At 40.3% G+C, this 113,605-nt stretch overlaps 1 protein-coding gene across 1 annotated transcript; it reads right to left on the bottom strand.

Moving 5' to 3' along the window:
• Positions 1-26,661: 26,661 nt before the first annotated feature.
• pth2ra (parathyroid hormone 2 receptor a) lies at positions 26,662-101,532 on the bottom strand. The gene is made up of 13 exons (XM_039600201.1): positions 100,993-101,532; positions 93,334-93,439; positions 89,178-89,288; positions 88,364-88,488; positions 84,599-84,696; positions 75,712-75,895; positions 71,623-71,776; positions 63,464-63,524; positions 61,655-61,721; positions 51,693-51,787; positions 42,797-42,935; positions 34,819-34,860; positions 26,662-32,321 (listed from the first exon to the last, which is right to left on the bottom strand). The coding sequence occupies exons 1-13, from the start codon at positions 101,077-101,079 to the stop codon at positions 31,935-31,937; spliced, it is 1,656 nt and encodes a 551-aa protein (XP_039456135.1). The 5' UTR covers positions 101,080-101,532; the 3' UTR covers positions 26,662-31,934.
• Between the last annotated feature and the right edge of the window lie 12,073 nt (positions 101,533-113,605).

Here is a 113,605-nt window from a genome sequence, read left to right as displayed (position 1 = left end):
CAAGTCAAACTCAGGCAAAGATCATTTTAATATTCAACTCAGAGCTGCTAAACATGGTTCAGGTCAGTCTTCTCTATTCTTTTTCCATATGAGGGTGCTTTGTCACGCTGACCCAGAAAAGAGGAAGTATGTTTCTGAAGTGTCACTAAGTCAGAAACATTAACAGATGTGTGTGAGTTAAAATGTACTGGAGCGTGTGCTTTGAGCCACTGCAGATGTCAGGTTCTGTCCGAGAGACACAATGTCGGATTCTCAGCGTGTAAGAGCACACTCGATCATGCAGCAGCGAACAGCGCAGAGGTCGTGACAGTTTCTGGTGGTTTTGAAAGTCAAGCATAAGAACATGCTGAGCACCCTTGAACATTATGAATAAATGAAAGTTAATAGGATTACCTTCTGACAATAAGCTTATACAGTGTAAAGACAGCTGTTCACGAGGACTTTATAACCAACATTTTGAGAATCCCAAAGTGAACAGATCAAATCTCAGCAATGACTTTCTGAAAATAAAACTGCAATACTCTGGAAACCACGCAGGGCTGTGCAGGTCACATTCATAGTCTGTGTCTGAAGTCTGAAGTCTGGGTCTGTTATATGACAATTTCTGCCTCTATTGGTATCCTACAACTAAAGCAATAGTCCACTAACTAAAGCAATTCAAATCAGTTCTCAATTTTTTGTCATCTCAAGGGACATGGTGCACATAGTAAGGTCAAAACCTTACACATGTCTGTAGCGAGCAGGGAGTGGGCCCAGGACTCAAAATCTCAGCGTTATTTATGCCGGCAAAAACAGTAGAGAAGACAACAGCAAACAGTTACTGGGCAGGATAGGAACTGACTGCCAAAACTTACTGACAGACCCCACACAAAACACAACAACAAGCAGAGGGAGACAATACATGATTAAGGGATGTGGAGACGCATGGGAACACAGCAGAACTGAATCATAACTAATGAGACAGGAGACTATCAAATTAAAACAGGAAGTGCACACACACACTGAGACTAAGATGAACTTGATACTGGGACTAAACAGACATGGAGACATGACAGACCGGGAAGACAAAAGGACAAAACACTGGTAGATGAACGTGGGAACTACAAGGGAGAAACTACAGATGTGTTAACTTGATAAGTCAGGGAACGCGGACAGCCATGGAGACAGAGCGGAGACACGACAGAAACAGGGACACGACTGCAGAGACTGAAGGTACACAAACACAGAGACAAAGATGACAGGACACGGATACAAGACAGAGACAGACCAGACCCGAAGTCCAGAACAAACAAAACAAAATGAAATGTTTAAAATAAGAACATGTAACCATTGTAACAAATAATATTAGCACATTTTGAAGCTGAAAACAGGAGCACGTTGCAAAAAAAAGCTTGGACTGAGGCAACAAAATGCTGGAAAAGTAAAAGTAGTGTGGCTTAGAGTAACTGGCAACAGGTCAGGACTGAGTATAAAAAGAGTATCCAAGAGACAAAGTTTCTTTAGAAGTAAATATGAAGATTTTCACCAATATGCAAAAAACTGTCAACAAACTGTGGAACAATTTCAGAATAATGGACCTCAACATAAATTTGGAAAGACTTTGAATATCTCATCATCTGCAGTCGTCTAAGGAGCTTGGAAAGAAAAGCTTCTGGACTTCTTTAAGTTGCTTGAAGACATTTCACCTCTCATCCGGGAAGCTTCTTCAGTTCTAGGGTCAAATGGTGGAGAATCCCAGATTTGAACCCCGTGGGAGTATCCCCCCAAGGAGGGACAAAGGACCCCCTGATGATCCTCTACCTAATCACATGAGCCAAGGTGTGAAAACGGGTGTAGGTCACAATCAGCCAAGGTTTCGGGTGAGCTCATTGTGAAACCTAGCCCCACCCTATTATGTGATTTCCTGAGGTCAGCTGGCCCACAGTGTGAGTGGGCGTTAAGGCGTCTGGGAAGGGATCTCAAAACTGGATTATAGATGGCAGACAGTTGGTGTCGTAAACCACCGCCTCTGTTCAAAGATGGTGGCTCACAGTGGACATAAATGGCCTCTTTCACTCCTCTTTCAAACCAGTAGTAGTATTGTGTCCTGTACTGTGTCACCTCCAGAAATGCATCAGTGCTATGTAAATCAAAAGTTTCCTCGGTTTGCTGTGTGGCCATGTGTGATTGATACATAAAGTGATGAAAAAACCCAAAAGACTTGTAGTGTGATGTCTGTAGTGTGTGTGATGTGTGAGAGAGAGAAACCAAATGTCATAGGTAATGAGTTGTGATTGTATATGCAAATGCAGTAGCCAGCTGGTGTTTAAACTCAGTTGTTTCTGAAGCTTTTTTGTATTGCAGCAGTTTCAGTTAACACAACCCCTGTTCAACATTCAACAGCTCCAACTCAGACTTCATGCAAAAGGTGAAAATCAGACAGGTGGAATCACAGACTGGATCACAGGGATATGCTGCAGTTTGTAATTAGTATTATTACACAAAATCTTTTATTTTGAAATTTGTTTTAGTGAGAGTGGCATTTATTATTATGAACATAAACTGATATTCCCATTAAAGAAAATTATACCGCTGATTTTGTCTATTAGAGTTTTAGAAAGGGAATAGAATTTGTCAGGTTAGGATAAAGCTGTTTAATATCAGGTTAATATCAGAAGAACAAGACAAGCCCAGCGCTTGAACACCTGAGTTGAGACTAGAGGTTAAATTACAGCAAGAGTGCTCCTGAAATGTATTTAAGGAGCACTAGAATATAAATGAGGGTACTTTGTGAGGGTCTAAAATACATATTTCTTGATCATATTAAACAGGCTTATGCTCTCTCAGACAGTTTTACAAAGGAGAAGTCTAAATATAATTCAGTTCTTTCTAAAAATACTGTACATGATGCATCAGTGATGGCTACGATTTTAATTCTCTAACAGGTAACATTTATTTAGAAAGAAACTAATGAAGTCGCTGCTCCTAAGCACAAAACCAGCTCCTTATTTGTTAGGTGGACTACAGAAATAATGAGCAGGGAGGGTTTTTGATTTGTGTTTTGTTTTGATAAATAACAGGTGCATCACACTTTTTGGTTTCCTTCCATGTGTTATTATGTTTTTTCATTTCAAGCTTGGTACTGTCTTTTTTAAGGTATACCTTTATAACTAATCACAGCACAGATTAAGCCTTCCTGGTGGCACGGTGGAGCAGCGGTTGGCACCGTCACCTCACAGCATGGAAGTTCTCGGTTCAGATCCAGTCTGCGACCACTTTGTGTGCAGTTTGTATGTTTTCTCCCGACTGGATGTGTTATGGTAGATAAAATGGAGTTTCTAAACTGACTGTAGGTGTGATTGTGAGCATGTGTTAGCCCAGGTGTGCCCAGCCTCTCATCCTATAACATCTAGACTACACTCCAGCCTTCCTGCAACCCTGAATTGGATAAGCGGAAGAAAACTTATGGATGGGTAGGTCATTGTTTTGTTTTTCAGTGTTGTATGCAATGAGCACACACTAACAACAATTTAGCCTTTTTAATCTTTTAGAAACTTTTTTTGGCAATTGCCGTTGCTTACATCAACAACTGTTTGAAGTCCTTTTACAGTGCTGCAAAGATACCCTTACTACACTTTCCAGCAAAAAAACATTTGCGTATACAAATCATTGTACATTATCCTTTTATCAATTAGAAGACAATAATGCAAACTAAAATTTGGAAGAGTATGCATCTAGTGGGAAAATAACCCACCAAGAGATACAATCGAACTCATCAGCTCTGTTTGAAGACAGCTTCTTGCAAACCAGTCAATGCAATGGTATGGTTTCCCAGAGGTTTTACAACAATACTGTTTTCTTTGTAAAAGTTGCCTCACTTTTGTACGTGGACACACTGACAAGTCCTGCTCTTTGTCTAATAATTTTGAATTTGCCTGCAGGTGGAGGTGTAATCAGGGTCCTTCATCCTTGCCCAAGTTTGCTCAGTGCTAACATTCCTACTGGTTTGTAGTGATTGCTGTATGGCTGAAGAGCACACTCCATGCAAGGCCCACTTACCTGTTTCTATCAAGCCTGGTGTCTCCTCTGGAAGATTCTGACCAACAGGCAGGTGAGTCACCTCTGAATCACCAACAGGCAGGTGAGTCACCTCTGAATCACCAACAGGCAGGTGAGTCACCCCTCTGAATCACCAACAGGCAGGTGAGTCACCTCTCTGAATCACCTGCCTGTCCACCCTCCATCAATCCACCATTAATATCCATCCAAGTAATGATACTAATCTGCACCATTAAGCAATTGTGAACACCAAACTTGGACTTGACTAATTCTCTTAGGTGCCTTCTCAAGATATCTGACAATTTCCCTCATTGTGATTCCCTTTGAACTATAAAGTTTAATGATCTTGAGTCCTGCTTTAGAGTCTGAAGCTGTTGCCTTTCCAATCTATGGCACAATCTGACACTTTGGACCCGTTTAGTACCAGGTGTTTAAACTAGAGATGGCACGATACCACTTTTTTATGTCCGATACCGATACCGATATCATAAATTTGGATATCTGCCGATACCGATATGAATCCGATATAGTGTGTTTTTTAATCAATAAAACTGTTTTTTTTAATATCTTGCTGCATTTTGTATAAGTTCATACTCAAGTTTAAATAAACAACAACACTAAAGCTATTCTGTTATACCTGTGTGTAAAAAATACACTGCACCCAAAATATTTCATAGTTCAGCAACACTGATCAATCTAATAAACTTAAACCTGCTCCATCCTCCCTATTCTGGTATTTTAAAGAGTACTTAGCAGAAATATTAAGCAACCTAACTAATAGGGTTGCAAACTCCCAGCAAAAAAAAAAAAAAAAAATAGGGAACCACCCACCCTCCACCTCATGATGCTTAATCGATGTAATCAACTTTAATTTGATGCAGGGTGAAAAAAAATGCACAGAAACAAATTATTTTTCAAGAATAATTAAATAGATTGAACATCTTTCTTCAACAGAATTGCAGACTGCACAGATGGTACCTTCCCAAAGGAAAAAGTACTATAGCTTACTAGGGTATATTAGACTTAAGAGTTACTATATATAGTAATGGACTTCTATACATTTTACATCAGATTAAAACTTTGGGTGTAAGATTCAGATAATTATTTATCAAAAGCTACATATTTTAAATGAGAATAAGAAAGAAAAGTATGTCTTTGTTCCCCCTTTTCCCTGTTCATTCCCTATCGGCCCCCCTGGCTGCACTTTGCTAGATCCGCCCCTGCACAGTTACCAGCCGTCAGCTACGTAGAAAAGGATCCTGGTGTAGAAAGTAATATTAAATAAATTCTAACAACAGCTTATCAAGCTTAAAGGTGCTGCTGTTGTTCCGCCGCTGGTTTCCTCTTTCTGGTGCAAAGTGGGCCAAAAACAAAGAAGAGAGACGGACTCGCCACAGAAAAGCCGATCAGCTGATCGTTAAGCAGTTTCACGATTGAAGTAGAGACAGGAGAGGGGGAGAGAGAGAGAGGCAGTCGCTCCATATATCGGTTGTTAAGCTTAACATGGGAACGCTTTACAAACATTCAGAGATGAACTTACACACTTGCTTTACTTCTCTCTGGGATAACTTCCTCGGAGATGAAATGGTGGTTTGGTAGCGAGGCTACAAATACACACAGCCTCTCTATCACATGAGGCATACTGCTGCAACGTGCTACGGTTATGAGCCGAGTTACGCCGTGTTGCAAGTTTTGTGAGGTGTTTTTTTTTTATACTTAATGGATCGGAGTACATTTTTTATTTCTCTCCGATATCCGATCCAGTAATTTAGGTCAGTATCGGACCGATACCGATACGTAATATCGGATCGGTCCATCTCTAGTTTAAACAACGCTGAGCATTATTTAATTGTCATAAAGAGGTGAACATTCTAACCATGTCCCTTCATAAACCTCAGTGTACCCATGTTTTGATGCCTGATTCAAGTAGGATTATGCATCATCATCTCAAAGTGATTTCTTGAACGTGACAGGTAGTTCACTGTAATGCAGAGTCATCCGATCGTGCTCCAATAGAGGATGTGGTGGGCTGGGATATTCCCAAAAAGTGTAGCTCAAAATCTGTTGCAACTGTGTGATGGTACTTTTAAAACCAAGTCCTGTCACTCCCATGACAAAAATAACTAAAATGTTTGCTGATTTTGCCCAAAGATGTTTTATTTCCCTTCAAGTTAAACTACTATCAAATATACAAAACCCCAGAAAACATGGTTGCACACAATGGCAAAGACTGCAACACATATGACCTTGCATAAGCATTGCAACCGTTTCAATTTATTACATAGGAACATATGCATATATATAAAAAGAAATACCTGATGTCTCATTATTATTTTTGCCATGGATTGTGAAAACCAATATAGATTATTCATTCACTTAAACACCAGAATCCAAAGTATAATTAAATAAATATGGACTTTTTCAGTGATGATTATAGAGAAGATATAAGGAGTGAGAAAAAAGACAGACTGATGATGAGTTCCTTTGACTCATTTCCGTAGAGATAAAGTGGCACTGTGCTGTAAATTCATTAATTTATCTCAAGAGAAATCACCTCTGCTTTCGGAGAGGAAAATAAAACAGGCAAATAGTTTCAGGTCTAATGCCTGTCTGTTCTCTCTTTTCCACTTCCAATAGAAAATGTATGAATAATAGTGACTTTGCCCTCAGGTTAACTGGTTACCCACATTCTGTGTATATATTAAAAAAAAATAGCTTTGTCTGTCATTGTTTCACAGATTAGCATTATCAAGATGAAACAATTGCGAAAGTGGCCTTTAGGTGTCACTGTGGAGAAAGGTGTTGCATTGATACAATTGTTACAAATGTTACAATATAATTCTGGCACAAATGCTTTGAATGTGTCTGTGTTTCACAACACTGGCTCGCTTTGCCCATCACTGGCCAGCCTGCACCTGGCCGCACTCAGCAATCAGCCACCAAATAGTATAAAGGCTGTAAGAGCTACTTGGTCAGTAAGAGTGCAAACTGGCATTGAGGGTGGAGACCTGTGGCAGTGTGCTTTGTTAGTTTTTGACCTTGAGTCTAGTTTTCTTTTTGGCACTACTGGTGAATCACTTGCCAGCAGCAGACGGTTTTCTTTTGTTTATCCATCGTTTTCTTTTTATGAATATTTGCGTCTGTGATTGTCCTTTTCTTTAGCTGATATAGTAGCAAAGGCCTCTTTTTTTGTTGGGAGCTTTGTAATAAATGGATATTATTTATATAAACTACTGTGTTTGTCTTCTTTCTTTTCCTGGCTCTTACTATTGTTGTTCTCCTCATCCCCAGTCAGCTTGTTGTTGTTACATTTTCATCCTCGTGCATTCTTTAATATTTTGAGTTTCAGTTTTATAAAATAAAATAATTACTCCTATCTTCACCTTTTACTATGATGAGCTTGCCTCCACTTAAAACTGTTCTGAATTTCTTCTTCTTCTTCTTTTTTTAATTCACCAGTGCAAAACCTAATGATCCGTGTGTTTAAGTTTATTTGTCACATACACACTTATACAGCTAAATTATAATGTGTAGTGAAATGTACTTCACTGTAAAAGTTGGCCTAATGAACTAGTAGCTCAGTCATAATCTAGGGATGATTATTGAGTAGTGAGGGGGGGTCGCGGTGGATAGTGGTCTTCTTAAGGAATCTGATGGCTTGAGGTGAAAAGCTCTTCATCCTGTTTTTCAAATCTGCTGTTATTTTCTTCTCTGAATCCTCCCAAAGATTTATATTCAGAACTTCTACAGTACCATGTATCAACGTTAAATGTACTTTAGTCTCTGGCTCCACAGCCTTCTTCTTCCTCACAATCCCCATTTTTGGGTAGCATGTTAGAAAAGTGTAAAACAGGAATATCACATACATCATGAGCATATGAGTACATATTTTAGCTCTGTTTTCACAGGAATGATGGGTGTGAACCAACCTAAGGCTGAATCCAGGGGGAGCTTCGCTCCTCTTAATAAGACACGGACTCCCTTGGACACATGATTTGTGAAAGTTTGAGGGAGGTGAGGACTATAGTACTGACAAATGCTATTTTTACAACACTTTTCTTTTCTTTTCTCGGTATCTTCATCATTATCATGGATATATAAATTAGGCTGTTATTGATATATTATCCATGCATAAGTGTGATTCATCACTAATTCATTTAATAAGGATACCAACATGCATGATGTTTTTTTCCAAGAGCCTGACTTTCCTTCTCGCGTTTGTAAAAAAAAAAACAAAAAAATTGATATGAAATGAACCTCCACGTTAATAATTTAAAAGCGGTTTGAAGGTGCAGGATTATTTATTTTACACAGGAGGATGTTTTATGTCTTCTCTTAATTATATTATTATAATCCTAATACACAAAAAGAGAATGAAAACAGTAAAAGACAGTTTTTCAGAAAACAGATATTAAAGGAATAAAAATAGTGTGACTCAGTTTTCATTCAGGATCCACAAACAAAAAGACCTTTTTCTTATCATGGCCAGGATTTCATTTTCCTTCCTCTCTTTGTAAAATGAACATTGTTTTTTTCTACCAAAAATACTTGGCCAGCATAAACAGTCTCTCCCTCCTCGCTGCTCTCCATGCCTTCCTGATCCTGAAAGTAACAGTGTCTACTTTTCATCTATTTTCTAATTTTTGTTATTTATATTCATTCCAGACATGATGTCACAGGGAAAAGGGTGTTGAATGAATTAAAACTTCGGAATGGGAAAAGGTACTCTAAGATAGAATGAAGTTAGTTTTCACTTAGGAAAAGAGCTGCGGAGCTGCAGGTGAATGGAGAATAGATGCTCAGTTCATCACAGGAACTCCTCCCTGAGTCTACAGCAGCATAACTCACGGGTAGTTCATTAACTATAAGCTTTTCAGAACGTCTGAAGCCTAATCTGAAAAGCAAAGAGGATTTCTGTCTTCTAACACTCCCAGTTCTTACTACCATTTCTGAAGCCTGTTCAAATTTAATATTTACTGCACTGTGCATATGTTTCCTTGCATTTGTCACACATAATGCATTCCCTTTCTTTCTCTCATTCTTTGTGTGTTCATGTACAATCTGAGAATGAGACTTCAGTCCATACAGAACGCACAGAATCATTCAGTCTAAGAAAGTTGAAAGTTTGAAAGGGCCATCTGAGAGAGAAAGGCCTCTCTCATCTTCACTGTGCCTTGCTTGCTGCTATCAGTGTTGCTCTGAATACAACCTTCTGTATTTTATGGTCTGTGTCAACTGCCAAGTTGCACAACCAGGCTGAACTACCACAGCCTCTGCTCCCATTTGTTATAGATTTATGACTATGAATGTATACTGTACAGTGCTTTTAGAGAATCTTTTGGAAAGACCTCAAGACGCTTGAGTTCAAACATCTATTTCAGTTTGATAAGTGCCTTGAACAATGCCTCTCAAAATGAAGATAATTCTCGGGGCTAAAATCGCAGCTTTGTGCTTTCATATTTTTGTTAATTGGTTAAATTTTGTTCTGGAAGGAGTGCTTTCCAGTGTCTGAAAGAGCAAACTATCTGCCTCCAAAACACAAACAGATTAGATCTCTTCACACAGACATTAGAATGACTTTGATCTTTTCATCTAACTCTCTGGGGGAAATAAAAAAGTCTAGACGGCTTCCTTTGGGTTTATTCTGACACTTTGAATTGATGGATTTGAAATTCAGTCCACTGCGACCCGTGAGTGCATATCTTCTGTGCCCAAACTGATTTTCAGGCGGTGTCACATGTTCCTGTCCATCCAGTAGAGATTTATGCACCTCTTTCCCCAGCAATTCTCTCACAAATGTGTTTTTTCACCTGCTAAATGGCACTTTGGCTTATACAAGCAGTTGCTGACAAAAGGCGTGTTTCATTTTAAAGATGCAATCAGAAGCAATTTCTGTTCTCTTACCCTGCAGAGAAAATAGCATCTATGAGATCTTCCACAATTGCACAGCCATGAACGTCTTTAGTGTGTGGTGCATTATAGCTGGTTGTTAAATGTAAAATCTGTTGTTGCCAAGTTTTACTTTGTTTTGTAATGGAGGGGGGGGAAGCAGGTTGACTTTTTCCCATTGCTCCTGCTGATATGTTTTTCAGTGACTTTACATATGCTCATTATGCAAATCTGAGGGGATGTTTTAAAATGCAGTCATATGGATAAATCCAACTTGCCCTGAAACCGTAAAGCAGTTCCACATGATTGGATTTTTCTTTTCAGTAATTTTGAGCTTGTAAGTTCAAGAAATTGTCAGAGGATTGAGCCGGTGGGCTGAAATATTGACTAATCCAGACGACTACATTTCATCGAATGTAATTTTTAAGAAAAAAGTAAAGCAAAGGGTGCAGGGAACGGTGAGACAACATATTTTTTAGGGTGAATGTGTCGTGATCCTGGGTCATTTGAACCAGCGTTTGGAGTTTTAATATATTTTGATATTCATTGTTTATGTTTAAGTCACATTTAGTAATCTTAAGCTCATTCTATTTTGCCAACACCCCTGTGTTTTATGTGTGCGTGTCTTATGTTGTCAAGCTCGTGTTGTCATGTTCTCGCGTGTCTGCACTTGGGTCCACTTCACTCCACACAGTCAGCTTCAGCCAGACTGTGACAGAATGCCTGTTTCTTTAGGCACTGGTTATAGAATTGAACATTTAGCAGGCTAATCACTACAGGAAGCCAAGAAACAACCCGCTGGTTTGGATATTTACATATCTGACACAGGACTGGGATCCCTAAAGCCTTTTGTAAGACTGTGCTGTGCTGTGCATGTCACACTGAAGCTAAAAGCAAACATACTCACAGTGATGATCCTATCATATTGATGTTAAGTACATGTTTTGCTAATTGATAATTAGCATAAAACACAAAGTAATCCTGAGGCTGCAGTGAATGCATTTAGTGTTCATAAACCAAAAGAATGTAAATATTTTATTTCTGACCAAATGAGATGAAAAGTCATATTTACCAGAGTTCATCCCGAGTTTGTCTTTGTCTCGTCTCATTCTGACCGATGGTCATGACATTTTGTTCAAATTAAACTGGAATTGCTACAAGAGGTGAAAGTCATAATTAAGCTTTTTCCTTTTATGACTGATTATTGAATAGGTGCTCTTGAGACAGACAGAAAGACAGCAGGATCTTTTTCAGAACACCGCACTGTGTTGTGCAGTCATTTAAGAGTTCTTTTGTTTTTATTGTCTTTTATCTGAATTGGAATAAAAGCTACTAGATTAGAAGTGCTAAACAACATATTTCTTGCAGGATACACAGTATAGATATATTGGATTAAGGGCAGTACGATGCTTCATCAAGCCCATAAAACAACCTGACACCTCCTGCATTAATTAGAAGAAGTGACACCAAAGCATGATCTAATTATTCAAAGAGAACAGAAATATATATACTAGAACGTTGCTCCTTATGTCAGCATTCTGTGCCACTCGTGCTATTTCTCTTTCAGCTGTGGGAAGCATAATCAGCATACTCCTACAAAGTCAACAAATGGGATCTACTCTTGAGATACATTCTAGGTAATTGTTGTTTATATTGTTGGGGCGTGAGCAGAGTGCCTGTCATGGGGCTCCCATGTTGCTGTTCTATAAATAGTTCCATTTAATCATGTTGTGGTAGAAAGGCAGAACACATTTTATTAGGAAAACCTGCTACTAGTCTTGGTCAAGATGTCAATTATTTATTCAGGATTGTTGGAATAAGAGCAGTGAAGCAAAAAACAAAAGGGCGGAAAGAACTAAATGCTCACATTTAATGATATTGAAAAAACAATTTACATACACTCACCACAGGCACAAATTTCATGGTAATGTGAGGATTTTAATGATTTCATTTTCAGGATCAAATGATTGTACACTTTCTTTACATCTTTAATGCTTTTTAAAGATTAAGAATTGCTATTAATTACATTTTTATTTTCTCTAAACTACACAGATATATTCATAAACTCAGTTAAATCTTTTACTAAGTGCTGAAGGTTCTACAATGAGCTTTAACATGACATTGACTGCAACTAGTAGTTTCTCTTTGCCAGCATAAAAAAAATGTATTTGTCATGTATGTGTGATCCCGTTGCCAAGAGGTGGAAGACGGCCCAAACTGTCACCATCAGATATGAGATAACTGGATAGGATTATCAGGAAGAACCCAGGAACCACTAAGGCTTAAGTCTGCCATGAACTGGAAACTGCTGGAACAGCAGGGTCACTGTCCACTGTAAGTCAGTTCATCTCCATGGACTGATATGGTGCGTATTACGCTCCAAAACTGGAACATTCAAGGTCAACTGAAATTTGAAGCTTCCCACACACACAAACTTCTCCTTTCTGGAGAAAGGTTTTATGGTCAGATGATTGAAATATTTGGTCACAATGATAAGATGTATGTTTTTAGGAGTAAAGGTGAGGCTTTCAAATCTTTACTCTCACTACTGAAGCTGTCAAGCATGGTGGTGGTAGCATCGCGCTATAGGCGGTTTAGCCACCAGTGGTACTGGTACATTGCAGAAAGTGATATAATACATAATGTAAGTATTGTATATTGAAGGACGAGGGCTGCCTCTAAATTCTTCAACTAGATGGTTGGAACTTGGACAGAACTTAGTTTCTAACAATGATCCCAAACACACATGAGAACTGGTTTTTTGAGTGGATAATGCAGGGAACCATTAAGGAATGGCCATCTTAAAATCCAGAGCTTAACACTTCTGAAAATGTATTGAAAATTTGTGGACTACATTGGTACTGGCACAACCAATTTAAATAAACTCTACTGATTCTACCAAGAACACTGATCAAATATCCAACCAGAATTATACCAGAAACTAGATGATGGCTACCAGTCTGGTCATCTTGTAAATAGAATATCTTGAATAATTCAAACATCAAAAAGGATCCTGCCTCAATCGATGAATCAGTGCTTGGTCTACAGATATCAGAAAACTTAGTAAAGTACTAATTTAAATTATATCTTTTATCACTTTGTTACTAGCAGCATCTCACAAATATACTTTGGTGAATCTATGAACACTGAAGTCATGTCCTTCAGATATTAGGAAAAAATCCAGCAAAGACGTGAAAGATGCATCTGGTCCTTCAGTCGATCCATGCACTGTTCACTGAAGCCTTATTAGAAACAGTGTTAAGGCTGTAAAGAAGGAAGGAAATAAGGGAGAAAATGCTGAGGTTTGCCAAATTACTCAAGAACAGCACATGGACTGATCTCCAGGTAAAGAGACTGCAGAACTGCAGACTGCTCCTCACCTGGATGATTGAGTATTCATTTATGATGGGATGATGAATCCAAAAGTTGAATTCTTTGTCAATATGATCAAAAGAAATCAGGAGCGAAGTGGTGAGTGTGTACAGCCAAAGACATTTGTAAAACATTTTAAAGGTGTTGAGATGCATTTCAGCCAGTGGTGTTGGGAATCTTTGTCAAAACTGAAGGATTTACAGCATGTCAGATTTCATTCGTCGATACCATCTGGAATGCATCTGATTGTTAGTGGCTTATAATAATTATCCCCCAAAAACTGCCAGTGCAGTGAAAGCATACTGAGTCATGGATTGGCCTCCCCAGAGCTCAGACCTCAACATTATTGAAGCGGTATGAGATTATCTGGACAGAAAAAAATGACCAAAAGACAGCCAACATCCAAAAAACACATCTGAATCTCCGTCAAAGAGCCTGGAGAACTGTTCCTCTCTGTTCCTCACTGTTCCTCACTGTTCCTCTCTGTTCCTCACTGTTCACCTCTGTTCCCCTCTGTTCCCCTCTGTTCCTCTCTGTTCCTCACTGTTCCTCACTGTTCCTCACTGTTCCCCTCTGTTCCTCTCTGTTCCTCACTGTTCCCCTCTGTTCCTCACTGTTCCTCTCTGTTCCTCACTGTTCCTCACTGTTCCCCTCTGTTCCCCTCTGTTCCTCTCTGTTCCTCACTGTTCCTCACTGTTCCCCTCTGTTCCTCTCTGTTCCTCACTGTTCCCCTCTGTTCCCCTCTGTTCCTCACTGTTCCTCACTGTTCCTCACTGTTCCCCTCTGTTCCCCTCTGTTCCTCTCTGTTCCTCACTGTTCCTCTCTGTTCCTCACTGTTCCCCTCTGTTCCTCACTGTTCCTCACTGTTCCTCTCTGTTCCTCTCTGTTCCTCACTGTTCCCCTCTGTTCCTCACTGTTCCTCACTGTTCCCCTCTGTTCCTCACTGTTCCCCTCTGTTCCCCTCTGTTCCTCACTGTTCCTCTCTGTTCCTCACTGTTCCTCTCTGTTCCCCTCTGTTCCTCTCTGTTCCTCACTGTTCCCCTCTGTTCCTCTCTGTTCCTCTCTGTTCCCCTCTGTTCCTCTCTGTTCCTCTCTGTTCCTCACTGTTCCTCACTGTTCCTCTCTGTTCCTCTCTGTTCCCCTCTGTTCCCCTCTGTTCCTCTCTGTTCCTCACTGTTCCTCACTGTTCCCCTCTGTTCCTCTCTGTTCCCCTCTGTTCCTCACTGTTCCTCACTGTTCCCCTCTGTTCCTCACTGTTCCCCTCTGTTCCCCTCTGTTCCTCACTGTTCCCCTCTGTTCCTCTCTGTTCCCCTCTGTTCCTCACTGTTCCTCACTGTTCCCCTCTGTTCCTCACTGTTCCTCACTGTTCCCCTCTGTTCCTCACTGTTCCCCTCTGTTCCCCTCTGTTCCTCACTGTTCCTCACTGTTCCCCTCTGTTCCTCTCTGTTCCTCACTGTTCCTCACTGTTCCCCTCTGTTCCCCTCTGTTCCTCACTGTTCCTCACTGTTCCTCTCTGTTCCTCACTGTTCCCCTCTGTTCCTCACTGTTCCTCACTGTTCCCCTCTGTTCCTCTCTGTTCCTCTCTGTTCCTCACTGTTCCTCTCTGTTCCTCACTGTTCCTCAAGACTACTTTAAGAAATGAAAGAAAGCTGCCTAAGAGACCTCAGCCTGTGCTGAAGAACACCAAATATTGTCTTCAAAGCTCAATCCAAATGTGCAAACTCTGTTTTTGCCTTATATGCTATATTTCCCTATTTTTCAAGCAAAATATAAAGAAATTTATAAATTAGTGAGAAATGTCCTCAGTGTATATAAATATGAGCAGTGACACATTTCTCCCCAACAGTCTTATAATTTTCACATTCTACATCAGTTTCTTTTTTCTGTTTCTGAAAACAGTGAATCTATGTGACATTGCTTTGGACCAGAAATAAAGAAAGAAAGAAAATCACATTCAGTATTTCAATCTTTTTGTATTTTTTATTTCTGTATATGCATGTTTCCACATCAGACTCTCTCTGTGAAGTTTCTAAAGTCCAGAGTACTTGTAACTAAAAGAAAATCAGCAACTGTTTGTAGTGCAGGACAATCATAAGGCTGTCGTTCAAGCCAATAACGAAAACGCTTTGAAGTTTCATCAAAAAAATCTTTGGGCAGTTTCTCGCCTCTGTCATTCGTCCAAAACAAAAAAAGAAAAAATTCAAACAAAATGGTGCCAGGTGAAAAGCGATGAGAGACAAATGATTATTTGTAGGAAACTGAGCCACAGGATAAAAACAGACACGTAGTCACAGCTTTATTGACTCAAAGTGAAACGGTGACGTTAAAGAGAGAACGTGTGAATACGTGCCATACTGCATGTACACACATGCCAGAATCTGAGTGCACTCCAACTGTCACAGCCTCGAAGCCGACTGAGACCAAAGTGCCCGATGATTATGCTGCATTGGAGCTTTCCTCAGCTGCTATTGTTATCAGAGTTGATGGCTGTCTGTCTGTCTTTCAGTCAAGATATTCTCCTTCTTTAACTCGCTTCAGCTCGGCCTGTAGCAGCAATGACAACAGGCGTCCCTGCGGGTCAGGTAATGGCTTTTCATCTTTGCTTCCTTAAAGGCTTTATAGTTACACCACCCAAAGAAAAATCTATTTGTGCTCTCCTGTTGGTCATGTCCTTGTACACACCACTCTTCTTCTCACTTCCAAATAGTTACAGTGTTGTCAGAAAGACACAAAGATGACTATTACTTCATTGATGCTTGTATACGAAACTTGTACAAGAAACTAACACACTTGCGTGGAATTCAGTAATAAATCCTATATAGAGATATATTTTTTAGCAATAATTTATTCACCTGTGATCTTCATCCTGCTTTTGTTCCTATACAGAAAACCCAAAACATCAAGACAACAGTGAAGTCTCAGACACGGTGAGAGCAGCGTGTTCTCTGTGGGCTGTCCCACCCCCACAGGTAAGCAAGAGACACCTGAAAGCTTTAGCTGTCGTTTATGTGCAAATTTTCATCATTTTGATGAAATCAAAACTGCATAAAAATGTTTTCTTGCAGATGAGTTTTGCATTTCTTCTACTGACTCACTCACAACATGAAGATATGAATATAAAACAGTTTCAGGACACTGGAGCAGCCTTGAAACCACATCAGTGTTGTCGGGTTTGTTGACAGTGCTGCCACTGCAGGGAAAGATAAGCATACTAATTTCTTATTGTCACTAACCTTATTAAGCTATGAACTACCTCAGACACAATTCATCACTTTAATTGCAAAAATTGTGAGATTTTGGTAATGTTTGAGGCAACATTAGCCTTTCTGGGTCATCATCACTTCCCTGGGGATGGGGGATGAATTCTTCATCTACGTGGTCATTGGGAAGGAGAAAAGGGGAAACGTGTTGCCCTTGCTCCAGTAATTAAGGTTTTGATTTATGATTTTAGCACCAGGGGATACATTATATCGCACATGTGCCCTTTAATGAAGAAGAATGTGCTCTTTATTCATCTATTCTGAATCTGATTTAGACATGCATAACGCTGAGTGCTGCAGTCTTTCCAGCTGTGGGGGACCAGAGGCAATGTTTCACTATTCTGGTCACACGTATTTAGTTTGGGGGCTGGAAAAGCAGCAGAAACATTATGATGTTAAGGCATGAGTTTAGAACAGCATGTGTTGTGTTTTGCAACCACAGATAGTACAATAGAATTAGAATAGATAGAATTAGAACTAATTAATTAATTTAAAAAACTGCGATTGAACCATTGCCTTTCATTTAAAAGATTTCTTTCTGACGGCTGCGCAGAAAGGATTAAATATTATACGCCCTTGAATAAAAAGTGATAAAAAAACTTGTTGTAGGCCATATTAAATAATTATTGAATCTGATTTATTGTTTCGCTATTTTATGTTAATTTATTCTTTTAGCTCTGCAGCACTTTGGTCAACAGCTGTTGTGCTTACGTGCTTAAAAAAATAATTTGACACTGACTTTTTGACTTAAAGCTCAAGGGACCCCAGATGCTAATTTTGCCCCGTCTAACGTCTGATTTCACCACTAAGGCAACAAATATGCTGTGTTTAAAGTCCATTCTTCTACCACTGTATTCATGTAAATACTAATTTATCTCTCATGAAAGCAGCTTAAATAAACCTGCATATGTGACAAACATTATCCTTAATCTGATTTTCTCACTTTGTGTATTTAAGCTATAATCTACTCAGCCTCCTTGTTGCTTGTATTCTGGTTTGCCTCATCTTTTCATGTTCTCCAGGTGTTTCCTATTTTCAGATCTGTGAGCTGAGCTTCCAAAAACCGATCTACATACAGGTTATTGCACATTTGTTACCCTGACAGACTAACAACCTGATCAGCAATTTCCCTGACACTATTTAACGCCTCTCACACTGACACAATTAATGATGTGAACAAAAGGAACAATGGTGGAATATCAAGTTGAATTTAATTGTCTTTCTTTTTTAATTTATTGATAAAACTCTTGTTACTGCATATCCATTTTAATCTCTTTGTCCTTTGTTTTTGTGTTATAACAACAATACCAAGTAGACGTACCCTTTTCTATAACTCTGCACCAATTTTAAAGTTGAAGGTGATATACATTCATACTCACACTGCCGTAGTCTCACACTTTCTTGGTTTGTTGAGTTGGGGACTTCTCAGGCCTTCAAGCCTAAACCATGAAATAACTGAAGAAAATTGTATTTTTTGGAAATGGGTTTATTGAAATCAAAAAACTAATTAATTTATTAATGTATATGAGTGTTAATTTGTGTCAAATTTGCTACATCCAGCAATTTTTTTGCAATTCATTCCTTACAAATGTATTCTGGATTTATTTTAGCTTTTTTCAGGGGGAAAGTAAATCACACTGATGCCACAGAAGTGAAAGCGTTTCTGTTGTGTGTGGTTTCTGCTTGATCTTAAGCCTCTTGGTGTCTTCGTACCACCTCTTTGCCTCTATTGGGCGATTCCCTATTTGGTTACTTCCTGTTTTGTTTTGTTGGTACTCTTGTCTCTCTCTTGGTTTTTATTCATTTGTTATTTTCTTAATTAGCTTCAGCTGTAGCCTGTTAACCTGTTTTTTTTTCCACTCGCCCTGATTACCTCGCGTGTTTATTAAAAGCCTCGGTTTGCATGTCTTCTTCGCTGAGTCATGCTGTTGCTTCTCCTTCTGCCCTTGTGTGTCACGTGACCTATGCAAAGGATGACGCCTTCACAACAACTTTTCTAACAAAAAACATCAAACTTTCCTGCTTCTTTTTTAGGAGCCCTGAAGAACAGGGTTTGTTGTTACGCCGTCTTTGAGCATGTGTCAGTTTTAATCTTCATATTCACCAGTTTTGGCTGTTTAATAAAAACTACTTTCAGTTCTTTGTGTTTGCCATGTACACACTGTTCCACGTGTTACTGTGAACATAATTTAATTTTAATTTTTGTTGTTTCCAATTCAGCTGCATGGTTTGATTATTAAGACCAAAAAAAGTGATTTACTAAAAAATATCAATGAGCCAACGATGGCCTATCAGATGAGGGCTAACTTCCAGAAAGTTTACTGAAACTCTGAGTTTGTTAGCCTTGAAATGAAGGAAACTCCAGATTTTCTATTCCAGGAAGAAAGCTAAATGTGCACACTCCTCCTGATACAGAAATATTTGGTTTACATTACTGTAGCAATCACTGTTTGATTAAAGCATCTGTGTCTTTATGAAGCTGTAGACACTCTGATCAATGATTGGAATCAGTCACAGCGATGGATAAAAATGTGTCACAGCTGGTTGAAGATGGTGTAAATATTTGAAGATGAGCCTGAAATGACTTTCAGTCATTCTTCACTCATTTAACATCAATGACATTATTTTAGCTTTTGACTGACACACATTGGATAAAATAAACAGGTGAAAGTTGCTTGGTTTCAGAACCTCAGTTGCAGAAATAAATGAATGCAATGCTTTGCAAATCTCATAAATAGAACATTAAAAAAATACATCTTAAAAAGATTTGGGAGCAGGGTCATTGTGTAGCCTCCCCTCTACTGAGGAGAGCAGCTCCCGGACTTCTGTTGTCATGTTCTTCTCTGACACAGGATTGAAGCTGCTCAGTGGTCCTGACACTTTGTTATCATAGTTTTCATTTCATGAAGATCAGTTTGTGAAAGGTTTGGACTACATGCAGGCCAGCTTAGGACCCAGGCCAGTATGTAGTGCCCATGTTTTTCAAAAAAAGTTCTATTTCTCCTTGTCACAGAATACTTTTTCACCCTGCCCCAGTCCAGTTTAAATCAGCTGTCAGAGAAGACAGCAGCATTTTTGCTTTTGTTTACATTTGGCTTTTTCTGTGCATGAAATAGGCTGTAACCTGCAATTATGGATAGCATGATGAAAAATTATTTCTGCAAGTGTTCCCGAGCCCATGCAGTGATTTGCATGAAATCATGCCTGGTTTTTAAAGCAGTGCTGCCTGAGGACCAGCAGAGATTCCTCCACTTACTTACTTTCGATAATACGACAATAACATCATCTTGTAGGTGGTTGGTACCACCTACAGTCTAAGTACTGGAATATTAGGTTGATTAGTGCATTTATTAAAGCACGTTAGATATATATATTATACATGTGTATATATATGTCTTCCCTGCTATAATATCCTCAAAGAAGTCAAATTCAGACATAATTTGAAGAAATATTTTTGCATTAGTTAATTAGAAACCTCCAGCTTGATGAATTTTGTCTAACATCATGAAAATCTAATTTTGAGTACAGCATGGGACTCAGCTAAACAACTTTACTTTTATTAATTGTAACACTGAGCTGAACATGACACGAAATATTGACTTTCTCCTTTTGTCTGTTTCACCACAACTGTTTGTGTTATTGTTTATCATTTGTGTGCATAATTCTCTCTTGTTGTAGTCTTTGTCTTCCATTTCTGGAGTTTTAGAAGGAAAATCAAATTTTTACGCATTTCAACTAGTTCAATGTATTAATTCCTTAATCAGCACTGTGGTTTTCATCTGTGCCAAGATAATTGGAAAAGGGTTTTATTGATAACCAGTTAGCCTGTTAACAAGAACAGCTTTCATTTGGCAACATAAGAGTGATGAATGCTGAAAATCTGTCTGTGCACGCAGTGATTTCATTAAAAATAATCAGTAATTCATGAATGATTCTGTCAGTTATCAAATGCCATTTGCAACATTTCTAATAAAGAAAAAGCTAAAACAAATGTTATATGAGAGCATAAAGAGAAATGTGCTAATCCTTTCAACAACAAACTGACCCAAAATGGTAAATGGCCTGTATTTGTATAGCGCTTTACTAGTCCCTAAGGACCCCAAAGCGCTTTACACAACCAGTCATCCACACATTCACACACTGGTGATGGCAAGCTACATTGTAGCCACAGACACCCTGGGGCGCACTGACAGAGGCACCGAACACTGGCGCCACTGGGCCCTCTGACCACCACCAGTAGGAAACGGGTGAAGTGTCTTGCCCAAGGACACAACGACCGAGACTGTCCAAGCTGGGGCTCGAACCAGCAACCTTCCGATTACAAGGCGAAGGTTGCCATCTTACAATGCTGTGATTGCAGCCATTCCCCAACTCTCTGTGAATGGTACTCATGGCCATTGATCAGTGTTCTTTGATCAGTGGGTTTTGGTCAGTGGTTGTTGATCAATGGTCATGGGAATTTGCAATATTATGATTAAGGAACTGACCTCACAGCCCATTGTTCCTTCAGTGGGCTGGTTTCAGTCATTATGCAAATGTACTAAGATTGGGGAAACCTGCAGTCAGCTGAGACTGAAGAAGTCACTTGGATGAGTGACGAAACGTTTCTCCCACAAAACGCTACGTCCAGATGAACAGATTCAACTTTTGGAGAAGAGAGACAGAGATTAATAACAGATATGATTCAATACAAAGAGGTCTATTAACACATAGTGAGTGAGAAAGGTGACTGGAAAGGAAAAACTCAATGCATCATGGGAATCCCCGGCAGCCTACGTCTATTGCAGCATAACTACGGGAGGATTCAGGGTCACCTGGTCCAGCCCTAACTATATGCTTTAGCAAAAAGGAAAGTTTGAAGCCTAATCTTGAAAGTAGAGATAGTGTCTGTCTCCTGAATCCAAACTGGAAGCTGGTTCCACAGAAGAGGGGCCTGAAAACTGAAGGCTCTGCCTCCCATTCTACTTTTAAATACTCTAGGAACAACAAGTAACCTTGCAGTGTGAGAGTGAAGTGCTCTAATAGGGTGATATGGTACTACAAGGTCATTAAATAGACTGCAGAGTCCTGGCCTGACGAGGTGGCTCTTCTGTGTTGTGCCATGTGCTTCGCCAAAGGTTGTTTGGTTTCCCCAAAGTATAAATCCTGGCAATCCTCCTGGCACTTAACAGCGTACACTATATTACTCTGTTTCTGTCGGGGGACCCCATCCTCGGTGCAGCGTGTTTTGGGGTTTAAAAGCCACGGAGACGCAGTGTTTAGAAAAAATACGTCTTAACTAGAATTATGTAAAAGGGAATGTGTATTGCACCAATGCAAGAAAGCTGTGTTTATTTGAAACAAAGTTTTTATATTTTAACCTTATTATATTTGTCCAGTATAGATAACAAATCTGACTCCACTGTGGCTGTCACACTTTAATGGGCCAGGCTGCATTACACTGTTCTGACAAACAGTAAAGGTAATTAGCTGCAGTGTTTTTGGAAGGCAACACTGATTGGGACACAGCAGTCTATTCTTGTTACCTGCTGTGTAAAGATGAACTATTCAAATAATGATTTGAATTCAATTCCACAAATATATCCAAGCAAAGCAGCATTTGACATGATTATTCACTGATGTGTCTAAAACCTTGAGATCCGGTATTTATTTTCAATTTTCCAATTACAACATGTATGAGTTTATAGCGCTGTGCTGACTTGAACCTTCAGGTACTGTACTAAGGTTACACTGAGCTCAAGAAAACTATGCCTTCAGTTGTCAAAGTAAATGGTAGTGCTCCAGTGGCTGTACTGTCACCTCCCAGCAAGAAGGGCTTTGTTTCATGTCTTTGGTCAGCTGAAGCCTCAGTGTGGATTTTGAAGGGTTCTCACTGTACCTGCGTGGGCTTCCTCCCACAGTTTGTTATCTTGATTGGTGATTCTTAATTGGCCACAGGTGTACTTGTTTATCACTTTGTGTTGAGCCCAATTTTATTTATATGGTACCAAATCACAACAAGAGTTGCCTTAAGCCGCTTTTATTGCAAGGTACAGACGTGAAAATGTTCCGGTACGTATCTGTAGGTAACAATGGTGAGGTCACTCTTGACCTAAAAAGTAAAAAACTACATCAAATTACTGAAGCCTTTAAACTAAAGCTTTTTTACAGTAAGTTTACTGGCATCCAGCTGCCAGAAGTTTCTGTAGAGTTTACAGTGACGTGTTTACAGTGTAGGATTTCTTGATGTCGGCCACTTCCTCTTTCTTTTGATGCTGGAGTCTGTGCAGGTCGTCCATGATAGCTCCTCTTCCTGATGCTCATCACTGTCCGTCTTCAGCTGTCAGCTTCAGCTCAATCCTCCGGATCTGTGTCTCCATGTTTCATCCTGGATTGTGGCTCTGACGCTCTCTATTTCTATATCTATATCTCCTGACAGCATAAGTTTTCTACTTTAAACATTATAACACGTTTCACTTATGTATAACTATTAATAATGACACGTTAAGTAACTTCTCGACATGTTATTGATTGACTGATTTAAGTACAGAGTTATGTTTCAGTATAAAGCAGCTGATGAATGTCATATTTGCTGAACAGAGAGGTCACTGGCAGCGCAGTGGTGCAGTGGTTAGCACTGCCACCTCACAGCAAGAGGGCCGTGGGTGTGAATCCAACGTCTTTCTGTGCTTTTCTGTGGGGAGTTTGCATGTTCTCCCCGTGTCCTAACAAGTTCTCTCCAGGTCCTCTGGCGTCCTCACACAGTCCACAGGTTTGCAGCTGGTGGGGTTAACCGGTGATACTGAATTGGCTATAGATGTGAATGTGACTGGTTGTCTGTCCCTGTCTGCTATTCCTGTGACACATTAATGACCTGTCCAGGGTGTACCCCGCCGCTCGCCCTTTGGCAGCTGGGATAGGCTCCTGCAAACTACACCTCCAAACTGGATAGATGGATGAAAATGGATGGATGAACAGAGATCAGACAGATGTTCATGCTGAACTGAGTTTTTATTTTCAAAATAGGTTTTTCTTTTAATACAAAGAAGCGGCTTGTTGCTGCAACATGTGCTGCATTTCTGGAGATATTCTATATATGAATGTTTCTGCTATATGTCTTCGAATGGTTGATACTGTATATCATGCTTCTTGGAGGTTCATCAGTAACCATAAATTTGAGACTCACCAATGTGAGTTATACTCTCAGGTATGATGGCCTGCTTTGGCCAGTCAGAGGAACTCTCATTTATACAGTTTTATATATAAGGCAATACTGGGATTGCTTCCTTCCGTAATATATGTTCCCTGCTTGCAGTGAAACATGCTGGTCGGTATTCTCTTCGTCCGCATGGTTACTTGTTGCTTTCTGTTCCATTTGCCTGAAATGAACTTGGCAAAAGAGTTTTTGTCCATTTAGCACCCTCAGCTTGGAACAAACTGCAGAACGACTGGAAAATAACTGAATTAATTTCATTAAGTGCTTTTAAATCTAAACTAAGAATCCTTGAAGCCAAGTCCATAACATGCAACTGTTTCAATTAACTGAATTAGTTTTTAATTAATTGAATTTTATTTTTATTTTTTAATTTTTTAATTTTTTATCTTTGCATATGTGTTGTTGCCGCCTGTGTTTAATTGTGTAATTTTTGTAACTGTGAGACACTTACTGCTGCCTATGTTGGCCAGGTCTCCCTTGAAAAAGAGGATTTTAAATTTAAGTGAGATCTTCCTGGTTAAATAAAGGTTAATTTAAATAAGTAAATAAATAAAATAGTGCTTTTCTGCTCTACCAGAGCTCTGAAAGTGCTTTAAACAATGAATGAATCAAATTAAATTCACTTTGTTCTGGTGACAAAGTGGTTTACAAGCTTCTTTCACTGGGTTGTGGAGTTAAAATTGTCAGAACTGAACATCAGGCAGCAAACAGCACGCTGACCTGTGAAATTAACTCGTGTTAATTTTATCATTCTGTAGAATTCTGATGACCAAATCACAACATGATTTTTGGGGGGCCGTCACAAAATTCTGAACTCAAACTAGACAATCTGAATTAATACAAAGACTTTATTGGCAAAGGTGAATTGTAGCAACCAGTAAACACACTAGAGGAAAAAAAAACCCAGTCATTTTCATTGATCTGGGGAGGAATGTTCCAGTGATCTGAACAAATGCAAGAGAATCTGACAAAGTGGTTGCTTACTTGCAAACTGGAGTGAGTAATTCCTTAGAGGAATTTGCTGGTTCAGACACGAACTGAGGAGAGAGTAACCAGAATAGAGAAACCAGGTGAGTCCAACAGGTGAGTAAACCTGAGCACCAGCATTTTATGTGTAATTTGTTATTTGTCTAAAATATATAAATAATATTGTTCTTGTAAAACCACAGCATCAAAGAATATGTGAAAGAAAGGAAATGGAAGCTTATTCTGAACAGCTCTGGTGTGCTGCGTTGTCACGGTGCATACAGTGCCCACTAAATTAGCAGCAGGAAAAGATGCTGTGAATTCTACCTGAAAGGCCCACACTGTCACAATGACAGGTTTCAGCTGTTTAGTTTTAAAATGAAGCACATCTTTGCTAACAAGGTTCACATACTGCACCGCTGCTGGCTAATCACTGTGGTGGGTTGTTATTATTTTGTTTGAATGCCTCTTTGTTTGAGTGTGGGTGCTCTCCGTTTCTTTTTCTGTGGCTGTCGCTGCAGCTTAAGCACAGCTGTGTGACACACCAAAATATGAAAGCAGCATGGCTGAAATGAAGTTGAAAACAAAGTAGATGAAAAGGGATAATTATACAAACAGAAGTGCACGTATGTTGGATCACACATGCACGCATACAGTCATTGTGTCGTGTCATAAAATGGTTACAATTTTCTACATTTTTGAGTGTCGGCACTTTCAAAATAATGTATTTGAGTGTATTTTTTGGAGAAAGTTATGATAAAAATGGATATTATTAGTTTTCTGACAAATAATGAAGTCTACAGAGCTTGGAAAGAAAAGCGTTTGGATTTCTTTAAGTTGGTTAAAGAGGTTTCACCTCTAATCCGAGAAGCTTCAAGTCCAGACAGTTTTCTTTCCAAGCTCCTTAGACTATGATGCCCTGGATGACTGAGAGCCCTCACAGACAGACAAATAATGAAAAGTCACATAATGTTAGAAGTGTTGCAAAACTTCAAGCAGATACATTTACTTGACAATTGTAAATGTAGTTGTTGAGGTGAATAGGACACCTCCATGAGGCATCCTAGTGATGCCAGCTGAGGTTCAATTCAATTCAATTCAATTCAATTCAATTCAATTCAATTCAATTTTATTTCTATAGCGCCAAATCACAACAAAAGTCGCCTCAAGGCGCTTTATATTGTACAGTAGATAGCACAATAATAAAAACAGAGAAAAACCCAACAATCATATGACCCCCTATGAACAAGCACTTTGGCGACAGTGGGAAGGAAAAACTCCCTTTTAACAGGAAGAAACCTCCGGCAGAACCAGGCTCAGGGAGGGGCGGGGCCATCTGCTGCGACCGGTTGGGGTGAAAGGAGGAAAACAGGATAAAGACATGCTGTGGAAGAGAGACAGAGATTAATAACAGATATGATTCGATGCAGAGAGGTCTATTAACACATAGTGAGTGAGAAAGGTGACTGGAAGGAAAAACTCAATGCATCCATGGGAATCCCTGGCAGCCTACGTCTATTGCAGCATAACTAAGGGAGGATTCAGGGTCACCTGGTCCAGCCCTAACTATATGCTTTAGCAAAAGGAAAGTTTTAACCCTAATCTTGAAAGTAGAGATAGTGTCTGTCTCCCGAATCCAAACTGGAAGCTGGTTCCACAGAAGAGGGGCCTGAAAACTGAAGGCTCTGCCTCCCATTCTACTTTTAAATACTCTAGGAACAACAAGTAGGCCTGCAGAGTGAGAGCGAAGTGCTCTAATGGGGTGATATGGTACTACAAGGTCATTAAGATAAGATGGGGCCTGATTATTTAAGACCTTGTATGTGAGGAGCAGGATTTTGAATTCAATTCTGGATTTAACAGGAAGCCAATGAAGGGAAGCCAAAACAGGAGAAATATGCTCTCTCTTTCTAGTCCCTGTCAGGACTCTTGCTGCAGCATTTTGGATCAGCTGAAGGCTTTTCAGGGAGTTTTTAGGACTTCCTGATAATAATGAATTACAGTAGTCCAGCCTGGAAGTAATAAATGCATGAACTAGTTTTTCAGCGTCACTCTGAGATGGTTCCTGCCTAGGTGAGGTAAAGTCTGCTGCCTCTGTGACCCAAAGGCTCAATCTTAGCTGAGATGGAGAAAGATGCACAAGCTAAAATGTGAGCTGTGAAAAAAAGTGTCACTGGATGGTTTAAACGTCTTCACAAATAAACAGATGAATCCATTTGTGACACGATCACCAACCTGCTGTGATCGTGACACTTGGCTGTATTACCAGGCCACTTAAAAGTTTTGTTTCTTCAACCAGCATCCAATTATAGAGTAGCATCTCTATTACTGCTGAGTCCTAATTGTGGAGACATGGTGAGAAGACAAAAACAAATAATTGTCCAAATGATGCATTTCACTTAATGAATTTTGAAGAGATTACTAAAAATCTCTCATACGTACACAAATGGAGGCAGGTGCATTGTCCTTAAAGCATTCATCTCAGCATGTCATTTAAGAGGGGTGATGGTTCTGCTCCCCTTGCAAAATATGCCTGACTTGACTCTCGAAATATGATGTCTGAGGATAATTTGGTACATCTGAGCTAATGCATTAATATTTCATATTTTATAATGGTCCACTCACAGAGCATTGAGTGCAAAGCATAACCCATACACTGTACTCGAGCGACACAAGGCTAATTATAACCTTGTCCTCTAGATAATGACTATTTGAGTATATAATGCACTTGTAAAGCAAGGCAGGAGGTTGTTTAGGCCATGCTACTTCACAGTGCGATGGGTTTTAAGCAGTGTTAGATAGTTTTATGTTTTTCCTTTTTTTTTTCCTGCCCAAAATGAGTAATCTGAACTTCATTACTTAGAACAGCTCCATTAAAAGTGGAGCACTAAAGCAAGGCCCTCTAAAGCAAGTAGCAAGCCTGTGCCGACTGTTTTGCCCAAATGACTCCATACAGCACTCATAAGTCACTATCCACAGGCAAACTGCTAGATTCACACATCCTCCCTTTGATTACCACTGGTTAACATTAGCTCTCTACCCAGAACAAGGGTGTCAAAAATAAGGCTTGGGGGCCAGAATCCGTTCAGTCCAGCCCACTTGCTTTGGAAAACCTTACGGCAAGTTGAGTAAAGTGATTTGAATGCTCAGACAGAAAGGGGAGTAGAAAAGTTCTACCTCCCTCATGGCTGTTCATGGTACAACAAAGTAATGAGATTAAAAAACTACTAGATGACAGAAAATTTCCTGTTTTTTCGTTTCTTCGGTCCAGTGAGTTTGACATCCCTGACCCTGAATGTCCAACTGAAGACTTTTGAAGCTATCTAGCATGGCGTGAATTCACAACTTCCAATAACCTCTTAATCTCTTGCTAAAACCAACACGCTAACACCAACTAAACCAAAACAATCCTGTCTGATAATTTGCTAACACGGTAATATCAGCACTCCTACATGACCGAGCATACTAAACGTTTGTGATGTGCATGTGTAAGACTGCAGGAATATCAAGAACATAAAGATGTTGCTGCTGAAAGCATTGAGCATTTATTAGCAGTTAACAGAGAGAAGGGAGTTGGGATTGAAGTAGAGCAGAAGAGCAGGGAGACCCAAAAAATCACAGAGAAAAACAGTCAAATGCATTTAGCACATGTACAGACAAGAATTAAAAGAATCCTTTCAAGTAAATTTTTAAGACCTTCTGCAAGAGCAAGGGAGGCACGAGCACAATACATATTCTAGTTTTTGTGTCCAATGACTGCATCTAATGCTGACAAACATGCAATGCATGCACAAAGAAGACACAAAACAGTTAAGCTGCCACCAAATTTAGCACATTGGTTGATTGTCCAAAAAAAATATAAGTTTTTAATGTTGCATCAATTTCTCATGTGCCCTAAAAATCTGTCTGTGCTACTGGCTTTGTTTTTACAAATGGTAAACATATGCACAGAAATGTTCTATGCATGTGTAATCAATAGTGAAAATCTGAGTTCAACTTCAGTTTAAAGACACAAAAATAATTCTGGATACATTCAGTTTCTCTCCACGGTAAGTTTGTTTTCACAAAATACATCACTTTTCTTTTTTTTTATAAGGGGGCAGACTGCACAAGAGCACACATTATAGTAATTCACCATGAGCAGCTTGTGCACATCACAATTCATCCTCCTCTTATATGATGTCATCTTCTGGAAGTAGAAATAAGCCAACAGCAGGTTAGAAACTCCTGTGAATGGTGACATTGGGCTCTATTGTCCTGAAACACAGTGAGAATGCAAATGGAAGCAAAATCTCTTTCTGCAAACATGACAGCGAGACGAGCAAATGTTTGCAGTTTTGAGACGACATTCACTACCCAAGCACAGCGAGGTACAGTCTAATGCAATGAGGAGAAAAGAGTGAGTATATTATTCGCATGAGGCATTCAGCCTCTCATTTTCCAGGTATTGCCAAGTCCCAGGATCCTTTTCTGTCAGCTGTCAGCTGGGTGTCAGTTCTAAGTAAAGTAAGCAGGATTTAAGTTACGAGTCATCTTCCATCCTCCAAGATGCTTCTGAGTAGAAGGCACATGTCCATAATTCTCCAATAAAGGGTACTTTTTATCGTGTGATGCCTTCTCATGTGTGAAATTGTAAAAAAAAAAAAAATGTTTTAACAGCATGTATCATTTGTTCAGGGAACACTGGATAGCTCGTTTGTGTTGCCGCTCATTATACGCCTCTACTTGAATGCACATGAGCTACAACTGCAAGTATTTATAAAGATAATTGGAAGTGGCAAAATGAAAAATAGCTGTAATAATCATCCTGACATAATTCAGAGTTTGTCTGCTCAGATTTGGACTCATTCATCATTCCTGCTGAATTTGATGGCTACAGGTATGTAATAAATTACACAGAAACCATACTGCATTTCACAGACTGTCCAAGTCTTGCCACTCAGCAGCCACAGTGCCAACACATGTGGGCAGTTATTTTTAATCCCCTATCTAAATGAATATGGACAGAGCCATAACTTCACATTCTTCTTTTCCTGGCCACCGGGACAAAACCCAAATCACTTCCCAATCCCGATTTGAATCTTACTTTGGCCAAAGTCAACAAGACTTTTTTTTCACTATTTATGCTTTTATACAACTTTGTACTCAAATGATCAGTCTCTCCAATCCTTTAAAGACCAAGTACATATTGGTACTTGGTCTTTGGTCGGCTGCAAGCCGATTTCTGTTCCCTCTGCAGGACAGACTGCTGGTGACCACTGCTCTACAGCTGGGAGTGCTCTGACACTGCCGTTACTGTGCGGCACGCTGGCTGTACAGTAGCTGACAGGGAAAACTGCAGAGGTGATGAGGTCAGCTGAAAAGACCATAGGATCTCCTTTAACCTCTTTGCATGTGACTCAAAGCTCTTGATGTCTCTCCAGAGCAAAGAGAATCATCCTGGGCACCACTTGTTCAGCCAACTGCCCTCTTGAAGGAGGAACAGAGGCATTAAAAGCAGAACAATGTTAGGAAAGAGCTTCTTTCCATGGGTGGTAAAGACTTTAAATACACTTAAACCTAACACTGCCAACACTGAGCATACATCTCAGGTGTAATAAGCTGGTTTGTGAGTGATTGTGGTAACATGTTTCCTCCTTCCTCTTTTCATTACATCTGTTCTTATCTTGTCTTTATAGCGCTCTGAAATTTCATTGATTAATATCTGTACAATGACAATAAAGATTAATCTTATCTACAGAAATGTAAGAAAAATGGAACTAGGCCCTGAGTTCTGTTAACGTTTCTTCATGTACTAATCGACTCTATCACTCACATTCATAGCGGGTAAAAATGAATGTGAGTGAATTTTGGTGGTTTAAGGATTAGCCAGGGATTGGCTAACAATGAGCCAATGAGCGTGCAGCCAGGCAGATCAACTCCTTGGACATCACAAGTTTTTAAAAATGTGTTGATATAGCAACAAACCCAGGCTCTAAACCCAAGTAGGGTAAAATATTTGTTTTCTCAAAAACACAAACAAAAACGAAATTATGCCATAGATGAAAAAAACGCTGTATTTTGTTATATACATTCTTTTTAAAACATGTGTTAGTTTGAGGTAGAGAAAAGATTGATGTTGCAACTCAGACAAGTGATTACAAGCATAGTTATAGCTTTAGCTGGCAGGTGTGCATGTCTGTGACGTCACACATTTCTGCAGCAGCTGCAGGAAAATAGAGCCCATTGTCTATTCGATGAAGCTTGTAGCTATTTAAAGAAAACATCTACTGTATGCTCAAATTTAGAGAACATGTCTGCCAGAACAAAGATTCATCAATGCTCAGTTTGCTTTGAGATTATGGGGTTTTTTATCTCTCGTTAGCTATCATGCTGCTCATGCTGTATTTTTACCTTACCATCCAATCCATAACGCCTATTTTTGCGTTACTGTGCGAGTCTACTGTAGCTTATCATTATCCTTGGATGTGGCACTCATGTGATATACTGTACAATCAAGGTGATGGCTGGAAAAGTACAGTCTAGAGAGATGCTGAAATTTCCATAACGTCAGACTGTTAAACACGCTACAGCGTATTTCCAAGCTAACCTCCAGTGGCTGTGAGACAATAGAGGGCACTGTGGTGTTGCCCTCCCTGAGGAAAAAACCTGTTTTATTTTTTACTCAATTATTTTAGTCCTTTTTTAAAACTAGGTGCTCAAAAGCTTTTCACCTCCTGTCATTTGGAAATGTCTGAAGGTAATAAACCACTGTCAGATCAAGGGGCTGGAGCAGCAGCAGTGTTGCCAACTTGTACCACTTATCAGCCCGCCTGCTTACGCTCCAACAAATGATGTTCATAAGTAAACAGTCTGCCATCAACAGCTTTTGCTGCCAGTGCCGGCTGTACTGTGATGTGTGGGGCTGTGACTCTGGCTCCGTCGAACTGATTCAGTGTTGATGTTTCTTCATTTTTCACCGTGACCTGTGTGCGTTGTTAAAGGCTCTGTGTGTAGAAGTTTAAAAGTGAGCATTTTGGTGATCGTTGGCAGCAAAAACAGTATGGCAATGACAACAGTTAACATTTCTTCACAATTTACAGTACTGTAAAGAAGCTTCACGTTAGTTCTTCTTCTTACGAATGTGTGGGACATTTTTTTCCTCTTCTTGCCTGCAGAGTCACACTTTTGCTTTGTCTTTGCATCCAACGGCCCGCTCTGACATCAGATGTCTGCTACAGCGTTTCCTCCTCGTCGTCAGCTGTTCCACTCATATTTAGAACAGGCAGATTTTCCCTCAGTGAGATATCATCCACCCGCTTGGGACCGCTGTCCTCAGGCTCCTCGGGTATGGATGGATCCGAGTTACTGATTACGTATCCTGGCAGGGTGGCATGCGTGCTGATCACGGGTGGACCTGTGCTCCGGTAAACGCGGCTGGAAACGAGCGTGGTGGAGCGCGTGGAAGGCCCAGCACCAGCCAGGTGGGACTGGCTGCTGGTGCTGTTGTTGTTCAGACCTACGACCACAGACCCATAACGGTAGCGGCCGCACACAACTGGACCCTCCCACTCAAACGAAAGGTTCCACCGTGTCCATGTTTTCTTTATCTCTGTCTGGACCTGTGGGGGTGTGGGGGAAACAAAGCCCGTAAATACATAAAGCTGAGGGGTTTTTTCAAAGATCAGAGTGCAGAAGAAATATTCTGAGGTCCAGAATGTTTTTTAACCAGTGGTTCCTTGTTCCTGTTTCATTTTGTTTAAACTATCAGAGCAGCCAGACTGCATGCACATCCCTGTTTCAGATCTTATTGCTGCTTACATTCCCGTGTGGAAATTACATGTTTTATCACAGTTTTCTCCAGGTAGTCCTCCAAAGACATGCTTTTTAGTTCAACTGGTGGTTGTAAATAAGGTGCAGGTGTGAGTGTCAATGTGGCAAGCTGCCTCTCTGTGACTGTCAAGCAAACTGTCGAGGAGGCAAGCGGGATAATCTGTGCAATCCTAACCTGAACAAGCAGTTCATCCATCAAACAAACAGCTAATTGAATCATTCAATTGTGTCACTTCCTCCTATATACACCATTTGCAAACACAGAAATCACCTTTTCCCACTCATGAAGGTATTTTTAAAGGAATGATGTCCAGTAAAACTGTGTGACCCTCGCACAGGTAGCACAGGGACACACAGAAAGCAAAGCCTGAAAAGAAGACATCATTTTTATCTCTGATAAGGAAGTTATGTTTTGCGAGCTCTGGCAGACATGTTTTCTGTCTGTAAATATAAAGTTTTGAACAAATTCTGATAAAACTTTGTGAGGGTGTAGAGAAGTGTGGTGTGTATTGTCAACATATAAAAAGCACTGTAAAAAGATTTAAAATATCATCACACATTTGACTTTTGACCTTTCCTTCAAGGTCAATATACTATCTAAAGATCAAAGTCATAATGATGCTATGTAGTGCTGTTACTGCCATTTTGTGTCATGACATTATTTCTTCATGACATTTATGTACATGCAGCAATTGTTTCTAACCCTTTGAATACATGAATAATGCTCCTAAATAAGGTTTAATGAATGCCACACATGTACTTTAGCCATATAAATAAAAATAATAATAATTGTGCATGAATTGCATACACAACAAAGCTGACTCACTTTGTTTTTTGGGGGGTTTTTTGCCCAAGTTCTTTGCTCCTACATGTCACAGCTCATTCTTTATTCCATCACTAAACCGAAAACAAAAAAAGATTTCTCCACTCCTAACTACGAAGAAAATAAACTTCTTCCTTGATGCATTCCTAATCGCCAGGTCTAATAACTTATAGTACGAATGCCATGCACCAAATACAGAAGTGATTCAATTCAATTCAATTTTATTTATATAGCGCCAATCACAACAAAAGTCGCCTCAAGGCATCAAGTGATGAAATAGGCACGTGTCTGCACCCAGTCATGGCTGAGAATCATAGTGGAAATGAAGCCCGAGCACATGGACCCGGAGTACGCGTGAATTTATAAATCTGACGACTAGAGCGTGTATGCAGATCTCTGCCTTTGTGTGTACGCACAGTCCTACATGTGAATTTACTGTTTTATGGTATCAAACACTTGAGATTGTTTGCTGGCCACGGCAGCCTACACTTTCCTATATGCAGGCGGATGAAAAAGATTCAACTGTGCATGCAGCGCGTGGGCTGAATGACTAAAACGGAGCATTAGGAGCAGCTTAAAGCTCCACGGAGCAGCAGAGTAGGGTGTTAATTCCAAGTGTTGGCTGAGACCCTTTTACGTTACATGAGTCATTTGGCTCAGTGTTAATAACAAAATAACAAATTGCTTTATGGCGCTTTTATTCAACAGAATATAAAAACCTTCAGTTTAATTTGGCGTTGTTTGGTTTTTGGTGACTCTGGAAGGCTCCGGAGAATAAAAAGGAGAGCTCCGAAGGATAATGAGGATCACGAAGGGAAAGTGAACGACAACATAAAAAAAGAGAGAAGTTTTTTGTAAAGATCAAAGTGGCAGAAATGGAAACTTTAATTCTGCACTGAGAGTGCTGAGCGCTGCACTCTCAGTGCAGAATGAGATAATAAAGAGTCAGATAATATGGCAGCACAGATGAACGGAGAAAAACAGGCTTCATCAGCCTGACCACAGATTACATGTACCACCGGAGTAATTAAACCCTTTGTAGGAGATATCAGCAGCTGCATCAGCGGGGCTGGAATTGTTTTCATGTTGTCAGTCTGTTTGCGTGACTCTGAGTGTGTCATCACGGCAAAATGTGATCCCGACACCAGCTGTGGGAGGAACTACCACAAAGGCAGCTTTGAGCACTTAGACAGGCGTACAAAACCTGACAGTCTGTCTGTGGACACAACAATGTGTTATGAAAGATGCAGTCACACAACTCTGCAGCTGTGTAGTTGTGATCAAAAAACCTAACTTCAAGTCAGACCCATTAGTACCGAGTTCCCATGTAATTATACAACAATGCAGTAAAAACTGAGTATATCTGGAGCATCAACAACATGTTGACAGGGACAGCAGCCATGCTCTCTGGTTATACTGTCAAAGTACTTCTATCAAGTGTGATTAAATCACTGCCTACTCACCTCTCCATTGCAGTAGCAATAGATAATTGACACAAAGAAGCCCTGAAAAGAAAAACAGAAATACAAGTTATGAACTGTTTCAGACATTTAGTGTGATGATCACATTCTATACCACTTTGATTTACATGCAATACAAAGAATGACTATTAAGATGATAGTGATGCTGCAGGTAACCAGTTCATATCACTTTGCTTTAAATACATTTAAAAAATTAAAATTTTCCATGTAATTTTGTCGGATACTTACAGTATAAATAGTTTAATTTAATGAAATTGTCAGGATAGTGGCTCTGCGACCCAGCGTTTTGCTTGTTTTAGTTTTATTCTTTGATTATTGTTATTTTCTCAGTGTTTCCTGGTTTATTTTGAAAGAGTCTTGTGTGTCACTGTGTTTAGTTTGACTTCCCCTGTGACGTCATTATGTTCATTCTAGTCAGCTGTTTCCTCATGTGTTTCCACTTCCCCTGATCGCCTCCTGTGTGTATTCAAGTCCTCTGTCTTCCCCTGTTCATTGTCAGGTCGTCTGTTTTTCTTCCACGTCTCATCATAGTCGTTTCATTCTACAGTCTTGTCACAGTTTTCACAGTCTTTTCATTTTTCCCAGTTTAGGTTTCTGTTTAGTTGTCGCTCCTGTTTGATGTACATGTTTACCAGCCTCAATAAAGGGTCGCTTTTGGTTTAAAACTGCAGTCCCTCGCTCCAGTGTCTGCTTTTGGGTGCGTTTATAAAAGTCACCGGCATACAGGACCGGAATCTGGTCACATTAAATGTACTTGATTTGGATAGATCCAGTTTACACTGTTATGACCCTGGCCATAATCTGTGTTGGTGGCTGTTTTCTTTGTATGTGTCTTTAAGTCTTTGCAGGTCCCTAATTGGATGAGCTGGCGGCTGCTGATTGGTCCCCTGATCATGTGGTCGTATTCAAAATCCCTCACCAGCAGTTGTCCCGGAGCAGCCACTGACAGCAGCAGCAGACCTGACCCTGGCCTCCAAAACCTGTGACATTTGTGCCTGTGACTTCTGCGACTTTCTGAGTTCTGTATATAGTGTGTACATTAGTTTTCATTGTAAATAGCACTGGAACAGAAGGGGTGAGCTGCCTTATTGTTTTTCCTTGCACTGTTTTCTCCTGTTTATCTCAGTTAGGGAGTTAGGTGTAGCGCTTGTCTTTTGTTTGGTTTTTGATTTCACACAGGGTTTTAGACAGCACCTCCTCCTGACTTAGCTTGTTTTGTTTGTTATTTTGGCCTTTGTTCACCCCCGAGCTTCATTTTTCAGTGTAGAAAAATAAACCACTGTTCACTAAGAAATTGGTTTTCCCTCTGTGTATGGTTTTGGGGACCAGGGCGGGGCAATCTTTTCAACTCTTATGTTGCGTTCCTGTACCCCTAGACTGGGGCGTAACAACAACAAGCACATTTTCCTCAACGATTAATTACTTGAATAAACAGACGTTTGATTTTATATATTTCAGCTCACAATTATGGCTTCATGTTTATCGAGGATGTAGAAGATTTTTCTTATTGTAGTGTTTATCTAATTAAAATAAAGAAAGGATGTCTCTGGCTCCTTCTGTTCACTGAACCAGAAAGTTTTTAACACAGTTATGAATTATGAAGGTGTCTACAGACAATCTGTGTTTGCATGCTCATGTGTGTTTGTGTGTGTGCATGTCGTGATGCACAACTAGTGAGAGACATCTTGGTAGTAAATCTCTGAAAAGCCAAAACAAACCAAAGTTCTCTGGAGAGATTTTTAGTTTTTGATTTTACTAAACATTTCATCATGACAGTAACTGAAGAAGAATATACTCTGCCAAGCTGTGGAAAACAGGAACGTTAATAATGTACAGACACCAACGTCTCTAATTTTGATTTTGGCAGCTTGGATCTGAACTGTTCTATAAGAAGACCTGCAGCTCAGCATTGTTTCCTGAATGTCAGGTTGACAACCTCTCATTTAAGAAATATTCCTTTGAGGCTCATACTGTAACAAATTCTCTTAATATGAAAAATTACTCATTTAATCTCTTTACACAATCATTGCCCCTGAAATCAGTATACAAGGTTACCTATTTCACAGTCTTTGTTCGTAAAAATGTTACCAAAGAGTAAAGAAATATATATTCTACAATGATGAGCTTCAGGTCCTGCATTTCAAAAATAATAACTTAATTTAAAAAAAAAAAAAGGATTCAGAGAATCAGAGACATTTATCCAATATCAAAAGAAGCACGTACTTATAACAGAAGTAGAAATATTAAGCCAGAAAATAACATAGTGCAGCTACTAGTGTTACTACACTACACTGCACTCCAAGACCCTGACACAGCAATGAGTGAGAGCATCTGCTATTTCAGTGTAAAATCTGCTGTGCTGACATACAAATGTACCAACAGCAAGGATCTAAATAAATCAGTTTACATCTAGGAATAACTTGGAGGAATAAGGAAGTTTCCATAGTTGAATGGTTTGAATCTACTGACTAGCTGGGGCTTTCTCTGTGTTTCCTCCCACACTCCAGAAACATGCTTGTTAGGTTAACTGGTGATTCTACATCAGGCTTAGGTGTGAACGGTCATCTGTCTGTCTGATAGACTGTCCAGGATGTTCTCCCCGTGTTTGCGTGGGTTCCCTCCGGGTACTCCGGCTTCCTCCCACCGTCCAAAGACATGCAGCTTGTGGGGATAGGTTAATTGGATAATCCAAATTATCACTAGGTGTGAATGTGTGAGTGAATGTGAGTGTGAATGGTTGTCTGTCCCTGTGTGTTAGCCCTGCGACAGACTGGCGACCTGTCCAGGGTGTACCCCGCCTCTCGCCCTATGACAGCTGGGATAGGCTCCAGCGCCCCCCGCGACCCTGAAAAGGATAAGCGGAAGCGAATGGATGGATGGATGGATGGATGGATACATATATAATATTATGGAAATGTGACGCTACAGGAGATCAGTTGATGTTGTCTCAAAATGAAACCGGGGGTAATATCAATAATCTCAAGGAGAATGAGTGAAGATGCCAGCAGGTGTGGTTGTCCAATTAGGACGTTCCATCGCATAATTTCATAAATGCCCTTCTACCACACCCTTCCTGACAGACTGCATGGACTAAAGTACTGCGCCACCTATGCAATGCACTGCTGCTCGGCCACAGAAGCCATGAAGCTCCGGGTGGACAGTTTTTGTGCTAATGTTAATGCCAGAGAAGGTTTGGAACAGCGATATTTGCTGTGGTTCCTAAATGCTTCGAGTTTGCAATTTCTGCAATATCTCACATAAATAATGTAGGAGTTATTGAAACAGTGGCATCCTATACAGCACGCCTGTAATTTAATGAGCTCTTTAGAACAATGTATGCAAAGGCAGACAGCATGGCTAGGTGCTGCATTTTATACACCTGTAGGAATGAGACTGAAAACACCTGAAATCAAAGATTAAGAGCTTTACTTTTATCCATATTGTAATTAAATATCTAAAAGCAGCCGGGATGTCCTTGTGACCGTAAAGCCAGAAAGCTCAGCACTATCAGCAAACAGAGGTCATCATACTCTCCTTACTGTGACTAAACCTTTCCCAGGCCCTCTGATCCAGTGACACCCCACAAGGGCAATGGGCTAACTCCAAAGAATCCATCACACTTCAGGCCTTTATCACTACACTAATGTGCTTGAGTGCATCTTTGTAAATGCATTTTTTAAATTAATTGTCACTTGCAAAACCAATCATACCAAACCTGGAGTCTGGGAGCACTCATCCATGCAAAAGAGAATTGGAGGAACTGAGGTGAGTAAGAGCCTGGCAGATAATTTCCGCCCCAGGGCCTCCCAGCAGGTTAATCTAGGCCTGTGGGTTGCTTAGCACCTGTCCAGACTTCACTTAAATACAAATGATACTTAGCATCTGCCTTTACATCTGCATATAGCTTAACTTTATTTTTTATCTAAGGGTTTTCTTTTTTACATGTATTTACATGGATAAATGCAATAACAAGTAATGTTTGCGAGTGAATGTGTATAATTTACACATTCAGAGCAATTTTTGTCTCCATGATAATATTGTGGTTTCAAATAAATGTGCTCATGCTGAGGTGGATGCTGAGGTGGATGGAGTGATGCAGCTGAGGGTTATTTGGCTCATCGGGGGGCAGTGCGTAATTTTTGTGCTCATTTTGGCAGAAAATTGTGTTTTTGTTGCATCTCTGGATCCCATCACAAACTCAAGCATGGTGTTTTGCTTTGGCTTCAGCTGGCATAGGTGCACATATCAGCCTAATTTAAAAGAAATCATTAAATGTCTTGGTTGTACTGGTTGGTTGAATATGGCCCCCTACTAGCATAATTTAAGGATGTAGCTGCACATTATCTAACATGGATCAGAGCTTTTTGGGTCCATTTATTAATAAGGTAGAACAATCTTCCTACAGGCAGCTAACAAAACAGGTACATGACCTTTTGTGGATTTTGAAGCTGATACAATGTTCCACACGCTTCCTGTCTCTTTATCCTTTAAAACCTGCTCTACACGCATATCCTTTATTCTGGAAATTAGAAATGCCGCATTGCGGTTGTATGACTGCCAACCACTGAAGTTGCAGTCAAATTAAATTTTAATCATGTCATCCTGGAGGCCAAGTCAAAGTTTGTGCCAAATACTAAGAAATTCCCTCAAGGCATTCCTCAGATATTGTATCCAAAAGCCTGGGATGGCCAAACAGACGACCTGAAAGCCTAATGCGTCTAATGGCAGCCACCGCCAGCCATGAAAAGGTTGCGTACCTACAAAGTAAACAAAGTTAAAGAGTCATGCTTCCTGTTTGTGAAGCCTCTGTGCTCTGAAGTTACTGTCACAGTTTTGTGAACTTGATTTATATTCCTATTTTTGAATAATGACTCTGAAACCACGACTGTTAAACTGACTCCTCGCACAGTCACGTCTACCTAAGCTTGACTTTGGCACTGAGACTGGGTGCATTTTGCTTACCCTGCACCTACACTGACTATGCACCTTTAAAAGACATACAGAATTATTCATGAGTGTTTTCTGGGTTTATTTTTTTAATAAATATAATGCAATGTGGTGTTATGTGAAGGAAAGTACTTATTATAGGAATGACAGTCTATTTTGTTCTGCTGGTAAATCAGAGTATTGTTAAAGCTGACATTTAAGACATTTACATCATCTATTTAGTTTTTTTTGTTTACAATTTTATTTAATTTTCCCTCTCAAGTTGTGTAAAATCTTAATAAAAACAAAATGATTTACGTATCTTTAACCTCGATATTTAACAGTCATTTTTTTTAAACTACACGGTCATTTTTAATCTGATTCCAGTAACATTTTACATTAAGATGGCAAAACGTTTACCACTCTACTGCGTCAGCTGTTATTTTATTTATTTATTTTTAAGCTGAGAACCCCGAGTGTTAGATTACACACTGATAATGCAATTTCCAGATAAACGCAAAAATCACTCATATTGGAACAAATATGTCAGATTAGTTTGACCTTTTTTTACTAAAGTTATAAATGTCTTATTTTTTTCCCTTTTTTCATTTTTAAGTTCTTATTAATTGCACATTGTGTCTGCTATATAATTTCCTGTGACACTGCTCAGCAATCAGTGGCCTCAGCGAGAAGTCCAAGTACCTTTACCACAAAGACCTTTTATTACACGACTTTCAGAAGTTCAGAAGTATTGACTGTTCATCGTAATAAATGGTTGACTGGTTAATAAAAAACGTAAGTAAATGTGCCTGAAGGCTCGGTCAGTTATTATAAAATACTTAAAACACAGTGGATAATTTGCAAAACACTTACATGTAAACTTAATTGAAACTAAAGAAACTACGAATTATGAAAACGGCATGATCTCAGCGAAGACGACCAGCGAAAATCAACTGTAGGAAAAGATCATAAATCTGTCTGGTGACCTTTAATTACCATGTTTTCTTTTCTATAATTACTTTTAGAGTACATTTGACTATAAAGAACTCGGACAGTAAAAATTACACATTAAGTTTCGTGCATTTTACATTTTTCCCATGAAAGGCCTCATTTATTCCTTTATTTATTTGTTTATTCATTTATTTATTTATTACACTGAAGCATCAAGTTTCAGCTGTTTCAAACAGTAGCTTCGACATTTATGGCATGAACATTTTGGTAACATGTTTGCTGATTATTCATGTCAAGCTGAAAATAAACTCTGTTCATGTATGTTAGTTAATCTAGTTCACACCCAGGAAAGGGCTCAACCCCACTTACATATAATTATAAACTGCTCATTTAAATGTAGGCAGCACTCAGAGTCATTATGAAGGTGCTTCACTGAATAATGAACTGCGTTCTTGCCGCTGACAGTCATCCAGAGTCATTTAGAGAAGATAATTGTGGGACATCCCGATCCATGACATGAAAAATGTAAAAAGTGAGCTGACTAGTTGACGTGTAAGTGATCAAATATCCACGAGTCAGTCACTTTCAAAATAATAACTGACATGTGAATTATGAATCCTTGTACGCTCCAATCATAATGAAACTGGACATAAATTTATTTATTTATGTTTATTTTCTTTTCACTTTGAAAGTCAAACTCTTCTCTAACCAGTTTTTTACTTTTTATGCAACAAAAACATTTAAAACTTTTAAGTTGAGCTGTAGGCAGCCAACAGTTTGAGAGTCCTCTAGAACAGCGGTGCCCAATCCCAGTCCTCGAGAACTACCGTCCAGCAGCTTTTAGATGCATCCCTACTCCAACACAGCTGAATCAAATGGTTTGATTACTTCTTCAGCATGCCATCAAGTTTGCCAAAGGCCTGATTACAAGCCATTCATTTGATTCAGGTGTGTCGGAACAAGGATGCATCTAAAAGCTGCAGGACGGTAGCTCCCGAGGACTGGGATTGGGCACCACCTCTCTAGAAGATTCTCAGTAAGCTATTGTTACTCAGATTACATCCAAAACATGAACACAGCAGTTTGATTACACTTTCTTTACACTACCAGAGGCAAATAAGATGAATTCACTTTTGAATTTTCTTTGAAGGTGTCAGAGAGCTTAAAGAAATCTACTCTTCTGTGTGTGTGTAACAGTGCTTATTTTTATTTGGCCGGAGAAAAATCTATAATGATCTGCTTTTAAATGCTACTGCAGTGCGACAGCAGTAATTAAAGGCTTTTCTAAATGCTAAATCTTTAGAGCCGCTGTGGCGGTACAAGCCTCTTGATTCAGGGAGCACCGTAAAATCTCTGTCACTCACATCGTTACTGCCGAGACAGGTCTAACAGTACTGTAATTAAAAATGCAGGAGCACTGGTGATACTGTTAATTGATTGGTTTCTAATGGATTTGTGGCGAGTCGTTTGAAATGTGTCAGTACCCAAGACACCTGCTGATTTGGCTTAGAAAGAGTGGAATAATTATTAAAAACTGCCAAGCTGGATATGCTCATGAGTAAAGTCGCTTGCTTGATGCTTTCCCTACTCGCTGTGCAGTGTGCAATTGTGGTTTTACACGTGTTTATTTAGACAGCAGATGGAACAGATGCCTGTGACCTTGGAATAGATATAAAGAGCTTGTGTGTACCAGTGTAAATAAACGATGTTCATTGTAGATCGCTTCTAGCTGTCGGGGACTGCACAGTTGTAAATAGTCTCTCATTAACTTGCCAAATAATGCTTGGACTGACCGGCTGAAAGTTTCCACAAACAAGAAAAAAGTGCAAAATTAGGAAAATAAAATGTTTTTGTTTTTCAGTTAAAAGTGGCCAAAATATTATGGAACATGTCCAACGCTAAGGAAGTCCAAGTGGCCATGAAAAATGCATTTGCTCTGTGCACCAAAATTGCACTCCCTTCATGGATCGCCAAAAGTCTGAGCAAAATGACCTGGTGCAGGTGTGTTTGCTGCTCGGTGCATTTGTCACAGGAAGAAGCGGACGTGAAGCGCTCATTACATGTTGCGTAACACAGAAAGTACCTGAAACGAGTTGAAAAACAGCTCACAGTACATTCGGATTTCCCAGCTTGGTCCCTGATATGTATGAGGCATCCCAATGAAGATGATGTAGTGGATGCCGAACACCAGCACGAGCACAAGAGTGGACTTTGCCAGTTTCCTGCGGGGACACACACAAGACAGAGGTTCTAGTTTTCATATTGAAGTGACTGAAAGCAGCCATCGTTACAGTGTACAGCTTAACTAGCAGCAAATTAGTTTGCTGTTTGCCAGGTTAATACTTTCTCTGGATGCAGAATTGGTTATGATTTTTTTTATTGCCAAGCATCTATTCTTCACACAAGCTAAGCTAATTCTCCTGGCTCGAATACAAAAGTACAGGACAGGTTTTCAAACTTGTTGCTCGGGGAATATTAATTTGAAGAAAATATTTTTCCTTAGCAAAGTAACTAGACTGCAGAACTAAAGTATACTTTTTCAGTTTATCATTTAGGCTCAGTCTTGGGAGAACATGCATAATAAATGATTTTAAACAAACTCTGGGTCTCCGTTTCCCAGAGCATATAACAAGCTTCGGCCTCCACTTCTGGCTTCAGTGAGAATCCCGTTAGTTACCGTTCGTCTAAATCAAAAAGTGACAGATGTTTGAATGCATCAGATGAAATTACTTCTGTTCTGTTGGGACTATTTCCTGGTGGGGATGTATTCGACCTGTTGTTTTTGAGCTCACTGACTAGAAATCAAACTGACAGCTTTATGAATGCATTATAAAAGTGGGAAGTACCTCCTAGTCTTAACAATATGAACAAATACACGTTCCAGTCACTGCAGACGGCTAACTGCAGTCCATCATCTACGCATCCACATCCAGTGCCGTTGTCCATCAACAATGGCACTGAAGGAAGTGTGCACAGTTTCACTCTCAAGCATTTAATAAGGTAAATGAGCATTAAAACAAATACTGTGTTAAAGTTGACTTATGCCAGCAAGCTGAAAAAACATGCACCAGAATACATGTGCACACACAAATGCAGTGCCAGTGCACACGCTCATTAAACAGTACGGGCCTCCATAATATACTGCTCAGGGATCAGTTCCATGCTTTTAATTTATGAGACCATCTGGGTTGTTTTGGATTGTATTGCCTTTGGTCTGAAAAACACACTGAAATGTCTAAACTGCCTTTAAGCTCAGATGAGAACTTCATGTAATGACTCATCCTGGAAAGTGAGGAGCAAGTTTGCAGCCTATTAAATTTCTGCTGTCCCTTGTACGCCCCCGGGGGAAAATGAGAACTACAACTCCAGCAAAAGATTGCTGCAGTCTGCAACAGAGGAGCAGTTTGAAAGTCACAGTAAATTAGAACATGCGATGAATTTAAAACTTTCTGACAAGATGCATAAAAGGCTGGAAATACAGGAGAAATCCTTGAGCTTCGAGGATTTCTCCTAATGTGCTGTAGCATGTGGCTCATGCCAGGATCACAGTTATAACACTTCTCTTTTCATCTGTGACAGAAATATTATGCAGTAGTCTAAGTTGTCACATGCACATCATTTTGAATTTCCTGTACAAAAAAAAAAACACAAAACAAAAAAACAAACAAACAGTAAAGCTAGCAAGCTAAGAGCAAGCTAACATCCCTGCAGAACTAGAGTGGGTGTTCCTATATTGTCCTGTAATTAATGAGATCTTTAAATATGGTTGACTAAGGGTTAAGAAGGGGAAGCACATGAGAATGTGAATAAGAATGTGAATACTGTCAAGGTTCAAAAGTTGGAGAAAAGGAGTACGGAGGGCTCGCAAGCAAATAACAACTCTGGTCCGGAAGATGTGGTCAAAGCAAAGATTTATTGATAACACGCGTGGAGTCCGAAGCTGGGCAAAGTCAGCAATCGAACTGAACTCAAGATGATTAAACAAAGGTTTTATATGGGTACAATAACAAAGCCCCCCTCTTTTGCAAAAATAGACAAAGTACAGCTTACATCACTTAAACCACAAAATGTTCCTGCTAACTTTAACATAGTTTTACAGAACATCACGTCTCATCTCCATCCCGTGTCGCCCCACGACGCTTCCTTATCTTCCTGTAGATCAGGTATACTTCCTGTAAGCATCTGACAATCTGCCGGCACAATTTGCAATTGCAGCAAAACACATCTTGACTTCTTACCTACCAAAATAGATCTGTTATGGTGTGTGTGTGTGTGTGTGAGTGTGTGTATGTGTGGGTGCCTGCCATGTAGGCTATGTATGTGTCATGACCCCGTCTGCACCTTTGCTAACCTCACACTGCTCGTCTTAGCCAGACATCAGGCCTGTGCACCTACACAGCTGAACTCTGTGTAATTTCTAGGGTAAATGTCACACTCGAACCATGAAGGAAACTTACTCAAACTGAACTGAAACTTAAAACTTACTCAACAGATATAAGGTATAAATGATAAAAACTTAAATCTTAACTTTAAAGAATATAAGTAATAAAAGATAAAAAATCACTCCAGGCGTATGTAAGCAGGTGTGTTGCCATTTCTTTCAGAGCTCCTGTCCTCCTCACCGTGTATTGGCTGATCCTTAACGCCTGCCAAGAGTTTCTGACCTTCACTTGACCAGGAGCCACAGCTCTTTAATAAGCTCAAATGCAATCATGTATAAAAGATTAAAATCATTTTCATAACAAAAGTTCTCTCTTCTCAGATCTACCCATATGTTTGCTCGTCTCTACTACAGTTCAATCATTGAAAATCACACTGATCAGCATGCTTTGTGGAAATTACAGATTACATCATGGCAAAAGCATTTGTCAGACCCCTCAATACCTGTTATAAGTTTAAAATATTTCAACTTTGGAGAGACATTCAGTTGACACTGGGTCATGAAGCCTCTCAGTCTATATTCTTTCATAAACTCTTTCTTAACGCCACCAAGGACGAGCTTATTGTTTCCAGTTGTGGGCAGCCAAAGCTGTATGATTCAACTTTTACTGAGTGTCAGGAAAAAAAGGAAAGGGCTTAGAGGTGGTTCTTAAAATATGTTCCTGTTACTTAATTCCAAGGATAAGGTTGTGTTTTCAGGTTAACATTGGCTGTTAAAAGCCAGAGTTCAAAAGCACTCCAACGACTGTTTTCACACGACTAACACGGCGAAACTCTGCTTTGCATTTCGTGTGCATACATCCCAACAGCAGACAGTCGTTTCCTTTAATGTGACCAAAGAATAGAAATGTTTGGACCAAATGTAATTACTAAGGAGCTGAATGAGTACTCATGCTCTGTCTCTGAAGAACGTTTTACTGTGAATGTTTTAAAATTACCCTTTAAAAATCAACTTGTCAGTGTTTGTCTCTTAAATTTCCAATTTCGCTGCATAAATTGAAATCAAAACTTTAATTTGACTGAGGCACAAGGCTAAACATATGTATGCATTTAAATCACGCAAATGAAAAACAAATCTCATAATATTCTGCATGAAAACATCGATGCACCGGACACGTGAAAACAAAGACTGAACCTTCATTCATGGAGGAAAAAGGCAGATTTGGCGTGATCAAAGACATAATCTGCAGCCAGTTTAATCATTTTTTAGTAACGACTGCGTGACCTTAGAGAAAAAAAATGAAACAGATTTGTTTTTCATGTTTCATCTCATTAGTCCACCCACAGCATTCACAGGAAGACACCACAGGCTTTTGTTCAAAATTCATCAGCACATATTTGGCATGGTTTGTTCCAATCGAATAAACTGATTCATTCCACGTGCAGCCTCATAGCCATCCTTTGAAGTTCTACAATTATGGTCACTAAATGTATTCATTCAACTTTATAAACTACAGTTAGACTGCACTAATATTTATTTAAATACACAGATACAAACATGTTAATGTAACTGTTTCACTCGCCCTGTCAGTTCTGTGCATTAGACTCTGTGCTTTCAAACCATGGGGCACATACAGCTGACGAGCCTGGCTGTGATATGTGTTCACTGACTGATGCAAAGTGCCTTTCAGAGCCATCAGTTACATCAGAGTTGTACCAACCTAAACAACTGCTGTGGCAGTATCACTAAAGGCTGGCTCAGCAGGCCAGAAACATGATCTGATCATCAGAGTTTGGAAATAAAGAAAAAAAAACTTGATTTTCCACAGACTATGTTGCTGTGACGAGAGCGCTGAGCCTGAACACAAAGGTGTCAATTTACTGGTCGATATAGATTCTGTTCCTGTTCTCAACTATGGTCACAAGAATGACATCGCGGATACAAGCACTGGAAAAGGGCTTCCTCTGAAGGGTGCCTCGACTAAACTTTGGAGTGAGCGTTGCTGCTCCTCCACACCGATGAAAGGAGCCATTTGAGGCGGTCTGGGCATCTGACTTGGATGCCTCCTGGATCCCTCCTACATGATGTGTTTCAGGCACTTTCTAGTGAGAGGAGGCGTCGTGATGGATCCAGGACCTGCTGGAGAGATTATATCTCTCAGCTGGATTGGGAATACCTCGCTGTCCAGGACAAGCAGAGGGAGGCATGGAAAAATTAGCTCACTTAATTTAAAGCAGAGGAAACCAGTGCACAGCTTGGTTCTAATTAGTTAAAATGTTACTGTTGATCTCAGTATGTGAATCTCTCATCAGATCCCTTTTATATTTCCATTTTTGTAACTGCTGGAACAGAAGAGCAGAAAGATGACTGAGACAAAGTTTAATGGACTTGTTTTTGTCAAAATCTAAGAATCAAATCAAATTTTTACTTGATTCTTCGATTTTGGCCGTGTGGTTCTCATCTCCTCTTTTTTTGGAGCTGGAAAAATAAGGTGTAAACAATTTTTCCTGCTGAAAGATGAAGTCCTTGTGGTCCATTAGCTTTCTTATCTCAATGATTTTGTGCGAGCATGTGAATGGTCTGATTCTGAGAAATAAGCTAATAGAAAGAAATCTACTAAAAAGATTAAAAGGTAAAAATTAATGGGGAACAGAAAGAAACGGGAAAAACTTAGAGAAAATAGCGAGAATGAAAAACAGAAAGGTTAAGTGAGTAAAAAGGAAACAAAGAAAGAGGTGAGGAGGATGACAGAAAATGGGAACCAGAAGATGGAAGTTGAAAGTAATTTACTTTTTGATGAGTTTTTTTTTTTGTGTGTGTCAAAAACGAAGAAGTGCTCTTGTTTTCTTTCACAACAATAGAAGTGATTTCAATTTTTTAATGCAGGTTTTTATACCTTTTCTAATGATGTGAATCAAATGTAGAGAACAGGTGTCAGGTTCAGTGGAGATGACTGCAAATGCGCACAGGATGGTAGAATGAAAGAGAGACGTTTATTTTGACTGAAGACTGGGATACAATGATAAGTAAAACACAAAATACAAAAGGAAAACTAGAAACATAAACTGACTGGAACCTAAAGTGGCAATAATACTAAGGCTGGAAAACACAGGAACTGGGAAACACAAAGGGAAAATAACTTCAGGTTCCAACAAGGGACAAACCGAGACTGAGACAGTAAGGGAAGGTGATTAGGAGAAGTGGAGACAGTTGGAGACACAGCAGAGACAAATCAGGAGTAAAGAGACAGGGGAAGCAAAACAAAATCAAAATAAACACTAAGACAAAGACACACAAACTTCACTAAGACAAAAGGTAAACAAACAGAGACATGTCTGACTTCACAAGGAGGCAAAAGGATAAAACCTGGGGTAGGGAGAAAGGAAACAGGATAGGCAATAGCTAAATGGAAAGATAACAAACAAACACATGAATAGACTAAATACAAGGAACTGAGAGAGGAGGAAGGAGACACGGTGAGACTAAATACAGGACACGCAGAAAGTGCAGACTCGAAACAGAAAGGGAAACAACATGAAGACAAAACTGACTTCACACGTGGGACACTGGGAAGGACACACAGTGACAGAGTGGACATGAAAGGGAATCAAATTAAACAAAGAAATGAGAAATATGAATAAACTAGCAAACAGTGGAAATACTAAACTAGGAGACTAAACATTAAAAATTAGACTGTAACTATAATAATGACTCAGATCTGGATAAACTAAATAAGAAACTCTGAATGGGGGAAAAACACTTGACCACAGGATGTGTAAGTGAGGTGTTTTAATGTGATATCTAATGTTTAATTTATTGATTTGTGTTCTCATGTTTGTATTTTTCATTTTAAAAGTTTAAAAAAATTCAAATAAAACGAGTGTGTATGATGTGTATTCAGCTTCCAGTTTACTGGATCACTATCATCTTTGTGGACACGGGGGCACCCCAACCCCCTCTATAACAGCCCCTGGCCCCACATTAAGCATTATCGCCTTCTTTTCCATGAAGCCAGTCCCCACATGTTTTTATGGTTTCAGGATCCATTTTTATTGCACTGTAATTATATCTTCGTTGCAAGAATAGGTTTTTCTGGTAAGCAGTTGCCGCGTCATTGCAGACTCACGCTTATCAAGCTAAGTGAGCTTGTGTTTGTTTAGCTGTTTGCTAGTGGTTGAAGCTGAGCATTTGAGGTTATCAGAGGAACACTGGTGACAGTAAGGTTTGGAACACCAAGTCTAGTCCTTACCCAGCTGCTAATGGGTTGACCATCTTGGAGAAAAGTGGTCAAACTTTGTCAAACACGGGTGTTAGAGCGTGTTGGAATCCCCATAAATATTTTCCACTGACAGCCACCAGGATGAGGAGCACCGCTAGAATCAAGCTGCTGTTACATATTTTGCACAAAAATCTTACAATTTCTGTCACTTTTCTCCACATTTCCTCATCGCTTTATAAAAAACAACAGCATCGATAAGCTTGTTGGTGACTTTAGGAGAAAAGCACCTGATGTGTTATTGTGTTGCAGCATGAAACAAATATTTTACCAACAATATTTTAACTTAGATAAACACTTTTGTCTTTATTTACATCACATGGTGTGAATTTCTGTCACTTCATCTCATTTCATAGACTTTGTAGATAATTCTGCGAACCCACCGTTAAAATAATCGAGATGATAGAGCATTAAAGTGAGTACTACACTAAATGTTTTTGGTTAACACAATTTTTTTTTTTTTGCAGTTTTTTTTAGATGAAAAAAATAAAACCAGATGAGCTTAAGGATGCGAGGTTCAAAATTCAAATGCTGTTCAAAAATAATACAAAGGTTTTCAGCAGATGACTTGATATTGTGAGGGAGAGACCAGTTTGATGTCTTTAGTCAAACTTTTTACCAGAACTGAGAGGCGGGAAATTCAGGGTAATAACATTCACTGAGGTAGGGGAGATTTTTGACGTTATTAGGTCTAAACAGAGAAGCACAGCTGCATGTATAAGCGTATAATAATGTCATTAGTCTTTTTCACTACTGTCTTGATGGAAACCAAACTGGAGCTTGTCAGATATTCTTGTCAACTGGCTGGCGAGCCTGATGAGCGATGGTTTCCTCAAGAATTTCAGAAATGAAGGAAAGTTTGAACATGCAGTGTAATTATGTAAAACAGCTGTATCTGGAGTGTTTTTGTGGAGAGGGAAGACACTAGCTGTCTTAAAGCAATCATTTAATGCACCCGGATAAAAGAGACAGATTGATAACCGAGAGCAGCATGGGGGGAAAGTGACAGGCAGAACTTTTATATGGAATTTGGCAGGATTCACTTTAGTTAGAAAGAGAAAAGAGACAGATGAGAAACTATGTCCAGGAGATCTGTCATGGAAATGAGAGAAAACTCAGATGCCAGAACAAAGTGAATAACGTGGTCAGGTTGATATGATAAAGACTCGAATTTTGATCTGAAAGAATTGAGTTTGCCAGCAAAGATATTTAGCACTTTTTTACAGCCGTCAGCAGATAAGATTCTATAAGTTGGTCAGCTGTGGCTCAAAACATAGACTAGAACTTGGTCTGAACCACCCTTACTTCCGTCTCGAGTCTGTTAGAAAGCTACTGAACAATGCATTTCCCCTAATGTAGATAAAGCATCATATTCATTCATCCACACATTCACAGAGCGCTCTCTACAACCCATCTGTCTCATATCTGTGGCCAATCATCATAAACTAATGTGCCCATCTTTGGTCTGTGGGAGTCTGTAGTATTTTGGCTCAGTGAGAATTAAACAGTAAATATTTGATGCTCCATTATCCTTCACTTGTTGTTGAGCTGGGGTTTAGAGTGCTGTAACGACCTAACACTGTAAATCAGTAAATATTGTCTGGCTGCAAAATCTTCAAATCTTTCGTCCTCACTTCATAAGAGCAGCAATCAGAAGGCTATCAAAAAAGCAAAAAGGCACTGATGTTTTTCATTTAACTTCATGTCATACACACTGTAGTCATACACTCAGGTAGTCCAGTCCTTGTATCTGACCGTTTTCAAAGATATTTCTAACTCTGGGGATGAACCAGTGAACCAGTGTTGTGTCGACACACAGCAGGCTACTTGTTGCAAATTGTATCTTTAGGCTCTTTGTCACTAGCAGCCTGTTGCAAAAATGCATAAATTCTTCGCATTTCTTTAGCTGAATTCATGAGAAATACAAAAGATAACACAGTTTGACAGGCGTAAAATTATATTTTTGACAAATAAAGTGATTCCCAAAGAGCTATTACCTGAAAACTCAGTTATATCCATATCTCATCATGGTGTGCAGTTTCCTTAAAAGAAATGAGAAAACTGGACAAATGGAGGACAAATGAAAAAGTGGCAGGCCTAAAATAATAACGATCCAAAGCAGACTGACAGTATCTGAAATTTATGTCCTAGAAATAAGACAGAAGCCTGACGCAGCACCTGACTGATGCAGCTGGGGAGTGAAACAGTGAGTTATCAGCACTGCTGGCATTCACGTGTAGTGACATACAGAGGCATTTAGAGCAAACTCCAACCCTGAGCACAGGATGAATGAGTGGCGTTACAGAAAAAGTCATTTCAAACCTGTACTGTTTCCTGGTGTCGTATCTCCCTGCGTTCGTCTCTCGTATTTTAGTGGCCAGAACTCGCACGATGTTCACAAACAAAATAAAGTTGAGCTGGAACAGAAGAAAAGAGAAGACTCTTCATAAACTGACATTCTGAAACTGTATCATATACATAAAATAAATGAAACCTTTTACAGTGGTGATTAATTCTAATCAGGACACAAAGGGCTGGAACGTGCAGAACGTCAGCCAGGCTCACGATTTGATTCACTGCCTTTCGGTACGCTGCACGAGTGTGTTTCTAATAATCCTCTGTCACCTGTACACTTGTTATACAATTTGACTTTGTATATCATAAGGTAAGTACGGTGTGGAAGCAGGTCTATTAATCATAGCAAAATACATTTAGAGGCTTACTAAAGCTCTCCTTTGGAACTTTTGTCATTTCCTCTACGAGGCTTTAATGAGACTTGAGCAAAGTAATTTAAAACATGCAAATTGAGGCTTATGCTTTATGCCACCAATGACTTAGCAATACTTTCAGTCTCACACTATGCACCACCTGAATGAGCCTGAATAAGCTTTAGAATCCATATAAAACACTTTGAGACCAGCAGCGCTGCACATGTAGACATAATCCAGACGTTAAACAGTGAGTCAAAGCGTTTTACTTAAATCCACACCTCCTGTGAGCTCATACATTTTACACAGTGTTTGTGTTCACTCTTTATCTTCTGCATATTTCCTTTTTAGTACATAAACATGTACACAGACAAAGACTGATACAAATGTGACTATGCTAATTGTAATTGGTGTACATGTGCCAAAGTTTAATTTAACCCACAAAATGAGACCATGTGATGAATTTCAGCTCTAAAACAACAAACAGCCATATTATCACATTTCCAGAAATACTGCTTATTGACTGTGCTAACTATGAATGCTATCATCTGTGCACTATAAGCAATGAAAAACACAGAAATGAGATGTCTCTTTGTTTTACACCAACTGTATGCAATCTACTATAATGGCCTGTGTGTCTGTAAGCATACTCGTTTACTAATAAACTTACCAAGAAACATAAAAAATAATGTTGTATACCAATTATGTGTCCAACATTTTCAGTAAATAATTAGCTGACTGTATCATTACAAGCTGTGAGGCTGCAATTTTAACAGCACAGTAGTCCTGCAGACACCAGTCTGCCAGTTCAGATATGAACGTTTGTGTTTAGCAGCTAATTAAACAGAGGAATTAAGGAATTAAATGTTTTTGTTGTAACCAGAAAAAAAGCATAGTCGAAATTAGAGACTATTTTTTTATGCAGTCGTAGTGTTTAAAAATAACCCAGAGTCAAAAAAACATTTATTTGAATACATACACAGATCTGCACAATTCTGTAACTATAGTTTCCACTGACATAACCAGCAGGTAAATCTGTGTGCAGACAGAAAGACAATACTCAAAATCCCCAAAGTACCAAACGATGTTGGCTGAGCTGTTTGTAAAAATCAGGCTTTTACCATTTTACCATTAATCACTTAACAATGTAGCAACATGACTTCAACTCTGTAAACACTCACTGGACATTTCATTAGGTACACCTGTGCAGCCATCTGCTAACACAAACATCCAATCACATGGAAGGTGGCAACAGTGATTCAAAAAAACAATCATTACAACCAGTTTGCAGAAGAGCATCTCTGAACCTTGAAGCAGGTGGTCTACAGCAGCAGAAGACCACACCAGGTGTCAGCTGAGAACAGGAAACTGAAGCTACAATTCATGCGGCTCACCCAAAGTGGACAACAGGAGATTGGACAAACACTGCCTGGTCTGATGAGTTTCAGTTTCTGCTGTGTCATTCAGAAGGCAGGGTCAGAACGTGAAAGCATAGATCTATCATGCTCTGTATCAGCGATTCAGGCTGCAGGTGTAGGGGATATTTTCTTGGCACACCTTGAGCTCCTTGGTACCAACTGAGCATCATTTAAATGTCTACCTGAGCATTGCTGCTGACTTTGTCCATCCCTTCATGACCAACCACAGTGTACACTGCACTCAAATGGCCTCCACATACACCAGATTCAATAGCGCACCTTTGGGAAAGAGATTTGCGTCGCGGATGTGCAGCTGTGTGATGCTGTCGTGTCGATATGGACCTGAATTTCTGAGGAATGTTTCCAGCACTTTGCTGAATCTGTGCCACAAAGAATTAGTGAAAGAAAAGTTGGTCCAACCTGGTATTAGAGTCCAATAAATGTACACACATTAAGTCTTCATTCAGTAATTTTCTATAACCAGCAGTGCATTTGTCCTGATGAAACAACGCTGCCTCTGATTAGAGTCTGTAGGGGATTTTACCAGTTGCAGCCTGGTGTAAACTCACAGCACGCACACACAGACACACAACTTGGAAGATATCTTTGAAGAAACGTGCAGTTTTAAGTAGCTTGTTCATTAATTCAGAGGTTTTGCATAAGTGCCTCTCACAGAAAAACACTGCATGAATAGACTCACTCTTCTTTTTCTTAAATTGTGATGTTAAAACAAGTTTGATATTAAAAGCCCTCAGTCCATAGAGGAGTGATATTCCACAAAATGACCATGATATTCAATCAGTTTAACTATAATCCAAAAATAATTCAAAGTATTTTACGACTAAATATTGAATACAGGGTACATGTATTACCTGTACATGTAGTTTATGTGAAACATGGACACTACATCGTTACCAGTGTGAGACAGGGAAAGTTAGAGCCTTTTTAATGATTTGTAGACCTTGGCCTTCTCAGTGCCTTTATAAAAGTATCACAGCTCTGATTATCTATGCAGGTTTTTCTTTTTAGAAACACAGATTGTTCATTAAAACCGTCCTGCGGTCATTTTCTCTTAGGGTTAATTGTGCTCAGATGTATCTGCCTGAGATTCTTATGTCTTGGTAAATTCATGCACACACACACACACCTACGTGCGCGTGTGCAGCATAATTTTATCTCCTGTGGAATCTATTATTTGTACATCAGCGGTATCATCTTTGAAAGAAGTTTCCTATTCGGTGATCTAAATTTGTAGGGATGGTCAGCCCGTTCTCATCAGTGCATCAGTTATAAAAATGACCCAACATTGCTTTTTCTCTCTACAGCATTTTAAAGGACACAAGGAACCAGAGGATACCAAAACCACCTGTTCTTCATCCGAACAAGCAAACAGTCTGTACAGCGGTCAGTTTCACACATGAGTATTTAAAGGGACAAACACAACCTGATTTCACTGGATTGTAGGATAAGATAAGAGATAAGATAAGATAAGATAATTCTTTATTGTCATCGCACAGTCATACATAGTACAGTAGTACAATGAAATTGGAAAAACTGTCCTACGTCGGTACTACATATAACACAACACGACACGATATGACACATCACAACGCAACACAAACAACACAACACAGTATATTAACTTAGAAATAAAAAAGAAGAATAAGTTTTATGTGTATTGCACACTGTTATTAGGATGAGCATGTAACAAATGTGAGGCTGTTCTCATCCAGTGATTTATTTTCAGTGACCAAAATATTTCCCCACCTTATTTTAATTTAGCATTTTAGCCCCTAGTAAGGGCTTTAGTGTGCAGTGTAAACTAGCTCGCTACACGCTGGCCTTACATGTAACCCCAGAAAACTTTGTCACTGCAGTGTTTTGAGCTTTTCATAGTCTTATATCACAATCATAACCCACCACATGTTAAAATAATGAAAAGGGGATTGTAACACTTTGATGTCCAAATATACAAACTATTTGTCACAGTCTGTGACCCAGTGTGTTGAGTAGTTTATTATTTATTTGTTGCATTATTGCTGTCTGTGTTTTGGTTTTGTATTTCCAGATGCTAGGTTTTGGTCCCCTAGCCCCTCATGTTACTCTGTGCTCCCTCTGTTTCTGTGTCTAGTCATCCCTACCTGTGTGTTCCCTCTGTTCTAGGTTAGTCAGGTCCCTGCATCTGTGCCTTTGCACGTGTGTTGAGTTTCCTGTCTTATTGTGAAGGTCTGTGTCTTATGTCAGTGCATTCAGTTTGCGTCCTCCCTGTCTCGTCGTGTCGATTAGCTTCAGCCGTGTCTCTCTCCTGTGTGCAGTTTCCTCATTTCCCTTTGTGTATTTATAGTGTCTCACACTAGCATTATCCTGAACATCATCCCACGAGTCATGCTTTCAGGTTTGTTTAGTTAGTTCTTCCCAGTTTGGTTATTTCTCAGTTCCTGTCCTCGCCACCTCCATGTCACTCTGTATTTTCACCCCATGTCAATAAAGATCACTCTTCTCATCTAAGTCATTGCCTGCATCTTTGGGTCCTTCTCTTACTCCACACAGCTTCTCTCACTAGCCGTGAAACTATTAGTTCAGAATTACACAAAAGGATCTTATAATATCGATTTATGTAAATGAAAAAAGATTAAGGTAGTTAATCTTTGTCTGTGCTACAAGGGGATTGATGCAAGGAACATCTAAAACCTTAGTTAAGCTTTGTATTTAACCTTTATTCAGGAAACAGATGTGGCTGTCCATTTGATTTGACTTCTTTTAAAATTGCTCAGTAGATGCACATTTACACAGGCTGGTTATGGGGTGCTGGCACAGATGCGCTCAGTCAGACGGAACAACTTTCACATTTGTACCCGGCTGTGTTTGTTTTAGTTTCATATCTTTCCACAGTTTTCATTACTGGTAATGTGCTGAGTGGGGCTCAGCTGAAACACAAGAGCCAGCTCACTGTAATCTACTAGAAAACAAAGAAATCTGCCATTTGGAATGACCTACAGCATAGAGACAGTCTGGAATAACTCCTTCACCTCTATCCATTACATCCAAACAGTACCCACTGTTAGGGAAATCACATGAGACACGCTATTCCTCTTACAGGTAATTCTTTTGGGAGAGAGAAAAGAAATAATAATTGTTATTTCTTACCAAGGAGGACAAAGACGACTCAACCTATTGACCAGAAGCACAGTGAGCCAGCTCTGAAGTCTTTTTTTAGCACCTTTGACTTTTCCTTTGAGATAACGGGAATACACCGAGGTCTTGTACTGTCGCCCAAATTAGATAATAAGCTTCCAGGATGGCCCTGAGGAAACACCAGGTAGGAGGCATAGGAGCAAAGATTTAAGTTCACCCACAGAGTCAGAAAGGTATGTGTATGACCTCTGGAGACCTGTCCATATAAAGAAATGCTTCATGCCCACACGGAAGAGAACGGAAAATCCTTTCCTATTTCCTTCAGTAGTGCATTTTTTACATTTTATAAATAAGACCAGAATTATTTTTATGTGTCATGATGATTTATATGTTTAATATTTTTATCAGTCATTAAGTGTGTGTGTGTGTGTGTGTGTGTGTGTGTGTGTGTGTGTGTGTGTGTGTGTGTGTGTGTGTGTGTGTGTGTGTCCCACATAATTCTTATAATTATGCCATGAGCAAATATTACAAAAGTGGCTACTTTCATGACTCAATTATAGTTTGAGACAGTTTATTAGCAACATCAAATATTTAAAAAAACAAAAATTTCCTGTGTTTTTTTTTTTTTTTACTACCTCTCGTGGGTACGGCTGAGCTGAAGCAGTTCAGAGGAAAATAAATAAATCAAACTTCCTGGTGAGCACTGCGTTGCTCTGCGTTGCAGCTGCCAGGTGCACCTGTTTGAGGTTATTGCTGCCAGGCACCACTTACTAAATCCAAGGATTTACTTATTTTCACCCCAGCACACGTTTTCTTTTACATATTCAACAAAAACTGAAAATATTCTATTTACACGTTGCTAATTTAATTCTACACATTCTGACCATTATTATCTTAACTGGCTCATTACGCTTAACCAGGCTTTTACCTGCTGTAACAATTTGCCATGCTGATAATTCATAATGACTCCAAATTATATAATGTGTCTCTGCTGGGATAATAACAATAACAATTGCTTAATAATCAGAATTACATGGAAGATATTTTATTTATTATTCTATTTAAAATAAATACATAAATACTGGAATTACAAACAGCCCACATACTCTATTCTTTTATGTTTTACAGAGAGCAGCCCACCAGCCCACGGATACTTCACCACCTCCAACCCATCGACTTACACCAGCCCTCAGGACCACCACTTGTAAGTATAATGGATCGATACTCAGCTGCTGTACAACTAATGCTGAGCTATTTTAAAAGCAAGTGAAAGATTTGTCACCAGCGAGGCCCCACTGTGAGGATACCCCGACAGAGTCAGACCACAATGGAGTGCTGCCAGTGCTTCATGATGGATTTCTAACTCAATCTGACTGTATGAGCAGATTCAGCCTACTTTAATTACAGTAAACCCTTGTTTTTCTTCTAGTTGAGGTTAATAAATACCTGGCTGCAATTTAAGGAAATATTGCACAGACGAGCGAGGCATCGGTGCTTGGATGTCTCTCCTGGCTGCAGCCCATTAAGTGTAACCTGGCACGTATTTGTGAGAAAAATGTAGACTAAGCATCTGATTCCACTGGCAGTGTTTTAACTTTTTGCTGGCAGAGTCTGCTTTCTATACAAGTCCTATGGCACTCACCACTGACAACCTGACAAGTCGCTGAGCACAAAAACGCCCCGAGCACGCACAGAGTGAGGTCACAGGTGCCGACCGGGCAAAAAATAGCTGTCTGTGGACACAGATAAGAAGAAGCTTCTTCCGGCTGCTCCCTCATTCATCAGAGGTTACCTTCGCTCGTGGTTCTGCATACTCGATTCAGCAGATTCTTACGCCGGATGACCTTCCTGTTGCAATCCCAGAGGAGTTTATGTCTCCTCCTGGTCTCAAACCTTCAAGTGTTCAGCGATTGTGCAAACCACTACATCACGGAGCCACACTGTCTGTGGACACAGATCTTCAACCTCACACAGTGACTCATTCTTCTCTGTGCCTCACTGAAACTCACCAGCTCTGCAAGTACCTAATATGATAAACAGACTGCCTGATATCGTGTTTTTGTAGTCTGAGGACTCAAAGCTTTTTGCACTACAAGCCACATTCACACACTCATTTATACAAATTTCATTCGATTATTTTTAAAAGTTTCTGACCTATCACAAACAATCCTGTGCATCACACACTGATGAATGTATTGGGGGCAGTTTGGGATTCAGGATCTTGGCCAAGTACAAGTTCGACATGCAGAGTGGAGCAATCAGGGACCGAAAACGGGTGTTGGTTTTGGATATTAGCTGATGGTTTAGTTTGAATAATGCTCTGATCAGACTAAGACTAAAGAAGCCACCCTCACTATCCGTCACATTTTATTGGTACCCGCTGTTACAGGTGCATCTCTTAAAGTAATTATTTAAAATGCACAAGTCACCCTTTGTCTATTTTTACACCTACTCATTTGCTTTCTGTTCCAGTTTCGATGTGTCGATGAGCTTATTGTGTGATAATTTTAATCAAAGGAGAACGACAGGATTGCAACAACTCAGTATGCAGCGTGATCTGGATAATTGCTGCTCTTCCTTTGTGTTATTTTGCCTCTTCGTGCTCCTCGTTGTTTTGGTTTGCCTTGTGGTTTAGCTGCTTGACTTGTCGTCTTTGTGCCTGCATTGTTAAGTCAACCGAGTTGTTTGTTTGTTTGGGGTTCTGTTCATTAGTCCTCTGCTCACTGAAGAGGAGTGTCATTTTTATATATGAGTACAAGCACTGCGACAACAGCGTAGATTAGACCATTTGGTTGTGACGACTGCTGAGATGAATGTGGTCTGCTTTTCTGCAGTTGGCTCAAGATACTTGTTTTGTTTGTTTGTTTGTTTTTTTGTTCATTTGTTTGTTTGGTGTACAAGTCCCAGGAGTCTTTGGTATCTTTTCCTAATTCTTCCTTTAACTCCTTCATTCCTACTGTATCATAATTGACACATGAGTTTTTCAGACTTGTACATGTATTTTTTTTTTTTACCCCTGAATAAACATAAATAGATATCACAATACATTTTAAGTGATATAATAAAAATTAATAATAAAAAAATAATATTTATTATTTAATTATTTTTTAAAATAAATGATCAGAAAGTTCAGCAAACATTTTCAAAAATGAATATTTTGGTAATTATTTCATGGTTCAGGCATTAAAGGGTTAAAAGCAGGACGTGCCATGATCCTGGGTTCCAGCGTTTTCTGTTTGATATTTTCCGTTTAACTTTGTTGTACTTTTCAGTTTAGTTATAACTTTTGCTTTGGTTAAGTTTGTATTCTGATTTTGTATTCATCATTTTCTTTGTTTTTCCAGCCCTCCGATACCTCTCTGTGTTTCCGTCATATCTTCTGTTGTTAGTTAGTTTTGTCTTTGTTTACATTGTTCTGTCAATTTCATGTGTTTTAGTCTCAGTCTTAGTTTTAGTTTGGTTTTTTTTGTGATAGTCTCTTGTCCTGTGTGTTGTGTTCAGTTTGCTTCCCTTGTGCTCGTTAACTGATTCGGTTCACCTGAGCCTTGTTGTCCCCAGCTGTGTCTCTTTCCCTGATTACCTCGTGTCTATTTAAGTCCTCAGTTTCTCTCTGTTCTTTATCATGTCGTTGTCCCTCCCTCCTCGATTGTGCCCAGTTTGTTCTGTTACGAAATAAGTTCTAGTTTTTGGTTTAGGCTGCGTTTCTTATTGTTTTATATTTTGTTTCCCGGGCTGCAGCAATAAAGCTGTTTTAAGTTCTGTTAAACCCGTCTGTCCTCTCTGCCTACCACACAACCAGCACACGACATTGCATGCACTTTATACCATATGAATGCGATGTAGTAAAGGTAGTGAATAGCTTTTCCAGCCTGAGACCAATTTTCTGTGAACAACTGGTAAAAGAACAAATCCTTCTGAGTGAGCTCTATTTAAATTCCATAGGTGGTGTTTGGCTTCCCGACACTCGAGAGGAGTAAGTGTGGAAATTGTAAGCAAAAACAAGTTAGCATGGTCAAAATGAAATTGCTGTACACCTTCAGCCTGTTTTCCTTTTGTGGTTGGTGAGCGTGCCTGCGCATGTGTGCTCCTTCAGATTTATTCCTTAGATTCAACATGTTTCAGATCCAACATATCTCCCATCAGCCACCACCACCTCCGTCTGTCCAATAACAAACACACACCACTAAAAGTTAAGTGCAAGTGTGAAACCACAACATAAACAGTCAGAGTCACAAGTCAGAGCTGCATGATTGTTAAATATGAAGCACAGAGAAGGTGGTAGAGTGAAGGACGCGTGGTGGATCCACCAATCAGAAGGTCACAGGTTAAGTTCTTGAAGTGCCACAACGGTGTGTTTGGTATTATTCATGTGTGAATGGTGAAACTGGCTCGTGAAAGCACTTCACAGTGGTCGATAAACCTGAACTTAAAAAAGTATTGCAACATCATGCAGTCTATTTACTATTTTTCATACTCCTGCACACTGTAGCCTCTAGAGAGAATAAAACGCCGGTTGCAGTATGAGGTATTTTTAGATTGCTCCCTAACAAATTTTCAATCAAATCTTTATTTATTTCTGATCTGTGAGGGATATTGAGCGGCACACTCCTGGTGAACTGGTTACGAGCAAGATCTTAACTTGAGGGAACATAGATTCTGAAAGATTTAGTTAATATTTATAATATTTTTTTCTCTTATGTTACAAAACTGCTAATTTTATTGGCTCTAATTGGAGAATGGCATCTTGTAGTAACAGCATAAAAAGCATTGTAAAATCATAACTCGTGTTTAATAACTTTAGATAAGCAAATATTAGAAATTAAGAGGTTATTGAAAGAGAACTCTGCTGTTTTAGATGACAGTCATATAGAATGAGCCATCGACGCTTCAAACCTTTCAGGTTACAAGCAAGAAATTCAAAAGCCTGAAGTGAAATTAGAGAGGACTGCCCCTTTTTACAAAAGTGTATTCTTGTGAATTTTCAAGCTGCATTCATAGGCAGTAACAAATACAGCACTCTTACCCCAATCGCTGTCAGGATGGGAACCTGGTAGATCCATTTGATGTTTCCAGCGCTCAACTCCCAGCACCTGCAGGTGACGCAGACGCAGAGGAAGGAAGACGATTCTCAGTGAGAGAGGCAGAAGCAAAAGGTGATGGTGTTATTCAGAAAAGCAGACTGAGTAGAGAAGTGGAACTCTGAGATACTGTAATCCTCGAGATTAGCAGTGACGGTGTGATGATCCTAGTGTTTCTATTATTTTGGGTCTGAATGTCCTGTGACAATAACTGAATTTGAGATTCTTTTGGAGGTTTTTATGTGTTTTAAGTTTTCATTTTCTGGATTTCAGATGGCACTGATTTATTTTCTGTGCCATCTTTGAGTTTTTGTTTCCTTTTAGTTAAAGTAGGGATGAATTTCAATTATTCTTTGTCTTCGTTTCGTATAACAGTAGCCTGAGGTGCCTCAGTGCTATTGCATCTGTTCCTCTCTTTAAGTATTCACGTCCTCGTCCTCTATTGTTCCTGTTTTCATGTTTCGTGCATCCTTCAGGTTACTTTGGTTGGTTTTACTTCCTGTCTGTCTTCCCCTGGCTGTTCTAACCTGTTCCGACCTGTCTCTTGTTGTCTAATCAGCCCTTTGTGTATAAATAGTCCTGTCTCCTCTTTGTGCTTTGTCGAAGCATCTGTTTCCCTGTGTGGTGCTCACAGTGGTCTCCTGTGAGTTCTCTTGGTTTCTAGACTTTATTTATGGCCTAAATGCAGGTTTCTGTTATTTAACTCTGCCTCTGGTTTCCTACATTTGGGTCCAAAGCTCTACACTCAATGCTTTTAGACATACAGAGCAAATAAAAAGGTGTATGAATAAAGTCAGAAACATTAAACAGGCAGAGGTGTGACCTACTTTAGATACTGCTAAAGAAGAACAGCAAAGGAAAATTAGATTTTTTCTATTTAACTTTTTAATACATTTCAAATTCAAAGGAACATGTTTGGGGTTTTTGTCATTTGATTATAAATGTTAAAATTTACTCTCTTTTTTTAAATCTGGGGGTGTTTTTATTATTTCAGGTTTAATTTAAATTAAACCTGAACTTAAATTTCTAATTTAAGTCATGTCATTTAAATATTTTGATTAAGGATTTTAAAATGACTGTGTGGGTCCTTGCCAAAACGTCAGCTTGTATTTCTTGCAGTAGTTTGTGGTGAATATTGTCACGTTGCACAAACCAGTATATTGACCGACTGCCTGCATTCGTTGTTCCCTTTTTGACTTATAATTCTTGTGGTCTCTCATGTTTAACTCTAACAACTCTTTTCATTATCCAGATTTTGCCTTGTGTACTTCAAACATTGGCAACATCTGAAGGTGCTTGATTTGGTATCAAGCACACCAAATCAAGGATTCTTTGCATATCAAATCCTGTATTTCACTGATTCAAATGTCACCACAATTAAGCAGCGATTACAACGACCCGCCTTGTGCCTCTCTTCTTATTCATTTTGAAGTTTATTTCTTCCAAACATTTTTTGGCAGATGTTTTTATGACCCTGTGAGGTCTTAGTTATCAGTGGAGATGGGCCCAATGCTTACACAATCCCTGTGGTATCACAATATGTCCTAATAGTTTTTATATCATTTTCTTAAAGACTTTGAAATCAGAGGACAAAGACAATAATCTTTCTGACTGGCTATTATCTACATTTTGAACACTGAAGACAGTTTTTACACTTCTCCAAAACACAGGGTTAGGTTTTGGTGGGAGGGCTGGAGGACGTCTTACACCTCACAGGGTTAATCTCGTGAGAGTCGGAGTCCTCTCTCTCTTACCTTGCATCTGCCACTGTTGCCCTGACGATCGCCCACATGGCCACAAAAACAGCTGGAACACCTGAAATTAGACATAATGCAAAATGAGATGTTTTGCAGGTGATGTCATATGTGCTGTTTACCTGATTTATTTCCCAGACTGCACTTCACATTGTTTGTCGCTGTATCTCTGACACATCACATAAGGAGAACCAAGCTGAGGTGATCGTCACAATTTAAAAGCAGCCTGTTTGCTTTATTGACAAAAGTGTAAAACGGTTATTTTAAAATAATATTCAGTCACAACAGAGTGGATCCTGGTGACAGGTGTTGTAAAAGTTCACATTACTCAAAGGTCACAAAGTAGGAGAAATAAAACCCGACACAGGCATGTTAGCTAATGCAGGCATCGCACACAGAGCATGACATGAACGTAAACATCAGAGTAATCCCACAGGCTGATGACATACAGACACACTTAATTACACATTCATACTTCATGATATAGCGCCCTCCCACCCAGCAGCTATGATGCATGTCGAGTCTCACGTTCGCTCCTCAGAGCAGCACATTCAGCCTCCTGTCTGGAGTCATTCTTCTGTCTCTAAAGAGCTTTTGTGTGTTTTCTTAGGGCCATTATGTGTTGCACTTAACTGTACACAATCAAACATACAGTGACTTCCTAAAGAAACTTCCAACTGCACCGTTACTTTGTTCAAACTGTGTGGGTTGTTATTGATTTCCCTTCCACTCCACAGTTTCTAAACCATTTAAAAACACTTTGGTTAAATGTACCAGTGTAAAAACAAGAGTAAATGCATTAACTATTCGACTAAGATTTGGTACCTTTGGGGAGTATATGCTTTAAACCTAAACTTTAGAGTGGTTTTATAGATTAAGTTACACTCCACATTCTAATTCCCAGAGTGTTAAAGTCAGTTGTTTAGTCATAAATCCACAAGGACTCCTTCGACTTCAGTGACTACAAGGTTTAAAGTTTCAGAAAACTTTGAATTTTCTCATCTACTCTTCATGGTCATCTTCCCGTGAATCTCTGGAGCGGTTTAAGCTCAGCTGTTACTTCAAGATCGCTCCTTAAAATGCTTGCAGAGGGCAATTTCACCACGGTCTTCGACTTGAACAGAGTGAACATCAGCTTCTTTCAAACCTTCAGATGAAGTATCGTGGTGGTTATTGTGCAGCTGGTGCTGAGCTGCTGCCGTCAGGGAGGAGACTGCGGAGTCTCCAGGCCAGAACCAGCAGACTGAAGGACAGCTTCATCCATCAGGCTGTCAGGAAGCTTAACTCCCTCCCGATTCTGCCCCCTCTCTCCCCCTCTCTCCCCCCTCTCCTCCACGGTCTCACTGAACTCTGTCACACACACACACACACACACACACACACACACACACACACACACACACACACACACACACACACACACACACACACACACACACACACACACACACTCTCTGACTCACTCACTGGCCTGCACCAGTTATTAGTCACCTTGTGGAGCATTGGACTGCCATTACCTCATAAGACTTTGTTACACTATCTCCTACCGTACATTACCAAATCTCCATTTGCACTATTTGCCTATTTGCACTACCTTGCCTGGTCTACACCCAATGTCATTTACCGTTACCTGAATATTGTATATTGTATATTGTATAGCTTTTTTTTTTTTTTTTTTTTTTTTTGTTATATGTAAAATTGTACTGTATTTATTCAAATTTTACTTTTTTTAATTATTTTAATTATTTTTATTGCTGCTACTTCATCTAGGGTTTGAGAGTAACGAAATTTCTATTCTCTGTATGTCCTGTACATATGGCAGAATTGACAAATAAAGTTGACTTTGACTTTGAGAACTGGGTCTCCATCTATGGCTTAGTAGTTTTAAACTAGAAGTATGCTTGTTGTTCATTTCAACGTTCCCAGGGCAGTGCACCATTTATTTGTCAACTGGAGTCAAACCGTACCATGGCGAGGTGCTTGACAGGGAATATTCAGTTACAGCTTTATTTTCCTTTTAGTCGTTCTGATAGCTCCCCAATTAGACTCCTGCTTGATTGCCTTAGCGATGTTAAGTCATGGATGGCTGTAAACTTTTAAAATTTTAATGAACGTAAAACGAAAGCAATTCTGTTTGGCGTGAATCGTTCCTCTGATATCCCTGATGTTGACCTTGCTGCTCTGACCCCTCACCTGAAGAGCTCGATTACCAATCTTGGGTTAAAAATCGACTCTGCACTTACTTTTGATGGCCACGTGAATGGGGTGGTGAAATCATCATTCTATCAACTCAGGCGTCTGTAGAAGGTCAAACCTTTTCTTTCAAGGCGTGACTTGGAGACTGTTATCCATGCTTTTATAACCTCACGCTTGGATTATTGTAACTCCCTTTTAATAGGGGTTGGACTGGGCACTCTGACACACCTGCAACTAGTACAGAATGCTGCGGCACGGTTTTTATCTGGTAGAAGGAAATTTGAGCACATTACTCCGGTTCTGGCCTCCCTGCACTGGCTTCCAATTGAATTTAGAATTCATTTTAAAGTTCTTTTATTGGTTTTTAAATCCTTAAATGGTCTGGCACCTGCATATTTGTCTGATTTGCTGAATGTCCCCACTCGTTCGCTCCGGTCAGCTGAGCAGTTGTTGCTCTCAGTCCCCAAATCACGGCTCAAACTGAGAGGAGACCGAGTGTTCTCTATCGTGGCTCCAAAGCTTTGGAATAATCTTCCTCTTCTCATCAGTGCTGGTTTTTAAATCCAGATTGAAAACGCATTTTTATTCCCTGGCTTTTGACTCAGTGGTTAACTGACTTGTATTTACTTATATTTTATTGTTTTTGCTATGCTTATTATTTTATCGTATTTATCATTATTATTATTATTATTATTATTATTATTATGATTATTATTATTATTATTATCATTATTGTATTTCTTGTATTTCTATTGTTCAGCACTTTAAAAACACACAAGGATGACCAAAGTGCTATATAAATAAACGATGATGATGATGATGATGATGACATTACTGGAACCATGGCCCCTCTTCACAGTAGTGTTCTTGTGCGTCTGAATGGGTGCTACTTCAAAATCACTCCCTTTACATGTGTTTGCAGTCTGCAGTTTCACTACTGTCCTCAAACTTGTTTCAGTCCTGCATGTTGACTATCATCGTTAGAGCCCGAGCACTAAAAGTCCAAATGCTCTATTGTATCTGCTCTGTTTACTAATTCATCAAATGAATTAGCTTTTTGGAGGCCTTAACATGCAACAGCTAAATCACAGAATTTAGCATACACATCAGGTCTGGTAAACATAATTTCCTTAGGGATTAATAAAGTATTCTGATTCCGATTCTGGAAAAAAAAATTACATGTTTATCGGTTTGGGGCTTCTAGAGCGCCACCTTTGCAGGCTATAAATGAGTATTATGGACACACAGTTTGAGGTACATGAATGAAATTTGGTACATATGTGTAACATGCGAAGACGGACAACAAAGTCTATGCCCTCATATTGAACTGAAAATGGCTTTTTCGAACTCTGACTCTGACTGAACGTCAGTCAGTTTAATGATGCTTCAGTGTGAAACTGTAAGCAAAAAAATAGTGCGCTTGATATATAAGTCTCAAATTTGGCAGCCTGGCAGCAAAAAAATCTCTTGGAGCCATATCCCAAAGCCAACAGGAAGTCAGCCATACTGAATTTAAGAATTTATTGCTTTGTACTTTAACAAACTCCTCCTAAACATTTCATCAGATCAACATGAACAATGGCGATCTGACAAAGTGCAAACCGAACTCCTTGGTGATATTAAATTGCGAAGATTTTGAGTTTTCATGAAAGGTCATGGCATGACAAATTTCAATGATTCATCACAGGACGCACCTTGTCCAGTCTGTCCCTAACTTCACGTGCTGGATGGGAGACATCATAATATTAGGTCACACAGTAGGTAATAATCATCATTTAATCTACGTGAAATTTAAATTGTTTGTTCCACACATGATATACATCAGTGCGATATACGTTAGACAACTGACAAACAGTGGGCACAGAAGGTGTGCAGTAAGTAAGTGACGCAGCAGCCAATTAGCTTCCTAAACTGAAAACAGCCACATGGCCGTGTGAGTCTAGTCACCCGCAGCATGCCCGAGACGTAGCTCAGCTCAAGCTCAGCACGGGTCGGCTGAAGCTGGCCTGGACGTGTGGCAGGGTGCGAGGGCCCTCTCGTCACTGTTTGCAGCTTTAATTGGTCATTAAAACTGAGTCTCCATGTATGTCTGATTCTGAATTTTTAGCAAGTTTCAATTAAAGAGTCCAGTTTCCAACCCAGAAAGCAATGAACTGGGTCAGAAATGCAATCAGCAGCATACTTGTCTTGTTTCTTCCCACATTCAGAGTTTTCCACTGTGAATTAAGCCGAACGCTATCCCCGATGCCTGAGAAAGCACATGTGGAGTAAAAGATTTGAACTGGGGCTTCTGCCATCAACCCACAGTGCTGTCATTCTGCACACAGAAAACAGGGACTTTATTTTTTCTGATGGTCTGCAACTTCATGCACTTTCACAAAGTGAAAAAGGTGCTGAATGATTGCTGTGCTTACAGACTGGCAGAGATCCAGTGAACATCACAGAGGCACCTGTGCAATTTGACAAAATGGGACTTCCAGTGAGCCACTAAAAAAAAAAAAACAGCCAGACTTGAAGCCATTTGAACATGACCTTAAAGGACCCCTCTGATTCATTAGATAAGCCTCAGGGTTCCCAAACCTACCCAGGACTCCGGTGCCTAAAGCTAACCAGAGTGAATGCAAATGTAAAAAGCCAATGTTGCTTTGCTGCTCAACAGCTTGCCACTGCGTCAAGGCACCAACATCAAACGTGTGACAGAATTGCACTTCTTGATGCTGTGGGATGATAATATTTTGAATTACTCCACCAAAGACCATAACTATCTGAGAGACACAGACACTAGCAAATATACTCTGAGGCAGGAAAGGAAACAACCCACACTGTCACTGTGTGAGAAGCTAAGATGACAATGAGAGATCCACTTTTACAAAAAGGGAAATTAAATGTGACAGAACTATTTTTTCTTCCTCTGACATCATTAGCAGCAGCATTTATAATGCACATATTCTATTGCCACTGCCACTTAACTCATTAAGCAACTCCTCAAATCTGTCACACACTCTAAATTGTATTTGGATGCATGTGGAATTGCTGATGGTGTCTCCTGTTCATCCGGCTTCACAAACAGACACGATAAGATTGTGACTGTCATCGGCTGAGATCAGCTCCTCATAAAGGAAATCATCACTATAAACTCCTTCTCTAAATGTGGCAGCTTCAGTATTGTTAGCATAATTAATCACTGGAACTTTAATCGGGTGATAAGCGGTCCCCGTCCTTCAGTATGTATATTCTGCGGACTAGACATTTGAAATGAATTCTGTATCTTATCTGCAGCTCCAAAGAGAAAATGAAGAAAGAGGGAGAGGTTGGCGGAGCTTAAAGGGAGTGTGAGAGCAGAGAAGAGAGCAGGGATGTAATCATGATCTTGTGTTAGTCACAGAGTTTCTTCACTGGGAAAGCTAATGGCTTAAAGATATTTTGCAGCGAGCGCTTGATGGTAACTGCAGATGGAAACAAAACACTGGGTTGTGACAGGAACCGTTGGGCTTTCATCTAAAACATGACAAATTTAAAATGTGCTAAAAGTCTGTGTTTAAGGCAACTTTACCAATAAGACGACTTAAAAATGGTTGATAGTGAACTCTAGCAGATATATCTGCAAAGTGTTTTTCCCTGCTGGGAAATGCTTCCCCCTCTTATCTCTCGCTGGCGTCATGCTGTCAAGCCAAAGCAGCTCAAAAATGTGTGCTGAAAAAATAATTAGTTTCTTAGTGTTTAAAAGAAGGCAGGGAGTGGCTGTATCATTATGTGGAGAAACGGTTTGAATCATAAATGTGTCACATGTGAGGTAAAGCTGGTTATGGGCAAAACGGTAGTTTGTTGTCTTTATGAATCCATGTGATCATTCACAGGAGGGATGCACACAAACACAAGCCAAAGAATGACCGGAAAATATGCAAATATACAAATCGGCTTAAGAAAATGCATCATATGCTCTTTACATTCCTCAGTCATAACAACCTGATATACAAAACATCATTTTTAAAGGTATTATATAGTATATGGGTGGAATTTGCAGTAACTTTTTGAGAACGTTTCAACATGTCTGTAAAGAAAATTTCAGTTAATGAATCAGCTTAAACCTTTAGGGCTACCTATTTATTTTACAGAAATAGTGCATAAATGATTCAAAAAGCAAATGAAAGTTCATAATTTTTTTAAAATAAATCTCTGATTTAAAATATGTTTAAAATAATAAAGTTTGAGTAGGAGCTTTAACAAACATTTGGAAAATAATGGATGAACAGTTCAAGCAAAAATGTACAAAGAAGCAGAACTTCAAATTTATAAATATTTAGCTACATGATTATATGGAGATTATATAAAAATTCACAAAAGCTTTACTAGTTCATGGATAAACAGCTGAAAAAGCAAACAGAGAGATGTAAACATACAGACGTGAAAATGAAAGCCTATATTTATCTTTTTAGGAGCACAGAGTTCTGTAAAGAGATCAGTAGACTCCATGCTGATAAATGATAGAAGCGCCTTTAGCAGCAGTAACAGAAGTATTCATTTTCTGTATGATTTTATTGTTCTCTCACATTGTTGGAGGAATTCTGGCCTGCTCTACTTTGCATCCCTGCTTCAGTTCATTGATGTTTATCGCTCTCTGGTGCTTTCACAGCATTTCAAACAGGTTTAGGCCTGAACTTTTGACTGAACTGCTGCAGCACCTTTCTTTTTTATTTCAGCTGGGCCAAGCCGTATTTTAGAATATTTTTTTATATGGAGGAGTTTATGATTGACCCAGTGACTACAAGGTGCCCATGTTCACCACTCCGGCTGTAAAGCACAGTGCTAGAACATCAGCACAAACACCTCAAACTGGCCACCAGACCAAAGAGGAGAAGACATTGTTTCAGAAGTCTTGTGGTTTGCTCAGATGAGGTTTTGCAAACCTAAGATGTGCTGCGATGTTCTTTTTAGAAAGAAAATATTTTTCTCCTGCCGATCCTTCCAAACAAGTCATACTTGCCACACTTCGTTTTCTAATTATACTGACACAAACTTTGACATTTCATATGCTAACCGATGCCTGTGGAGCCTGAGATGTAGATCTTTGCAGACAGTTTGCTGCGACGCCCACTCCTGGGAAGAATGCTGGTCTGAAGCATTCAGCTGAGTATTAAGACAAACTGCCAAACTTCTACTTTTGCAGAGGCGCGCACACTTGCAAGTAATCAATTAAGTGCATCTGATTAGCAGCACCTGGCTGCTGCACAACCTCGTAATTCCTATGGAAGCAGTAATGGTGCACGTAGTTTTCACAGGACTGCATAGAGTCCTTTCATCACATTGGAACTTTCAACGCGGTTTTGATTTAGGAGTCAATGAAAGGTCTATTATTATTTTATTACAGCTGATGTAGTCCACAATTAGTGATTTAAAGTAAATACAAGTAAAGAAAACCAGAGGAGATGGAGAAGTAAAGTGAATGCTCTTTTGCTCTTTGCTTACATGTTCATGCGGCTTCAAAGAAAGAAACAAAAAATCTGTTGTGGGGAAAAAAACCCTTTCATCTACTTTTCTTAACAATGTCACACACTCCTTTGCAAGGACAGAACAAAAACACAACAAATCTGTTCTGTTTCAGAAGAAACAACATAATTTTATTCCAAAAGTCTTTTTTGCTCCTTTTGATGTGATGAATTACACAACTGCCATCAAAACAACAATAAACTGCAGATATAAAATTTGCTTCTGTTAATCACTCACTTAACTCTGCTCGAAAGGTCTGGAAATTCCCCTACACAGCAAGCATAGACTATATTATTGAGTCTGTTCTCTGAAGCATTTCGGAAAACATTAAGCGCTGTTTTACACATTGTGTCATATTGTAGTTGCAATGAAGCCATAAACTTAAAAGTTTGACTCCATTACCTAAATCAGAACTGATGTTTTAGTCACGCTTTATCATAACTGCGTCATGAGTAATGTAATCTTTTAGTGCTTACCCCATCCGATGAGTATCAAACCCCAGAGGTATTTGGAATCTGATCGGAAGGCCATGAAGATGAGACTGTGGAGGTAAAGGCCTTCTACCAGAATCCAGTAGTAATTGGTAGCCAGAAAGTAGATGAAGAGCAGCACAGTCACCTTGCAGCCAATCTGAAAGCATTAACAGTTTTATCAGATCCTATTTGAAACTAGTATTATGCAGCTTATTATGCAGTTATTTTGCGTGTCTGTGTGTTGACACACGCGATGATCACAGTACTTCAGAGTATTCAAACACCACAGGTGATCATAAGAGAGGAAATGATCTCATTATAATCAGAAGCAGCTTGCTGTATAAATTGGCACAAAGATGGGTACATATGTTATTAACTCGAACATAAACACAGACTAAACAGGATTCTGCTAAGTGCGTCATTATTTGTGTATGATTCCAAGATTAATGACATGTACAGGCCACGCCCACTAAATTTTATACTGTGAAGGTTTTCAGATGTAAACTGGATTGTTTTATTTGTCATTTTTCATCTCTGAAAATTAAAATCGTATGATAAACATCTCCTAAACTCACTACTGAGTTGCTACAATAGAACGACCGTAAAATATATAGATAAAAGTAGTGGGACTGAAAGCACCTGAATTTAAAGATTAAGAAATATGGCCACAAACTTTTTATTACAAGACTATTTAAATGCAAAAAAGTTTAACTTACAAGGTTTTTGAAGTTAACGAAAGTGTGGGGGAAAATAGATGAATGACATCTCAAAAAAAAGAGACAAAAAGAGACAAAAATAACCAAAATAACTCGTATTATTGTATTCTAGACACCCAGTTTAACTCTAAGTATTAAAACATTTTAAACTGTGGAAAATCGATATCGAAGTGTGCAAACCCAGTCCTAAAACTGAAAAAAATTAATTTCCTTGAAAACAAATCTTTAAAATTAAAAATTAATGCAACACATATATAATAACCCTGGTAATTTGTGCACAACAAATTAAATATCCAAAAGTTGATTCTGTTCGTCTGGACGTTTTCAGTGGGAGAAACGTTTCGTCACTCATCCAGGTGACTTCTTCAGTTTGAAGGCAGGTGTCCAACCTTATGAACAGTACATTTGCATAATGACTGAAACCAGCACCACTGAAGGAACAATGGGCTGGGAGGTCAGTTCCTTCATCATAATTATGCAAATTCTCATGACCACTGATCAATGGCCATGAGTACCAATCACATTAGTCCAGCCTGTGCATTCACTCGGGGACCAAACAACTCCTAGGTGTGCCACATATATGATTTGTTTACCTTCACTGTGTGGAGAAGAGTTTGACACTAGAAGTCTGCTCTCACATTCAGTGGGGAAACCTTCTCACAGCGAAGAGTCACACACTGAATTAATGTTTAAAGGAAAAAGCAGGAAAGGACTGCATTGCAGGAGAAGTCGCACTTAAAACGTTACTGCCTCTTATTTTCAGTCTGGGATGTGAAAATAGGACATTTTCTGTGGAAGTGTCCTGCCAAAGGTGAGAATGATGTGTTTCCACCCATTTCCATCTATACAATCTCGCAGAACTCATGCCGGTAGACTCTTCATTATACATCGCAGGCAGTATGTGATGGTATAGGTTGTGGCTCCGACTGTCTCAGACTCAAAGACTGAGTCAAGCCTCGGGGTATTCAAACTATTATCCCAGTTTCCTGGGGCAAATATGCTACAGCTACAGGTAAGTGGACTCCAAACTAAAGGTTTCACCTTGAAACATGTTGCTCATCAATGAATATTCATTGTATTTCCTTCTGCAAATTTAAATAAGTCTATTTTCTTACCACAGTATCGTATTTAATCATTTAAATCAACAAGCTTGTGAGGGTGGAATTGCACCTCTGAATAATATGAATACATTTAAATAACCAAATCAGCTGGTACAGTAAGTGCAAACAGAATAATTAATACTAACAATGCTGCTTACAAGACTCTAAGCTTTATTTTAAACAGGAAAAACAAGCTCTACTCTTGTTTGCTACAGCAAGACAAATGAAATTTAAATACCAAATACAAGGGGTCTGTAACTGGGATAATAATGTAGTCTAAAACTGGTGACTTACACAAATTAAATACACACAAATGAAAGAAAACCCAGAATAAACAAAAAAGTCTAAAGTGAATGCCCTTTCTCGTTGCTTACGTGTTCATGTGGCTTCAAAGAAAGGAAGAAAAAAAATTGGGACAAAAACGTTTCATCTGCTCACTTTAACAATGTCTCATCTTTCTTTTCAAGGACAGGAAAAAACCTGCAACACAGCCAGCAGTTCTGTTTCACATCATCATGTTATCAGTACACATAAACACCCAAGTCACCTGTTATTAACATCATAATTAGGACTAATAGAGCTGTTTACAACATTCAAATTAACCTACGAGGGCTCAAGCAAAATAAATAAATGGATAAATAAATAGAATTTAAGTGCAGTGTAGTGTAAAATTGTTAACCCATCCTCTGAATGTCACACAGGTTAAATGCATCTGCAGTACCGTCAAACCATTAGAAGTTTTGGCGTCACTGTCTACGTCAAGCTGCTCGGGGTTATAACTGAATTAGACTCAATCCATTTTATTAGACATTTCTCGTATTGGTAGAAAATTCCCTAAAAACATCCAATCGTTGTGTTCACTGTGTCCTGTTCCGCTTCTTCATATTCAGATCCACATATCCTGCGACATACAGTTCATGCTTATTTTGTGGGGATTTTTCATTAATGTTTTTGTTGTCATGGTGTCTGCCTGTGCTCTGTGTCGTGTTTTATTTTGAAACCGTCTCGTTCTGCTTCCTTTGTCTCGTTGGCTCAGTCTCAGCATCAACCCAGTAATAAAAAAAAACGAAACCCTCGCTGACTTCAGTGACGTCACCTGATTGGTCAGCAGCAGAGCTTCGATGTCAACACGCTTAAAGACTTCCTGTCTGATGTTATGGACCTCACCTTGGATCGTGGGACTTTTGCTCAGTGTTTTGGGTTTTTTGGTCTCGAGTTCTGTTTGTTTCTTTGTGTCACCTTTGTGTTTTTCTTCTTAGTTTGTTCTTATTTTATTCTCAGTTGTGAGTCGGTCTATAATTTGTAAGTAAGCTGTGTCTTTTAGCTTAATCTTGTCTTGGGTCTAAATCCTGGCTGCTGCACAGCCGTGACATTGTCAAATAATCTGTTACTCTTTCTTCAATTGTTCTGATTTTATTTAAAGTTTGGGGTGGTTGCTTTGCCCAGAGCTTGTGTGTTCTTAACTTTTTTTTTCCTGTAATGGATTTCTTCTGAGGCAACCCATGTTTAATGTCCCAGCACTGTGTTGTGTGAGTCATTCCCTCAGGCAAGTTTGCAGAAGATTGGACTTGGAGAAAGTTTGCCTGAAGGCTCAAAATATCCGCCAACGAGTCCTCACGCACTTGACAAATTGACCGTGGGACACCCCTAAGCCCTCACAGACTTAGCTGGATGATGCTTCAAGCATGTGAGGGTGGACGCTGAGATTAGGTCATTTTCGTTGTGATTTCATGATTGTTTCCACCTGATCCTCATCAGCCAATCAGCCCTGTGTGCATATTTATTCATGTGTTGCCGTCTGTTTTTGTTAGCTTGTTTGTTTACGAGCACCTCAGCAGTTCTCACTGCTTTCCTTCCTTTGGCACGATTTCTGGTGATTGAGTTTATGTCATTTCTCTTGGATTCATTTTACCCCACTGTGCTTTTTTTTTTTTGAGGATTTTTATAATTTCATCAATTTTTTTTTTTTTTATTCGCATCTGAAAAATCAGGCTCAATTCAAAAAATAAATGCTGCAAATTCATCCTGTGAAATTATACGGTTGGTGTGAAGAGCTGCATTTAGATTAGACGAGTCTGAAATATATTAATGTGCAAAATACTTGCATTAATTTTATATGTCCAGTGAGTAAAATCTATTATTCTTAGAAATACACAGAAACAAAATCTGGCTTTGTTGTGTAATGACACCTGATGAGCCTGATTAAAGTCACTCATTCTAACAAACACTGCACCACATCTCTAATTTGGATCTTATTTAATGTGCATGGTACTTACATACTGCGACTTGTCCAGTGATGCTATGCTAACAGTTTTTAAGTTGTCGAGCAGAGCAGAGTCAAAGTCCTGCAATCCCGCCCTGGAATACACAACTTTGTCCTTCACGAAGATGCTGACTGCTCGTAGCATGAAGGAAACAAAGAGGTGCATGTGGATGTAGTTTCTGGTGCAGTGAAGACGCCTGCCGCACAAACAAAGACAAAGTTATAAAAGCTGCTAAGAAAAAAACTGCAAAGCATTTCTGATAAATGATTAAATGAGTCCAATGCTACCCTTGTGGCACTGTTGAGTAGAAATGCAAAAAAGTATTAAAACATGATCTCGTGATCACAAACACCAGTAAAAAGCCGGAGACTTTAAACGATCTGCTATCTTCTGTGTCATCTCTGTAACATCAGCTATAGGGGTTGAAATGTGTTTCTGTATATATATATGTTCCATTTAACAGAAAATAATCCACCAGTTTTATGCAACATTCAGCCTCAACAGGAAGAGGAGCTGGTGAATAGTAGATAAACAGAGCTGACAGAGGGGATGAATCCTCAGTGATCCTGTCTATTTCTGTCAGAAGAGTGAAACTGTCGATGCAGCACATGCCTGCCCTGTAAATCATCAACGTACAGAGCACCATGACACATAGATGTACTGAGTTTTTCCACTGTATGGCCGGTAAAGAAATTGTCAAGGATTTTCAAACTCGCATTGTAAGCACAGGTCTCTGGCTACAAAATTCTGCAAGGATAAGAGTACGCCTCTGCTAAAGCCAGCGCAGCACTTCTATATCTCTGTTCTGTTTTGCTGCAGTAAACAGAGCATTAAAAACTGTAAAGCCTTGCAAACAAATAGTCACTATTTAAGTATTAGTGTTGCTGTCGCTGCTCCTGTTGTTGCTGCATATAATTACCATGAGCAGTACAGGAACATGAGGCGGGGGAGCGGGGAGTCAGTTTAAGAACAAATCCTTGCAAACTTCTGTTAAACGAGTGGCCAAGTCATTGTCTTCAGGGTGGAAGATGATGGAACGGTTTCATTTTACTCAACAGTTAGGGTTTGTTCAAACGTGTGACTGAAGCTCAGCTTCTGTGTTTTATTCGTCCTTAATTGGATTTTAAGAAGTGGTAAACTGTCGTAGAGACCTCCGAGGCAGCAGCGCTTGGACGAACCTTTCAAACATGTGTAGTGTTTATATTTCATGCCTTCATAGTATGATGAATTCATAATGTTTACACCTAATTTTGAACTGCAAACGTATAAAGTTTAAATAACCAGATATTTAAATGGATTTTTTTTTTTTTTTCCCATAATTTTGTCATGAAACGCTGTGCGGCAGGCAGAAGTTGGACCCAAGATGCAGGCACTCAGACTCGAGGGATGAACTCAAAAAACTCTGCTTTATTTGCTGACAGGGGAAAAGCATACAAAACTAAACTACACAGGGAGAATAACCTTACGCTTTGCAGAGAGCCACACGAGGAAACACACAGCTTGAGGGACGACACGACACAAAGACACACTGGGCTTAAATACACTGAGGCAGTAATCAAGGGTTGAGAGACAGGAGGGAGACACAGCTGGGAGAAATTAGGCTAACGAGACAGGGGAGAGGTGAAACTGAACACACTGACATGAGACAAAGACTTTCACAATAAAACAGGAAACATGAATTACTAAACAAGCACGCAGACTTGACACTGAGAGACAGAAAATAACACATGGAACTCAAACAATACATGAAACCATAAATCCTTAAGCACGGATAAACAGAAACAAGAAACTAATAATAATAATCATCATCATCATCATCACTACAAGAATAAGAAAACAATCCATGAAGCAGAATTAAACCAAAATATAATAAACTCAAAATACTGGGTCCAACGGACCCAGAACCGTGACAGTACTACCCCTCCAAGGGCTGGCTCCCGACAGCCCTAAACAAAAAAGCACAACAAAGCACCAGGCCAGGGCGGGCGGAGGGGGTCCAGGATGGAGGGACAGAAACCAAACAAAAAACAAGGAGCACAAGAGTCCAAAAACGCAGGAAAGCACATCAAAACCAAAACGAAACGAGAGCTCAACAAGAGTCCATGAAGAGTTCAGGGGGTCGACCCGGAGGTCGGCCACACAGGAGCCAACACAGGTCAGGGGGCTGGCCATGCACACGGCAACGGGCAAACAGGTCAGGGGGCCGACCATGCACACAGCAACGGCGGCGATGGGCAAACAGTTCTGGAGGCCGACCGTGCACACGGCAACGGCGGCAGCGGGCAAACATTTCTGGAGGCTGACCACTTGGAAGGCAGTGGCGGCCACTGAGCAGATCCGGAGGTCGGCCGCGATGCCGACGAACTCTTTCTGGAGGCAGTCCTCGATGGCCATGATGCCAACTTAGAGGCCCGGAAAACGGCCGGCAGAGGCGAGGCGGAACAGGATGGGCTGGGTCCCATGACAGTGTGGCAACCGCAGGACCAGACGAAGGCGGAGCAGAAGCTGGACCAGGCGTGGACGAAGACACAGAGGCTGGACCCGACGGCAGCGGTGCTGCAGGCGAGGCTGATGACGCGATGGAGGCTGCAGCTGGCGAGGCTGATGACGCGATGGAGGCTGCAGCTGGCGAGGCTGATGACGCGATGGAGGCTGCAGCTGGCGAGGCTGATGACGCGATGGAGGCTGCAGCTGGCGAGGCTGATGACGCGATGGAGGCTGCAGCTGGCGAGGCTGAAGACGCGATGGAGGCTGCAGCTGGCGAGGCTGAAGACACGGAGGCTGCAGCTGGCGGCGGTGTGGAAGCCGGAGACGGAGGCGCCAAAGGCGGAGGCGTTGCAGGCGGTGATGGCTGAACGGGCCCCTCGGACCCTCCAGCAGAGACAGGCGGCGATGGCTGAACGGGCCCCTCGGACCCTCCAGCAGAGACAGGCGGCTGAACGGGCCCCTCGGACCCTCCAGCAGAGACAGGCGGCTGAACGGGCCCCTCGGACCCTCCAGCAGAGACAGGCGGCTGAACGGGCCCCTCGGACCCTCCAGCGGAGACGAGGAAGGGCTGGCCGGGCTCACCAGAACCCCCAGCGGACAAGGCGGGTGACGGCGTGGGAGCCGTGGAGTGCTGGATGGGCTCATCCGAGTTTCCAGCAGGGGCTGATGCAGAACCAGAGGGTATTGGGACCCCTGGCTGAATGTTAAGCTGACCAGAAGACTGAGCTGCTACAGGGGACTGAGCTAGAGGCTGAACTGGCACAGGGGACTGAACTAGTGAGGGTGGTGAGGATGGAGTTGGTGGAGTAGATGGCAGCATGGGAAACTGAACTGGAGGTGACTGCACGGGAGACTGAGCTAATGGTTCTGGTACAAACGTAGCTGCTGTTGACAGATCCAATGGCTGAGCTACAGGGAGAGGGGACCCTGAAGACGGAGTTATGGGTAGTGGGGATAAGGGCTGTGCCGCAGGCAGCAGTGATGATTGTGGTGGAGGTGCAACGGGTGGAGGAGTGACGGAATTGGCTGAGTGTAATGGTGGAAGAGAAGCAGGTGGTAGTGTGGAGGATGGCGCTAAGGGCAACTGAGTGGCAGACCGAACTGATGACTGAAGCGATGGTAGGGGTGAAAATGGAGCTTGTGGTGGAGTTAACGGCTGGGCAGCTAAGTGAGCTTCTGGGGGCTGGGCAGCTAAGTGAGCTTCTGGGGGCTTCTGGGGGCTGGGCAGCTAAGTGAGCTTCTGGGGGCTGGGCAGCTAAGTGAGCTTCTGGGGGCTTCTGGGGGCTGGGCAGCTAAGTGAGCTTCTGGGGGCTGGGCAGCTAAGTGAGCTTCTGGGGGCTGGGCAGCTAAGTGAGCTTCTGGGGGCTGGGCAGCTAAGTGAGGTAAGGACAGCACAGCTGGCAGTTCTAAAGTCCCAACATCCAGCTGAGGGGTGACGTGCCGGCGGCGCGAGCCTCGCTTCCTCCCTGCAGACGGGCCGGGCAAAACCTCCAGCGGGTGAGGCTGATGCGGCTGCTCCGGGGTGGCTATTGTCAGTTGTTGGTGGGCAAGGTCCGTTATTTCTCGGGCTTGTGCCACTTCCCGGGCTTTATGCAAACTGGCCAATAAATCCAAACATCCTCTGACCTGGCGGAGATAGGAATTTCCTTCGAGGATTGCTTCAATGGCGTTTATCCCCACAATCTTTGCCCTTGTATTAGAAGTGTGGGTTATCCATTCGACTAGGCGTTGGACTCGTATCAGATCGCTCTCCCCAGGTAAGTCTGCTGGGTCCATGTTGTGGTCGCATCGTTCTGTCATGAAACGCTGTGTGGCAGGCAGAAGTTGGACCCAAGATGCAGGCACTCAGACTCGAGGGATGAACTCAAAAAACTCTGCTTTATTTGCTGACAGGGGAAAGCATACAAAACTAAACAGGGAAAATATAACCTTACGCTTTGCAGAGAGCCACACGAGGAAACACACAGCTTGAGGGACGACACGACACGACACTGACACAAAGACACACTGGGCTTAAATACACTGAGGCAGTAATCAAGGGATGAGAGACAGGAGGGAGACACAGCTGGGAGAAATTAGGCTAACGAGACAGGGGAGAGGTGAAACTGAACACACTGACATGAGACAAAGACTTTCACAATAAAACAGGAAACATGAATTACTAAACAAGCACGCAGACTTGACACTGAGAGACAGAAAATAACACATGGAACTCAAACAATACATGAAACCATAAATCCTTAAGCACGGATAAACAGAAACAAGAAACTAATAATAGTCATCATCACTACAAGAATAAGAAAACAATCCATGAAGCAGAATTAAACCAAAATATAATAAACTCAAAATACTGGGTCCAACGGACCCAGAACCGTGACAAATTTATGTTTAAGGGATCAGGGAGGGTGTTGTTGTTTTTTTTTTTTGGGGGTTAAGGTATTAAGACACTTTTTGGTGAACATTATCCTGTCCTGCTTTACCCAAGATATGAAAACACAACTGCCATACAAACATTGTTTATTTATTTTAATGAAAGTGTAAATGACAATTTATTATATAACCATGTTTAACCCTTACATCAGTTAAACACTGTCCTCACTCCTATATACTGCCATCTATAATTGGCAATATTATTTTATCATCATCACTCAGACCACAAAACATTAAAAATAATGACTGCAGACTCGTCTCTGCATTCAAAGCAGTGCTGGGAAACCTTCCATGTGTGTTTTTTTACTGCTGTCAAACATCAAAACTGACCTGAACAGTACGTAAAGGCCATGACTTGAAGTTTCTGATACTTCAAAACAATTAATCTCCGTGTGTTTTTGTTTTTTCCTACTCTGGAAAACACTGCACTGCTCAGCACAGCTGACTGTGGCTTGCATAGGTTAATGTACTGCAGCGTTTTGAAGGGCGCTTTACATTTTCTAACGCACATTGGTTGCATTATCTCTAGAGACAAAAACAGAGGCAGACAGCAGCGGGAGCTTTGAGGGCTGATAAAGAATCAGAATCAGAGATTTGTCGGCACCTTAAGAAGTCAGAAACAGTGGATTTAAGGCCTGTATTTGTCAAACGGTGCCTTGATGGCTCTTTGAAATTTCAGCTGCAAATGATCCAGAAAATGTGCTCTGTTTGAAGTTTCCCTTTTTAAACATGCATCTCTGATCACCTCGGGCACTTTAGCATCTGAAGAGTAAGATGATGTTGACTCAACTTTCAGCTTCCATCTCTTGCAATCAAATCCAGCAACCCAGTCAAAACTTGGTGGTATTAATATCAGGAGGAAGTTTACCTACACACAGGATACCCATCAGTGGTGGCACAGAGCTCATTGTTCTGGATTATTTTTATGCAGAAGGTAGGAGAGATGCTTCTAAATGGGAACGTGTAACACTGGTATTGCATAAACGACCAGTTCTTACACTCAGGTTTTAAATCTTAAGAAAGGCCGTCTTCAGTTAAGTGGGTTTTTGTGTGATATACAATTTCAGGTGGGCAGGGATTTCCAAAAGGTTTTTGAAGTGTTGATGGGATTATTACACCTACCGTAACACGCCATAATAAATCTGGAGAGCCCTGCCAGTGGAACTGCAAAATTAAAGGCAGTTTGAAATGATAGCCTCCTGCTTACTTGCATCTCTCTCAGGTCCATGTGAAATGAGGCTTTCATCTACATCAAAGCTTTTATTTTCATAATTTAAAATATTTCTTTACACTTGTTTGAATCCTCTTATGTAAGGAAGCAAGCGGTTACAGTAAGTCACATAATTTGCAGAGACATAAAGTCTTTTTCAGAAGAATGTGGTTGGCCGCTCCGTCTCCAGTTACCGGGTCGTTAGAGATACCTTCCTGTTGCTTGCATATAACCTGCCTTCAAAAATACTAAAAATAACTGAGCCCATGATTCTGCAGTTTCCTTTTCAAGGTTACTTAACTGCTACTGTATGATATTATTTTATTTGTTAAAACTAATAAATTTAAATCGAACCAGTTAAAAAATTAATTTACCCTAATCAGGGATGGACAGTGATAACTTTGATGGCATTGTGATTTTGAAGATCAGATTCTGTAACCATTCCTTTACTGGTTTCCACAGATTTTCAGCAAACCAGTTTTATTCCTGTGCAGAAGCACAGCAGGAAAAAGTCCTTCATGTGGTCCAGGTGAGGAAAAGCTCAACCGGCACCAACATTTCAACATTAATTTAATTTATTAATTTAAAAAAAGAAGAAGCTTGGAAACATATCCAAATAAAAACTACTACAAAGCCACCATTTACAATTTCTTTTGGATGACATCTTTCTTATTTATTTGTGTTTTATCTACACGGCCGGATTTTTTTTTCTTTGGATCACAAATGTAAAAAACTGTAGCAGTCACGGATAAATGCCGGGGTTCTGGTCAGAGTCAGTCTGACACATATTTTGTTAAACCTAGCCATCGGTCCGATCCCTTTTTCAAGAAGAAGGCACAAGGTTTTTAAAAGTCGATGTTCACAGTGTATTTACAACTTCAACAGTACACCGTATCAACAGAGAGAGTGCCCCTTTCACACTCAGTCCCACCAAAATCTAATTCTCAGTCTTTCCAGCCAGGCTGTATGCAACAGTTGGCATGGTATTGACTGCTTACCAGGATCCAAGCTCTGTGCAGATGGCGATACACGGAATGACGAACTGGAGGGGAAGTGTGCACTGCTTCGTTTTGAAGCCTGGGATCTGGTAATTAGGGATGTGTGTGCATGACACTGCACAGGATGTGACTTGTATGTTAACCTCATAGCCAGATAAGAATGGCTCCCTGTGTCCTTGTGTATATTGTTTAGTATGTTCTCATATTTTTGGTATTTTCTGATTGATTTCTTCATGTTCTTAGTTGGTTTGTGTTTGTCCAGTTTTTTATTCCTGGTTTATAATAAGTGTCAGTTCCTATTTTGAGTTTTTCTTGCACCGTTCCTGTTGAGGAAATCGAGGTGCACACAACCAGGATGTCTTTGTGAGTTTGATTTACCTTTGCAAAGGGGTCAAACAACATGACAGTAGCCTGCTTTTTGACCAAGAGGGACTGCAAGCCTAGAATATTTATATAGACAAGCTATCCTTCTGCCATGGTCCAGGCGCTGTGTAATAAAAGATAACTCGTACATCAACACGTGGTATTTCTGAAAGATTACATGGAGACAGAATATGACAGCATGTCAGAGCCTTTCATTCGGCACGGTCAGCTTGACACGGAGAAGCAGCGGTCTTAAAATTTTCCATTATGTTCCTTCAGTCTTTCGTTCTTGGTCCTTCGTCCGTCTCATTTCCCTACGCTTATACATTTGTCCTCTCGGTTCGCCCATTCTCTTAATGTGTCAGTATCTGTGTTTAGTAGTTTTCTATTTCCTGTTTTATTTTGAAGCCTGATTTCCCTTCATGGCTTTGATGGGTTTTACTTCCACCTTGTGTTTATCATGATTGAGCTCACCTGTGTAGTCCCCCTCACGTGTTCCTTCTGGTGCCCATCAGCCTCCCTGCTTGTTTCCCTCTCTGCTCTTCTTGGCTTTAGTTACTTTGCATTTTGGACTCTGTTTTCTTTTGGATTTGTTATTTTTGGGCTTTGATCAGACACGGCTCACATTTTTGTTCTGTCCATTCTGCCTCTGAAAGCTGCATACTGTACTCATCTCTACGCTCCAATACGACAGGACAAAGTAAAAATTTTACATCAACTGTCGACGCTTTCAAAAATGTGGCTGTGGTTCTAAAATAATTGCTAAGGCAAAATCTTGGCTCCCGAAGGTCAGTTTTGCTACATCTACTGCTGCACTGCCGCTGAATGTCAACACTGGACATAAAATGATCTCTACTTGTCTGATGTGGACATACAGATGAGTCATTATTTATTCTGCTAATCTCTAACATGTCCAGTAGAGTGGATGTGTTTTAGTTTAGATCTGTAATGAGCACATCTTACATTTCCATATGCAGATGTGTGAGACAGCAGCGTCCCCGACACCACACTCTAAATTCGACTAATTAGCATTCTGCCATTTGAAGCATACTCAACTCTGCATCCTCTAGATGTGGTTAGAAACGGTACATGAGGCAACAGGACACAAATATTCCAGCTGACGAGGGAGCTGACAGAGGCATCGCAAGAATATAAATATCCCCGGCTGCTGGAGAATTTTCATAAACTGTAAAGTTCAAGTCAGTAAGGCATTAAATGTTGCTGTTATTTTTAAGTTCCTGCCACTGCCGATTTTCCGAATACAAAGTAGGATGTGCAGAAGCAGCAGGAGTCCGGCCCTCTCTGTTATTCCACTGATGTGTGTTTTCTATCTGCAGAAGCTCAGATTTAAACTGCAGTTTGTCAAAACTGAAATTTATGATTTAAGCAAAAACAAAAACTGCTCTCTTACCGGAAGTATCCAATGATCATGATGGCCACTAGCAGAGAGCTGAAGGACACGGCGTAGCCAATGGTATACATGACGTACAGCCGCTCAAAGAAGTCTTGCTGTGACAAGAAAGAGAGACATTTGCTATTTAGTCAACTCCTCCTGAACAAGACTCGTACAATTTACACAAGCATGACTCACAATGGTATGGTGGAAAAAACGGGGCTTCAATGAGAACATGAAAGCCCATCACGAATGGAGTTTAATTAAAACAGAAAAATGAGTCAGCATTACATCCCTAATCTTTGATATAGTAGAAATTACTTCAGGAGTTTTAGCGACAAATCCATTCCCCAGAAATCTAAGATAATGTAATCTCTTCGAGGACTGGTTAGGCTCAAAGCAGCCAGAAGATCCAGCTGATACCAAAAACAAAAGATGGCCATAAGTCTCTCTTCCTGGTAATGTTTTATTTTCAGAGCAGATTCCATCCCCAGGGGAGTATGGTTGCTTAGATGAATAGGTTGAATATGAAAAGCTGTGTGGAATGAAATTAAAATGCTAATTTTATAAGAGAATTGTTAATTTTCTTGACAAGATTTTAATTCTTTGTAAAGAAAAATGATGATGGTGGGAAATTACGGTTGGACTGATCCATCATTTTTAAAGCAACAGACCCGGAAGTCTTTTTGTAAAACATGCCTGAAACTACATTTGAGATATTAAGCACATGTTAGGCTTATCGTTAAAAAGTTGTACCAGTCTCTCAAAGTCAATTGTGATTTCACAAAAGCTGCAATTGAGCCAAGCTGGATGAAGGACTCGGAGGATCTCCAGTTTATGTTTGCACTGCTTCTACAGGCAGATTTGATTCTTCTATCTAAAGCAAGTTTTTGCAGAGCGTTTAGCAGGTTGGAGACACAAACTTTTTTATTTATAAAGTCACTATTTTTTTATTTTTTTTAAGGGAACAGCCCAACTTTATGAATATGTAATTCAACACTGAATGGAATGGCTTGTTATCTGTTATCACTCAGGCTGCAAATGAAGCTCACTCTTCACATTTGTCACTCCTCCAAACTCGAGTGTCTCAGTAAAGCAAAGTCTCTGCAGCACGTCGACTATTTGTTTGTTTCCTACTACAGTACACCCACTCCAGACATGAGGCATCCAAAGTTGGCAATTAGCCGGTGAACACAGCAGCAGTTAGCAGCTAAAAAGTCAAACATTTCCCCCTGGGGCTGTTACAGACACACACAAAGACAAAAAAAAACCACATAGTACCAAGTCCAAATTCTAATGATGCTCCATTTCTCTGTCTGCTGTGTGAGTACACTTCCACAAAAGCTGCTTTGAAAGGTGCCGTGAAGGCATATTAATGTCACTAATGTAGTGGATAATCCATGTATTATTCATCTCTGTCTCTCTTCCACAGCATGTCTTTATCCTGTCTTCCTTCTCTCACCCCAACCAATCACAGCAGATGGCCCCGCCCCTCCCTGAGCCTGGTTCTGCTGGAGGTTTCTTCCTGTTAAAAGGGAGTTTTTCCTTCCCACTGTCGCCAAAGTGCTTGCTCATAGGGGGTCATATGATTGTTGGGTTTTTCTCTGTTTGTATTATTATAGGCTCTACCTTACTATATAAAGCGCCTTGCTGCAACTGTTGTTGTGATTTGGTGCTGTATAAATAAAATTGAATTGAATAACATTTTGGGTCTTTATATGTGTAGCAGGCAAAACAAGGAAAGGGGAAAAGTAACTGAAAGTAACTTTAAAATATGAGAATTTAAATAGCTGTAAACAGACGGATGGAGAGATGGAAATTTCTCCAATTATTACGATTTTGTATCCTGTTCTGCCTTCAAATGGCTAAAATATCAAAATCTGCACTTAAAATTGATATTTTCATAATGAATCATACCAAGCAGTGCACTAATCACTATGGCTGATGCTAGGCTTTATTGATTAATATGTTTGATCTTCAAGAGATGCAGACTGTCTGCATGATTACATGATTTTAAATTTTATTTTATTTCTTTGGTTGCTTGGAGCACAGTGTCCTTATTTGTCCTGAAATAATTCTGCTATATGATTAGTCACCAGCTTCTGAGAACACTGTTTGGTTTCTTTATCAAATGTTGCTTTGTATTTTATTAGGAGGGGGGGAGCATATCTGGGCGGACGGTACCGTAGAGGATGTAAGAAATGCTTTTTGGAGCTAATTACAGAGCAGAAAATAAGACAGTCATAATCCTGCTGTACAAAAGTTAGCAGTATTTCAGATTTCCTTTAATCATTTTTCTTCTACAACCTGAGAAGGAACACATAATGAACAGCTAACAACTGATAGATATGCAGCCTGTGATGAGAGCCTGAAAGCTGACATTGCCTTGTGTTAAAGGATAACAAGTAAAAAGGAAAAAAAGGTGGGAACATGAGCTTCAGAGGATGAGGAGCTGTTTGGTTGTTAGACACTCGAGGTAAGAATATGAAGCTCTGTACCACAAAACAGATGTTTGGGTAAGATGGAGCAGATGGAGCAGAGAACATCCAGGCTTATTCACAGAGGTCTGCTCTATGTATGGTCATTGACCTGTGTGCAACACTGCGCGAGGCTTGATTCACCCCTCGTTTATTTACATTTAGATAGGAAAATGGAAGATAGGGCCACAATTTATTGAAACATGGAAACAGTATGTGAGGTGAAAGCACAGTTTGTATATTTTAAAAGAGCTTAAAAGTCAAAGAAATTGTATGGCTGCTTTTTTCTTCAGCACATCCTGAATGCTGAAGTCAGATGCTTTCCAGATAGGATTACACTGTAGATCTAAATCTAATGGTACTTTTCTGTGTTCATAATTTCCGTTGTTTTAACAAGCTCTCCAGCAACACTGGCTGAAATCCAGCTCCTACCCATCACAGAGTGTTTTACAGACGAGTGTAGACACTCAGTGTACCTCCCCAGACCTCCTACAGACATACCGATGAAGATCTGAACCAAAAATTTCAAATTTAGATTCATCACTCCACCCTGCCACTGACTTCCAGCCCAGTTGTCTCTTGTCTAATCTAGCACACATCAGCCGTTTCTCCCATTTCCCTTCTTTAATAATGACTTCTTGACAGCCACCCTTCCATTTCTGATGAGGCTTCGGTGAACAGCGGGTGGATCAGCTGAAGGTTCAGGTGCATCTCTCAGCTCCTGTGTCGGGTCTTTGTGGCTCTCAGACACTGTTCATCTGCCGTGGATCGTTTTTAGGCCTGTCACTTCTTCTTTTGTTCTCCACTTGTCTAGTGTCCTTAAAATTTTTAAGAGGCATCAATGCCAAGTTTTCAGCTTACTGCAGTGTGTTGGTGTAAAAATACTATTTCATGCCTGTCAAACTGTGTTATCTTTGGCATTTTTCATGGTTTCAGCTAAAGAAACAGGAAGAAATGTTTCTTTGCAACAGGCTACTTGTAATAAAGTGCTAGAAGATACAATTTAAATTTGGTTCTTTGTTGTCTCTTGTCTGTTTTAGACACATGTAGTTGTTTCATCTCTTGATTTAGGACCCTTTTTTTGTTTTGTTTGAATGATTTAAAGCCAGTGTTAAGTTCCTTAATGAAAAGAAAAAAGGTGGTGAGGTGGTGTGATCGTGCAGGATGCACCCTGGAAAGGTCGTCGGGCTTGAGTTAAGAGAAAGTCTGGCTGCTTGGAAGCAAAATGACTTTTACTGTATACTCACAATAGAAAACATATTTAACAAATACAGCTGCAACTTTAATATTTTATAGCGATACTTACTCTCCCATCTTCGTCACTGAAGGGCTGGAGAAAGCGTAAACACTCTGAGTAATTGGTCCATGTTTTGTTCCAGTGCTCCACAAAGACCCAGGAACCGTTGATGTCACACTTCCTGTAAGCATGTCCTACAAAATGCCCATTTTAAAAATAAAAAATAAAAAATAATTTCACTCAAACAAAAACACCTTTAAAAAGGTTTAAGTAACTAATGCATAAATGGCCCAAACACATCTATTCTTACACAGGTGATCTGAAATTATTAATCACAATGAATAATAAAAATTACACCTTCTTAGTTCTGCGTCGTGTATAAAAGAGAAAAAAATCATTTTTAATTCCTTAAAAAACCTTTTTACCTTCAATTCATTGTGACTTTCACATCGGGGAAAGAACAGATGTAAATCAAACTATTAATGACTGAATTTAAAACAGTAATGTTGATGCTCGTGTTTGTTCCACTTTAATTCTTTAATTTAATTTTTTTTTCCTTGTGGCCTAATTTTGAAGCTGAAATTATTCAAGAATCCTGCTGTAAGGACCACACAGTTTCACTAATTATCCACCAAGTATGACGTCCCACTTTTCTGTGGTTCGGTTTTTGTGAAGAAAACATCAGAGCAAAATTTCTCAAAAAGCAAACTTTCATCTTGTCCAAAACCTTCAAAATCCTCAAAACTTTTTTTGGGATTGTACGTGCTACCTGAGAATATAACGGGTCGTGCTGAAAATGCTTGTATTACATGTTCGCTGAACAGTTTGAGTTTTTCTTTGCATGTTAAGTTCTAATTCAGTGGTAGAAAAGAAAAGTGTTAACCTTGGTGATTGAAGTCATAGATGTACGATGGGCAGGGAACCTTGGTGATGAGCCCGGGGGAGCCGTGGGGCCAACAGATCAGACCGTCCCAGTCTGGAGGGCACACCTCATCTGCAGTGAGAAGATGAAGAAGTCAACATGCCACCGATATGATACCCAGCTGTTTTTTCTATGTGTGCTTGTTTGTTTTATATGCCAAGAATATGGACTTCTATCATATATATCCATTCACATTGTGAATAGGCTTGTATGCTCACAGGCCACTTTGTTAGGTGCACCTGTTCAGCTGCTCATTAATGCAAATGTCTGCTCGGCACATCATTTAGCCATGTAGATGTTGTAACAACAACCTGCTGTTCAAAGTGAACATGAAAGTAGCAAAGAAAGGGGATTTAAGTGACTTTGAATGTGGCATGATTGTTGGTTCAAGACAGGCTGGTCGGAGTATTTCAGAAACTGTTGATCTGCTGGCATTTTCTGAGAAAAGCATCTCAAGGATTTACACAAAGGTCTGTAGAAAACATCCAGTGAGCGGCAGTTCTCTTGCACAAATGTCTCGGAGATGTCAGGAGAATGGCCAGACTGATTCAAGCTGACAGGAAGGCAACAGGAACTCAAATAGCCCCTATTTTCACCTGAGGTATGCAGAAAAGTGTCTCTGAATATAATACACTGAACCTTAAAGCAGAAAACCACACCAGGGCCGCTCCTGACAGCTAAGAACAGGAAACGGGTTATAATTTGGTGTCGCCACAATAAGACAATAGAATCTGAATATCGATTTCTGCTGCGATATTCAGACACACAATTTAATTTAAAAACAAACAAGTGTGGCTCTATCCCAGGTCACCGGCTCAGGCTGGTGGTGTAACGATGTGGCGGATGCTTATTTGGACCCACTGTTTGAATCGCACAGCCTGCCTGAGCATTGTTGAGCATGTCCGTCCATTTACATCCACAGCGTTTCCATCACCTGATGGCTGGATAACGCTCCGTGTCACAAAGATGAAATCATCTCAAACTGGTTTATGAAACATGAAAATTAGTTCTCCCCAGTAGATCTCAGAGCTTTTATTATTGGTCTCCTCTTCCCACGGGTCCTTTTTAGTTTTCAGAGCAGAGATTACTGCTGTGCCTTTAACCTCCTAAGACCCAAACTCTTTCATGGCGTGCACTTTTAATTTCTTTGTTATTTGGGCTGATTGGGACCTGATGAATGTAAAAACAAAGAATTACCAGATTTTTTTGTACCTAATTTTTGTTTCTGAGAAAAATGAGATCCACATATGAGGACATTCGTTTTAAATTTCAATAGAACAGTGGCAGTATAATGTCCCCGTAAGTGGATATCAGGCCGTTGTAGAGCAAAACTTAGTATTTTGGTCTAGACAACCTAAAATGTGATTCCACATATGTGGATGCCAGGTCCTTGGAGGTTAAAACAGCAGTTTTAAAGGCCCGACACCACAAAGAGTCGGGCCTTTGCTGGTGATGACGACTGGGACACTCCAGAATGAGTTTCCTCATTGCCCTCATCCTTTTGTTATGAATTCAGAGAAGGCTTTAAAAACAGATAAAGACCTTCCTATCCAAACAGACATTTGGGTAATTATGTGTCTGACCCTGTTTTGTGGTGTCCGTGCATCTGTTTTATCATTTTATTTGTTTTGTTTTCTCTTTGTCTGTGAAAGGTGCTTAATAAATAAGTCAAACGAGTTCACTATAGTAAATCAATCCAGCAGAGCCACATTGGAATGTGCAGCCAGGAAAATCATCTTAATATGACGAGAATCTCTGATGAATATTTCTAGCAGCTTGTTGAATCTGAGCCATGAAGAATTAAAGTGGTTCTAAAGGCAAAAGTGGGTCCAGCCTGGTACTAACAGGGTGTACCTAATGAAATGACTGCTGATTGTAGCCATAAGGCTCAAAAGAAAACCATTAAATGAACACTTGATCATCTAAACTTTTAACGTTGGTGTGATTTTTGAATCCACACCTCAAAGGGTTGATGGTTTCAGCTTCCACTGACTGCTGTTGTGTCATTTTGTTCTAATCAAATTACAGACACGAGTCGAGGTTTGCAGCTCGAACGTTTCAGTCGTCATCACCTGATGTGTGATTTAAGAGTTCCTGTAATATTTTTGAGCTGTATAATTTCAATTACAGTGACTGAGCCTGGATTCAACTCACACTATTCAGTCTTGCTTTTTTAATGACATCTAATTACTGCCTCAGCAGGCAAAATGTGAACACTAAGTTTTTCCAAACATCCTTTCAACAGGAAACAAAATCTGTGACTTGTTTATTCAGCGAGTAGCCAAAAAAACAGAACACCGCATTCACTGACCATCCTTCAATAAAAGCCACTTACACGTTTAATTGCTATTTAGATCTGAAAGGAAATAGATGGAACAACACTTTCTGAATGTGTTAGAAGGCAAAAGGTTTAATGGCAGCTCCTGACATCACAGGGAGGCGTGAGACGAAATCATTTAGATATGGGGATAATGGTGCATATTATAAACGACATCAATTAAAGCCAAAGGGAAGAATTTGACACAAAGCCAGATGCGGGAATCAACCAGGACATCAGAAAGTCTGCTGATGTTTCTGTTAGAGCCTAAATCACACTGGCTGAAATAACATTACAGGAGTCAGGCATTAATCTAACACCTTCAGATCTGCCTCATCTGCATTGAAAACTATATTTTCACTCATATCTCAAGATGTCACGTAATACGGGTGACGCGAGATATAAAAGCAAAACTATATGAAAGTTGATTTGGGATGTTGAAGAGCTCTGTGTGCGTGCACCTCAACACAATCTGAGACTGTTGTGCCCTCTGATTTACAATCTGGATCAATGTCCGTGCAAAAGGGTGAAGACGAGCCTGAAATACTGAAAAAGGCTCCCCACACAGCAGCTTTACTTCCTGTGTATGTGTCTTGTTATGTGCAATATTAAAAGACACAGTCATACTCTTCTGTTTCATTGAAATAGCAGCTCTGTGGAACAGAAATAGTCTGAGCCCAGTGCTAAACATCTGGGGCAATAAATCAATGTCAGCCCACAGGACCTATAGGAGAGATGCCTATAGGACAGACTCGGGGCACACTCACAGCTGCTGTTGGTGACATTAACAAAAAGAAAAGAGTTCTTTCAAGAAACTATTTAAAATCAGCTGTTTAATATTTTATGTATTCTGGAAGACAAGACCAACTGTCCATCAGTGATTATGCACCTGCCACCTGGAAAATAAAGAGATAAAAAGCACAAAAGCATCCAGAGAGAGAAAGTTACACCCTGCACTCTGCCCAGGTCTAGTGCTGAAGGCTGTGGGGTAAGCTGCACCCACTTCTGACGGAGCATGCTGGCTCATTTGTTGCTGCAGCTCTGATTTCAAATTGATTCCAAACATGTGGTCTTTTAATTGAAATTACTCATTAAAGAGCACAGAAATGTTAGCCTCTATTATTCTGTTAAATACTTGCATAATCACTGGTTATGAAAGTTGAACAGATGAGATTTTCACAGTTAAAACATAAGATTATATAAATAATTGGTCTATATATAATAAAGGACAAATGTCCTTGAAACATCCTTTGATTTTCCCAATTTTATTTCTTATCAGATCTGCAAAGTTGAATTAAATGCAAACAGATCTTACGACAGATTATCACATATGTAGCAAAAAATGTTATGTTATTGACTGTTTGAGCACATCCCCCTTTTTACCGTTTGCCAACACAACCCCGGTTACAGAAGCCACAGGTTGTGCTTTAAATCCTGGGTTTAGGTTGTAAGAATCACTTTTAGATACTTGTCAATTTTTTGCAAGCAAAAGTGGAAGCTCCATATACAAATACGACTCCCTCCTTTCTGCTCTAAGTGCACTGAGCATCCTTAATTGAGATAAGGAGTGCAGAAGAGTTTGTGGTCACATCAAATATTGATTTCCTTTTGTTTTAATTTTCCCTGTTTACTGACAGTTGGAAAAATATGTTTAATCAAAAGTATTGATTCCATTATTTTTGGAATGGTCCTAATTTTTCCCTCATCATACAATTTAAAGTGTTGATGTTTCAGCTAAGCTCAAATGTGCAGAGTTGTGTGTTGTTTTGCAGCGTGCGTATCTGCGTGTATGGTTTGTACCTGTGGTTCCTGGTTCAGTGTTGGAGAGATTCTGGTAGCACTGCATTTTGATTTCATACAGGATGTACATCTGCTCCTGTGCAGAGAGCGGCCCATCAAACCCCATCTGTGGAGCACAGCAAACACGATCAGATCTTTGACCCTGTGCATACATGACTGTAAGTCACCATTTCCTGAAAATTCAACAACACTGGGAACATCTTGCTGCCTGCTCTGGGCCAGACCTGCTCTGCCCCAGGTCTTTGATTTTAAGATAATCTTGATTTGAATATATGTAAAATTATGTGAATTTTAACATTAAGAACATATTGATGACAGGACAGCGATTATACTTATATACTGAGTGTAGTTGCCGAACTTTTTCATTACAGATCAACTACAGGAATACAAATGAATTATTATTATTATTATGTGGGTGATGTGCAGGGTGCTGTTTATAGGAGTTTTTTTTATTTGTTAGTCAGGTTTTTGTTGTTATTGTTCTCCATGAAAATAAGTGAACCAGAGTGGCTCCAAATACTCGTTAGCGTATTGATTGTATTTTACTGCTGTTTAGTTCAAGTTCATAATTACTCTTTAAACAAGGTCAGAACCTAGACGTATAACGAAAACCTTTCGGAGAATATTTTAATCTCCTTTTCTAAAAAAAAAATGAATATGTCCAATGTTCTCAGTCTCATGTTTCCCCTGGTTTACATTGTTTTGTTTGACTGGAGATCCAGTCAAAGGCAACAAACAGTTTAACATGCAAGAACTTCAGTTATTGTTATTATCCAGCTGTAACCATTTAACTTCAATATTAAAAAAAAAAAAAAAAAAAAAATTACGTCAAATTTAAGAAATTATAAATATTCTGCTACAGTAGATTTCTATTTATCAGAAGAAGAAAACAATCTACTTTGGCTTTCCTGTCATCTGCATTGCGTCACCAATATTTTAACCAGATCTGCAAATCAAGGATGAAGGTGGCTGTTACATTTACCAAGTGCAGCTCTAGCATAATGGGCCACATGTTCTAACATGGGAATGATGCAGAAAATAATGGGCAGATTAGTCTATAGAGCTTGAAAAAAAAAGAGTCTGGACTTCTTTAAGTTTCCTTGAAGACGTTTCACCTCTCACCCTAGAAGCTTTTTTAGTTCTAAGAGCCCCAGATTTTAAACCCTATGGGAGTGTCTCCCAGGATGGACATGGACCCCCTATTGGTCCTCTACCTAATGCCACGAGCCAATGTGTGAAAACAGGTGTGGGTCACAATCAGCCATTGTGAAAACTAGCCCCACCCTATCATGTGATTTTCTGAGGTCAAATGGCCCAGGATGTGAGTGGGCGTTAAGGCGTCTGGGAAGGACCTCAGAACTGGATCATAGATGGCAGATTAGGGCTTTCAGGCCATCCAGCTCTTAATGTTCTTAATTAATAGTTAATGAATAACTAATAGTTTTAAACCGCATCGATTTTATGGAAATAAAAATAAATTATATTTTTATTATTATTAAGTTAAAGGAAATTATGAGTAAACCAAACTTTAATTTTAACTAAACAATCAGAAAGAGACATGGTGGGAGAAAAGCAGTGGGTTTGGAAGATAAATAGAACTGAGTGTCATCTGCGTAACAGTGAAACTGAACGTTATATCTCATTCAAATATTGCAGAGAGGCAGAAGATAAATAATGAAGAGCAAAGACCCCGGGACAGAGCTTCGAGGCACACCACAATAATTTGAATTATACTGATAAATACGTGTATTTAGTTGCACAAACTGAAGAGCTGGAGAGGTACGAGGTAAACCATGTGAGTGCTATACTGTTTATGCCATTAGAGACTAATCTATAGCGGACGGTGTGGTGGGAGAATGTATCGAAAGCTGCAATAAGACCAAGAAAACTTAGATCAGTGATGAGAGCAAAATCATCTGCAAGCAAAAGATCATTTGTCATTTTCACAAGAGCTGTGTCTTTATTATGGAACAAATAGAAACTAGACTGAAACTGTTCATATAAATTATTTCCAGTAAGGTGTTTATGAACCCGTAAAACAACAGTTTTTTAAAGAATTGTGGAATAAAAAAGGCAAATTCAAAACCGGTCTGAAATGATTTAGATTGCTAGATTCTAAAACTGTTTTGTTTTGTTTTTGAAATTGGAGATATTATTGCAGTTTTAAGAGTAAAGCAAACAATAAGGAAAGAATATACAATATTACTGATACTGTAAGAGAGCCAAAAGAGGTCAGAGACAGTTTAACAAGATTAGTGAGCAGTGGGTCAAGTTAGTGCTGATGATAGAGGAGACCCAACCCTGCAGACCTAGTGTGGGGAGACTTTTGGGTGACATCTCCTCTTCTCATGGCGAGTCCTCGATTCAATTTTAGCCTCACTTTCATCAAGAATTTAAAGCAGATTTTTTGTGGTGCATAAATTCTTGGAGACGAGCAGTAATGTAGATTCACTCTTCAGCTACTCACACGTTGCCAAAAGTTTAGGCCTTGCATATTTATACATTTAACACTTGGCATGAATGAAAATGAAAAATATATAAAGAACGTTCTGGTGAGATTATTACACTGAGAGAATGACTTACACTTCAATCGCCCTTTTTTAACACTGCTTTTCCTAATTTATTTAAATGATTTCTTTCTGTATAAGTGAAAATGACTGAGATAACAAATTTATTAGTGTTTTTTAATGTAAAACATTTGCATTCCTTCTTCTTTTCTTTTGCTCTCTCTTTCCGCCACAGACTTTTTCTTTATGCAAATCCAACACGCTTTCCATTTTGAGACTGATACAGAAAATATACATGTGACCTGGTAAGATTGCTGTCACGATTCTTCCCCAAACGTGACCAGGATTGTTATTCAGACATCACACTCACATGTCAAACTGCTATCAGATTTGCATAACAGGGTGCATGTCTGGAAGTGGCTTAATATTTATCCCTGGGGTGCGTAACTGTCCTTACAAATTTTACTTCAGTCGATCCAGTCGAGGCTGTGGTATTATAGTGACCAAAGAGAGAGAGCTGTCTCTGAAGTGATGCTTCTGACATGACTAAAACAGGCATATCACTCACATATATTTCCTAAAAGCATCTTTTAAAACCCTGACATGAGTTTTGATTGACTTCTTATATGAGTCTGAGCAAAAAGAAACATCGATTTTTGCCTTTATTTACTTTTATATTAACAGCTTGCTTTATTCCTCAAAACGTAAGAAAAGGTCCTGTATCAGTGGGTTCCAGACATTATTTCAGTGATTTTCTTTTTTTGTTTGTTTGTTTCTGTTGGCTTCTTTTCACATTGATTTCCATACATTTCACTTCCAGTTAATGTCTCATTTCCACTCTCATAATTTGCTTCACTTCTTACAGAAATCTAAGACCTCTCAGACGTACTCCTCAAACTTTTAACATCCTTTTATGTGATTATTCCAGTTTTCCAAACCCAAGCCTGACATTCACTGAAAATCTGAAAAAAAGACGTCATTACAGCTTTAAGCCATCTCACAGCCTGTCCAGGAAAATAACAGTGTGGTTATTGTACCATGTCAAGTTTACAGACCCATGTACAATCATATATCCAACAGACCATTAAGCAGAAGAGTCAAACAGAGTTAATATTCTTTGCAGATCATGTTTAAGATGTCTGTGTTTCAGATTTGAAGCCTTAACATTTCCCAGTAGAGTTAATTATAGTTAACATACTTTCAGAAATATGTTACAGCTCCATCTGGAGTGTGGTAGGAAACTTGGACTTACTCTTGATATATGCATGTATAAATTAAAGGTACTGGAGGAGCCAACCAATCAACTCTCAGCAGCGTTATAATGCTGAGTTAACACAAAGCATTTGGTAGAAGCTTAAGAAGGATTCCCACCATGTTTATCTACTAAATTTTAACAACTTGTACATTAAGTACAAATTGGGGCAGGTTAAAAATTATAAGCTAGAATATTTAAAACCTAAACAACAGTCTTGACTTTGCAGCCATTGTTCCCAGACCATTATTGTAAATCAAATTACATGTAGTTGCAAGAAAAACCTCTCGAGCTGTAACTGGTCACCTAAAGCATCTGGAGCATCTGGAGCCTACATAACTGATCACGTAATTGATCATTTGCATTTATATTTGTCTACTGGTGCAACTAAAACTGAGCCAATCATGTCGAACTATATCCAGCAGCAGTTACTTTTACTTAAAGGCTGGAAAAGGAAGAAATTACAAGCAACTACATGGGGAGGTCAACACAGCATAGTATTGCAATATTTTGTGCGCCAATATTGTATCGATACAGGAACATGAAATATTCAAATTTAATTTAAAAAACTGAAATACTTGAACCATAAATACCATGAACAAGAGAGCTCATGTCGCCTGATAGGAGGCAACCGAAACAGGTCTCTCTTATAAATAACACATTAAGTCTCAATGGGATTACTTTTATCAAGGTAAATTTATATAAATAAAGGTTAAATTAAAAAACATTCTGCAGGTTTGGACTGAGTGCAGCCACTCTAAGAGAGGTTGGTGAAGGTTTGCAAATAATTGCTATCTAATTTAGCAATGCCAGTAGAACAGGAAGGTTGCTGTAGACAGAAACATGTGATTTACAATGATTTATCACAGTTAACTGCTGTATTTTCAGAAAAATATTGCATTTAATTACCAAATTGAACCCATTCAGATGCAGACAGAATCCATCTTACAGCAGCATTTGTGGCATTTTCGCCACATTTCTTCTTTTTGCAGCAAAAAAAATAACTGAAGAGACAAAGCTTACAGATACTATTGGATAAAACAGATACTGAAAAAGTTTAACTTTGAGTTCATAATTTGGTGATAAATCACTATATATATTTTTTTATTGCAACACTCGGCATATCACAAAATGCTAAATAATTGCAATAATATCATATCATGCAGTGTCTGGTAAAGCCCACCTCTGGTATCTACACATGGATGACCAAATGGCACATGTCTGCTGAAACCTGACCAGTTTATCAGCAGGCTGACATTATCAGCTGTTTTGCTGTTGCACATGTTGTCCACCAGAGGGCACACCTATTTTGAACCACAAAATGATAACGAAATGTGTGTTACATCTGTTGGAAAAGAAAAAAGTGTATTTAACATCACCAGAGATCAGTATTGTTCTTAAAAATCCTATGCCATCAGGCTCTACGGTCAGGGTGGGTGTTCAGTTTTCCCTTCTGGGTGCGGCCCGCCACGGCTGTCCCAGTTTCTAATGCAGCACCTTGGGGAAAATTAATTGCCTGCTCTGCCGGATATAAACAGCGCTACAAATAAAGCTTGAGTCATAGGTGTAGATAATCACAGTGTTGGTGGAGAAAGTGAATCCCTACAATGAATAACTGGTTAAAACTCTTCTAGCAGCAATAACCTCAAAAAAGCACTTCCTGTTGTAGCGGCTTATACCTTCAAAACCTTTTAGAGCCATTTTGGACCATAACTGCTTCAACAAAGCTCAGGTGGGGATTATTCTCTTGACGTCATTTGACAGTATCTCTACATCTATTCTATTTCTTGTACAAGCAGCTCTCCTGATACTTAAAGCCCTTACCCAACCCTTCTTTTTTCACCTTAGAGAATAATATGTCCTGTGTTGCAGTTGAAGCATCTTAACTGGGCCCCGGTTTTGTCAAAGGTAGCCATAGTACTAAATCAGCTCCCATTTATAGACAGATTTTCTAAATAGAAGGTGTCTGTATCCCACACCTGAAGGCTTGTTCCATTAATTGGACTCCAGATTTACGCCTTCCTGAGCCAAACAACCCAGCCTAAGCCCAGCCATCTCACTGAGGGTGGTTGGTTGGTACACAGCAGATGTTTGACTTTCAGTCTTGGGATAAATAATTATTGTGCCAGGCATCAGAATCAATTCATTAAGTACATTTAAACCCCTGAAACTTCCTTCGTGGATCGTTTGTTAGATGCAGAAAGAAGCTCTCTTCTTTATTTCATACCCTAAAACTTCCCAGCGTGTCAGTGTGTTATTTTTAAAACTAAGGTAAACTGAAGCTGCTGTTTAATATGTGCACACGTTATTTGATGTTGCAAATCAGGCTGACGTGTTCATCACTGACTCAGAGTTCAGCCAGTGAGCCTTGGTGGGCTTTACCTAATCCGACTCCAGACTCTGAATTAATCCCCGCAATTTGTCCAACAATACAAACAGATCTGATGTTGAACCCGCTGATGAAACAGTTTAAGTAAAGGTTAATCTGTGGGATTAAGAGTGAAAGGTGTTATCTTCACACATCTTTGTCTTAGCCAGCTAAATATCTCTCTTCATGAAAAGAATGCATGTCGACCTGATGGCAGACATGGATGAAATTAAAGCAGCTGTGCAGGAGGAGGATTGCACTTCACTTGCAAACTGAAGCAAACACTTGAGTCTGATTAGCAGGCAACAGCTTTACCTGGAAAATGTATAAAAAAACAGCTTTAATCTGACAAATAACAGGAGGATTAGCATCTGTCAGTGAAGCAAAAACCATACAATCCCAACTTTCACTGATTCATATTTCAGGTTCAGAAAACAAACAACATTTGAATCTACCATATGGCCGGCACTATTCATTATTCCATTATTGCTATTTGATATTCATATTATGAAATGATGCCTTGGCATCAGAAATGTTATTTTCTGGTTTTTACATACACTCAGATCCTTCATCATCACAGAGGATCCAGTGCTGGAGCCGCTGTCCATGGTGCTGTTAATGCAGGAACGCTCTCCTGCCCTCAACATGTTGCAGCTTATGCTTCACTATAAACAACTGGGACTCATCAGTGACTAATAGTACATCAAGTCTGGTGATTCATGTGTCAATTTTTTACTCAGCCCAGCTTCGAGTTACATGCAAAATACTCTATTCACATACATCATCTTATTTAAAAAAAAAAAAAAAACAATTTAAGACAAATAATCTAAACTCCAACATACTGCTCTTGTTCCTAGGAAGCATTCAGTTTGGTTTTGCTCCATTACTTTAAAAGTGATGCTTAACAAACCCATCATAATGTGATCTGAAAGGCAACTGATGTGGGCAAGCTGATGGTTATTTTAGAACACAAAACTTATCAGATGTGGAACAAACTGCCCCTGGCAACTTAAGCTCATAACAAATGCATAGTGTCTATCTGCTGTGCTGGTATTGATATTGATTTTATGATGAAATGGGGAGTGTGCGTGCGTGTGTGTGTGTGTGTGTGTGTGTGTGTGTGTGGTCGCAAAGCTCTACAGCACAAAATAACAAAATATATGACTTATACACTTATACTGTTATATCTATCTATCTATCGCTCGTTGTTGACTCCTATCGTTAGTTACTATACACACACACAGACACACAGAGACATTATATACATACATATATATATATATATAACAGAAAAATGCGCACATGCACTATACTTGCATGCATGGCTGGTGTTCTTTAGATTGCTTGCTGTGTCTGCACACAGGGGAAATGATGCATAGTGCTGGTCTAACATTATATAATGACAGTTTATATTCTCATGTTTCTGTTGAGCTTCTTTGGGCTCAATGAGGGAAACAATTACTCAAAAATATGACTTCAGCAGCACAAAGATGCCGCGTGCTGTGGCGCGTGCAGAGCATAACGTTTCTTACCTGTGCGTCAACCGCAAGCCAACACAGGAAAAAGTTTGGGACTAATATCCATAAGAGAAAATTCATAGTTCGTCGATCTGCCATCATCCCCGGCAGTGTGAAGAGAACACCTGGTTAAATAGTTAATTGTAAATCCTGTTTTCTTTCTTCACAGCGGAGCATTTCGGGAAAGTTTAACCCAAGTTGTGGTCAAAACCTGAGCTGTCCGCGCAGTGGAAACGACAGCGGTAGTGGACAAAATCCCACGTTTCCCCACTCGGGAAATCCTTTCGTGCACCCATGAATGTTTCCAGAAAGGACTCAGAAATCACCACGGAGTCATCCCGGGCATAATCCCAGAGGAGCGGTGCAGACACCCGAGATTCCCGTTAAGTCTGTGATGTGACGCTCAAGCACAACACGCAGCGCCCGACATGTGAGCCGTGGGGGGGGGGAAGGTGGGGTTCATGTACAAGTGGTGTCATTCTGAAACATCCTCTGTCGTAAACACGCGCAGCAAGGAGATGTTTTCCCTCTCCTCGCACACTGATTCAGTGCCCTGGGTAGGAGCAGTGTCGCTGATTGCTTACAAGGGCGTGGGTTTGGTGTCAACACTGGGGGGCATTCATTAGGCGGGCAAACTTGAGATCCTCCCCCAGGAAACACCGAGCATCAAACAGGGAATGCTCTGCGTCACTTTGTGCCAGATTTTGGTGAAAAAGCTTAAATTCTGCAAAAATGCAGAAATATGGAAAACTGTTAAAATGACATTAGGTTAAAACAAGTACTCATGTAAGATAATGTATTATCTAAATACTACTGATGTATGGTTCACTCCATGTAAAATCCATAAATTCAATATAACTTACTGCTATCATACAAAATTGTCGTAATGCGTTTTTGGCTCGTTATTCATATTACAGACGCGCGCGCACACCAAATCCAAAAAATGGTGACGCTGTGTAAAATGTAAATAAAACATTTGCAAATATTATAAATCCATATTTTTTTCACATTAGAACACAGAAAACAATACCAATATTAGAACCGAGAAGAAGAAATTTTACTGTTTCGTGAAAAATATGAGCTCATTTTCAGTTTCACGCAGCATTACAGCTCAAACAAATTTCCAGGAAAGGCTGAAAAATAAAGGGTTAATCGGCAGCTACTAAATTATGAAAGAATTTCAAAAATAATGTTCACGGTGTAAAAATGTTAAAAATGTATGTAATATCAGAAAATCTGGAGAAATCTCTGTGCGCAAAGACACGACTGATGATTCTGTCATCAGCCTGAACCCTGACCTTGAAATACCACATTTTCTCAGTTTAAATATTTGATGTGTTCTCCATTTTCCACTGTGAATAAAACTCGGGATTGCGAGCAGATCATTGCAGATCATTATTTAAATTTTACACACCATGCCAACTTTTTTGGAATTGGTACTAGACTGACCCCGACGATAACTGCAGGGGTTCGGTGTGACAGGCCTTGTGTGTTCAACATAAATCATGACTGTGGGGAGGAAACAAACTAAAAACTTAATCTGTAATTAGATCGCATCATATTTACAGTGATAAATGATAAATCAGGTGCTGGGATAACCTTAAACATACTTTGTTCTAACCCTGCAGTCATACCACTACATTTATCATCAAATTATGTGTTCTGTACAATCATGTATGTAGTATTTATATGTATTTAGAAATTATCAATATTTCAAATCTGTAATGCAAGTTTACCGAAAACAGGAACAGGCAGCATCAGGGGATCTTAATGATATTTAACTGGCAGCAACACTTCATAAAGAAACTCAAAACAATGTCTTGAGGCTAAGAACTTATTTGGATTTTGGATTTGAAGGGGGGAAAGAAATGTCTTTATATCTGATTTACGTGTGTGTGTGTGTGTGTGTGTGTGTGTGTGTGTGTTCTTTTTTGCCATAAAAAGAATCAGTGATTGTATAAGCTCACACTTTTTATTCATATTTTAAGTTGAGTACAAGTTAAGTTAAAAAAGTAAGAAAAAAAACAGAACTGAAGAACAGAAGACCCACCCGTGTCAAACGCATCATTTCCTTTGTGAGTCACGTTAAAGATGTTTCATCATCAAACAAACAAACATCTAAACAAAAGTCATCTGTCTGAATTTGAAATGTCTGAAAATTGGCACATCTCAGTTTTAGTTTCATCACAAACTAAAGTAGCTTTTGTGTTTTACAGTGTGAGGAAAAGTAACACATACACCCATCAGGATTTATTACTCTCTTTGTCCTGTCTCCCTCCCCTCACACAACCGGTCGCAGCAGATGGCCCCGCCCCTCCCTGAGCCTCGTTCTGCTGGAGGGTTCTTCCTGTAAAAAGGGAGTTTTTCCTTCCCACTGTCGCCAAAGCATTTGCTCAAACGGGGTCATCTGATTGTTGAGTTTTATCTGTTTTCTCTGTATTACCCTGGGTCTTTTAACTTAGAATATGAAGCACCTTGAGGTGACTGGGATTTGGCACTATATAAATAAAATTAAATGGAATGTACAGACCTCCCTCTCCCCAGACACCTAATCACTCCAGGGAGTCTGGGACGGATGGTTCGGATGCCCAGACCGCCTCAGCTGGCTGCTTTTGATGTTGAGGAGTAGCAGCTGTTGAGCCTTCTCACAAAAGATGGAGCTGCTCATTCTGTTAGTCACCACCCACAGTTCATGGTCATGAGGTGAGGGTGGGAATCTAGATGGGCCAGTAAATTAAAAGCTTTGCTTTCATGCTCAGCTCTCTCTCAAAGCATAACAGACCCGTATAGCATGTGCATCACTCCACTCCTCCCACTCAGCTCTCCTCTCACTCAGACTAGACCCCCTAGATACTTACACCCCTCCACATGGGGCAGCTTCTCCTCAGCCTTTTGCATCTGAGAGCCTTAGCATCAGACTTGGAGGTGTTAGCGCCCATCTGTGTTCTCTCTACAACTGTACAGGGACTGATACCCAATACTCACAAAGCACCAGAAATTACCAAAGAAACTGCATTGATTTAAAACAATTGTATCTATAAATTCAGGAAAAAACAGGAAAAAATATTCGAGACAGTCGGCCTGTCAAGAGATTTATTCTAAATAACTTCTTCAGCTGAGAGTCAGCGAGGAGAAACACACACTGCAGTTACTTGCAAGCAAGGGCAGTCACAGCACTCGCACAGAAGTGAGGGCTCTGAGACTCGCGCCGTGCCACTGGTCTTTATTTATACATCACTGGGTGAGTGTGTGTGTGTGTATGTGTGTGTGGGGTCAGTGGTGTGACCCCATAAATGACTTCCCCAAACCTGCTGGTCTGGAAGTCCAACAGTTCATCTAAACAAAATGCACTTAGAGTAAAACAAACATAGATACGTTTATCCTATCATAAAACAATAGAAGAAGGTATGCCCTTTTCCCATGCTCCCAGGATGTGAGTTTGAATGCCAGAACACCCTGGAATGCACACAAAGCCCCAGCAGCCCACTAAAGATCACACATCCTATCACTACACAATTGATTATACACCTCTAAGCATATATGGAAACTTATATCATTAAAAGATTATACTGACTACTAAGTACAATTTTCCATTGACACGGCCCATTTTCCCATGGACGTCTGAGATGTATTACCAGTTTTGGCAACCAGAGGCGTCGGCCCCTATTGACTATAAATGCTGTTTTAACTCTTACTCCTGTAAAGACAGCTATAATTTGACAACTTCCCCAGTAGCCTTAATGAAACCTCAGTATATATCAGTAAAGATGTCGTTTAATGACTATTGGAATAGTTTCTGGGGTTTTCAAGAGTAATTACCTTGGTAGAGACCTTCCTCACTAACTGCTGATGAACTATGACAATATGCACTCAGTTCTAAAAGGGGAGGGAGGGGAGGCTGTCCCAGAGGTCACTGGGCTGGCTTCACCTGAGCAGGTATGAAAAGTGAGGTCGCTCTGCAAGGCAGGTCGGTTTTGCTTGAAATAACAAAATGATATTATATTTGAATATGAAGGCTCCTAGCAGAACACATCTGTTCTTGAACAGTATTTGGGACGTTTGACATTAAAATATCTGCCTGTTGTTTTTCTTACTGATATTTTTAAAAGAGAAAATCTTTTACTAAAAAGACTGCAAAGAAGGATGGACAACAGAATTTTATAGCTGTAAGAGATTTTTCAGCTCAGAGTCTCAAGGTCTCTGTCAGGAGTTTCTCTTATCTACTTTTAGGAAGAGAGACACTGGCCTTGCTTACACAACATTCCTCCTCTTTCTAATAGATTAAAGGTGAAAGAGCTGTGTTAGCCCTCTGTGGATTGATGAGAAGACGTGAATAAAATGTAGACACGCACTCCAGCACACGACCTTCACAGCTAGTAGCCGCACGTAATACCAACACATGGGGTCATCTCTGTTCTCCTCGATGAGCTTTCTGCAGACCTGAATCTGCCGGGTGCCTTCAGACTTCAGGAGTGAATCCAGGCTGTGCAGGATATCTTTCTGTTATCTGGCTTCACTTATCCTGTTAAAGCAATCAAATGTCAGTGAGCCAATCCAGGGGTTTCCCAGCGTAGCTACAGTGAAAACATCTGACCACTTTCAAACACGAACAAGTTTGCAGACAGCAGAGTGACCGAGCCAACAAGAATATGAGATAATATGAGGCTGTACAGTAGCAGAGCGTTAAAGAGCTGTATGGATGTTGTTCAGCAGGACTGGAAACGACACACTGCATTATTAACATTTAGCCGATTTGCAGCCAGGAAAGAAAGCTGGAAAAAATGCTGACTCTGGAAGTTAGAAGTTATCAGTATGACAGCTTTGTCAGTGAGACACAGGAGAACCTGATGGATTATAACTGTGATTCCATTACAGTGATTTTCACATAGTTTCTATTCTCTGGTGACCTTTAACTGTCTGAGTGCATTAAAGGATACGGCCTCTGTGATTTGGATAAGTTCAAACCCTGCTCCCGTCTCCAGCCTCTGACCTGACAACATTTCTACAACAATGAGTGTTGCACAACCAAGTGTCTGGAGATTTTTTTAAGAAGTCTGTGCAACAATTTCTGTTTCATCACTTTCTAGCTCATGTTGAGCAGTGTCTGTCTTTCTGTCATATGTTGGCCGTGTGAGCTGATTATTATGGACCCAAATGCAAAGCACAGGAGGCAGGAGTCACATTCAATATGAGCGTTTAATGCTGATTAGTCCAAAAACACAGGAACAAACAGGAAATCGAGCAAAGGAACAAGGGGTGAGATAACAGGTGGATGCACAAGTGGAGACAACAGACACAAGGGCAGGGGAAATAAACTCAACAAGATACAGAGAACAATCGTTACCAAAATAAAACAGGAAGACACAACCAAACAGGAAACTAAGAATCAACTCGACACAGAGGAGGACAAAGGATGAGCAGAGATGGGACAGAAGAGAAGGAAATGCAAAAGAGTATCGGGCTGGGTCTGTGACCCAGCGATGATGTTGAGTTCTAGGATTATTATTAGTTTGCCTCAAGTTTTAGTCTCGGTTAAGATAAGATAAGATAACCTTTATTAGTCCCACACGTGGGAAATTTGTTTTGTCACAGCAGGAAGTGGACAGTGCAAAAGTTATGAAGGAAAAATTAGAATAAGATAAAATAAGAATAAATACAGTACACAGCTGTACAGAATAGAATAAAATAAAATAAAATAAAATAAAATAAAATACTATATACAGTAGAATAAAATAGAATAAAATATACAATAAGATAAAAATAGAATACAAATGCTATATACAACTGAGTAAAAATACAACGATGCCAGAAAAGATTATTGCACATTAGTGTTATTGCACATGTGTGGGTTTGATCAGTTAAAGTCTTTGTTGTGGAGTCTGACAGCAGTGGGGAGGAAAGACCTGCGAAATCTCTCCGTCCCACACCGTGGGTGCCGCAGCCACTGAAGGAGCTGCTCAGTGGTGTCAGAGTCTCCTGCATGGGGTGGGAGATGTTGTCCAACAGGGATGACAGCTTAGCCGCCATTCTCCTGTCACTCACCACCTCCACTGGGTCCAGAGGGCATCCTAGAACAGAGCTGGCCCTTCGGATCAGCCTGTTCAGTCGCTTCCTGTCCCCAGCAGAGATGCTGCCGCCCCAGCAGACCACACCATAAAAGATGGCTGAGGCCACCACAGAGTCATAGAAGGTCTTCAGGAGTGGGCCCTCCACTCCAAACGACCTGAGTCTCCACAGCAGGTACAGCCTGCTCTGCCCTTTCCTGTAGAGGGCGTCTGAGTTATGAGTCCAGTCCAGTTTGTTGTTCAGATGAACACCAAGGTACCTGTAGCTGTCCACAGCCTCAATGTCCATACCTTGGATGTTCAGTGGTTGCAGTGGAGGATGTTTGTGCCTGCGGAAGTCTACCACCAGCTCCTTGGTTTTACTGGCATTGATCTGGAGGTAGTTCAGCTGGCACCAGTCCACAAAGTCTTGAGTCAGTCCTCTGTACTCCTTGTCGTCCCCATCAGTGATGAGGCCGACTATAGCAGAGTCATCAGAGAACTTCTGCAGGAAGCACTGGGTGGAGTTGTGGGAGAAGTCTGCAGTGTAGATGGTGAAGAGGAACGGAGCCAGAACCGTTCCCTGTGGGGCCCCCATACTGCAGACGACCCTGTCCGACACACAGCCCTGAGTCCTCACATACTGTGGTCGGTCGGTGAGGTAGTCCAAAATCCAGGTAGTGAGGTGATGGTCCACTCCTGAGTTCTCCAGCTTGTCCTTCAGAACCGAGGGAAGAATAGTGTTGAAGGCACTGGAGAAATCAAAGAACATGATTCTCACAGTGCTCCCAGCGGTCTCCAGGTGAGCGAGGGAACGATGTAGGAGGTGAATGACGGCATCATCTGCTCCAATGCCAGGCTGGTAGGCAAACTGAAGTGGGTCCAGTGATGAGCTCACAAGGCGCCGAAGCTGAGCCAGGACCAACCGCTCCAGGGTCTTCATCAGGTGGGATGTCAGAGCCACCGGCCTGTAGCTGTTGAGGTTCTTGGGGCGTGAAGTCTTTGGCACTGGTACAACACAGGAGGTTTTCCAGAGCTGTGGGACTCTCCCCAGCCTCAGGCTCAGGTTGAAGAGGTGCTCCATCACACCACACAGTTGGTCCGCGCAGGACCTGACGACCCTTGAGCTGATGCCATCTGGACCCGGTGCCTTCTAACATGTTTCCCCCACGCCTTCTGTGTTAGTTGTATTTCTTGTCTGCGTGTTTCATGATGTCAAGCCTGTGTTGTCATTTCTACGTCTCTCCATGTTTCCTGATTTATTTATTTCGAAAGGCTTGTGTTGCTTTGTTCAGTGTGTTTAGTTTGACTCTTCCCCTGTGGCGTCGTTATGTCCATTTGTGTCAGCTGTTTCCCCATGTGTGTCCCCTGATCACCTCCTGTGTGCATTTAGTCTCTGTGCTTTCATTCAGTCTTTGTCAGGACGTCTGTTCTCCTCCCTTCATGTCACGTCTAACGTTCAGGTACTTCATGTTTCATGTTCATGTGTTTTCCCATAGTTTCCCGCATGTTCCTGCTCTGAATAATGTTCATGTCTTTTTCATAGTCATCAGTCTAGTTTTTCCCAGTTTAGGTTTCAGTTTTAGTCTTTGTCATTGTTCAATTTTGCCTTATTTTGTATTCATGTTTTTCGGCCCAAATAAACAGCTCGCTTTTTGTTATACTCTGTTTTTCTCCCGAGTCTTACCTCAAACACACCTGTCTGTCCAAACCATGACAAAGAGATTTAAACACAAACTGAGAGTCACATGAACTAAAATTAAAAGTAACTGACGTCTCGACGTACGTTGAAATATCCAAATGAAGACTTACTGTAGATTTATCTTCTAGCGGGAAGTTTACAACTTATTTACATCATGACCACAAACCTGTCTGAAACCATGCGGCAGAAACTGGCGTGCACCTCCCTGGAAATGTAACTACACTTCAGCTTAACGCAGCCTAAAACTATTGTGATTAGCCTGTTTGGTGCTGTCAACTCCTCCTGTGCATCTCCACCAACTTTTTTTGCCACATTTTTTGACTAAATGGTGAATGGACTGGTTCTTATATAGCGCTTTTCTACTCTCCCAAAGTACTCAAAGCGTTCTATACAACATGCCACATTCACCCAGTCACACCCATTCTCACAAGCACTTACTCTACACTGAGTGCTTCCTAGCTACATTTACACTCCAGTGGAGTGTAACACTGGGTATCTATGAAATACAGAAACCTAACAAGCTAAAATAAAGGACTTCAAATAATAAGCAAAAAATAATAAATAACATCACACACTAACTTTCAGGAGGAATGAAACATGAACATAAATCACTTCTCCAAATCCAAAAGGAATAATCCACCAACAGAAACTCAAATCAAGCGCCCAGCACTGCAGGACCACGACACTCTCCTTGTCCTGCGTTGTGCTGACAGCGCAGGAAGGCGGCATCCCCATTCACACCGTGGAACATGAATTTGAGAGACAGCTTGCCAGCTTTTTCTCTTTCTGTGCCATTACGTCTGCACTCTAATCAGATTGTGAATTAAGGGGGGATGAGAGCGGATGGCACCTGTTTTATCTGCACAAATTGTCTTGCTCTGCCAGAAGCAATTCTGTGTGAAAACCCAAGCCTGTTCACCTGCTCTTTAAAAGGTCCACGACTGTTTATAAAGCACTTCGTTCAATCAAAACCGAGGGAACAATGCACACGTGGGCAGAGCCTGCCTGGTGACTCATTAATGAGCTGATGCATTTAGCACATACTCCAGGACATCACACTGTGAACGGCATCCTGTTCAGATGGTAACTGCTGATGGCATGCAGCTGTCAAATTGACATTTGTTGGCCAGCATTAACCTAAACTGAAATGTCTGTAAAATAAACCACTTTACAACCTTATGCTAGCACAGGGAGGAGGAACGGGGAGAGGCAGAGAGGGAATTACTGTGTGTCATTCAAACATTTCTAAATGTATTTTATATATCCTGTGTGCACTGAATGTGTCCTCTCTGATAAACTGTTATAATAGGCTGTGATTACAGGGTGATTTTACATTGAAGCACTGATTGTTTGGGGATTTTTTGTTTTCTCTGCTCAATAAGTGGAAAAGGTCCTTTTTAACAATCCTTGAAGGGGTGCTTTGATGGTGCTGGTGTCATATCCTTGTCACGACCCTTCCTGACACCTAAAGTGTCAAAACAACTCCTAGAAAACCTAAGATCTAAAGCAGTGGTTCTTAACCTTGGAGAGACCGAACCCCACCAGCTTCATATGCGCATTCACTGAACCCCCTTTAGTGAAAAATAAAATATGATTTTTTTTTTTCAAATTCAAGACATACATATGTTTTTTACTGGTAAACAAAATGATGTCACAGCAGAGGCTCTGCTGAACCCCTGAGACCGACTCACCGAACCCCTAGGGTTCGATCGAACCCAGGTTAAGAACCACTGATCTAAAGTTACTCTATGCTTTTTTCATTTTTAAAATGCTTGCTCGCTGTAAAAACTGCTATTTGGACATTTCAGGCAAAGCTCAGTGAAGTGCTGCAACTTTTAAAAAATATTTGGAAATCATTTTTGTGCCTTGAAACTGTCAACAATGACTTTAAATTTACAGTCGAAGCCAGTCACTGTGTCTGAAATCACTCACTATGTATTCAAAGGTACAGCAACACTTTCATTTCTGTGTGGTGGAAACATTTCATCCGAGAGGCACCAAGCTGTGCAGAGTCCCAGGTATTAAACCACAGTAGGTCACTGACCCACTGTTAATCATGTCTCTTCTCATGAGCCAAGGTGTGAAGAAAGGCGTGGGTCATCAGGAGAGGTTTCAAGTGAAACCACTGTGAGACCTTGCCTCACTCTATCATGTGACCTACTGAGGTCACCTGAGGCAAGGTGTGAGCGGGGGTGGGGGGGGGCCTGGGAAGGGAACCGTAGGTGGCAGATCTGTTATGTAGGTTGTTCACAGGGGAGACTGATGGCCTCTTTTACTCTTTCAACATCCTTGACAGAGTGATCTTTGACCTTTAGGTGCACGTGAACAGTCGAGTCCTGTCCTTTTTTTTTTTTTTTTTTTTTGCCTGTCCCGTTTGGTTCTTTTGCCATCAGAGTTATAGCAAACTAAAGGCAAAGAAAGATGCCCAACGGATTTACTTTACCAAATGGACCATCCCAGCCTTGCCGTATTGGTCTATTTGATTCACCTTTACTTTTATTGTTTATTTTATTTTATTTTCACTTGCTCCACACGGGACAGACATGACTGGGGGAAAGAAAAGGGAGAAAGACAGAGAGGTAGGGAAAGAAAAACAGCGGGGAAGAGGAACGGTGATAAAGGACAAAAACCAAAAACCAACAGAACAAACAGACAAAAAATACATATATCAATCACCTGGATCACCTGTTGAGAAAGACAAAAAGAGAAAACAAGCAAAGAAAAAGAGCAATATAATGAACAACATCATCGCAATAATCTATGTGAATATAACAGTAAATACTAAATACTGAATATTATTGTGCAGCACGTAGGATCGACAGCGCACAGTGTGCTTTGAGGTAGGAGCCAAAAAGGGTGTAGTTTGTGTGTGTGAGCACCCGTGTGTACACCTGTGAGCATGAGCACACTTGTATTTAACAGGTTCCTTCATGTAATGATCTGTGAGAGGGTGTGGGGGGGCCACAGCCCCGTCCTCCAGGGCATGAAGCAGGTATGGAGGAGATCCAGGCTCCAGACATCCAGAGGCCCTCAGAGCACAAGAGACCAAGGAAGACCAACAGAGGGGCAGCCGCGCCACTATCCCGGAAAGAGCTGAGGAGAGCCCCAGATGAGGGGTCACTCAGCAACCGCAGAGCAGAAGCCAGGGGGGGTTGCAGTGACGTGCCCATGAGCTCCGCCAGCAGCCAGCTGTGCCAGAGTGACCGAGCCCCAGGCCCAGGGGCCAAGGGCACTCCAGGCCCCGACAAGCAGCCACCAGGAGTGAGCCGGTGTGTACCTAGACGCCCATCCCCGGACACCAAGAACCACCAACGCACCGATGTCTGAGGGCGTCTGCCACTGGCAGGGGGAGTGGTGGGGGGAGATAGGCCTCCAAACCTTGGAGGGCCTGAGATGACCCCAGAGAGGTGGCGTCTGATACCCAACCTGACATATAGACACAGACATACAGGCACACACAGATACAAACATCCATTCCCACCCTCATGCTCTCATATGCAATTACTCCACACTCAACCAACGTGGAGACAGACATAAATACACACTGTACACACAATCACTCTCCCCAAGCGTACTCTATACCCCAGGTCTAGGTACCCTTGCCCCTGGAGGGGGAAACTGCACCCAGACCCAGGTAGTGTTACCCTCTTCCCTGGGGTGGAGAGAAGCAGCAGGGAGGCCCCACATTCCAGATCCCAATCGGACGGCCAACTCCTCCTCCCAGCCCCCCTGCCCCAACAGGCAACAGAGAACAGGGGGTGGTGGAGACTCCAAACCTCCCTCCGCCCGCTCATATGTAGTGTTGATGCATGTGTGTTCTAAGGTGCATTTAAAACCCAGGAGGGCACAGAGCTACCTGCCAGAGCAGCAGGTAAGCGCATAGCCCCTCCTGATAGCCCTCAATGTCTACATGTATTTAAAATGGAGAGGTGGGCAACGGTGCCAGGGGTGAGGTTGTACACCCTGATGGTCTTCTGGATGTCGTGTAGTGTGCCCACCCCCAAGGTCCTATATGTATGTGTTATGAGAGTGTGAGTAATGTGAATGTCTAAGCTGTGGGATAAAATTGAGGCACAGGCAGCCAGAAGGGGACAGAGGGGGGGATGCTTCCCCAGCACCCTGGTGACACACCTTTGCCCCAAGGCCCTGCATGTGCGGGTGATTGTGGTGGAGTGGGAAGAGGGAGCCAGCTGGAGATGGGGAGGGAAGGAAGGGAGGGGCAAGTGGCCCCTCCCTGGGGCCAGCTCGAGTCCTGTCCTGACGAAGTGATTCTGCTAAGTTGTGCCATGCGTTCATGGACTGGCTCGTTGCTGCACCGCACAGCATCCAACATGTTGTTCAGTTGGTGTTTGGGAGTCTTTTACAGATGTAGTGTGGTCACTGAATGAGTAAATCATTTCAGACACAAGCCATGTATCAACAAGCCATGACCATTGGCAGTAAAACACACTACTACTACTATATATCAGTAGTAGTAGTAACTTGGATTAGTTTTAATAAACCAAACGATACTTTACATGGGAGTATAAATAAAAGTACTTGAAGGCTGTGAGGAAAACTATGTTTTCAGTATCTCTGTTTTCCTGTTTCTGTTGCAGACGACATATTAAGCTGATTAAATATGCGTTGAACTTTTTTCCAGTAGCTGTTCACGGCGTTCTCAGTTTTCCTAACAAGTGAAGAATCTCTGATTTGATCCTGGGATAGATTCAAATTCTTTTGTGGGGTGTTGATGGTGTCAAGAAGAGCATGTGGCGTAAAAATCTGTCAAATCAACCATGTGGAGCTCCCTGCTGTGCTGACCTTTTATGAATAATCAAACTTAACTTGTACCAGAATGATGGGAAGAAAAAGAAAATTGAGAAGGAAAGGAACAGCTCAG

Source organism: Oreochromis aureus, linkage group 16 (genome assembly GCF_013358895.1).
Source record: "Oreochromis aureus strain Israel breed Guangdong linkage group 16, ZZ_aureus, whole genome shotgun sequence".
Taxonomy (NCBI): Eukaryota; Metazoa; Chordata; class Actinopteri; order Cichliformes; family Cichlidae; genus Oreochromis; species Oreochromis aureus.
The sequence above is the reverse complement of the archived record's forward strand: the minus strand, read 5'-3'. Positions and strand labels throughout refer to the sequence as shown.

Coding starts and splice junctions, on each gene's coding strand:
- pth2ra (XM_039600201.1), bottom strand. CDS start 101,079: ATGATGGCAGATCGACGAACTATGAATTTTCTCTTATGGATATTAGTC. Junction 93,440..100,992: donor GGCTTGCGGTTGACGCACAG/GTAAGAAACGTT, acceptor TGTGCTCCACAG/ATGGGGTTTGATGGGCCGCT. Junction 75,896..84,598: donor ATGATCATTGGATACTTCCG/GTAAGAGAGCAG, acceptor TTTGTGCGGCAG/GCGTCTTCACTGCACCAGAA.